The sequence below is a fragment of the Ranitomeya variabilis genome, chromosome 3, assembly GCF_051348905.1.
Source record: "Ranitomeya variabilis isolate aRanVar5 chromosome 3, aRanVar5.hap1, whole genome shotgun sequence".
NCBI classification, from domain to species: Eukaryota; Metazoa; Chordata; class Amphibia; order Anura; family Dendrobatidae; genus Ranitomeya; species Ranitomeya variabilis.
In genome coordinates, this window is record NC_135234.1 from 31,549,097 (window position 1) to 31,693,275 (window position 144,179).

At 45.4% G+C, this 144,179-nt stretch overlaps 2 protein-coding genes and 1 pseudogene across 4 annotated transcripts; 1 reads left to right on the forward strand and 2 right to left on the reverse strand.

Moving 5' to 3' along the window:
- Positions 1-47,527: 47,527 nt before the first annotated feature.
- Positions 47,528-63,403, reverse strand: LOC143816947 (carbonyl reductase [NADPH] 1-like; annotated as a pseudogene).
- A 5,492-nt stretch (positions 63,404-68,895) lies between these two features.
- LOC143815067 (carbonyl reductase [NADPH] 1-like) lies at positions 68,896-74,416 on the reverse strand. Its single transcript, XM_077293897.1, has 3 exons — positions 74,036-74,416; positions 69,765-69,872; positions 68,896-69,486 (listed from the first exon to the last, which is right to left on the reverse strand). The coding sequence occupies exons 1-3, from the start codon at positions 74,319-74,321 to the stop codon at positions 69,050-69,052; spliced, it is 831 nt and encodes a 276-aa protein (XP_077150012.1). The 5' UTR covers positions 74,322-74,416; the 3' UTR covers positions 68,896-69,049.
- Positions 74,417-78,790: 4,374 nt separating this feature from the next.
- On the forward strand, positions 78,791-97,015 carry SETD4 (SET domain containing 4). 3 transcript variants are annotated; one of them, XM_077293898.1, is made up of 11 exons: positions 78,791-78,902; positions 79,925-80,013; positions 82,803-82,898; positions 83,382-83,419; positions 86,384-86,472; positions 86,915-87,344; positions 89,293-89,467; positions 89,716-89,797; positions 92,120-92,200; positions 95,152-95,275; positions 96,427-97,013. In XM_077293898.1, the coding sequence occupies exons 2-11, from the start codon at positions 79,950-79,952 to the stop codon at positions 96,550-96,552; spliced, it is 1,305 nt and encodes a 434-aa protein (XP_077150013.1). In that variant the 5' UTR covers positions 78,791-78,902; positions 79,925-79,949; the 3' UTR covers positions 96,553-97,013. The 3 variants fall into 3 exon arrangements, with proteins under 3 accessions (XP_077150013.1, XP_077150015.1, XP_077150014.1); XM_077293900.1 differs by lacking the exon at positions 96,427-97,013 and adding an exon at positions 96,281-96,417; XM_077293899.1 differs by lacking the exon at positions 78,791-78,902 and adding an exon at positions 78,913-79,070 and having other exon boundaries at positions 96,427-97,015.
- The last annotated feature ends 47,164 nt before the right edge of the window (positions 97,016-144,179 follow it).

Below are 144,179 nucleotides of genomic sequence, written 5' to 3' on the forward strand. Positions count from 1 at the left end.
CACTAAAGCCAAAAGTCCAGTTAAATAACAAGGCCAGGAAACCGATTAGTGAACGCAGCTGCTAAGTTCCACTTGAAACCACCAGAGGGAGCCCAAGAGCAGAACTCCCAAAAATACCATTCGCAACCACAGGATGGAGCCCAAGAACAGAATTCACAACAGTACCCCCCCTTGAGGAGGGGTCACCGAACCCTCACCAGAGCCCCCAGGCCGATCGGGATGAGCCAAATGAAAAGCACGTACCAAATCGGCAGCATGGACATCGGAGGCAAAAACCCAAGCGTTATCCTCCTGGCCATAACCCTTCCACTTGACCAGATACTGAAGTTTCCGCCTTGAATGACGAGAATCCAAAATCTTCTCCACCACATATTCCAGCTCCCCCTCAACCAACACCGGAGCAGGAGGGTCAACGGAGGGAACCATGGGCACCACATATCTCCGCAACAAAGATCTATGGAACACATTATGAATGGAAAACGAAGCTGGAAGGTCCAAACGAAAAGACACCGGATTGATAATTTCCGAAATCCTATAAGGACCAATAAAACGAGGTTTGAACTTAGGGGAAGAGACCTTCATAGGAACATGACGAGAAGACAACCAGACCAAATCCCCAACCCGAAGCCGGGGACCAACGCACCGACGGCGGTTAGCAAAACGTTGAGCCTTTTCCTGAGACAATGTTAAATTGTCCACCACATGAGTCCAAATCCGCTGCAACCTGTCCACCACAGAATCCACCCCAGGACAGTCAGAAGACTCAACCTGCCCTGAAGAAAAACGAGGATGAAAACCGAAATTGCAAAAAAAAGGCGAAACCAAAGTAGCCGAACTAGCCCGATTATTAAGGGCAAACTCGGCCAACGGCAAGAAGGTAACCCAATCATCCTGATCAGCAGACACAAAGCATCTCAAATAGGTTTCCAAGGTCTGATTGGTTCGCTCCGTCTGTCCATTTGTCTGAGGGTGAAACGCCGAAGAAAAAGACAAATTAATGCCCATTCTACCACAAAAGGACCGCCAAAACCTAGAAACAAACTGGGTACCTCTGTCAGACACAATATTCTCCGGAATACCATGCAAACGAACCACATGCTGGACAAACAATGGAACCAAATCAGAGGATGAAGGCAATTTAGGTAAAGGTACCAAATGGACCATTTTAGAAAACCGGTCACAAACCACCCAGATGACAGACATCTTCTGAGACACAGGAAGATCGGAAATAAAATCCATGGAAATATGCGTCCAGGGCCTCTCAGGCAAGGGCAAAAGCAACCCACTAGCACGAGAACAGCAGTGCTTAGCCCGAGCACAAATTCCACAGGACTGCACGAAGGAACGCACATCCCGTGACAAAGAAGGCCACCAAAAGGACCTGGCAACCAAATCTCTGGTTCCATAGATCCCAGGATGACCAGCCAACACCGAACAATGGATCTCAGAAATCACCTTATTAGTCCATCTATCAGGAACAAACAATTTTCCCGCAGGACAGCGGTCGGGTCTATCAGCCTGAAACTCCTGAAGCACCCGCCGTAATTCAGGGGAGATGGCAGAAAGAATCACCCCTCCTTAATGATCCCAGCCAGCTCACGGACTCCAGGAGAATCAGGCAAAAAACTCCTAGACAAGGCATCAGCTTTCACATTCTTAGATCCCGGAAGATACGAGACCACAAAATCAAAACGGGAGAAAAACAGGGACCATCGAGCCTGTCTAGGATTCAACCGCTTGGCCAACTCAAGGTAAATCAAATTCTTATGGTCGGTCAAGACCACAACACGATGCTTGGCTCCCTCAAGCCAATGTCGCCACTCCTCGAATGCCCACTTCATAGCCAACAACTCCCGATTGCCGACATCATAATTACGCTCAGCAGGCGAAAACTTTCTGGAGAAGAAAGCACACGGCTTCAACACAGAGCCATCAGAGCTTCTCTGAGACAGAACAGCTCCTGCCCCAATCTCAGAAGCGTCAACCTCAACCTGAAAAAGGAAAGAGAAACATCTGGCTGACACAACACAGGGGCAGAAGTAAAACGACGCTTAAGCTCCTGAAAGGCCTCCACAGCCGCAGAGGACCAATTCACCACATCTGCACCTTTCTTGGTCAAATCGGTCAGAGGTTTAACCACAGTAGAAAAATTAGCAATGAAGCGGCGATAAAAATTAGCAAAGCCCAAAAATTTCTGAAGGCTCTTCACAGATGTGGGCTGAGTCCAATCATAAATAGCCTGGACCTTAACAGGATCCATTTCAATAGCCGAGGGAGAAAAAATGAACCCCAGAAAAGAAACCTTCTGAACTCCAAAAAGGCACTTAGACCCCTTCACAAACAGTGTATTAGCACGAAGGACCTGAAATACCATCCTGACCTGCTTCACATGAGACTCCCAATCATCGGAAAAAAACAAAATATCATCCAAATACACAATCATAAATTTATCCAAATACTCCCGGAAAATATCATGCATAAAGGACTGAAACACAGATGGAGCATTAGAGAGCCCGAAAGGCATCACAAGATATTCAAAATGGCCTTCGGGCGTATTAAATGCTGTTTTCCATTCATCACCCTGTTTAATACGAACAAGATTATACGCCCCTCGAAGGTCGATCTTGGTAAACCAGCTAGCCCCTTTAATCCGAGCAAACAAATCAGAGAGCAAAGGCAAAGGGTACTGGAATTTGACCGTGATCTTATTGAGAAGGCGATAATCTATACAGGGCCTCAAGGAGCCATCCTTCTTGGCAACAAAAAAGAATCCCGCTCCCAACGGTGACGAAGACGGGCGAATATGCCCTTTCTCCAAGGACTCCTTTACATAAGTCCGCATAGCGGCATGCTCTGGCACAGACAGATTGAAAAGTCGACCCTTAGGGAACTTACAGCCAGGAATCAAATTAATAGTGCAATCACAGTCCCTATGAGGAGGCAGAGGACTGGATTTAGGCTCCTCAAATATATCCTGGAAATCTGACAAAAACTCAGGAACTTCAGAAGAAGGGGACGAGGAAATTGACATCAGAGGAATGTCACTATGTATCCCCTGACAACCCCAACTAGTCACGGACATAGATTTCCAATCCAGCACTGGATTATGTACCTGTAACCGTGGAAACCCCAGCACAACCACATCATCCAAATTATGCAACACCAAAAAGCGAATATTTTCCTGATGTGCTGCAGCCATGTTCATGGCTAACTGTGTCCAGTACTGAGGTTTATTCTTGGCCAATGGTGTAGCATCAATCCCCCTCAAGGGAATAGGACTCTGCAAAGGCTCCAAGGAAAAACCACAGCGCTTGGCAAATTCCAGGTCCATTAAGTTCAGGGCAGGAAAGAACTGAATCCACAGGAAATACATTGACAGCTGGCATCCACTAAAGCCAAAAGCCCAGTTAAATAACAAGGCCAGGAAACCGATTAGTGAACGCAGCTGCTAAGTTCCACTTGAAACCACCAGAGGGAGCCCAAGAGCAGAACTCCCAAAAATACCATTCGCAACCACAGGATGGAGCCCAAGAACGGAATTCACAACACATTCCCTCCCACTCCTTATACCATTTCCTCACAGATTACCCCACACACACACACACACTCCCCATACTGCCATACTGTCTCTTTACAGGTCTTCCTCACTCCCCAAACTGACATACTGTTTCCCGACAAGTCCCTTTCACTGCCCATTCTGCCTCTTCACAGGTCGCCCTTGCTCCCACATACTGTTTCCTCACAGGTAGCGATGAGCGAGTATACTCGTTGCTCGGGGTGTTATGATCCTTAGTGGTTGAGGATCACAAATTACTCCAGCTAAGTAACAAACATAGGACAAGCTCTAGGGAGGTGGCAAACTGGACTGACCGCAAATCTGAACCTATCCAAACACACTAGAAGTAGCCGGTGAACGTGCCTAAAAATCCTAGATGTCTCGAGCCAGCCTGAGGAACTAACTACCCCTAGAGAGAAAGAAAAGACCTCTCTTGCCTCCAGAGAAATAATCCCCAAAGATATAGAAGCCCCCAACAGATAATAACGGTGAGGTAAGAGGAAGGCACATACACAGGGGTGAAAGCAGATTCAGCAAATGAGGCCCACTAATACTAGATAGCAGAAAATAGAAAAGGGAATCTATGCGGTCAGTAAAAAACCCTTACAAAATATCCACTCTGAGATTTCAAGAACCCCCACACCAACTAACGGTGTGGGGGGAGAAACTCAGTCCCCTAGAGCAACCAGCAAGCGAGGAAATCACATTTTAGCGAGCTGGACTAAAAACATAAAGAACACTGATAATCAAAAAATGATCAAACAAAAACTTAGCTGGTCTTGGAGAGACTGGGAGCAAGGTAGACACAAGGAATCTGAAGAGCACTGAATACATTGATAGCAGGCAAGGAACTGAGTCTCCAGGTGAGCTAAATAGGAAACCAACCAAGGATAATGAACCAGCTGATGCAGCCAACCTGCAGAAAGACAACACTACACAGTACCGCTTGTGACCAGTAGAGGGAGCCCAAAAATAGAATTCACAACATCGGGGGGTCTCCAAGTATTTGTGACTGCTCAGAGATATAGTTTTTGTCCACGTAGCTGCATGATTTGCGGCTGTTAGACAGCTTGAATGCATGTGGGGATTCCCTGGCACCCAGGCAACCCCCACATGTATTCAGGCTGGCTAGCAGCAGTAAATCATGCAGCTGCGAGGACTAAAAATAAATCTCCGAGCAGTCACAATTACTCGGAGACCCCCCGAGCAACGAGTATACTCATTTATCACTACTCAGAGGTCTGCCTCACTTCCCATACTGACATATTGTGTCTTCACAGGTCTCTCTCCCTCCTCATACCATATTCGCGCCAATCCCCCCCTGCTCTTCATGCTGTGACTGAACTAGTCCCACCCCCATTTCTCACTATATGTCCCTTCTTTTGCTCCTCATACTGTGTCTGCTGCACCAGTCTCTCCACTCCTCATACACTGTGTCCACAGGACCAATCTTCCCCACTCCTCATGCTATTTTGTCATAATCAATCCTCCTTGTGACTCATACTTTGTCCGCATCAGCAGTCCTTTCAGCTCCTCATACTGGGTCTGCACTAATCTCCCCCCACACCTCATACTGTGTCTCCAGCACCAATCTTCCCTGCTCCTCATGCCGTGTCTGCAGCATTAATCTTCCTCTCTCCTCATACTGTGTCCACAGCAACAATCTCCCCCATTGCTCTGTATACTGTTTCCACACCAATTCCCCCCCTACTCCTCATACTGGGTCCCTAGCACGAACCCCCCACTCCTCATACTGTGTCCGCAGCACCAATCTTCTATGCTCCTCATACTGTATTTACAGCACCAATCCCTCCCTGCTCCTCATACTTTGTCCGCAGCACCAATTCTTACCATTCCTCTTACTGTATCCAAGTTAATTTCCCCTCACTCCATATTCTGTGTCCACAGCACCAATCCCCACTACTGCTCCTCATACTGAAAAATCCAAATGGAAATACTCCCATTGATAAAAATAATTATTTTATTGAAAATAAAGTTAATTACAAGATTCAAATAAAAACAATTAGTATTATTATTATTCGTTCATGCCGACCATGTGACCGGGTGAACACCAGGGACACCAAACCTAATAAGCCACGCTCCCTGAGGAAGGAAAATCACCGAAACGTATGTCGGGGATCGAGCTTCCTGGCGCATACCAAGCAAGATGCAGGGTAATCATTAACTTACTATCCTTTTGCTGCCTGTCCCTTCTCTTTTATACCTGGTCTGCATTGGTCATCAGAATTTGGAGCCCTGCTTCACTGTGGCCACGGTGCAGGTACATGTGCCAGTGTTCAGATGCCCCCGGATGTATATAAATGGGACTTATGTTGTGGGAGGAATCTGCACGCTGACTCTTCCTTTTCTCCTGACCTTTGACCAGGATAAAGTGGAACTTTTTAACATCTAACCATTAGGTCTCTATATTGTCGTACCCATTATGGTCAGCATTATAGGATATTGACAATTTATATACCCTGCCTGCTATTTGTGATGCACCTGGCGCTCGTGGTCATTAGTTTTGGGTTTATATGTCACTGACCTGTATTTATCTTCGTATGTTTCTGCTCAAGCACCCCTTTATTCTCTTTTAACTTCATATATGTGTGTTTAGTATTTTTGAAATAAAAGTTGCAAAGTTTTATAATATAGCTTGGACTCAGGTTCTCTTCTTATATAAGGAGTTTATATTACAGAGAACAGAGGTAAATATGAATATTATGTCAATCCTAAGAAATGTAAATCTAAATAATCATTAGGAGAGTATTCATTGCTGATTAAAGACCCACGTGGAGGAAAAAGAAATGCGAAGTGAATCATATCTAAATTTCACAGAAAAACAAATTGTAATGTCTCCACCTAGTGGTGAGGCAAATGTGAATATACTAGTACTGAGAAAAAGCAGTTCATCTGTGTTTAGCACAGGATTACCTTAGCACCCAAAACAAAAGATATACGGTATATTATATTACATCACATGCCAGCTTCTCAGTGGGAAAGGCTCCAACAGTAAGTATAGTATATCAAATAATAAACACAACTATAATAAAAAGTGTAAATGCTTCACTTGATATAGATCTTATTCTATGGAGCCTAATCTTAACCAAATTACATGTCAGCCTTTCAGTTGGGGCACTCCACAGATCAGTGTAGTATATCAAATAATAAGTAAAGCTACAATAAAGTGCAAATGCTCAATATAAGTTTTATTCTATGGAGCCAAGTCTTAACCACAGGAATGGATACCAGATAACATATGTGAGGGTTTCACAGTTAAATCTAAGTAAACAAATGTTCCTGGGCTTTGATGGATGCCTATAAATGACAAATCTAAAGTACAAGTACTGGAACAATAAAGGCAATGTCAGAACACATGCGCATCAGGTCACAAGAGGAGGAGAGGGTATCCGCTCCTCATACTGTGTCCACACCAATCCCCGCTACTCAATATACTGTGTTGTTATGATCCCTAGTGGCGGAGGATCACAAATAGATCAGCAAGTGATTAAACTAAGGATGAGCTCTAGGGAGATGGTAACTGGACTGATCGCAAATCTGAACCTATCCAAAACAACTAGAGGTAGCCGGTGAACGTGCCTAAAAAATTCTTAGACGTCTCGAGCCAGCCTGAGGAACTAGCTACCCCTAAAGAGAAAGAAAGACCTCGCTTGCCTCCAGAGAAATAATCCCCAAAGATATAGAAGCCCCCAACAAATATTAACGGTGAAGTAGAAGAAGGCACATACATAGGGATGAAATCAGATTCAGCAAAAGAGGCCCACTAGTACTAGAAAGCAGAAAATAGAGCAGGGGTCTATGCGATCAATAAAAAACCCTTACAAAATATCCATCCTGAGATTTCAAGAACCCACACACCAACTAACGGTGTGTGGGGAGAAACTCAGCCCACTAGAGCAACCAGCAAGCGAGGGAATTACATTTTAGCAAGCTGGAACAGAAAACATGATAAACACTGCTGATCAAAAAATGAGCAAACAAAACTTAGCTTATCCTGGATGGACTGGGAGCAAGGTAGTCAGAAGGAATCTGAGTAGCACTGATTACATCGACAGCCGGCCACAAGTGGAAGTAAAACAGAGCTATATAGGAACCTCCCAGAGGATAACGAACCAGCTGATAGCCAGAGACCAGCAGGATACCAAACAAAGCCACCAGGGGGAGCCCAAAGCAAAAGTCACACCATACCACCAGTGACCACAAGAGGGAGCCCGAAAACAGAGTTCACAACAGTACCCCCCCCCCCCCTTAAGGAGGGGTCACCGAACCCTCATGAAAACCCCCAGGGCGATCAGGATGAGCCACATGGAAGGCACGAACCAAATCGGCCGCATGAACATCAGAGGCGACAACCCAAGAATTATCCTCCTGACCATAGCCCTTCCACTTGACCAAATACTGGAGCCTCCGTCTAGAAACACGAGAATCCAAGATCTTCTCCACCACGTATTCCAATTCTCCCTCAACCAGCACCGGGGCAGGAGGCTCAACCGGAGGAACCACAGGTACCACATACCTCCGCAACAACGAGCGATGGAACACATTATGAATAGCAAATGATGCCGGGAGGTCCAGACGGAATGACACAGGGCCAAGGACTTCCAAAATCTTATAAGGACCGATAAACCAAGGCTTGAACTTAGGAGAGGAGACCTTCATAGGAACGAAGCGAGAAGACAACCACACCAAGTCCCCAACGCGAAGTCGGGGACCCACACAGCGACGGCGGTTGGCAAAGAGCTGAGCCTTCTCTTGTGACAACTTGTCCACCACATGATTCCAAATCTGATGCAACCTATCCACCACAACATCCACTCCAGGACAGTCAGAAGGCTCCACCTGACCCGAGGAAAAACGAGGATGAAACCCCGAATTACAAAAAAAAGGAGAAACCAAAGTAGCAGAACTAGCCCGATTATTAAGGGCAAACTCGGCCAACGGTAAAAAAGTAACCCAGTCGTCCTGGTCAGCAGAAACAAAACATCTTAAATAAGTCTCCAAGGTCTGATTAGTTCGCTCGGTTTGGCCATTCGTCTGAGGATGGAAGGCCGACGAAAAAGACAATTCAATGCCCAACTTAGCACAAAAGGTCCGCCAAAATCTAGACACAAACTGGGATCCTCTGTCAGAAACAATGTTCTCAGGAATCCCGTGCAAACGAACCACATTTTGAAAAAACAGTGGAACCAACTCGGAGGAGGAAGGCACCAAATGGACCATCTTAGAAAAACGATCACACACCACCCAGATGACAGACATTCTCTGAGAGACAGGGAGATCTGAAATAAAATCCATGGAAATGTGCGTCCAAGGCCTCTTCGGGACAGGCAAAGGTAACAGCAAACCACTGGCACGAGAACAGCAAGGCTTCGCCTGAGCACAAATTCCACAAGACTGCACAAAGGAACGCACATCCCGCGACAAGGAAGGCCACCAAAAAGACCTGGCCACCAAGTCTCTGGTACCAAATATTCCAGGATGGCCCGCCAACACCGAAGAATGAACCTCGGAGATGACTCTGTTGGTCCATCTATCCGGGACAAACAGTCTCTCCGGTGGACAGCGGTCAGGTCTATCCGCCTGAAACTCTTGCAGCACACGTCGCAAATCTGGGGAGATGGCAGACAAAATCACCCCTTCTCTAAGGATACCAGCCGGCTCTGAATCTCCAGGAGAGTCAGGCACAAAACTCCTAGAAAGAGCATCAGCTTTCACATTCTTCGAACCCGGCAGGTACGAGACCATGAAATCAAAACGAGAGAAAAACAACGACCAACGAGCCTGTCTGGGATTCAGCCGCTTGGCCGACTCGAGATAAATCAAATTCTTGTGGTCAGTCAAGACCACCACACGATGTTTAGCTCCCTCGAGCCAATGTCGCCACTCCTCAAATGCCCACTTCATAGCCAACAGCTCCCGATTACCAACATCATAATTCCGCTCGGCAGGCGAAAACTTTCTTGAAAAGAAAGCACATGGCTTCATCACAGAGCCATCGGGGCTTCTCTGCGACAAAACAGCCCCCGCTCCAATCTCGGAAGCATCAACCTCCACCTGGAAGGGAAGTGAGACATCTGGCTGACACAAGACCGGAGCCGAAGAAAACCGACGCTTCAGCTCCCGAAAGGCCTCCACAGCCGCAGAAGACCAATTAGTCACATCAGAACCCTTCTTGGTCAAATCCGTCAAAGGCTTAACAACGCCAGAAAAATTAGCTATGAAGCAACGGTAAAAATTAGCAAAACCCAAGAACTTCTGAAGACTCTTAACAGATGTAGGCTGCGTCCAGTCATGAATAGCCTGAACCTTGACTGGGTCCATCTCAATAGTAGAAGGAGAAAAAATGAAACCCAAAAAAGAAATCTTCTGGACTCCAAAAAGACATTTTGAGCCCTTCACAAATAAAGCATTGTCACGTAGGACCTGAAAGACCAGCCTGACCTGCTTAACATGAGACTCCCAATCATCCGAAAAAACCAGAATATCATCCAGATACACAATCATAAACTTATCCAGATATTCACGGAAGATGTCATGCATAAAGGACTGAAAGACTGAAGGAGCATTAGAAAGTCCAAAAGGCATCACCAAGTTCTCAAAATGGCCTTCAGGCGTATTAAATGCAGTTTTCCATTCATCACCCTGTTTTATACGCACAAGGTTATACGCACCACGAAGATCTATCTTGGTGAACCAACTAGACCCCCTAATGCGAGCAAACAAATCAGTTAACAATGGCAAAGGATACTGAAATTTGACTGTGATTTTATTGAAAAGGCGATAATCAATACAGGGTCTCAGGGAACCATCCTTTTTAGCCACAAAAAAGAATCCTGCACCAAGAGGGGATGAGGACGGGTGAATATGTCCCTTCTCTAAAGACTCCTTTATATAACTCCGCATGGCAGCATGCTCCGGCACAGATAAATTGAAAAGTCGTCCCTTAGGAAACGTACTACCAGGAATCAAATTTATAGCACAATCACAGTCCCTATGAGGAGGTAGAGAATTGAGTTTGGGCTCCTCAAATACATCCTGGTAGTCTGACAAAAACGTAGGGACTTCAGAAGGAGTGGACGAAGCAATTGACACCACAGGAGCGTCACCATGAATTCCCTGACAACCCCAACTTGACACTGACATAGCTTTCCAATCCAGGACTGGATTATGAGTCTGCAACCATGGTAGACCCAACACGACGACATCATGCAAATTATGCAGTGCAAGAAAGCGAATCACCTCCTGATGAACAGGAGTCATGCACATGGTCACTTGTGTCCAGTACTGAGGTCTATTCGTAGCCAATGGCGTAGAGTCAATTCCCCTTAGTGGAATAGGGCATTTTAAAGGCTCCAAATCAAAACCACAGCGCCTGGCAAATGACCAATCCATCAGACTCAGGGCGGCACCTGAATCTACAAAAGCATTAACCGGGTAGGATGACGGGGAACAAATCAGGGTAACAGACAAAATGAACTTAGGCTGTAAAGTACCAATGGTGACAGATTTATTAACCTTTTTTTTGCGCTTAGAGCATGCTGAGATAACATGAGCTGAGTCACCACAGTAAAAGCACAACCCATTTTGCCGTCTATAATTTTGCCGTTCACTTCTGGTCAGAATTCTGTCACATTGCATACATTCAGGTGTCTGTTCAGAAGACACCGCCAAATGGTGCACAGGTTTGCGCTCCCGCTAACGCCGATCAATCTGAATGGCCAGAGTCATTGACTCATTCAGACCTGCAGGCGTAGGGAACCCCACCATGACATTCTTAATGGCTTCAGAAAGACCTTCTCTGAAATTTACAGCCAGGGCACACTCATTCCACTGAGTAAGCACCGACCATTTCCGAAATTTCTGGCAGTACACCTCTGCTTCATCTTGCCCCTGCGAGAGGGCCAATAACGTTTTTTCAGCCTGGTTCTCAAGATTAGGTTCCTCATAGAGCAATCCAAGGGCTAGAAAAAACGCATCTACACTAAGCAATGCAGGATCCCCTGGCGCCAATGCGAAGGCCCAATCTTGGGGGTCACCACGCAAAAAGGAAATGATAATCTTAACTTGCTGAACGGCATCACCAGAGGAACGAGGTTTCAAAGAAAGAAACAACTTACAATTGTTCCTAAAATTCAGGAACCTAGATCTATCTCCAGAAAACAACTCCGGAATAGGTATTCTAGGCTCTGACATAGGACTGTGAACAACAAAATCCTGAATACTTTGAATCCTAGCAGCAAGATGATCCAGATTGGAAGCCAAGCTCTGGACATCCATGTCAGCAGCTGAACTCAGAGCCACACCAAGATTAAGAGGAGGAGAGAAGCTAGCCACAGCAGCTAGACACACGGCAACAAAAAAAATTTTTTCTCAAGGCTTCTTTTCTCCTGCTTCTGCCATGCAATTAACACTTTACTGGCCGGCTGTACTGTTATGATCCCTAGTGGCGGAGGATCACAAATAGATCAGCAAGTGATTAAACTAAGGACGAGCTCTAGGGAGTTGGTAACTGGACTGATCGCAAATCTGAACCTATCCAAAACAACTAGAGGTAGCCGGTGAACGTGCCTAAAAAATTCTTAGACGTCTCGAGCCAGCCTGAGGAACTAGCTACCCCTAAAGAGAAAGAAAGACCTCGCTTGCCTCCAGAGAAATAATCCCCAAAGATATAGAAGCCCCCAACAAATATTAATGGTGAAGTAGAAGAAGGCACATACATAGGGATGAAATCAGATTCAGCAAAAGAGGCCCACTAGTGCTAGAAAGCAGAAAATAGAGCAGGGGTCTATGTGATCAATAAAAAACCCTTACAAAATATCCATCCTGAGATTTCAAGAACCCACACACCAACTAACGGTGTGTGGGGAGAAACTCAGCCCACTAGAGCAACCAGCAAGCGAGGGAATTACATTTTAGCAAGCTGGAACAGAAAACATGATAAACACTGCTGATCAAAAAATGAGCAAACAAAACTTAGCTTATCCTGGATGGACTGGGAGCAAGGTAGTCAGAAGGAATCTGAGTAGCACTGATTACATCGACAGCCGGCCACAAGTGGAAGTAAAACAGAGCTATATAGGAACCTCCCAGAGGATAACGAACCAGCTGATAGCCAGAGACCAGCAGGATACCAAACAAAGCCACCAGGGGGAGCCCAAAGCAAAAGTCACACCATACCACCAGTGACCACAAGAGGGAGCCCGAAAACAGAGTTCACAACACTGTGTCCACAGCACAGATCCCCCCACTCCTCAAACTCTGTCCACAGCACCAATCTTCCCCGCTTCTCATACTGTGTCTGAAGCACCAATCCCCCCACTTGTCATACTGTGTCCGCAGCACAAATCTTCCCTGCTCCTCATACTGTATCCACAGCACCAATCCCCCCACTTTTCATACTGTGTCCGCAGCACCAATCCCTCTACAGCTCATCATACTGTCTGCAGCACAAATCCCCCACTGCTCCTCATACTGTGTCTGCAGAACTAATCCCCCCCACCCCTTATACTGTGTCCACACCAATTCCCCTTCAATCCTCATACTGTGTTCACTGCACGAATCTTCCCCGCTCCTCATACTGTGTCCGCAGCACCATTGTTTACTTTCACACATTGGTCAGGCATTGAGTTGGTTGGGCATTGTTTACTTTCACAAATTGATAGGGCACTAAGTTGGTCGAGCACTGTTTACTTTCACACATTGGTCAGGCATTGAGTTGGTGAGTTGGTTGGGCATTGTTTAATTTCACGATCTCTCCTTCACCTCCCATATACAATCTCTTGCCCGCTCGTGCAGCTTACACCTAAAGAACATCTCTAGAATCCGCCCTTTTCTCACCATGGAAACAACAAAAACCCTCACTGTCGCCCTGATCCACTCCCGCCTGGACTACTGCAATGCTCTATTAATTGGCCTCCCCCTCACTCGACTTTCCCCTCTCCAGTCTATCCTTAATGCAGCAGCCAGGGTCGTCTATCTAGCTAATCATTACTCGGACGCGTCCGCTCTTCGCCAGTCGTTACACTGGTTGCCCATTCATTACAGGATACAATTCAAAGCACTTGTTCTCACCCACAAAGCATTGTTTACTTTCACACATTGGTAGGGCATTGAGTTGAGAGAGAAAAAAAACAGCAATACTTGCAATATCATGTCCAGACACAAATGCACAAACAGGATGCAGCAGGTCTCCAATGATAAAGGAGGGGGCAGCACAAGTGCAAAATACTGAAAACTAACCACTTAATAATCCACAAAACATCCGTGGGGTGGATGTGCAGCGCCCCAGAGTCCTGGTCGTTGCAGTACTGTGGCTCCGCCACTAAGGGGAGCTATGGTACGTCTGCTGGCACTGAAGGAGTTCATCTGATCAGGTATCACAGACACCAATACATTTCACAGTCGGGCCTCCGGGGGGAGCTAAGGGTTCTATTCACTAGGCCACTCCCCACCATAGTGGGTAAACTGGGGGTCAGGCAGGAAGTTAGTTCAGAAAGCTGACTGGGTTGGAACCAGGCAACACCTTGTGGCAGAGGGTGTTGTGGGGGAAGATACAGTAGGGTCTCTGTCAGGGGTGGGATCCTGACAGAGGCTTGGCAACTAGAGCGAACGTAACGGGACCGTGCCTGCTCAGGATAGCGGCGGTGCCCAAGGAAGGATCAGAAGCGAGATAGATTGTGCTGAGTGAGAAACGAGATCAAGCGATAGGAGAATACCGGTAGGAGTCGTGCTGTAAGACCGAGGCAACATCCTACTGAGGCGCAAAACCGGTGGCCGGAACGCCGAGGGAGTATTACAATATTCAGCTTCAAGCAATACTCTAAACAGCGGCAGGACAGTCAGTCTAAGGCGGGCTGTCTCACTTAAATCACCTATGTAGTCTTGGGGGGCAACTTGTGGAGAGGGGCGACTCTAGGGTCCCGGAAGAGCTCCGAGCCTACCCGTCAAACGGGTGCCGTCCTAACCGTAACATCAGGGAGGGACGGAGGATTAGCAGAACATCATCTAATCGAGTTGTGAGGGAACTTAAGAAACAGACACAACAGTTGTGGGGACTTTCCGTAAGCACAGCAGGGAAGGACCGCAACACACAGCGCTAGAAGGAAGGCACAGATTTCCACCTGCTAAGAGAACTCTGGAGGTGCCATTGGACCGGCCGGACTTGCGCAGCCTGGTGAACCGTATTCCGGACTGAGGACCCAGAGATCTTCAGTAAAGAGGTAAAGAGACTGCAACCTGGTGTCCTCGTTATTTACTGCACCGCACCACTACAGCCTCACCACCACCATCATCCGTCATACCTATCACTGTACGCCCCTCGGCAGGGTCACGGACCGGGCCTAGCCACCGTGACAACCCCAGAGCAGAGACTCAGAGGCCCGGTACCGGGTACCCCTCGGCCCTGCGGCTGTGGGGGCGTTGCAAACTTGGCGTCACGAACAGGATCTACTTAAGCCTGAAGAATCAGGTCATGTGTGCCTTGAAATTGTGATTTATTGTGCTTGGACTGTACTTTATTGTAAAGACTGTGCTGCGCCATTCCCCGCCAAAATCCGCCGCCATTACAGCGCTGAGGAGAGGGCAGGAAGAGAAGAGGGGTGTGGAATAGGTGTAGACAAACTAAAGAGCGCGAAGGACAATGGCCGCCCAGTCTAAATATTGTTGCATCTTAAGGGCGGGCCCGTCGACAGGAGAGATCCGCCTCTTGATTTTCTATGGCGGGCGGAGACCGAAGAAACGAAACTATGACTCAGATGAGGTGGGACTGGAGACCAGGACAGGCCTGCAGAAAAGAATGGCCCCGCATCGACCCCCGTCACCAGCGGATTATTCTGATATGCCCCCGCTGGAGGATTTGGATCCTTGGGAACTGCTGATGGGGCATCCCGTGCCTGAATGGTCTCCGGTTCGTACGCTTTCCGCAGGAGTGGAGAGTGTGTCATGATCTCCATGGCCAGAGAACTAGCATAAGCCTCTATAGGAACAAGCTCTTGGAAGATGTAACTGTACTGACCATGAACTAAACCTACCGCATCATCTAGAAGTAGCCAGGTAGCATGTCCTACTTTTTATCCCTATATGCCCAGCGCCGGCCGGAGAACTAAATAATGCTAGCAGAGGGAAATATAAGACCTGACTCACCTCTAGAGAAATGCCCAAAAGGAGACAGAAGCCCCCCACATATATTGGCGGTGATATGAGATGAAACAACAAACGCAGCAGGAAAATAGTTTTAGCAAATTTGAGGTCCGCTTTCTAGATAGCAGAAGACAGAAAGCATACTTTCATGGTCAGTAGAAAACCCTAACAAAACACATCCAGAAATTACTTTAGGACTCTGGCATTAACTCATAATACCAGAGTGGCAATTCCTGATCAACAAGAGCTTTCCAGACACAGTAACGAAACTGCAGCTGTGAACTGGAACCAAAATACAAAAACAAAACATGGACGAATGTCCAACTTATCTAGTAGATGTCTGGGAGCAGGAACAAGCACAGAGAGGCTTCTGATAACATTGTTGACCGGCAAGCATCTAACAGAGAAGCCAGGTTATATAGCGACACCCAGATCTAATCAGAACAGGTGAACAGGGAAGATGATGTCACAAGTTCAATTCCACCAGTAGCCACCGGGGGAGCCCAGAATCCAAATTCACAACAGTACCCCCCCCTCAAGGAGGGGGCACCGAACCCTCACCAGAACCACCAGGGCGATCAGGATGGGCCCTATGAAAGGCACGAACCAGATCAGAGGCATGAACATCAGATGCAGTGACCCAAGAATTATCCTCCTGGCCGTATCCCTTCCACTTGACCAGATACTGGAGTCTCCGTCTGGAAACACGGGAGTCTAGGATTTTTTCCACAACGTACTCCAACTCACCCTCAACCAACACCGGAGCAGGAGGCTCAACGGAAGGCACAACCGGTGCCTCATACCTGCGCAATAACGACCGATGAAAAACGTTATGAATAGAAAAGGATGCAGGGAGGTCCAAACGGAAGGAAACAGGGTTAAGAATCTCCAATATTTTATACGGACCGATGAACCGAGGCTTAAACTTAGGAGATGAGACCCTCATAGGGACAAAACGAGAAGACAACCACACCAAATCTCCAACACAAAGCCGAGGACCAACACGACGGTGACGGTTGGCAAAAAGCTGAGTCTTCTCCTGGGACAACTTTAAATTGTCCATCACCTGCCCCCAGATATGATGCAATCTCTCCACCACCGCATCCACTCCAGGACAATCCGAGGATTCCATCTGACCGGAGGAAAATCGAGGATGGAACCCCGAATTACAGAAAAACGGGGAAACCAAGGTGGCAGAGCTGGCCCGATTATTGAAGGCGAACTCCGCCAATGGCAAAAAAGCAACCCAATCATCCTGGTCAGCAGACACAAAACACCTCAGATATGTCTCCAGGGTCTGATTAGTCCGCTCGGTCTGGCCATTAGTCTGAGGGTGAAAAGCAGACGAAAAAGACAAATCTATGCCCATCCTAGCACAAAATGCCCGCCAAAATCTAGACACAAATTGGGTTCCTCTGTCAGAAACGATATTCTCAGGAATACCATGCAAACGAACAACATTTTGAAAAAACAGGGGCACCAACTCGGAAGAAGAAGGCAATTTGGGCAGGGGAACCAAATGAACCATCTTAGAAAAACGGTCACACACCACCCAGATGACAGACATCTTCTGAGAAACAGGCAGATCTGAAATAAAATCCATCGAGATGTGTGTCCAAGGCCTCTTAGGAATAGGCAAGGGCAACAATAATCCACTAGCCCGAGAACAACAAGGCTTGGCCCGAGCACAAACGTCACAAGACTGCACAAAGCCTCGCACATCTCGTGACAGGGAAGGCCACCAGAAGGATCTTGCCACCAAATCCCTGGTACCAAAAATTCCAGGATGACCTGCCAACGCAGAAGAATGCACCTCAGAGATGACTTTACTGGTCCAATCATCAGGAACAAACAGCCTATCAGGCGGACAACGATCTGGTCTATCCGCCTGAAACTCCTGCAAGGCCCGCCGCAGGTCTGGAGAAACGGCTGACAAGATAACTCCCTCCTTAAGGATACCTGTGGGGTCAGAGTTGCCAGGTGAATCAGGCTCAAAACTCCTAGAAAGGGCATCCGCCTTAACATTCTTAGAACCTGGTAGGTACGATACCACAAAATTAAACCGAGAAAAAAATAATGACCAGCGCGCCTGTCTAGGATTCAGGCGCCTGGCGGTCTCAAGATAAATCAAATTTTTGTGGTCAGTCAATACCACCACCTGATGTCTGGCCCCCTCGAGCCAATGGCGCCACTCCTCAAACGCCCACTTCATGGCCAAAAGCTCCCGATTCCCAACATCATAATTCCGCTCAGCGGGCGAAAATTTACGGGAAAAGAAGGCACAAGGCCTCATCACGGCGCAGTCAGAACTTTTCTGCGACAACACTGCCCCAGCTCCGATCTCAGAAGCGTCGACCTCAACCTGAAAAGGAAGAGTCACATCAGGCTGACGCAACACAGGGGCAGAAGAAAAACGGCGCTTAAGCTCCTGAAAGGCCTCCACAGCATCAGGGGACCAATTAGCAACATCAGCACCCTGTCTAGTCAAATCGGTCAATGGCTTAACGACATCCGAAAAACCAGAAATAAATCGACGATAAAAGTTGGCAAAGCCCAAAAATTTCTGAAGACTTTTAAGAGAAGAGGGCTGCGTCCAATCACAAATAGCTTGAACCTTAACAGGATCCATCTCAATGGAAGAGGGAGAAAAAATATATCCCAAAAAGGAAATTCTCTGAACCCCAAAAACGCACTTAGAACCCTTGACACACAGAGAATTAGACCGCAAAACCTGAAAAACCCTCTTAACTTGCCGGACATGAGAGTCCCAGTCATCCGAAAAAATCAGAATATCATCCAGATACACTATCATAAATTTATCCAAAAAATCGCGGAAAATATCATGCATAAAGGACTGGAAGACTGAAGGGGCATTAGAAAGACCAAAAGGCATCACCAAATACTCAAAGTGGCCCTCGGGCGTATTAAATGCGGTTTTCCACTCATCCCCCTGCCTGATCCGCACCAAATTATACGCCCCACGGAGATCAATCTTAGAGAACCACTTGGCCCCCTTTATGCGAGCAAACAAATCAGTCAGCAACGGCAATGGGTATTGATATTTAACCGTGATTTTATTCAAAAGCCGATAATCAATACATGGTCTCAAAGAGCCGTCTTTTTTTGACACAAAGAAAAAACCGGCTCCTAAGGGAGATGACGATGGACGAATATGTCCCTTTTCCAAGGACTCCTTTATATATTCTCGCATAGCAGTATGTTCAGGCACAGACAGATTAAATAAACGACCCTTTGGGTATTTACTACCCGGAATTAAATCTATAGCACAATCGCACTCACGGTGCGGAGGTAGTGAACCCAGCTTGGGTTCTTCAAAGACGTCACGATAATCAGACAGGAACTCAGGGATTTCAGAGGGAATAGATGATGAAATGGACACCAAAGGTACGTCCCCATGAGTCCCCTTACATCCCCAGCTCAACACAGACATAGCTCTCCAGTCAAGGACTGGGTTGTGAGACTGCAGCCATGGCAATCCCAGCACCAAATCCTCATGTAGATTATACAGCACTAGAAAACGAATAGTCTCCTGGTGATCCGGATTAATACACATAGTCACTTGTGTCCAGTATTGTGGTTTATTATTAGCCAATGGGGTGGAGTCAATCCCCTTCAGAGGAATAAGAGTCTCCAAAGGCTCTAAATCATACCCACAACGATTGGCAAAGGACCAATCCATAAGACTCAAAGCGGCGCCAGAGTCGATATAGGCGTCGGTAGTAATAGATGACAAAGAGCTGTACATTACTTCAATGACACTCTTAGAAGCACCCTAGACCAAGTAGCTCCCCTCACCTTCAGAACCTCCAAACACAGAGTGAAACAGCCCTGGCTCACATCGCAAACCCGATTCCTCCAGCGATGCTCCAGGTGTGCTGAACGCTTATGGAGGAAAACTCGCACCCCAGAAGACTTCTTGCACTTCAAATTTATGTTAAGGACCTATAACTCTGCCCTTCACCTTGCCAAACAGACCTACTTCACCACCCTGATCTCCTCACTATCCAACAACCCCAAGAAACTTTTTGACACATTTCACTCCCTCCTCAGGCCAAAAGCACAAGACCCTATCACAGACATTTGTGCTGATGACCTGGCCTCCCACTTTATAGAGAAAATAGATAACATCCGTCAGGAAATCCGCTCCCAGACACCAAGTGCAATGACTCCCATTCCTCCCTGCATCTCCCCTGGCTCACTCTCCACATTCGATCCCATCACAGAAGAAGAAGTCTCCAAGCTCCTCTCCTCTTCTCGTCCGACTACATGCACCACCGACCCCATTCCCTCACACCTCCTCCAGTCTCTCTCTCCAGTCGTCACAACTCACCTAACTGCAATCTTTAATCTCTCCCTCTCCTCTGGCATTTTCCCCTCCTCCTTCAAACACTCCATCATTACTCCATTACTAAAAAAACCCACCCTTGACCCATCATGTGCAAACAACTACAGACCGGTCTCCAATCTACCCTTCATCTCAAAACTCCTGGAGCGCCTAGTCTACTCCCGCCTTACCCGTTACCTCTCCACTCATTCCCTCCTAGACCCTTCACAGTCCGGGTTCCGCCCCCTACATTCAACAGAAACTGCACTCATCAAGGTGACCAATGACCTTCTGACAGCAAAATGTAATGGTGACCACTCTCTGCTCATTCTCCTCGATCTTTCTGCAGCTTTCGACACTGTTGACCACCCTCTCCTACTCTCTAGGCTCCAGTCACTAGGCATTAAGAACACTGCTCTCTCCTGGTTCTCTTCCTATCTTTCTGAACGCTCCTTCAGTGTTCTGTTCTCCGGCTCCACTTCATCTCCTCTTCCTCTCACTGTCGGGGTACCTCAGGGCTCAGTCCTTGGCCCCCTTCTCTTCTCCCTCTACACGGCCCCAATTGGACAGACCATCAGCAGATTTGGCTTTCAGTACCATCTTTATGCTGATGACACACAACTATACACATCAGCCCCTGACCTTACCCCCGCTGTACTACAGAACGCCACTGACTGTCTGTCTGCAGTCTCTAACATCATGTCCGCTCTCTATCTGAAGCTCAACCTCTCCAAAACTGAACTTCTTCTGCTCCCGCCTTCTACTAACCTCCCTAAATCTGACATTTCCCTCTCCGTGGGTGGCACCATAATAACACCCCGGCAGCAGGCACGCTGTCTGGGTGTCATGTTTGACTCCGATCTCTCCTTCACCTCCCACATACAATCTCTTGCCCGCTCGTGCCGCTTACACCTAAAGAACATCTCTAGAATCCGCCCTTTTCTCACCATGGAGACAACAAAAACTCTCACTGTCGCCCTAATCCACTCCCGTCTGGACTACTGTAACTCTCTTTTAATTGGCCTCCCCCTCACGCGACTTTCCCCTCTCCAGTCTATCCTTAATGCAGCAGCCAGGGTCGTCCATCTGGCTAATCGTTACTCGGACGTGTCCGCTCTTCGCCAGTCATTACACTGGCTGCCCATTCATTACAGGATACAATTCAAAGTACTTGTTCTCACCCACAAAGCTCTCCACAGTGCGGCACCCCCTTACATCTCCTCCCTCATTTCTGTCTATCGGCCTAACCGACCTCTGCGCTCTGCAAACGACTGTCGACTAACCTCTGCACTAATCCGTACCTCCCACTCCCGACTCCAAGACTTCTCCCGTGCTGCGCCAATCCTCTGGAATGCTCTACCCCAAGATATTAGGACCATCCACAACTTGCATAGCTTTAGGCGCTCACTCAAAACTCATTTGTTCAGAGCGGCCTATCGCGTTCCCTAATCAGTCATTTTATGTTTGTGTGTGTGTGTGTAGCCCATTCACTATCTCACCTACCCCCCACCCCCTGAAGATGGCTGGACCATCATTGTAAATACATCATTGTAAATACACACCTGTACTTTGTATCTCCCCACCTCATTGTAGATTGTAAGCTCTCACGAGCAGGGTCGTCTTATTTTGCTTTATTGCTGTATTGTTAACATTGTTACCTATGACTGTTGTGTTTGAAACTGTTAAACTGTAAAGCGCTGCGGAATATGTTGGCGCTATATAAATAAAGATTATTATTATTATTATTAAAGAGCAAATCAGGGTCACAGACAAAATAAATTTAGACTGTAAAGTGCCAATGGAAACGGATTTATCAAGCTTTTTAGTACGCTTAGAGCATGCTGATATAACATGAGTAGAATCCCCACAATAGAAACACAACCCATTTTTCCGTCTAAAATTCTGCCGCTCGCTTCTGGACAGAATTCTATCACACTGCATGCTTTCTGGCGTCTTCTCAGTGGACACAGCCAGATAGTGCACAGGTTTGCGCTCCCGCAGACGCCTATCGATCTGAATGGCCATTGTCATGGACTCATTCAGACCCGCAGGCACAGGGAACCCCACCATAACATCCTTAATGGCATCAGAGAGACCCTCTCTGAAAGTAGCCGCCAAGGCACACTCATTCCACTGAGTAAGCACAGACCATTTACGGAATCTTTGGCAGTAAATTTCAGCTTCATCTTGCCCCTGCGATAGGGACATCAAAGTTTTTTCTGCCTGAAGTTCCAAATGAGGTTCCTCATACAGCAAGCCCAAGGCCAAAAAAAACGCATCCACATTGCGCAACGCAGGATCCCCTGGTGCCAATGCAAAAGCCCAGTCTTGAGGGTCGCCGCGGAGCAAGGAAATCACAATCCCAACCTGCTGTGCAGGGTCTCCAGCAGAACGAGATTTCAGGGACAAAAATAGCTTACAATTATTTCTAAAATTCTGAAAGCTAGATCTATTCCCTGAGAAGAATTCCGGCAAAGGAATTCTCGGCTCAGATACCGGAGCATGAATAATAAAATCTTGCAAATTTTGTACTTTCGTGGTGAGATTATTCAAACCTGCAGTTACACTCTGAAGATCCATTATTAACAGGTGAACACAAAGCCATTCAAAGATTATAAGGAGAGAGAAAAAAAAGAAAGACTGCAGCATAGACAGACTGGCAAGTGATCCAATTAAGAGCACAGAGAAAAAAAAAAAAAAAAAAAAACTCTCAGCAGACTTCTTATTTCTCTCCTTTCTCAGCCAAGGATTTTAACCCTTTAGTGGGCCGGTCAAACTGTCATGATCTCCATGGCCAGAGAACTAGCATAAGCCTCTATAGGAACAAGCTCTTGGAAGATGTAACTGTACTGACCATGAACTAAACCTACCGCATCATCTAGAAGTAGCCAGGTAGCATGTCCTACTTTTTATCCCTATATGCCCAGCGCCGGCCGGAGAACTAAATAATGCTAGCAGAGGGAAATATAAGACCTGACTCACCTCTAGAGAAATGCCCAAAAGGAGACAGAAGCCCCCCACATATATTGGCGGTGATATGAGATGAAACAACAAACGCAGCAGGAAAATAGTTTTAGCAAATTTGAGGTCCGCTTTCTAGATAGCAGAAGACAGAAAGCATACTTTCATGGTCAGTAGAAAACCCTAACAAAACACATCCAGAAATTACTTTAGGACTCTGGCATTAACTCATAATACCAGAGTGGCAATTCCTGATCAACAAGAGCTTTCCAGACACAGTAACGAAACTGCAGCTGTGAACTGGAACCAAAATACAAAAACAAAACATGGACGAATGTCCAACTTATCTAGTAGATGTCTGGGAGCAGGAACAAGCACAGAGAGGCTTCTGATAACATTGTTGACCGGCAAGCATCTAACAGAGAAGCCAGGTTATATAGCGACACCCAGATCTAATCAGAACAGGTGAACAGGGAAGATGATGTCACAAGTTCAATTCCACCAGTAGCCACCGGGGGAGCCCAGAATCCAAATTCACAACAAGAGTGGCACCGGAGGAGCTACCGTGAGTGAAGGTACCCAATGCCGCGACTCCCGGGGAGGCCACCTCACCTCTACACACGACCCGGCCACTGCTGCGACCAGTGGCGCCCCGATGTCCCCGCCGTCTGGCACCAATGCACCGGGGGGGCATGACCTCGGGCCCTTTCCCTGGGGGGAATATCGAAACCACATGATCGCGGAGTTCCAGCGAGAAGTGGAGCGGGAGGCGCGAGGAGAACTGCTGGAGGGCTCCCTGGCGAAGTGGGGCGTTGTGGTTGTGTACCTGCCCCAGACGGGAAAAGGCTTCATGCAGGAGATCGGGACAGCCCTGAGGGTCCGCATCACCCGGGAAGAAGTGGAGCCCTGCCTGTGTGGAGACGGCGCCAAGTCCTTCCTGAAGCCGGGGGACGTGGTCACATACCGCCGGCACCTAAAGGGGAGCGGCTGGTGGGCCCGGGATATGCAGCGCTGCACTGCTGTTCTGGCGGTATCCCGCACCGAGGGGGAGGAGCTCGCCGCTGAAGCCGCTGCTGCCGCTGCTGCTGCTGCCAGCATTATCCATCGGCCCACGCAGACACTCATTTCAGCGCACGACCTGGTCGTGCAGGAAACCCGAACCCACGGGGTGCACCTGGCCGCGGGAGTGAGCTTGGAGTCCGATCTGCCTGGCTTGCAGAGGGCCACCTGCCAGGTGAAGCCTCGGTGGGGGCTACCGAAAGATGAGTAAGCAGGAATGCTTAAATATGTGTACATAGTTACTGTTTTACTGTTTTGCTGCTAAACCCGTCTAGGGTTAACTTTTAAAGGGATCCCTTCGTTGACCCGGGATCCCTATTGCTCTTTGGTTTGTTTTTTTCACTTTTTGTTTCCTGTTGAAAAGAACTGCCGCAATCATGAACAGTGCATGATACAAACTTTTTGTAAATAGTTTGCACCTTATTAAAGGTGCTCCCTACTGGTTTTACTTCAAAAAGGACTCTTTGTGAAGATACCCCACTGGAACCTTTGCTGAGTATGGACTGGTAGCTTGAGGAGATATGCTACCTCATAGAGACTTGGTCCCCTCTTAAAGGGGATGTTCATTTGTTGCACTTAGAGAATAGTATTGCTTTAAGACTGATAGATAGCAATGATGTTTTGATAAAGAGAACGTGATGATAATGTTTATGTGAGAAAGTTATATGTATCCAACTAGTTAATTGTAAAGAAATGCTGATGATGTTCCCTGAAAGAAAGTGAAAGCTAGAAGAAGGATGCAGTGGGCCCGTAGGGGTGGACGTAGTGCCCAGCATACATGTTAGTAAGACAAATAATGAGAAGGTTTAATGTTCTATAGAAAATGTTTGATAATGTTGATAGACAACGAGGACAGAAGGTGAACCCTGAGTCCTCCTAGGAGTCATGTAGAGATGGCTCGGTGCTCTTAAACTGAAAGTAATGTTATGTTCTATACTGTGTATAGTAGTTGAAAAGACAGAAGGCTCGGGCTGAAAGGAGCGGTCCTGTAAGAAAGGAGAGGCAGTAGGTCTGGTGCCGTTAGGACAGGCGGTCCTGCAGATTTAAAGAAGGAGAATGTAAAAGTTAAATTGCCTTATAATGTGATTATGAGAAGGTCTTTAGCGGATTCAGAGTGTACGTCCTTAAAGGCAATGTTAAATTATTGTTCAAAAGTTTGTACTAGTAGAATACCCGGTTGGGTAAGAAAAGTTATTTATAGCATGTTGCTATGATATTTAACCATGTTTGTAACGTTCAAGTGTCCTCACCTCCCATAAAGGGAAGCTCTGTTTAAATATACTTATTGTTATTGCACTCAACAAAACTGTATGTCTTTTTGCTAACTTGTATTGTTGTTTTCTTCTCAGTTCCGGAGTACTGTGTTTAACCAGGGGGGAGTGCAGCGCCCAGAGTCCTGGTCGTTGCAGTACTGTGGCTCCGCCACTAAGGGGAGCTATGGTACGTCTGCTGGCACTGAAGGAGTTCATCTGATCAGGTATCACAGACACCAATACATTTCAGTCGGGCCTCCGGGGGGAGCTAAGGGTTCTATTCACTAGGCCACTCCCCACCATAGTGGGTAAACTGGGGGTCAGGCAGGAAGTTAGTTCAGAAAGCTGACTGGGTTGGAACCAGGCAACACCTTGTGGCAGAGGGTGTTGTGGGGGAAGATACAGTAGGGTCTCTGTCAGGGGTGGGATCCTGACAGAGGCTTGGCAACTAGAGCGAACGTAACGGGACCGTGCCTGCTCAAGATAGCGGCGGTGCCCAAGGAAGGATCAGAAGCGAGATAGATTGTGCTGAGTGAGAAACGAGATCAAGCAATAAGGAGAATACCAGTAGGAGTCGTGCTGTAAGACCGAGGCAACATCCTACTGAGGCGCAAAACCGGTGGCCGGAACGCCGAGGGAGTATTACAATATTCAGCTTCAAGCAATACTCTAAACAGCGGCAGGACAGTCAGTCTAAGGCGGGCTGTCTCACTTAAATCACCTATGTAGTCTTGGGGGGCAACTTGTGGAGAGGGGCGACTCTAGGGTCCCGGAAGAGCTCCGAGCCTACCCGTCAAACGGGTGCCGTCCTAACCGTAACATCAGGGAGGGACGGAGGATTAGCAGAACATCATCTAATCGAGTTGTGAGGGAACTTAAGAAACAGACACAACAGTTGTGGGGACTTTCCGTAAGCACAGCAGGGAAGGACCGCAACACATAGCGCTAGCAGGAAGGCGCAGATTTCCACCTGTAAAGAGAACTCTGGAGGTGCCATTGGACCGGCCGGACTTGCGCAGCCTGGTGAACCGTATTCCGGACTGAGGACCCAGAGATCTTCAGTAAAGAGGTAAAGAGACTGCAACCTGGTGTCCTCGTTATTTACTGCACCGCACCACTACAGCCTTACCACCACCATCATCCGTCATACCTATCACTGTACGCCCCTCGGCAGGGTCACGGACCGGGCCTAGCCACCGTGACAACCCCAGAGCAGAGACTCAGAGGCCCGGTACCGGGTACCCCTCGGCCCTGCGGCTGTGGGGGCGTTGCAGATGCCTAGTATTCTAATTGCACACAGGTCTGCGCAGGATGTCACTTACACCATTACGTGAGATGTGAGACGTATAGCAGCCTATTACCAACACCCCTACATCAGGCTGGCTACCAATACCATATGTACACCCACAGGCTAGACACCCCACATTTCCCAGCCACCACTGGAAAGGCCCAGCTTGCACAATGCACAAAAAGATGTACATAATACATGAGGCATTGGTCGATCTTTTGGCTAAAATACAAAAGCTAGCAGCTCAATTGAATGAAAAATAAAATTAGTTAACCTTTCCAAACTAAGCACTAGAAAATCAAAAGGTTGTGAAGAATGGTTCAGGAAAAAAAAGCTCTTTCAGGTCACATGACATCTTTTACCTTCAGCGTACCTGCTGAATTTTTCAAGCAAAAGACACTTCAGGAAAATGCTGGCGGTGTTTTTCCTGAAGTGTCTTTGCGGATGCCTTTTCCACCATTTTTTTTTTATCTAGCATGTATGAAATAGTGAGCGGCTTTCAGGTGAGGCCACTTCAGGAAAAAGTCGGTGGTCTTTTTTTTTTTTTTTTGTTAAGCGGCATAGCTGGTAGTTTTGCTGTTGTTTCCGCAACAGCATACCACTTCATGATAGGGCAATTTACTATATTTTTTTTTCATCTCCTTCTTCCAAGAGATACCTTTTTTTTTAATTTTTTTCCGTCCACATAGCCGTACAATGGCTTGTTTTTTTGTGGGACGAGTTGTACTTTTGAATGACACCATTCATTTTATCGTGAGGCACTGGGAAATGGGAAGAAAAAATTCCAGGTGACTTGAAAATGAAAAAAAAAAAAATGCAATTCCACAATTTTTGGGGGGGTTATTAATTTACCATGTTCACTATATGGTAAAACTGACCTGGCAATATGATTCTCCAGGTCAGCACAAGTATGCAGAAACCAAACATACATTTTTTTTTTTTTTATTTAAGTAGTGACATTTTTTTTGAAAATTCTTGAAATATCTAAGGTATACTACCGTATCTAGTCACTATCACATCACAGTATTATCATCACCATGCTTTTTAAAATTAAGTCAGCTAATAACCTCCCCAACATGTTTCACCACAAGGGTGTCATCAGGGGGAGTGAGGCTATAATGATAAATAGCTGGACGATATGATATATCTGTTAGATGGATTGGGGGCGCGCCTAGACAGGAATCTGTGAAGATATACTTTTCAGAGCTTCTCTGCAATTTCCCTGTAAAACACCAGCATCATCTTCATCATCATCTAATCAAGTTGTCTCCTCTTCCCACAGGTCTGCTCTGAATGTACTCATCTTTCTAGGGCTCCTGACTGTGAATTGCATTTACACTCCCCCTGGTATGCTTTGCTTACCCATCATTTAGTTTCCATCACCTCTTTCATTTCTCTTGTGTTTTCATGCATATCCCTCCTTTTATGACCTTTGTTTCTCTATGAGCATCTGTTCTGGCTATTCACACCCAACCCCTCACTCACACCTGAATGTCCTCAGTTTGCAGATAAATTCAGAGCCATGTGTCTGCCCCAGACGTAGTCTGCTCCAACCATCTTTAAAATTCCATCTTTCAAATTACAGATTTCTAATTACACTACTCTGAATTAGACTAGAATTGGACTGGAATTGACTATAAGGTAACGGAATAAAAAACCACTACGATGTTTCAGTTTCTTTTCTCTTTCACACCTAAACTATTCTATTTTTCCCCACCTCCTGTAAGCCCTCCACCTAGTAAGTAACTAGTAATTTCCCCCTCCATCCTCCCCAGCCATCTCACCTCCTCCTCACAGCTGTTCCTCCACATACAATCCTTTTTCTCCAGACTCACACGGCCACATCATGTCCTATCCAGCTCTCACCTTCTAACGCTCTGTCTACTACTCCTCATTGCTGGCGACATATCCCCAAATCCAGGCCCTCTTCAACATATCCCCACTCTAATTTCTAACACCCTGCCACGATCCTCTGCATGTTTTCCCAACCATGATAACCTCATACCCATTCATCCAGTCCCCACTCCCCCTTACCTGGAGCACTATGGAGCACATGCTCTGTCTGCAATAAATTTCCGTTTATCCATGACCTCTTTATCACTAACAAACTCTCCTTCCTTGGCATCACGGAAACCTGGCTCACCCCCTCTGACTCAGCCTCTCCAGCTGCTCTTTTTATGGCTGATTCCACCTCTCACATCCCTTGCCACCCAGAAAAAAGCTTGGTGGAGGAGATGGCTTGCTCCTGTCTAATACCTGCTCCTTTACTCCAATTCTGCTACCACCCTCCAGTACTCTTCCCACGTTTGAGGTTCACTCCGTCTACATCTACTCCCCCCCCTCCAACCTCCAGCTGGCTGTCATTACTGCCACCCAGAACTAGCCATCTCCACCTTTCTCAACCACTTCACAACCTGGCTACTTCATTTCCTCTCTGCTGACATCCCCTCTATCATCATGGGTGACTTCAACATCCCCATCGACGCTTCCACCCCAGCTGCCTCGAAACTTCTATCGCTCACTGCCTCCTTTAGCCTCACTCAATGGTCCTCCACGGCCACTCACAAAGATGGTCACACGCTGGATCTCATCTTCACCCGCCTCTGTTCAATTACTAATCTCACTAACTCACCCCTCCCCCTTCTGACCACAACCTACTGACATTCTCTTCCCTCTCCTCTCCTAGTGCACAACCCCCACTCCACAAACTCACCAACGCAGAAATCTCAAACACCTCAATTTACAATTAGTATCTGAGTCCCTTCTCCCTTTTTCAGACATAGCTTCCTTACATGACACAGATGCTGCTGCCACTTTTTATAACACAACAATAACAGCAACACTTGATTTGGCCACCCCCTCATGCATAGCAAAACTCGTACAATCAACAGACAGCCCTGGCTGACCAACCTGACCAAAGAACTGAGATGGGTCGCTCTACCAAGCACTTCATCGCATACAAGCAGTCCCTCACCAGCTTCAAGTCCACGTTCACTGCCGCAAAACAATCTTACTTCTCATCTCTCATATCCTCCCTGTCTCACAACCCTAAACAGCTTTTCAACACTTTCAATTCTCTACTCCGTCCCCCAGCACCTCCCCCCCTCTCTTTTCATTTCTGCTGAAGACTTTGCCTCTTTCTTTAAGCAGAAGATTGATACGATCAGAGAAAGCTGTAGCCCACAGCCCCCAATGCTCCTCTTAGCTGCTCAACCCTGTTCCTCCTAAACCAGCTTCTCCACCATGACAGAAGATCAGCTCTCCACCCTTCTGTCAAGACCACATCTCACCACTTGCACGCTTGACCCGCTCCCGTCTCACCTCATCCCTAACCTCGTCACAGTCTTCATCTCAACCCTAACACACCTCTTCAACCTCTCACTCACAACTGGTGTCTTCCCCTCATCCTTCAAGCATGCCTCGATCACACCCATCCTCAAAAAGGCCTCCCTCGACCCATCCTCTGTGTCTAGCTATCACCCAATATCTCTTCTCCCTTATGCGTCAAAACTACTGGAACAGCATGTCCATCTTGAACTGTCCTTCTACCTCTCCTCCTGCTCCCTCTTTGACTGGTTACAATCTGGCTTCTGATCGCATCACTCAACTGAAACTGCCCTATCTAAAGTCACCAACGATCTACTAACCGCCAAGAGCAAGCCACACTACTCTGTCCTCCTTCTCCTGGACCTGTCTTCTGCCTTCGACACTGTCGACCATTCCCTCCTGCTACAGATTCTCTCATCTCTTGGCATCACATACTTGGCCCTATCCTTGATCTCGCAATATCTAACAGACCGAACATTCAGTGTCTCCCTCTCCCACACCGCCTCATCACCTCGCCCCCTGTCTGTCGGTGTTCCCCAAGGCTCAGTCCTAGGGCCTCTGCTCTTCTCCATTTACACCTTCGGCCTGAGACAGCTCATAGAATCCCACGGTTTGCAGTATCATCTCTACGCTGATGACACGCAGATCTACCTGTCTGGACCCGACCTCACGTCCTTACTGACCAAAATCCCACAATGTCTGCCTGCCATTTCAGCTTTCTTTTCTGCTCGCTTTCTAAAATTGAACATGGACGAAACAATTTGTCATCTTTCCCCCATCTCACTCTGTCCCTCCACAAGACCTATCCATCAATGTAACTGGCTGCTCACTTTCCCTAGTCCCGCATGCTCGGTGCCCTCTCTTTCAAGTCTCATATTCAAGCCCTTGCCTCCTGCTGCCGACTCAAACTCAAAAATATTTCCCAGATCCGTGCATTCCTTGACAATGAAACCACAAAAACGCTAGTGTACACCCTTATCATTTCTTGCCTCGATTACTGCAACCTCCTACTCTCTGGCCTCCCCTCTAGCACTCTGGCACCTCTCCAATCCATCCTACACTCTGCTGCCTGACTAATCCACCTGTCTCCATATTACTTCCCAGTCTCTCCTCTCTGCCAAGCCCTTCACTGGCTTCCTATTGTCCAGAGGCTCCAGTTCAAAACCCTAACTATGACATACAAAGCCATCCACAACCTATCTCCTCCATACATCTGTGACATAGTCTCCCGGTACTTACCCACGCGCAACCTTCGTTCCTCTCAAGATCTCCTTCTCTACTCCCCTCTTGTCTCTTCTTTCCACAACTGCATCCAAGACTTCTCCCGTGCTTCCCCCATACTCTGGAACTCTCTACCCCAACACATCAGACTCTCACCTACCACAGAAACCTTCAAAAAGAAACTGTAGACCCACCTCTTCCAACAAGCCTACAACCTGCAGTGATCCTTAGTCTGCTGAACCGCCGCATGACCAGCTCTACCCTCTCCTAGTGAATCCTCACCCATCCCCTGTAGACTGTGAGCCCTCATGGGCAGGGTCCTCTCTCCTTCTGTACTTGTGTGAGCCTTGTTTTGCTCATGTTTATTGTGCTTGTCTATATTTGCTCCTTTCACATGTAAAGCACCATGGAATAAATGGCGCTTTATAAATGCATAATAATAATAATAACAACGGGCAAAACTGCAAAAAGAACCAGATCCAAGTCCTTCACAAGACCTACATCCCCCCATGGGGACATGGATGCATACATCACCCACTGGGGACTTGCATACTCCCTAAACATGAGTGTAACCCTTTAGTTTTTCCAGCAGAGGCTATCCTCCTACTTTTGTTTTCTATTTTCTCACTATGGTTTACCTTTGCCTTAACCTTTTACTTGTATTTCCTCGTCAACCAAGGAGACGAGACAACCTGGATATGTCTATCCTCAATTTCTTCGGTAGAGGATCAGTCTAAACACAAATGGCAGACCTAAATATACATAGCAAATAGATCAATGGCTGCACTCAACTGTACTAAAGCAAGGAAATGTGCAATACATGAAATGTGAATAGCTTAATGGCTTGTGAAATCTATGAAAAAACACATGAGATGCTTAGTGTTACATCCTCCGCTACGCTCCAGCGTCCTCGTTCCATCGCTCCAGCGTCGCCGTTTCCACCGCTCCAGCGTCCCGGTCTGCACGCTCCTCTGCAGGTGTTCTTTCTCTGCGCAGGCGCTCTAGCTTCCCTGTAGCTCGCAGGCCCAGCGTCTGTTACCTCCTCCTGAAGTCACATGTTCTTTCCATCCAATCCTGTTCCTGCTCCTCCTATAAAAGGTAGTTCTTCCTGCTTCCTGGTGCCTGATTGTTTTAGCACGTTTGCTATTACGTTTGGCCCTTCGTATTCCCTGCTCAAGTACCTGCACTCTGTGCCTTACCGTGCTACCTTCCGGTTCTCTCTGGTTCACTCCGTTTCCTCCTTGTTGTTACCTGCAGTCCCCGTTCTTCTTTTCCTGTAGTTTTCCTATGGTCTTTGTTTTGTTTTCCTTCCCTCAGCTCAGCTCCATTCCTGCCTCCCAGCCCTCCGGGCTCTCTAGCTGCTTCCCGTATTTTTCCTCAGTATCCTGCCTTCGTTTATCTCTCTTCCTGGAGCCGTCCCTACTGGTATCTCACCGTGGGTAAGTGACCTCTGGGCTTGCTCCTTGCGGTCCCTGTATAGGGGTCGTTATCTCCTAGGTCGCTCGCCCAGGGGTAGGGCTCCCCACGGTCCAGAGGGTCCACTCTAGTCTCTCCTAGTTCGCTATAGTACAATCAGGCCATGGACCCCGCGGGTACCCCTTTCTCGGCCCAGAAAGAGCTAGCCCATTTGCGTGAAAACCAACGGTGCATAATGGCTTTTATGAAGTCTATGGAGTCCCGCCTTACCTCGATACAGACTTCAGACCCAGTTAACGCTGCCCAGTTAGCTAGTCTCCAACAAGAGCTTGCCCAGCAACGCGATACCCAATCCCGCATGCTGAGTTATATGGCCTCTATTGATGACCGTTTGTTTAATCTCCAGTCTGCCCCAGCTGTGGTCACACAAGCCTCTTCCCTTGACTCCAGTCCTCCGTCTACCGCTCACCCTCCCCCTCGTTTGGGTAAACCTCCCAGGTACTCTGGCGATCCAAAACTTTGCAGGGGTTTTTTAAATCAATGCCGCCTCCACTTTGAGCTTCTCCCACTTCAGTATCCATCAGATCGGGCGAGAGTGGCGTTCATAGTGTCTCATCTTGAGGGGGAGGCATTAGCTTGGGTGAACCCCTTATGGGAGCGTGACGATCCCGTTGTCAGCCACCTGGAGGACTTTCTTGAGACGTTTCGGAAAGTTTTCGATGAGCCCGGACGTTTAGCCTCTACGACCGAGTCTCTCTTTAATCTGCGTCAGGGTTCTTCTTCCGTTGGACAATATGCCATCCGCTTTCGTACTTTGGCCTCGGAGTTAGGGTGGAACAATGAGGCTCTTGTGGGTGCTTTCTGGCGAGGCCTGTCCAGCCGTATTAAAGACGAGCTCGCCGGTCGTGACACTCCAACTACCCTGGAGGACCTTATCTCTCTCGCCACTCGGATCGACCTCCGCTTCCAGGAGCGTTCGCGGGAGTCTGCTAGAGAGAGGAGATCTATGCCTGTCTCCGCTACCTTCCGTCAGTCTAGTATTTCTCGTGCTCCCGTTTCTGTTCCCTCTACTGTTCCAACCTCTGAACCTATGCAAGTGGATCGAGTTAAAATGGCGGAACAACGCCGCAAAGAGAGACGCACCCAGGGCCTCTGCTTCTATTGTGGTAGTGCAACCCATTTACTCCGCAGTTGCCCTGACAGACCGGAAAACTCTTCCGCCTAGGACAGGTAAGAGAGGCCTCCCTAGGTGCCCGCGTTTCCTCTCAACCTTTGACTCTTTCCATTCTTTTTTTCTCTAACCAGCATCAATCTTCCGAGGTGGCGTATGTGGATTCTGGAGCGGCAGGCAATTTTATCAGTCTTGAGGCGGTTCGGAGGCTTCGCGTACCAGTAATCTCTTTGGACACCCCCCGTCTAATCGCCTCTGTGGATGGAAGACCTTTACAAGATGCAATTTCCCTCGTCACTGAAGAGGTGGAGATACAAATTGGGGCCCTTCATCGCGAGAAGATCGCTTTTTATGTTCTGCCTAACCTTTCCTACGCCTTCCTGCTGGGTCTCCCTTGGCTTCGACTACATGAGCCCACACTGAATTGGCGCACTGGAGATGTACTTCGGTGGGGTCCTTCGTGCCATGATCATTGCTTTCGGTCTCTGCAACGCTCCTGCGGTTTTCCAAGAGTTCGTTAACGATGTGTTCCGGGATCTTCTGTACTCTTGTGTTTTGGTTTATTTGGATGATATCCTTATTTTTTCTTCTGATCTTCCGTCACATCGCAGGAGTGTCCGCGAGGTCTTGCAACGCCTAAGAGAAAACCACTTGTATGCCAAGATAGAGAAGTGCTTGTTTGAGCAAACCTCACTACCTTTCCTTGGTTACATTGTCTCTGACTCCGGCCTTAAGATGGACCCTGAGAAGGTGAATGCCATTATTAACTGGCCACGGCCCTGCGGAGTGAAAGCCATTCAACGCTTCATCGGATTCGCTAATTACTACAGGCAATTCATCCCACATTTCTCCTCCATGATTCGTCCTCTCTCTTCTCTCACTCGCAAAGGTTCCTGCTCCAAGGATTGGTCTCCTGAGGCCGAGAAGTCCTTTGTCCTTCTCAAGAGATCTTTTTCTTCTGCCCCAGTTTTGCATCACCCGGAGGTGAACAAGCCTTTTATTCTGGAAGTTGACGCCTCCTCTACCGGAGCTGGAGCTGTGCTCTCACAAAAGACTCCTGAGGGTCTAACGGCACCGTGCGGCTTCTTCTCAAAAGCCTTTTCACCCTCTGAACGAAATTACACAATTGGAGATCGAGAATTGCTGGCCATCAAATTGGCTCTAGGCGAGTGGAGATATCTACTGGAGGGCTCGGTGCACCCGTTTGTAATCTTCTCCGATCACAAGAATCTTACTTACCTACAGACTGCGCAAAGATTGAATCCACGTCAAGCTAGATGGTCCTTGTTCTTTGCTCGCTTTGAGTTCGAACTTCGTTTTCGGCCCGGCAACAAAAACATAAGAGCTGACGCCCTGTCCAGGTCCTTCCAATCGTCAGATATCGTAGAGGAGCCAGCTTACATCATTGACCCTACTAAGATGGTCACCGTAGCCCCTTTACGGATGTTCCAACCTCCTCCGGGCAAAACTCTTGTCTTGGATGAAGACACTAAGAGGGTCTTATCTTGGGGCCATTCTTCCAAATTGGCTGGTCATGCCGGTACTAGAAAGACTTTTCTTCTCATTTCGCGTTACTATTGGTGGCCTACTTTACGTCAAGACGTAAAGGACTTCGTAGCCTCTTGTCCTTCTTGTGCCAGAAACAAGGTACCCAGGCGACTACCGCATGGAAATCTCCTTCCTCTTCCTGTTCCATCCGCACCTTGGCAACACATCGCAATGGACTTCATCACCGATCTACCTTGCTCTTCCGCCTGCACGGTCATCCTCGTCGTTGTGGACAGATTCTCTAAGATGGCTCACTTCATTCCATTATCCGGTTTACCTTCAGCTCCTGAGTTGGCTAACATTTTTATTCTTAACATCTTCAAATTCCATGGTCTTCCTCAGCACATCGTGTCAGACAGAGGGGTTCAATTTACTTCCCGCTTTTGGAGAGCTTTGTGCAAACTTTTAAAGGTGAATCTGGACTTCTCTTCCTCGTATCACCCTCAAACTAACGGTCAAGCAGAACGTACCAACCAAACCTTGGCTGCTTATCTTCGGCATTTTTCTAATGCTCACCATAATGACTGGGTCGAACTACTTCCTTGGGCGGAGTTTGCCTATAACAACCATTCCAGCGAATCCTCCGCAAAGTCTCCATTTTTTGTTGTTTTTGGACGGCATCCAAGTGTTCCCCTACCGGTTTCTCCTGCCTCTGGTGTTCCAGCTGCTGACTCTACGGCTCTCAACTTTTCTTCCATCTGGAGCGAGGTCAAAGGGACCTTAAATCTAGCTTCTTCTAGAATGAAGAGACAAGCAGACAAGAGGCGTTTAGATTCTCCTCCTTTTTCTCCTGGTGACAAAGTTTGGCTTTCTTCAAAATTCATCAGACTCAAGATTCCTTCCTACAAGCTTGGTCCACGGTTCATCGGTCCTTTTGAGATTCTACGTCGAGTCAACGATGTCGCCTACAAGCTGAAATTGCCTGCTTCGCTCCGTATACCCAATACGTTTCATGTCTCTCTTCTCAAACCAGCCGTCTTTAACCGTTTTCATTCTCCCTCTTGTTCCTCTTCTCAACCTGCCAGCACGGACAACATTTTTGAGGTTAAGGACATTTTGGCTGTTAAAAAGGTTCGGGGAAAAGAGTTTTTTCTGGTGGACTGGAAGGGTTTTGGTCCGGAGGAGAGGTCCTGGGAGCCCTTGGAGAACATTGATGCTCCTCGTATTCTCAATAGGTTTTTTGCTACTCTTCGTAAAGGGGGGTGTAAGAAGGGGGGTACTGTTACATCCTCCGCTACGCTCCAGCGTCGCCGTTTCCACCGCTCCAGCGTCCCGGTCTGCACGCTCCTCTGCAGGTGTTCTTTCTCTGCGCAGGCGCTCTAGCTTCCCTGTAGCTCGCAGGCCCAGCGTCTCTGTTACCTCCTCCTGAAGTCACATGTTCTTTCCATCCAATCCTGTTCCTGCTCCTCCTATAAAAGGTAGTTCTTCCTGCTTCCTGGTGCCTGATTGTTTTAGCACGTTTGCTATTACGTTTGGCCCTTCGTATTCCCTGCTCAAGTACCTGCACTCTGTGCCTTACCGTGCTACCTTCCGGTTCTCTCTGGTTCACTCCGTTTCCTCCTTGTTGTTACCTGCAGTCCCCGTTCTTCTTTTCCTGTAGTTTTCCTATGGTCTTTGTTTTGTTTTCCTTCCCTCAGCTCAGCTCCATTCCTGCCTCCCAGCCCTCCGGGCTCTCTAGCTGCTTCCCGTATTTTTCCTCAGTATCCTGCCTTCGTTTATCTCTCTTCCTGGAGCCGTCCCTACTGGTATCTCACCGTGGGTAAGTGACCTCTGGGCTTGCTCCTTGCGGTCCCTGTATAGGGGTCGTTATCTCCTAGGTCGCTCGCCCAGGGGTAGGGCTCCCCACGGTCCAGAGGGTCCACTCTAGTCTCTCCTAGTTCGCTATACTTAGCACAAGATTTGGCCAAAAAATGTGAGCCCATCCACCAAACGTCAAGGTAATCTCAAATCGGATGGGTACCTGACCTGTCTGCCTAGTGTGAACACTTACCTATGGCTAATAACATGGTAAAGCCTGCATTTATAGGAAGGCTGGAACCAACTGTGTTTGGATGTAATTAAAATCACAGCATGGTGAAGGGCGGGCCATTCAAGTCAGAAAAAATAATACACAGTAAATATAGGAAAACTGACTGAACAGCAATCTAGTCTGAACTGGTGCATAACCAAAAAAGACTTATATAGCAAATAGATCAATGGCTGCACTCAATTGTACTAAAGCAAGTTACAATGTTATTAGCCACAGGTAAATGTTCACACTAGGCAGTCAGGTCAGGGACCCATCCGATCTCAGATTACCTTGACGTTTGGTGGATGGGATCACATTTTTTGGCCAAATCTTGTGCTAAGCATCTCGTGTTTTTTCATAGATTTCACAAGCCATTATGCTATTCACATTTCATGTATCGCACATTTCCTTGCTTTAGTACAGTTGAGTGCAGCCATTGATCTATTTGCTATGTAAGACCTAAATATAGCTACATTCAACACAAAAGGACTGAACACACCAGAAAAATGTGCACAGATCCTCCATCATTTTCATCGACGCAGGGTACATATAATTTGTTTTCAGGAAACCCAATTCAAAACCAACCATTCAGCAGTTATCAAACATAAACACTATACAAGCTGGTACTTTGCTCATAATCCTATCTCACGCACTAAAAGAGTGGCGATTGAAAGTGATAAGTCCCTGGCACACCAAGTTATTGACTGTTCTGTAGACCTAAAGGCCAGGTACATTCTCTCTTTATCCATTGGTGGCCAAATCTTTACAATAATTAACTTATATGCCCCCAATCAAGAACAAGCTGGTTTCATTACCAACCTAGTCGACACAGTTCTCCCACTGATTCGTGGGACAACACTACTTTGCGAGGACCTAAATGCCACCCTAGATAACTCCAAGGGCCAATCTCATCTTCCTTATGCAGTTATTAAAAATATTAGGAAAGCATTACTACAACTCCAAGTACATGATCCATGGAGACTTCAACACCTTTTGGATAGAGATTATAGTTTCTTTTCTCATCTTTACCAGTATACTACCCCCTCAAGGTGCCTACTCTTACTAAAAACATGTGGTCCAGGAGGCTTAATAAATCTCAGTTGTTAGACACATTGTGTATCTCTGATATACTGTTTTCCATAATTAATTTTATCTTAGATCACTCAGCTGATGACACAGCCACCACTTTCAAATGAGAAGCTCTCAGATGTCTCCTCAAGGGAGTGTTCATTAAACACAGTTCAAGCCCAAGACATTGAAATTGCTCTTCAAAAAGTTACGAGTTTAGAACTGCCCCACAAAAAAAGCGCTCTCTACCGAGACTCTTAGGGACTAGCTTGGGGCGAGGCTAGAAGCTAGACAGTTGCTTGATGCTTCCCATAGGCATCTTCTTCAGGTCAGTCATAGTAAATTTAGTAAATTTTTTAAGTTTTGGAACAAGCCCGGGAGAATGTTGGCCAAAGCTTTGAGCTCCAAGAGAGCACAGACTTTTATCACCCATATTAAAAATGCACATGATAAGCTAGTACACACTACCACGGAAATAGTAAATGTGTCCCAAACCTATTCTCTAAGCTATATGGTCTACCCCCTCTAATCTCAGGAACAGGACCCTCAAATACTATGTCATCCTCCTTCTTTTAAGCAACTGACTGCAGAGATCGGTGAGAGTTTGGAAATTTCCTTTTCTTCTCATGAACTCTTGGCGGTAATCAAAGAATTACCAGGCAATAAGAGCCCCAGACCAGATGGCCTTGCATCTGCATTTTATAAGTCTCTTTCCGAACAATTAACTCCTCTGATGTTACATGCTTTTAATTCTTTTTTGGACGGCAACCCTTTTCTCCAACAATCCTTCACCTCTCATATCATAGTCACTCCCAAATCTAGGAAAGATCCAAATTCCTGTAGTAGTTATGGCCCAATTTCACTCTTAAACATCGACGTGAAACTTTACAGTAACCTAATTGCTAATAGAATAAAACCCCACCTCCCTGGCTAGATTCACCTAGACCAGGTCTGTTTTGTACCAGGTAAAAAGGTGTGTGATAATACCCTCAAAACATTGGATATTATTAACTATGCACATATACATAAAAGTCATTTGTTGATTCTGTCCTTAAATGCCGAAAAGGCCTTCAACGGAGTCTCATGGTCGTCCTTTGCTTAACTTTAGAACACGTTGGCTTTGTTCCAGTGTTTAGAGCCAAAATATCAATCCCCCTCTGCTAAGTTAAAAGTCAATAATATGTTGTCGGATCCCTTGTGCATAAAGAATGCCACCCGACAAGGTTGTCCTCATTCCCCCTGCTGTACATCCTGATTATGGAACATCCCATGGAGGCTATACGTACCAACGCGAACATCAGAGGGATTAAGATTGCGGGTCATGGATATGAATGTTCAGCCTTTGCTGATGATCTATTGGTCTATCTCACTAATCCTAATATATCTTTGCCTTCATTGATGTCCGTGTTGACGTGTTTTGGTAACTGGTCTGGCTTTAAAATAAATTTAGATAAATCTGAAGCCCTAAATATCTCCTTACCCCAACATTTGGTTGACACTCTGACAGTCAATTTCCCATTTAAATGGCCTCCGAATAATAATATTAGCTATCTTGGTACTCGTATTCCCTCTGATCTTTCAAAACTATTTTCTCTTAAATTTTTTGTCATTTTTGTACAGATTAGAGGAGGATCTCAATTCCTGGATCCGGAAATAATTCTCGTGGTTTGGTAGGATAAGTATTCTTAAAATGACAGTACTACCCAGATTATTATATCTTCTGCAAACCATTCCAGTATATATACCCTCCTCCTTCTGGGTCAAATACAATACAGTTTCAGTCGATTTGTCTGGGCCACCAACCGCCCGAGGATTCGGAATAGCATTCTTGTGCGTCCTAATAATGCTGGAGGGGTTGGTCTCCCTGAGTGCTGCCGATATTATCTAACATCCTCTCATGCAAGGAATCTGGACTTGTTACATTGCTCCAAGCCTAAATTATGGTTCCGTATCTCACAAGATACCTGTTCTGTATCATGCTCCACTCTGTCCTGGACCTGGCCCTCCTTGACCCGTCTTGGTGTCCTATAGTGTAAAACAAACACTCAAAACAATATACATTCCTAGTGTGAGAGGCATACTAATCGATCCAAGAGGACCGACGTTGCCTATAACTGACGACCCTGAGTTCCCTCAAGGAGGTTCTGCAAACCTTTTTCTAGGCAGCTCAAGGAACATCCATTGGGGTCTCTTTCAAGGGCCCCAGGGGGGACTCTCCTGCCTCTTTGTGGAATTCTAGGGGACCAGTCTCCTAAGGCACGCCATATCTTTGAATATACACAACTTTCGACAAGCACTCGAGCTTCATGCGTCCATTATGCCCTTTTGAAAAAATTTGTGTAGCCTCATCTGGTCCCGCTCATGCTATTTCAGTTCTTTAGGAATAACTAATAGATTCGGATTTGGGGGCACTTCCATGTTTTTGCAGAGCATGGGAAACTGAACTTCAACAAACATTTACGCGAGGACAATGGGACAAATCCTTTCACCTTTCTCATAAATCTATAATGTCTACTAAATTCCAAAAGTCAAGCTATAAATTAGTTTCTAGGTGGTACCAGGTACCTTCTGTCCTTCATGGATGGTTCCCAGAAGTCTCTGATCTATGTTGGCGCTGTGAGGCTCATGAGGGTACAATGTTGTACATATTGTGGTCGTGCCCAGTTTTAGGGGCCTTCTGGGAGGAGATCATCAAAGCCACTCAGGAGATGACAGGCATGACTATCCCTAAAATTCCAGAAGCAGTTATTTTATACATGTGCAAAAATGTTTAAAAAAAAAAATCATTGCTAAGACACATACTTCAAGCTGCAAAAATATTAATCCCACGTCACTGGAAGAAATCAGAGCCTCCTTCTATAGAAGAGTGGTTTGCAGACATAGCAATCTCACATCGTATGGGATCTCTGATAGCCCAAACGCATGTAGAAATTGTTGCAGTTGCTTCCAAGTGGTTTCACTGGGAAACTTTTCTCTCTTCTCCAACTTGTATGTGTATGACAAGATGACTCAGGGATCGCCATCTTCTCATGCTTTAGCTAGTAATAAAATATTTCCAAATTTTATTTGATTGGTCTTACTTTTCAGATAGTATGACGCAGGTTGTTTATTGATCTGAGAAGTTGTCTTGGTCTCCCCTGACCCCATCACCTCTTTTTTTTTCTCCTTCTCTTTTCTATCTTTCAATTTGCATTTATATTTAACAAAAAAACACATTCATTGGACACTATGTTTATATCGACTATCATTACCTATCTTATGGTATTGCATTTTCTTATCTTCTGATAATGGAGTATTATTTATTTGTGATTTTCCTATATTAAAATCAATACATTTTGAATTTGAAAATAATTATCTATCAAAAATTAGGAGTACAGTTCCTTCTTAGTACAATGTGTTTTTAATAAATAGGGTACTCCCGTTATTTAACAATATGAACTAAAAGTTTCGTTTTATTAGGGTCTTTAGTTAGAGGACTTTATTTGCCTATGGCAATTTGTGGGAGTAATGTATTAAAGGCAGGGACACGACATATGACGTAAATGTACGTCATATATCAAAAAGGGGTTAAGTTGTAAATAGCAAGTAAGCCGCCCGAACAAGAAACAGGTTATGTCTTTTAACTGCTTAACAATTTCAAAACCCTAAGCGGTTAAAAGAAGTAGGTGTGCAGCGCCCCAGAGTCCTGGTCGTTGCAGTATTGATGCTCCGCCGCTAAGGGGAGTGATGGTACGTCTGATGGCACTGAAGGGGTTCACCTGACCAGGTATCACAGACACTAATACACTTCACAGTCTGGCCTCCAGGGGGAGCTAAGGGTGCTATGTATTAGGCCACTCCTCACAATCTGTTAAAACTGGGGGTTAGATAGAAAGTTAGACAGAAAGCTGACTGAGTTGGAACCAGGCAACATCCTGTGGCAGAGGGTGTTGCGGGGGAAGATTCAGGGGGGTCCCTGTCAGGGGTGGGATCCTGACAGAGGCCTAGCGAACAGAAGGAACGTAACAGGACCGCGCCTGCACTTCATCGCGGCGGTACCCCAAGAAAGGACAAGAAGCGAGGTTTATTGTGAAGAGTGAGAAACGAGATCAAAGCAACAAGGAGAAAACACCAGTAGGAGTCGTGCTGTAAGATCGAGGCAACATCCTACTGAGGCGTGTAGCCGGTGGCCGGAAACGCAGAGGAAGTATTGGGCTCCAAGCATTACTTCAAACCAACGGCAGGACAGTCAGTTATAGGCGGGCTGTCTCACCTAAATCACCTAAGCAGACATAGGGGGCAACAGTGGGAGAGGGGCGACTCTAGGGTCCCGGAAGAACTCCAGGCCTACCCGTCATACGGGTGCGTCCTAGCCATATCATCTGGGGGACGGAGAAGAACATCAGAGTCAGTTGTGAGGGAACATCAGAAACAGACACAACAGTTGTGAGGACTATCCCGTGGTGCTCAGCAGGGAAGGACTACAACACACAAGCGCTAGAAGGAAGGCACAGATTTCCACCTGCAAAGGGAGCTCTGGAGGTGCCATCGGACCGGCCGGTCTCAGACAGCCCAGTTAAACTCTGGATTGAGGATCCTGAAGCCTTCAGCAAAGAGGTAAAGAGACTGCAACCCTGTGTCCTCGTTATTCCTTGCACCCTGCACCACACCTCATCACTCTCAACTTTTACTGGACACCCCTTAGCAGGGTCACGGACCGGGTCTAGCCACCGTGACAATCCCAGAACCGAGACAGAGAGGCCCGGTACCGGGTACCCCACGGCCCTGCGACGGTGAGGGGCTCCAATCTGGCGTCACGAACAGGATCTACTTAAGCCTGAAGAATCAGGTCATGTGTGCCTTGGAACTGTGATTTATTGTGCTTGGACTGTGACTTATTACAAAGACTGTGGATTGCCACTTGCCGCCAGAAGTTCCCGCCAAAACCGCCGCCATTGCAGCGCCACGGGGACCGCAGAGGAAGAAGGGCGTGCCATGGGAGGAGACTACTGAAGCAGCGCCAAAGGTGGCGACCGCCCCCTCCGACTACTGCTGCGAGATGACGACCTGCCCAGAAGCCGAGGAGAACCGCCCCCTGATTTGCAACGGCGGGAACGAGGTGAAAAGGGAGCTCCACCCCGGAGAAATGGCGGAGCCAGGTGCTTGTGCAGCCATCGAATGCGGGACGACGAAGATGATCAGCGAGTGCCCGAGCGATGGCGAAGTGATCCTGGCCTGTCCTCGTCCACTGGAGACGGACCCGAGTGCACTGCAGCTGGAGGGTCCGGACCTCTCGTCGCCGCAGGCGGCGGAGCCGAGCCAGCCCATCCCGAACATGGAGCCAGCCGATGCGAAGCAATGGGGGTCGGAGCTGCATCAGGAGACCGCCCTGGAGGAACCGCAGTCCGGGCTGCAGCCGATTCCAGTGTCCTTGTCAACGGAGCAGATCGACACCGGTGGAATCACATCAGACACAGGTATGGAAAGCGTCCCTGCTCCCCCGACCGATCCTACTCTCCTGACCGACCCTGCTCCCGTGACCACTCCCCAGCCCGACAATAACCGAGTTTTCACCGCTGAGCTAGTGATATTGACCCCAGGCACCATGGAGAAGCTGGTGCCTCCACTACCAACCACGATGGGGGAACCGCTAGATGTGAGCTCAGAGGGGGTGACCTTCCAATGGGACACCCCGCGGATCGCGCCAGACGGGGCCAGGCAGGAGGGCCTCAGCATTGCTGCGCTCACCTGGGAACAGTATAAACAATGCTTAATTCGACAATGGTAAAACCGAGTGGAGACAGAACCAAATGACCCACCGAGAATACAGAGACCAAAGACTGAACACAACAGGAGGAACTCGGTCAAGCAGGGGACTGTACTAGCCTTTCACCCGAAGCGGGGTTGAGGCTCTATACAGGAACAGGGACTACTGACTGACATCTTCTTTACCAGCTACAATGTGAAAACTCCATTCCGCAATCGATATGACACACAGCTACCATGTAAAGGGGACCAGGTGACCTACACCTGCCACCGGAGCGCGCAGGGGTGGTGCGCTCGAGACGTCCAACGGTGTGAGCCGGTAGTAGCACCACCTGCTGTCCCGCTGATGACCAACTCTGATTTGACCAACACCGCTACTGTTGCTACGGTGTGTATTTTTGCTGCCACTGAACTTGCAACCACAGCCGATATTCGAATCCAGACACCGGGTGATCTGACCGTGTCTGGAAGACCAACTAATCATACTGAAACAGCACCCGCCGAAGACGGAAGGGCACAACCTCCCCGGCCGGCGAGTGTTCGCCACCAATTGATGCAGTGTAACCTTCTATGAGGATAAACCTCGGAACCACGAAAATGTATATAGTTAACTGTTTGTCTTTTTGTGTTTCTCTGCTGCTATAACCAGACTAGGGTTAACTCTTAAAGGGATCCCTTAGTTTACCCAGGATCCCTATTTTTGCCTTTTTGTTTTGTTTCCTGTTTATCACTGTTACAGAGAACTGCTGGATCATGAACACTGCATGATTACAAACTTATTGTAAATAGTTTGCACCTTCTTAAAGGTGCCCCCTCCTGGTTTTACAACAAAGAGAACTCTTTGCGAAGAAACTGTTCCTGTGAACAGCATTGGAGTTTCTGTCTACACGGACTGGCAGCATGAGTAGCTGCACTACCTCAGAGACTTGGCTCCCTCTTAAAGGGAATGTTCGTTAGTTGTATTTAAGACACAATGTCGCCTTGCAAGAGAATAAATAGAAATAATGTTTTACATAGAGAAGTTATATGTAGTTAGTTAGTTGATTATAGGAAATGCTTAATAATGTGATAGAGAATGAGGACAGGAAAGTGAACCCATAGGGGTTAGTGAGTGAGTCCTCCTAGGAGCCATAGAGAGATGGCTCAGTGATACTGTACTAAGAAAAGAGGCAGTAGGCCTGGGCAGATAGACAGGCGGTCCTGCATGAGACAATCAGAGAGTAACAAGAAAATATTGCACTTAGGAAAGAAAGACGAAGAAAAGTTAATTTATATTTTAGAAGTTTTATCCTAGGTCTTTAGTGGATCCAGCTTATACGTCCTTAAAGGCAATGTTAAATTATTGTTCAGGATTTGCACTCAGTAGAATACCCGGTTGGGTAATAGAAGTTATTTATAGTCTGTTATTTAAAATATTTAACCATGTTTGTAACGTTTAAGAGTCCTCACCTCCCATAAAGGGAAGCACTGTTCTTATTACTTATTACTTGTTATTGCATTTCAAAATTGTATGTTTTTTTGCTGACATGTATTGCTGTTTTCTTCCCAGTCCGGGAGTACTGGATTTAACCGGGGGGAGTGCAGCGCCCCAGAGACCTGGTCGTTGCAGTAACATCGCTCCGCCGCTAAGGGGAGTGATGGTACGTCTGATGGCACTGAAGGAGTTCACCTGACCAGGTATCACAGACACCAATACACTTCACAGTCTGGCCTCCAGGGGGAGCAAAGGGCACTATGTATTAGGCCACTCCTCACAGTCTGGTAAAACTGGGGGTTAGATAGAAAGTTAGACAGAAGCTGACTGGGTTGGAACCAGGCAACATCCTGTGGCAGAGGGTGTTGCGGGGGAAGATTCAGGGGGGTCCCTGTCAGGGGTGGGATCCTGACAGAGGCCTAGCGAACAGAAGGAACGTTACGGGACCGCGCCTGCACTTCATCGCGGCGGTACCCCAAGAAAGGACTAGAAGCGAGGTTTATTGTGAAGAGTGAGAAACGAGATCAAAGCAACAAGGAGAAAACACCAGTAGGAGTCGTGCTGTAAGATCGAGGCAACATCCTACTGAGGCGTGGCCGGAAACGCCGAGGAAGTACTGGCTCCAAGCAATACTTCAAACCAACGGCAGGACAGTCAGTTATAGGCGGGCTGTCTCACCTAAATCACCTAAGCAGACATAGGGGGCAACAGTGGGAGAGGGGCGACTCTAGGGTCCCGGAAGAACTCCAGGCCTACCCGTCATACGGGTGCGTCCTAGCCATATCATCTGGGGGACGGAGAAGAACATCAGAATCAGTTGTGAGGGAACATCAGAAACAGACACAACAGTTGTGAAGACTATCCCGTGGTGCTCAGCAGGGAAGGACTACAACACACAAGCGCTAGAAGGAAGGCACAGATTTCCACCTGCAAAGGGAACTCTGGAGGTGCCATCGGACTGGCCGGTCTCAGACAGCCCAGTTAACCGTACTCTGGATTGAGGATCCTGAAGCCTTCAGTAAAGAGGTAGAGACTGCAACCCTGTGTCCTCGTTATTCCTTGCACCCTGCACCACACCTCATCACTCTCAACTTTTACTGGACGCCCCTTAGCAGGGTCACGGACCGGGTCTAGCCACCGTGACAATCCCAGAACCGAGACAGAGAGGCCCGGTACCGGGTACCCCACGGCCCCTATCATTAGGTCCATAACATACCCAAACTAAGGGCAGCATGAATCAGGGCCTCGCTGCAAAATTGCAGATAGGAGTGTAGTTCTGTAAAACGTTGCAGTTTAGTTTGAAATGCCGGAACACTTCAGGCAGAGACCTGTCAATCAAGTGGAATGGAGCCGGCAAAAGCCGTCTGGGGGCTGCATCAGACTAGTCACCGACTTCTCAACCTATGTTTCCTCTGCAGTGTTGCAGATGTTCTGATGTCCCATGCGTCGGGCAGCATGAATCTAGTGACGGGTTCTCTTTAAATTTGTTTGGACCGAGTGGCAACTTAATTTACGCTTCTTGCTGGACCTGGTTGTCTTCACAGTATATGGACTGGCTTATTCTTTTCTTTCATCTTAGGCTCCTGGATTTACCAATTACACAGATGCCCCCCGAAATCTCAAATGGCAGCAGCAATCTAAAATACTAAATATGTAGGCGCTATATAGAGGCATAATGTGAGCTGTATTTATTATAAGGGCTATTTATTGCGGCATTATGTGGGCTACATATGGCAGTGTGGTCTAGGCAGTATATGGTGGAATTATGTGGGTTGTAAAGACTAGAATAAGATTAGAACAAGGTGGTGACTCTTTTTTAGCTCGCTGCCTAAGGCCCTGATCGTTCACTCAATATTCATGAAGAAATATGCATTTTAATTAAAAATATTTAATTATATTCAAGAGAAATAAAAACTTGTGAAAGCAAAGTATTGGAGACATAAGTGCACTGGAAAATAGCCACTAAAAAGATGTATTATTTTTGCTACCAGTGCTTTTCTCTGGGGTTAACAAGTCAAAATGTTCTTCTTGCTGACCAGCTCCCCAAACGATGAATCTACTGAAGTAGGGAGAAAAGCCAAATATACTGGGGGTAATGGCACCTTCATCTGGGGACTTGGTGGCATAAGGACCTGTCATACCCTCAGTCACCCCGGGCAGCAGGTATTGGCAATAATGTCATCTCCTTTCTTGGTCTCCTTCAGTTGTCGTGCTTGAATCCTAGATAAAACAGTAACCCCGATTTTGGAGAACCCATAAGAGAAGTTTGGCCAACCCTTTTCTTCATGGACTCCTTTCTTAGCATCTTCCAAAAAATTCTCCATCAGTTTCACCAACTCGTCCTCTGTGATCGCGTCACTGCGGAATCTCTCCTGAAGTTCAGGGGTTGCACTTTTGAAGGGACGTGTGACTGAAAATACTGGAGACATTAACGACTCTTCCTATAGGGAGAGAAATTACGATATTAAACCCTGCAATTATCCATGGAGAATAGAGGATGATATAAGGTCATTGCCCAAAATTGAGCTTACGGTTCTCAGCAACGACCTCTATACTGTTCCATCGCCAGAGCTGAAAATAGCTGATTGGCGGGGGTTACGAGTATCAGACATCCACTGATCTTACATTAATGAACTATCCTAACGATTGGGCCTAAATATTGACCTGCACAACCCAGAACTTGGACGCTCTGTACTAGTAATATATATATTTTGTAAAGTACCAATTGGAAAGGATGGTCACACATCTTGTAGAATACTCCAACGGGATGCGAGGTGAGATAGCTACAGGACATGAAATATATATTCTGGGCTGTCCCTGTCTAGTGGCTGTCTCCCCCAACGATGAGATGATCACTGCATATCCCGAAGCCTCCAGTGGTGCTCCAGAAAATGTGTCTGTCTACTAAAAGCATTATTATTGTGCATCTCTTCATAAACCTGTACAAGGAACACTAGAATGGAAAATACAACCTAAGACCACCCTATACTTACCGTTTGGCCTTATCAGTGGCATCAGTTCACGGCAAACATCCCTTGTAGCAAAAAAAAGTTGTTTTTCAGAATTACTTCTGCTTGGAATGCGAATGAAGTTGTGTCAGCAGCTGATGAGGATAGACGTGGAAACATATTAGATGTTGAGCTGGTTATTGGCAAAGCAGCTGGGCCCGATGGCCTCAGTCCACGTGTCCTCAGAGCGTGTGCAAACCAACTGTGTACTGTCTTCCAGCACCTGTTTAACTGGAGCCTTCATTCACAGGGGGTACCAGAACTGTGGAAGACCACCTGCCTGGTGTAGGTTCCGAAGACCACTTTTCCAACTTCCCTACAAGACTATCGTCCAGTGGCCTTAACATCACATGCTATGAAGTCCTTGGAGAGAATAATACTCGCCTACTTGTGTCCGAGGGTGAGGGCTTTTACTGACCTCCTACAGTTGCGTACCCGCAGAGATTAGGGGTGGATGATGCTGTAGTGTCTCTGCTACATACAGTACATTCATTCTTGGGCAATGATGGAACTGCAGTGCGTGCCATGTTTTTTTACTTCTCAAGTGCTTTCAATACCTTACAGTCGCCCTATGTAATAAGCTGACTGACATGGCGGTAGATGAGGGGATGGTGAACTGGATAAACGACTACCTGACGGACAGGCCGCAGTTTGTAAGGATGGGGGAGGTGGTATCTGGCAGTGTATGGAGCAGTGTTGGAGCCCCTCAGGGTACAGAGCTATCGCCCTTCCTCTTCACATTGTATACAGCTGACTTTCAGTATAAATCAGATTTTTGTCACCTCCCAAAATTCTCAGATGACTCAGTGATTGTAGGGGGCATTGTGGGGTGCTGGGGGGAGGAGGAATATAGAAGGGTGGTTTCTGACTTTGTGGATTGGTGCCGGACTAACTGTCTAGAACTAAATGTAAAGAAAACCAAGGAGTTGGTGGTGAGTTAAAGAAAGAAAAAGTAGGATTACTTACCGATCAATATTGCTGGCCAGGAGGTTGAGATTATTGAGAGCTCCAAATATTTGGGGGTTCACCTTGACAGTAAACTCGATTGGAGGTGTCATACAGAAAAGGTTTACAAGAAGGGAATGAGCAGACTCTACTTTCTTTGGAAGCTCAGGTCATTCAGTGTGTGCAGTAAAATGCTGGAAATGTTCTACCATTCCGTTGTGGCAAGCGCCATCTTTTTTGCTATCATATGCTGGGGCAGTAGTGTGCGAGTATCTGACGCTAATAAGCTCAACAAACTTATCAAGAAGGCAAGCGCGGCTGTTGGCCTCCATCTGGACTCTTTTGAGGAGGTATTGGAGGATAGGATTCAGAAGAAGTGTAGAGCTATAATGATCAATAATACACACCCACTATACGAGCTGTTCTTGAAGCAGAAGAGCACATTCAGCAGCCGTGTAATCCTACTAAGGTGCAAGAAGGAGAAATTCAGGAAAACGTTTGTACCTACTGCTATGGTGATGTATAATAATGTCTAAGGGTCACTTCCATCTGTCTGTCTGTCACGGATATTCATTGGTCGTGGCCTCTGTCATGGAAATCCAAGTCGCTGATTGGTCGTGGCAAAACGCTCATGACCATTGCCACGACCAATCAGCGACGGCCATAGTCTGGCAGCGAAATGGCCGCTGCTTTACTGCCCTGCAGTCAGCGCTGAGCGCTCACACAGGGTTAATGCCAGCGTTAATGGACCGTGGTGTAACGCACTCCGGTTACGCAGCTATTAACCCTGTGCGACAAACTTTTTACTATTGATGCTGTATATGCAGCATCAATAGTAAAAAGATCTAATGTTACAAATAATAATAATAAAAAAAGGTTATTCTCACCTTCCGACGTCGCTCGCTGTCCTCGGCAGTGCAAGCGGCAGGTTCCGGTGCCAAGGATGCTCTGCGAGAAGGACCTGCCATGATGTCACGGTCATGTGACCGCGACGTCATCACAGGTCCTGCACTCATACCAACCCTGGGACCGGAAGCTGCCGCGTGCACCGCACACAGGCGCCAGGACTTCAGGGGGCCTTCGGAAGGTGAGTATATGTTTATTTTTTATTTTGTCTTTTTTAACCACGCATATAGTGCCCACATTGCTATATACTACATGGGCTGTGTTACTGCGTGGGCTCTGTTATATACTACATCTCTGTGCTATATACTAACGTGGCTATGTTATATACTGTGTGCCTGCTATATACTGCTTGGGCTGTGTTACATACTGCGTGGGCTCTGTTATATACTACATCTCTGTGCTATATACTATGTAGCTGGGCAATATACAACGTGACTGTGCAATATACAACGTGACTGTCCAATATACTACGTGGCTGTGTTATATACTACGTAGCTGTGCAATATACTATGTGGCTGTGTTGGTTCTGTTATATACTACATCGACTGTGCAATATACTATGTGGCTCTGTTATATACTACATGGCTGTGCAATATGCTACGTGGCTATGTTATATACTACATGGCTGTGCAATATACTACGTGGCTCTACAATATACTACATGGCTATGTTATATACTACGTGGCTCTGCTATATACTACGTGGCTGACCAATATACTACATACCTGTGCAATACACTACGTGGCTATGTGATATACTACGTGGCTATGTTATATACTATGTAGCTCTGCTATATACTACGTACACTGTGTTACATACTACGTAGCTGTTATATACTACGTAGCTATGTTATATACTACGTCAGTTGTGTTATATACTACGTCACTGTGCAATATAGTATGTAGCCTGTGCTATATACTACCTACATATTCTAGAATACCCAATACGTTAGAATCGGGCCACCATCTAGTGTAGAATAATTTACTAAGGGGGGTAGACAATAATGACTGATTGCTGGTGTACTAATGTCAATTCACAGTGATTTATATACCTGAACCACCCACATTTATTTGTTATGTAATGTTAGTATACCTGTGCAAGATTTGTGTCCAAATATTTTAGGTACTGCTGTTTGTATTGCTGCTGTAATACTGTAATTTCCCCCCGGGATCAATGAAGTGTATTCTATCGTATCGCATAACCAAAGTAACAACGTAGGATATTGGATAATGCTGCCATCTATATATATAATTGTCTAAGGGGCACTTCCGTCTGTTTGTCTGTCTGTCACGGAAATCCCGCGTCACTGATTGGTGACCAATCAGTGACGGGCACAGCCCAGTCGAGAATTAGTCCCTCCCTACTTCCGTCCAGTCAGTGTCCGGCACCCGCTCCATACTCCCCTCAAGTCAGTGCTCACACAGGGTTAATGGCAGCGTTAACGGACCGCGTTTATGCTGCGGGTAACGCACTCCGTTACCCCTGCTATTAACCCTGTGTGACCAGCTTTTTACTATTGATGCTGCCTATGCAGCATCAATAGTAAAAAAATCTAATGCTAAAAATAATAAAAAAACAAACAGCCTGCTATTCTCACCTTCCGTCGTCCGCTGATGCGTGCGCGGCTGACGCCAGCTTCCGTTCCCAGAGATGCATTGCGAAATTACCCAGAAGACTTAGCGGTCTCATGGGCTGTGTTATATACTGCGTGGGCTGTGCTATATATTACGTGGGCTGTGTTATATACTGCGTGGGCTGTTATATACTGCGTGGGCTGTGTTATATACTGCTTGGGCTGTGATATATACAGCCCATATATATCACAGCCCAAGCAGTATATAACACAGCCCACGCAGTATATAACAGCCCACGCAGTATATAACACAGCCCACGTAACGCTGTGATATATACAGCGTGGGCTGTGATACATACTGCATGGGCTGTGTTATATACTGCATAGGCTGTGCTATACATTACGTGGGCTGTGTTATATGCTATGTGGGCTGTGTTATATACTGCATGGCCTGTGTTATATACTGCATGGCCTGTGTTATATACTGCGTGGCCTGTGTTATATACTGCGTGGCCTGTGTTATATACTGCGTGGCTGTGTTATATACTGCGTGGGCTGTGTTATATATTGCGTGGGCTGTTATATACTGCATGGGCTGTGTTATATACTGTGTGTAAAGTAAGCTGCGGAGACACCATCACATGTTTCTCAACGCAAGCAATGAATAGCCAGGCCTTTCTCCGGGAAGGAACAACCATGGGAAGGGCAGCATCCAATAAAGGAGAATATCCAATAAAGGAAGACCACCTATGCCAAGCATGGTATCCATCCACAAACAGCTGTTTCGGGGTTTTTGCCCCTCATCAGTGTGGAGTAGGAAACTGGCTATTAGGAGCAGTGCCTGGTGAAAGGCTATGAAGGAACAGACGAATGACCTCGGGGAGACCAAAACATCCAACACTGCGGAGACACCATCACGTGTTTCTCAACGTAGTGATCCAGAACACTGCCCCCATCCCTTATGGGAAATGTGCAAACGCATGTAAAGTAAGCTGCGGAGACACCATCACGTTTTTCTCAACGCAAGCAATGAATAGCCAGGCCTTTCTCCGGGAAGGAACAACCACGGGAAGGGCATCATCCAATAAAGGAAGACCACCTATGCCAAGCATGGTATCCATCCACAAACAGCTGTTTCGGGGTTTTTGCCCCTCATCAGTGTGGAGTAGGAAACTGGCTATTAGGAGCAGTGCCTGGTGAAAGGCTATGAAGGAACAGATGAATGACCTCGGGGAGACCAAAACATCCAACACTGCGGAGACACCATCACGTGTTTCTCAACGCAGTGATCCAGAACACTGCCCCCATCCCTTATGGGAAATATGCAAACGCATGTAAAGTAAGCTGCGGAGACACCATCACGTGTTTCTCAACGCAAGCAATGAATAGCCAGGCCTTTCTCCGGGAAGGAACAACCACGGGAAGTGTTATGATCTGGTGACCTTGGAGCCGCATGAGAGACTTTCTCAGGAGTAGGTGGTACCTGTACTGACCGCAAACCCTAATCTAACACTGCAACTAGAAGTAGCCGTGGGATGTACCTAACACGTCCTAGACATCTCGACACAGCCGGAGGACTAAATACCCCTATAGATGGGAATTCTATCTTGCCTCAGAGCAGAACCCCAAAGGATAGGCAGCCCCCCACAAATATTGACTGTGAGTATAAGAGCAAAGACACACGCAGGCAGAATAACAGGATTTAGCAAAAGAGGCACTTCTAGCTAAATAGAAAAGGATAGGACAGAATTCTAAGCGGTCAGTATTAAAATCCTAAAAACATCCACAGCAGATAATACAAATATTCCACATCTAACTAAAGACATAGAAAGTATATCTGCATCTCCTGAGAATCCAGCATGACTGAAAAATCCAAACAAAGTCTAAGCTGGACAAAAACACAATAAATTGCACTGAATTGCAAAGCACACTGCATGTGTGCACAGAGACAAAAAACCAGACACTTATCTTAGCTGAATTTGCAGCAGGGCATGAGGAGCCAGAGAGAGATGCAATCCCTCCAAGTACAATGGGCAACTGGCACAGACTCATGGATCCTGCACACCTAAATACCTAATAGAGCTGCAATCAGCAGAAACACCTGCCCGGATTACAACCCCAAGACATCTGCACTACCACCAACAACCACCGGAGGGAGCCCAAGAGCAGAATTCACAACAGGGAAGAGCAGCATCCAATAAAGGAGAATATCCAATAAAGGAAGACCACCTATGCCAAGCATGGTATCCATCCACAAACAGCTGTTTCGGGGTTTTTGCCCCTCATAAGCGTGGAGTAGGAAACTGGCTATTAGGAGCAGTGCCTGGTGAAAGGCTATGAAGGAACAGATGAATGACCTCGGGGAGACCAAAACATCCAACACTGCGGAGACACCATCACGTGTTTCTCAATGCACTGATCCAGAACACTGCCCCCATCCCTTATGGGAAATATGCAAACGCATCCTTACTTAGCTTACTTTACATGCGTTTGCATATTTCCCATAAGGGATGGGGGCAGTGTTCTGGATCACTGCGTTGAGAAACACGTGATGGTGTCTCCGCAGTGTTGGATGTTTTGGTCTCCCTGAGGTCATTCATCTGTTCCTTCATAGCCTTTCACCAGGCACTGCTCCTAATAGCCAGTTTCCTACTCCACACTGATGAGGGGCAAAACCCCCGAAACAGCTGTTTGTGGATGGATACCATGCTTGGCATAGGTGGTCTTCCTTTATTGGATATTCTCCTTTATTGGATGCTGCCCTTCCCGTGGTTGTTCCTTCCCGGAGAAAGGCCTGGCTATTCATTGCTTGCGTTGAGAAACACATGATGGTGTCTCCGCAGCTTACTTTACATGCGTTTGCATATTTCCCATAAGGGATGGGGCAGTGTTCTGGATCACTGCATTGAGAAACACGTGATGGTGTCTCCGCAGTGTTGGATATTTTGGTCTCCCCGAGGTCATTCATCTGTTCCTTCATAGCCTTTCACCAGGCACTGCTCCTAATAGCCAGTTTCCTACTCCACACTGATGAAGGGCAAAACCCCCGAAACAGCTGTTTGTGGATGGATACCATGCTTGGCATAGGTGGTCTTCCTTTATTGGATATTCTCCTTTATTGGATGCTGCCCTTCCCGTGGTTGTTCCTTCCCGGAGAAAGGCCTGGCTATTCATTGCTTGCGTTGAGAAACACGTGATGGTGTCTCCGCAGCTTACTTTACATGCGTTTGCATATTTCCCATAAGGGATGGGGGCAGTGTTCTGGATCACTGCGTTGAGAAACACGTGATGGTGTCTCCGCAGTGTTGGATGTTTTGGTCTCCCCGAGGTCATTCATCTGTTCCTTCATTGTATACTGTGTGGGCTGTGTTATATACTGCGTGGCTGCTATATACTACGTGGCTCCTATATACTACGTGGCCTGTGCTATATACTATGTGGCTGCTATATACATACATACATATTCTAGAATACCCGATGCGTTAGAATCGGGCCACCATCTAGTCTGACTTATAATAGGGTTTCTCTGGTTTGGCCATGGGTTCTATCATTTTGATTTTTCCTGTCAAATCTATTGAAACTGTCAATGGAGGTTACGAATTGAGCCACAGATGGCAGCATGAAAAAAGACTAATACGTTGTTCACACTTGTTTTTTTAGGAGTTTTTTAAGTGGAAACTCTCCAAAATCCTCATTAAGGATCTCTTGAAGAGTATATACACATGGCGTCATTTAGACACTGGAGCAGCTGTTGAGCTTTCCCAGGTGAAACCGCTTCTGGAAAAGCTGGAGGTAATTTCCCTGAGGTGGTTCCATCATTGTTCTTACGCGTCTTTCTCTGTGTCACTTCTTAACAGCTTCATGGTTTCCAAACCCTGAATTGGTTAAAAGAAGTGACATAAGATAGAATGTGCACAGCAATGTCATTTTGACCTTGCTGTATTTTGTGGGTCGCTTTTTCAGGAGGATTACGGGTGGAACCACATACCTCAAACTAGGCACTGTCCAATCAAAATACTGCATAAAACTCTCCTGGAAAAAAAAAAACTATTTCAGAACTCTTAAAACATCTTCAAAATAACTGTAGGAAAGGCTTCAAGAAAAGAAAAAAATCTCCAAAAACTACCACCCAAAAAAGGATGCTGAGAAAGGAGAGTACTAAATTACACAGGGCGACGACAGGACAGGCGGACATCAGAAACGAAGGCCAAGTGCATGCTTGGAAGGAGCCCATGGAGAAGTTCTTAGGCCCATGGTAGAACCCAGCTCATGCAAGTCCTAGTTTCCTTTAATTAGTCATTGTATATTGGTACAATTAGTTGACCGAATTTCAATTTTTGCTATTAATTCCTCAACTCACACACAAATAACCCCATAACGAAAACGTAATTTAGGGCCCTATCTGAAGCTTCTGGGCATCATTACCACCTCACTCCTAACCTCCTGAGACAGGACATCCTGGTGCCCCTTCTTTATGACTTAAGTACACTAGCTCTTGATGAGGCTACATCGATGTGCAAATTTTTAATGAACCATTAAAGACAAGAGTGGAGCAAACTGGAATGGGAATTCCCTCTCCTGATACCAAAATGGATTCTTCAATGGTATATAAGTAATTGAGGAGACAATCACATGGGACAGGGAAGGGTCAGACCTGAAGCTTGTGGTGCTCAACTACCATGAGACTTTAACAGTATTGGTCTTCTCACATAGGTCAAAGGGACTTTTTAGGTTCTCCTAGGTTTCAGGGAGACTGTAACCCCTCCACCCTGTAAAGTTACGCCCCTGGAGAGATCCAATGAAGACTGAGAATAGCAGGGCAGAGTAGGACGACCATGTGTAAGTTAAAGAAGACATATAGCAAATCAGTAGAGGAACTGGTGCAGTTGGATTTTGGTAAAGAGTACTCCATCCCGGCTCAGCCTCTGGTTTTTTAATCACAGCAGGATCCCACCTACACATATGAATGTAGGCTAATAGCCCATGATAGGAGTCACATTAGGTTAGGTTCCCAGCAAAGAAAGTCGCCTTGTTGTTGGCTGCTGGGCATACATGAATTGGTCAATTTATAAGCAAAATAGCCTCGTTTTTTTTCCTATTTCCTAGAGCTGTAATGCAATTCCAATTTCATATATTTCATGCTTGCATACCTGTTGTGTATCCGCTTTTTGGGCTCCCCTGGTGGTTGCTGGTGGTACTGGTGACTTGTTTGCACTTTGCTTCTTCTGTTCACCTGCTTCCATCAGTGTTTGGGAGTTTCCTATTTAGCCTTGCTCTCCAGTCATTTCCTTGCCGGTCATCATTGTAACCAGAGCCTTCGGTTGCATGTTCCTGCTACTAGTCTGCTGATCAGCTAAGTGGACTTTGTCCTTTTGTTTTGTACCTTTTGTCCAGTTTGCAGTTTTTGTAATCCTCTGTAGCTGGAAGCTCTTGCGGGCTGAAATTGCCACTCCTGTGTCATGAGTTGACACAGGAGTCTTAAAGTAATTTCAGGATGGTTTTTGAAAGGGTTTTCAGTTGACCGTGAAGTCCTCTTTTGTATCCTTCTGCTATCTAGTAAGTGGACCTCTCTTTGCTAAATCTACTTTCATACTGTGTATGTCTTTTCCTCTTAATTCACCGTTATTACATGTGGGGGGCTGCTATTATCTTTTGGGGTATTTCCCTAGAGGTAAGCCAGGTCTGTTTCTTCCTCTACCAGGCGTAGTTAGTCCTCCGGCTGGCGCGTGGCATATAGGAAGCCGTAGGTACGCTCCCTGGCTACTGTTAGTTGTGTGGTAGATTTAGCTCACGGTCAACTCGAGTTTCCATCACCCGAGAGCTCGTTCGTTACTTATGTGTTTTTTACGTTCCCTTGCCATTGGGAACCATGACAGTATGACCGGCCTACAAAGTGTTAATTGTTTGGGCTGAAGCAGGAGAAAAAGAAGTGTTGAAGGGAATTTTTTTTTTTTTTTCTTTCCCTCAGAGTTTTGCTGCCTAGCCCTTAATTGCTGTCTAGCTGCTTCTTACCTCCTCTTAACCCTTGAATGGCTCTGACCTTAGCTGTTTAACATGGATGTCCAGAGTTTGGCTGCAGGTTTAAATAATCTTGCTACGAAGGTTCAAAATTTACAAGATTTTGTTATACATGCTCCTATTTCTGAACCTAAAATCCCTACACCAGAGGTGTTTTCCGGAGATAGATCTCGGTTTTTGAATTTCAAATATAATTGTAAATTATTCCTTTCTCTCAGACCTCACTCCTCAGGAGATCCTGTCCAGCAGGTTAAGATTGTAATCTCTTTGCTGCGAGGTGACCCTCAAAATTGGGCATTTTCATTGGCACCAGGGGATCCTGCGTCGCTCAATGTGGATGCGTTTTTCCTGGCTTTAGGGTTGCTTTATGAGGAACCTAATTTGGAGATTCAAGCTGAAAAAGCTTTGATAGCCCTATCTCAAGGGCAAGATGAAGCGGAGATATACTGCCAAAAATTTCGTAGGTGGTCTGTGCTTACTCAGTGGAATGAGTGCGCCTTAGCGGCAAATTTCAGAGAGGGCCTTTCTGATGCCGTTAAAGATGTTATGGTCGGGTTCCCTGCGCCTACAGGTCTGAATGAGTCCATGACAATGGCAATTCAGATTGATCGGCGTTTGCGGGAGCGCAAACCCGTGCACCATTTGGCGGTATCTTCTGAAGAGACGCCAGAGAAAATGCAATGTGACAGAGTTATGTCCAGAAGCGAGCGGCAGAATTATAGGCGTAAAAATGGGTTATGCTTCTATTGTGGTGATTCTGCTCATGTTATATCGGCATGCTCTAAGCGTACTAGGAAGGTTGACAAGTCCATTTCAATTGGCACTTTACAGTCCAAATTTATTTTGTCTGTAACCTTGATTTGTTCATTATCAGTTATTACCGTGGATGCCTATGTGGACTCGGGCGCCGCTCTGAGTCTTATGGACTGGTCCTTTGCCAGGCGCTGTGGGTTTGATTTAGAGCCTCTGGAAGTCCCTATACCTCTGAAGGGTATTGATTCTACACCTTTGGCTTGTAATAAACCACAGTTCTGGACGCAAGTCACTATGCGTATGACTCCAGACCATCAGGAGGTGATTCGCTTCCTTGTGTTGTACAATTTACATGATGTTTTGGTGCTTGGATTACCATGGTTACAGTCTCATAACCCAGTCCTTGACTGGAAGGCTATGTCTGTGTTAAGCTGGGGATGTCGGGGGGCTCATGGGGACACTCCTATGGTGTCCATTTCGTCATCTATTCCATCTGAGATTCCGGCATTTTTGTCTGATTATCGTGATATTTTTGAAGAGCCTAAGATTGGTTCACTCCCTCCTCACAGGGATTGTGATTGCGCCATAGATCTGATTCCTGGCAGTAAATTTCCAAAGGGTCGTTTGTTTAACCTATCTGTACCTGAACATGCTGCTATGCGCGAGTATATTAAGGAGTCCCTGGAAAAGGGACATATTCGTCCTTCTTCATCACCTTTAGGAGCCGGTTTTTTCTTTGTCTCTAAAAAGGATGGCTCTCTGAGGCCTTGTATTGATTATCGTCTCCTGAATAAAATTACAGTCAAATATCAGTATCCGTTGCCTTTGCTGACTGATTTGTTTGCTCGCATAAGGGGGGCTAAGTGGTTCTCTAAGATTGATCTTCGTGGGGCGTATAATTTGGTGCGAATTAAGCAGGGGGATGAGTGGAAGACCGCATTTAATACGCCTGAGGGCCATTTTGAGTATTTGGTAATGCCTTTCGGCCTTTCTAATGCACCTTCTGTCTTTCAGTCCTTAATGCATGATATTTTCCGTGAATATTTGGATAAATTTATGATTGTGTACTTGGATGATATTTTGATTTTTTCTGATGACTGGGAGTCTCATGTTCAGCAGGTCAGGAGGGTTTTTCAGGTTTTGCGGGAGAATTCTTTGTGTGTAAAGGGTTCAAAGTGTGTTTTTGGGGTTCAAAAAATTTCATTTTTGGGATATATTTTCCCCTTCTTCTATTGAGATGGACCCTGTCAAGGTTCGGGCTATTTACGACTGGACGCAGCCTACTTCTCTAAAGAGTCTCCAGAAATTCTTGGGCTTTGCTAATTTTTATCGTCGATTTATAGCTGGTTTTTCTGGCGTTGCTAAACCTCTGACGGATTTGACTAAAAAGGGTGCTGATGTTGCCAATTGGTCCCCTGCTGCCGTGGAGGCCTTTCGGGAGCTTAAGCGCCGCTTTTTGTCTGCCCCTGTGTTGCGCCAGCCTGATGTTTCTCTTCCCTTTCAGGTTGAGGTCGATGCTTCCGAGATCAGAGCGGGGGCGGTTTTGTCGCAGAAAAGTTCCGACTGCTCAGTGATGAGACCTTGTGCGTTCTTTTCGCGAAAATTTTCGGCCGCCAAGCGAAACTATGATGTTGGTAATCGGGAGCTTTTGGCCATGAAGTGGGCATTTGAGGAGTGGCGTCATTGGCTTGAGGGTGCCAGACATCAGGTGGTAGTTTTGACTGATCACAAGAATTTAATTTATTTGGAGTCTGCCAGGCGCCTGAATCCTAGACAGGCACGTTGGTCGTTGTTCTTTTCCCGGTTTAATTTTGTGGTCTCGTACTTACCGGGTTCTAGGAATGTGAAAGCAGATGCTCTTTCTAGGAGTTTTGAGCCTGACTCTCCTGGGAATTCTGAACCTGCTGGTGTCCTTAAGGATGGAGTGGTTTTGTCTGCTGTCTCTCCAGATTTGCGACGTGCTTTGCAAGAATTTCAGGCGGATAGACCTGATCGTTGTCCGTCTGGTAGACTGTTTGTTCCTGACGAGTGGACCACTAGAGTCATCTCGGAAGTTCATTCTTCTACTCTGGCAGGTCATCCGGGAATTTTTGGCACCAGAGATTTGGTGGCTAGATCCTTCTGGTGGCCTTCCCTGTCTCGAGATGTGCGTGTTTTTGTGCAGTCTTGCGATGTGTGTGCTCGGGCCAAGCCTTGTTGTTCTAGGGCTAGTGGGTTGTTGTTGCCCTTGCCTATTCCGAAGAGGCCTTGGACGCACATCTCTATGGACTTTATCTCGGATCTCCCTGTTTCTCAGAAGATGTCTGTCATCTGGGTGGTGTGTGACCGTTTTTCTAAAATGGTTCATTTGGTGCCATTGCCTAAGTTGCCTTCCTCATCTGAGTTGGTCCCTCTGTTTTTTCAAAATGTGGTTCGCTTGCATGGTATTCCGGAAAACATCGTTTCTGACAGGGGTACCCAGTTCGTGTCTAGATTTTGGCGGGCAGTCTGTGCCAGGTTGGGCATTGATTTGTCCTTTTCGTCTGCATTCCATCCTCAGACCAATGGCCAGACGGAGCAAACTAATCAAACTTTGGAGACTTATTTGAGGTGTTTTGTGTCTGCGGATCAGGATGATTGGGTTGCCTTTCTGCCGTTGGCGGAGTTTGCTCTTAATAATCGGGCTAGTTCTGCCACTTTGGTTTCTCCTTTCTTTTGCAATTCAGGGTTTCATCCGCGTTTTTCATCTGGTCAGGTTGAATCTTCGGATTGTCCTGGAGTGGATGCGGTGGTGGATCGGTTGCATCGGATTTGGGGACAAGTGGTGGATAATTTGGAATTGTCCCAGGAGAGGACTCAGCAGTTTGCTAACCGTCGTCGTCGTGTTGGTCCCCACCTTCGCGTTGGGGACTTGGTGTGGTTGTCTTCCCGTTTTGTCCCTATGAGGGTTTCTTCTCCCAAATTTAAGCCTCGGTTCATCGGTCCTTATAGGATTTTGGAGATTCTTAACCCTGTTTCCTTTCGTTTGGACCTCCCGGCTTCTTTCGCTATCCATAATGTGTTCCATCGGTCGTTGTTGCGGAGATATGAGGTACCGGTGGTTCCTTCTACTGAACCTCCTGCTCCTGTGCTGGTGGAGGGTGAATTGGAGTACGTCATGGAGAAGATCTTGGACTCCCGTATTTCCAGATGGAGACTTCAATATCTGGTTAAATGGAAGGGCTATGGTCAGGAAGATAATTCTTGGGTAACTGCCTCTGATGTTCATGCCTCGGATTTGGTTCGTGCCTTTCATAGGGCTCATCCAGATCGCCCTGGCGGTTCTTGTGAGGGTTCGGTGCCCCCTCCTTAAGGGGAGGGTACTGTTGTGTATCCGCTTTTTGGGCTCCCCTGGTGGTTGCTGGTGGTACTGGTGACTTGTTTGCACTTTGCTTCTTCTGTTCACCTGCTTCCATCAGTGTTTGGGAGTTTCCTATTTAGCCTTGCTCTCCAGTCATTTCCTTGCCGGTCATCATTGTAACCAGAGCCTTCGGTTGCATGTTCCTGCTACTAGTCTGCTGATCAGCTAAGTGGACTTTGTCCTTTTGTTTTGTACCTTTTGTCCAGTTTGCAGTTTTTGTAATCCTCTGTAGCTGGAAGCTCTTGCGGGCTGAAATTGCCACTCCTGTGTCATGAGTTGACACAGGAGTCTTAAAGTAATTTCAGGATGGTTTTTGAAAGGATTTTCAGTTGACCGTGAAGTCCTCTTTTGTATCCTTCTGCTATCTAGTAAGTGGACCTCTCTTTGCTAAATCTACTTTCATACTGTGTATGTCTTTTCCTCTTAATTCACCGTTATTACATGTGGGGGGCTGCTATTATCTTTTGGGGTATTTCCCTAGAGGTAAGCCAGGTCTGTTTCTTCCTCTACCAGGCGTAGTTAGTCCTCCGGCTGGCGCGTGGCATATAGGAAGCCGTAGGTATGCTCCCTGGCTACTGTTAGTTGTGTGGTAGATTTAGCTCACGGTCAACTCGAGTTTCCATCACCCGAGAGCTCGTTCGTTACTTATGTGTTTTTTACGTTCCCTTGCCATTGGGAACCATGACACATACCATAGTGTTACAGAGTGCTACTTTATTAGTTAGTAATAAATGGAGATGGCTACTCTTAGTACCTGTACACACCTGCTTTTTGGTTGAAAGTGACAGTCTTTGTTACTTTCATACCCGAAAGCTGGCTTTGGAGTCGATCTCTTGCCTCAAAGGTCTTTCTCTCTTTTTTTATGGCTTATACCCATGTAAGAGCTTAGTCACCACTGATGATATGATCTATGTGTGCAGTGACAGTGGATATACACCGTATCGCAATAAATTGTGTTATGATTTCCTGCTTCAGTAAGATGTACCATACCTCTAAATGCAGTTCCAGCATTATTGACCAGAACATCCAGACCACCATACTTTTCCTCTAAGTAATTCCGCAGAGCCCGGATGCCGGTCACTTTGGTAATATCCAGCTGATGGGACAACCCTTCATTGTTTAGGGTCTTGACAGCTTCTTCTCCAAGTTCTGTCTCGTGTCTCTTCAGGCACGTCGGCGTGCCGCCCCTCTGCAGCCGGTCACACGCTCGGTCTCCTCCCATCTTCTCCTTAGGGACCGGGCATGCGCACACTCCTCCTCTTCACTCCTGGCTGCGACCTGACCCGGCAGCATTGCTGGGCCAATAGAAGGCAGCCACTTGGTATTTCAGGCCACCCTTCCATGGTGTAGGCGCCTGATTGTTAAGTTAAACCCTGTGTTTGGCTCTTCACCCAGGTCCATCACTTCACTTCCTCTGTGTAGTCCTGGTTCCCTGCCCTCCTTCCCTGTGTTCCTTATTTCCTCGTCCTAGGAGCTCAGTATCCTGCTGCTACAGTTTCCGTGGATCTTCCCACGGTTCCCTGTGTTCTCTCTCGTGGTTTCCTATCTACTCCTCTGGAGCCGATCCCTGGTCCTGGCATCCGAAGTACTAGTTACCTTCGAGCTTGCCCCCTAACTATCCCTGTATAGGGGTTGGTCTATCTGGTTCGCTCGCTCGAGGGAGGTTCGGTATTACGGTCCAGTGGGTCCACTCTTGTCTCTTTCCTCCTCCCCTAGCGTAACACATGACTCCCTGGAACTGTTTGCACAGAGCCCTGACCACAGCCAGTCCGAGCCCTTTATTGTCCCCTGTGACTACTGCAACCCGCTCTCCGGCCAAGCTCAAAGCCCCGACGGCATATGTACAAGACCTACGTAATACGTTGACATCAGGTTCAGTTAAGGACTCCAGGAATTTATTACAAAAGCTTCCTCCGCAGAACAGAAAGACACGACAGCAGATTATACTTGAGCCTCACATATATTGACATCCAGCGCTGGGAAAGAGTAAATGATAACATCACTGGTGGTCTAGAGCAATAATGGAATTATTAGCAGTTAGTCCTTTTTAATATAACTTTCTAAATTATACTTCTCAATATAATAACCATGAAACCACTTTATCAAGGGTGTGTGTCATTCATGTAACAAAAGAAGTACATTAATCAATTTATAAACAACTATTTTACAAAAATACATAAAAAATTATTATTTAAATAGAAAGGTGCTGAAAATGAAAAAGGGAACAATTGACAACGTTATGCAAAGTATTCAGTAACAGTTCATGTGGTATTATTCGATCACTATGTGGTGGTAATGTGTAGTCCGGCCATGGTGTGGCAGTATTTATTTCTTGTATGTGGTATTATTCAATCACTGTGTGGTGGTAATATGGTGTCTTGTCATGATGTGGCAGTATTTGTTCCTTGGATGTGGTATTATTCGATCACTATGTTGTGGTAATACACGGTCTGGTTACGTTGTGACGGTATTTGACCTTGTCATAGTGCATTTTAAAAAAATCTTTTGGCCAAAACAAAAGGTGGCTATATATGTGATACGGTGTTTGATGGGAACTGTTACTGTGTGATTGGTGAGGATGAGGTACATAAGTGGAGCTGGGATGTAGGACTGTGGAAAGGTGGGTGGGTGGAAGCAAAGCTGAGGTGGAGTCTAGGCAGAGTCTCAAGGGGGACCAAAAATTTTGCTAGTATGTGGCCCTGAAATTCCTGGTGGCAGCCCTGCCTGGTGAACTGTAGCAGTAATGGAATAAATTATAACATCCCTGGTGGTCTAGAGCAGTAATGGAATAAATAAAATCCCTTGTAGTTTGAAACACAGTAATCCTGTGCTGTAATGTGAGGAATAATAACATCACTAGTGTTCGGGAGCCCTATAGGATATGTCACATTTCCTTTGGGACCTGCACTGGAGACTATTGCTTCTATCATCAGGCGCCACAGTATTAATTCCGCTAGCTGTGCGGTGATGGGGAAGGTCTAGGCACCGCAGGCTCTGTCCAGCCACTGGCTAGGGTGGCCCAGACCTGTAGTGCCGTTAGCTGGAGTAATCAGTTCCCTACCTAGGCCAATTGGACAGCACCACACCCTATAAAAGGCTCCCAGTTCCCTGCTGGAACCTGACAGCTATTGTTCTGCTTGCCTGGTTCACACAGCCCGATTTCAGCTCCTGGGCTCTTGTGGATTTTTCCTATTTATGACCTCGTTTACAGACCATTCTGTTGTCTGACGCTTTGTACTTTGCCCTCCTGGCTCTGACTAAGCAGCTGACCTCATGGCACCAGCCGACCTCGTGGCACCAGCCCTGGGGTCCCTGTATCCGTCCAGATTCCTTTACAGGTTTTAAAGCGTGAAGGCCAAGGCAACCCCTCTCATCTGGTAAATGGAGTGACTACCATACATACTGTCGTCCATATCATGAGTTTGAGAATACTGATACCAGAAGATTGTGGTCGGCACAGGGACACTTTTTATACATGAGATCTTTTGTGCAACGAAGGACGAACGTTTATTACATACTTGGAAAGGGCGTTTTACTTTTAGCCTTGTAGATTGTGATCTGCGAAGGCCAAAGAACATTTTTATTGGGTCAGTTCCAAAATAGCAGATCAAGTAGGGCCCGAGGTATTAAGATTGGCTTTGTTTATGTCAGTATTAATGAAGGCAGCGATGAAGATGCCTAATTCACTAAGAGCGGCTCGCCACTTAAAGGGAACCTCTCATCAGGTTTGGCCGGTCTCTTTCTCTCCTGAATGCTTAAGAAAATTACATTCTACAAATTATAATTTAATTAGATTTAATATGATTAGATTTTGGCCAGATGATGACGACTTTGGCTTCGACAGCCGTCATGCTAGCACAGTTCGAAGTGTACTGGTTCCACTGCTACATCGCAGTTCTATAGCAGTGAACGGTGTCACATTGTGGCATCTAAACTACTGCTACAAATACGAAACGAAGCCAAGTTTGATTTTGGAGAATTATTTAACAGTAGTGACCCCCGTGGCACCAAGTGAACTTCGATTTTCGTGGCCAAAGTTGTTGTGTAGCGCTAGCCTTAGTCTTCAGAAGAGGAGACAGGGGTGCTAGTGACTGAGCCAGAAGGCCATCTTTGTGTGAACTTTACACTGAACAGCTTGCGCTGTATTGTAATACATGCAAACAGAAGACAAAACAGTTAACCGTTTATAATTAAAATCAATTGCTTTAATCACAAAATTATGTAAAATGCACTAAATAAAACATGCGAAGGTGTTTAACTATAACTGTAAAGGGAAAAGTGGGGTGTTTGGTGGAAATTTGTTTTTCAACTCCAATTTCAAATAAAATATACTAATAAGTAGATAAACACAAGAATTTGGAACTATTCAGAATAAATTTTTTTTAAAAAAAGATAGGTACTAGAGGAGTCGGCTACTACTAAAAAAATTTTAAAAAAATACGCCCCTGGCAGAACTAAAATGAAAAAGACTTGAGTACACTAATAGATCACAGACTGCGCATCAGTCAACAGTGTGATGCAGCAGCAGCAACAAAAAAAAAAAAAAAGGGGCAAACAGTTCTAGGATGTATTAACAGAAGCATAAAGTCTAGACCAGTGATCTCAAACATGTGGCCCTTGAAGCTGCTTAATGCGGCCACAGGCCAAGGAGCCCCCCGTGATGATAGCGGCCCAGTCCTGGAGACTGCTGAAGTCAGAGTTTATTTTTCAACTGAATGTGCGTCAGCTCTCTGCACCGCAATTCCAATATTAGTCACCGGCCAATTAGTGGCCTGTAGCGGACGTCAGGAAGCCGACACGAGCAACGTGTGACGTCATTGCCGTGCATGACCCAGGCCGCTGTGGAGGACAGGGTGCAGTTCGCTGAGGGAGTAGAGGTCAGGGGAGAAGGTTTTTTTTTTGTAATGTGTATGTTAAGTGTAACAGAATTGGAGAAATTACTATATAATGGTGAACGGGTTGGGCTCATTACTACAAGATGGAGACCAGGATGGGGGACATGACTACAAGATGTTGGTCAGAATTACTATATGGTGCTAAATTGTAAAAAAAATAAAATTTAAAAAAAAAAAAAAAAAAAATCACTGTATATGGTCAATTAGGGGCAAAAAAAGAGAAAAAAAAAATTGTAAAACAAAAGTTCAAAATAAAGTATGAAAATGTGTTTTGGACACTAAAAATGCTGTTTTATCTATACACTAAAGTAAACAAAAATAATGCACATTTGTCATCGCCGCACACTTAACGACCCAACGATAAAACTGTACCATAGCCCATACAATGAATGACATTTAAAAGAATAAAAAAAGAAAAAGAAAAAAAAATGTTTTAAAAAAAAAAATATAAAGAATTATCCCCCTCAACTCCTCCTTGGTCAGGTGTCATCTGGAATACTGTGTCCAGTTCTGGGCACCACATTTTAAAAAAGCCATTGAAAAACAGGAGCAATTTCAGAGAAGAGCTGCCAGGATGGTGAGCTGACAGTAAAGTATGTCCTGCGAGGAATGGTTAAAGGATCTGGGAAAGTTTAGCTTGCAAAAAAGACGACTAAGAGACTTAATAGCGGTCTACAAATATCTGAAGGGCTGTCACAGTGTAGAGGGATAATCATTATTCTCATTTGCACATGGAAACACGAGAAGCAATGGGACGAAACTGAAAGGGAGAAGATAAAGATTAGATTATTAGAAAAAAATGTTTTGACAGTGAGGTGATCAATGAGTGGAAGAGGCGGCCATGAGAGGTGGTGAGTTCTCCTTCAATGGAAGTCTTCACACAGAGGCTGGACAGACATCTGTCTGAGATGGTTTAGTGAATCCTGCATTGAGCAGGAGGTTGGACACGATGACCCTGGAGCAGGGCCGACTTCAGGTTTTCGTGGGCCCTGAGCGAAAGAGTCTCAGTGGTCCCCTTTAGCACATACCACAATTCACGATGCACAGATACAGCAGCAGAGAAATATAGGTATAGCACAATGCCAAAGATTTCACTTACATTACATGAGTGACATCAATAGCTCAGAATCTGGACAGTATAGTATTATGGGCACCACATAGTCCTCCATACAGAATAATGAGCCCCATAAAGTACATGATGAGCCCCCACTGGAAGAAGAAACCAGGAGCCCTCGGGGGCTTAAGGACACAGGCAGCAGTATGGAGAAGTGCCGAAGGTTCCATTAGGGGAGAATTTTTTTTTTTTTTTTTAAATTTAGCAGCACCAGGGGCCTATTTTTTAAACTTTTTTTAAATCCTGGTGGACAACCTATTTAATTAGAAGAATTGCATTTTTGTGGCCTAAGGGTTTTTCTTCATTTGGTAAAGATCAACATTGATTTATGAATCATTGTTGGATCTTTACCAAATGAAGAAAAACCCCTTAGGCCACAAAAATGCAATTCTCCTAAGTAAATAGGTGAGCAGTCGTATGTGACTAGTCTGCAGGAGCTCTTAGGTCCTTATAGAGAGAACCGTACAGGTGGATCTAGGACAAATTGTTCTGTGTGACCGTGTTTATAGCATGACTGAATTTTACATACTGAGGCAATTCCTGAATCTTTCTGTTGTGACAGTGGGACAATCCACAACCACCCCACAGTTGACCTGAATGAATGAGACTTAAGGAATAGGAATAATTCTTTGGTTCCTTCAGGATAATATTGGAGTGATATCTTCAATGCTACAACTGTACAAGACCAGGAAAGAAAACCAGACATTTTAGGTAAAGTCATTGTTTATTTTTAAGTGCAAAACAACGTTACATGAAACAAAGAAAAGTCACCATATCAATGAGTGCGAATCTTAAGGCCAAGAGCTAATATAAGGGCATCGCGGCTTAGGAATTACACAGAATCACAGTAATTTTACATTTACCAGGTGACGGCTTTCTTTTCTATCACCATCTCCCCATTAGGCGAATCCACTGAAGTAGGGAGAAGAGCCAAGAATACTGGGGTAATGGCACCTTCATCTGGGGACTTGGTGGCATTAGGACCTGCCATATCAGTCCTCACCCACCCCGGGCAGCAGGCATTGAGAAGAATGCCCTCCCCTTTCCTAGTCTCCTTTATTTGCCGTGCGTGAATTCTGGACAACACTGTCACCCCGACTTTGGACAACCCATAAGAAGTGTTTGGCCAGCCATTTTTTTCATGGACTCCATTTTTGGCATCTTCCACAAACTTCTCCATCAGTTTCGACAACTCGTCCTCCGTGATGGTGTCACTGCGGAATTTCTCCTGAAGTTCGGGGCTGCACTTCGCGAGAGCGGAGATGCTGACCATACTGGATACATTGACGACTCTCCCTGTACAAGAAAAATACATGATGTCCACTCCAAAGAAGTAAAGCTAAGCCAGACCCCTTACGGAATAAAAAGATAGACAATCTCCTTCAAGGAGGTCACTAGTAACGTGAGAAGGGAGAGGAGAATCTCTACTGTGGCAGCGAGTTATTCTACTGAAATAAAGTCATCAGTGGAGTTTTACGATTAAAGTAGATTAGTTTAATCAATTTCCATTTGAAAACTTTTTTTATGTGATTGAACCCCTTAAATAAAACCTCCCACCATCAATGTATACTTACCGTTTGGTTTAATAATTGGAAGAAGCTCTCTAGAAACATCTTGTGTGCCAAAGAAGTTGGTCTTCAGAGTGACTTCTGCTTGGGTAGCAAATGGGGCCGTGTCAGCAACTAGAAAAAGAGGTCACGTTACCGACATAATAGGCACGAATGAGGATAAGTGAGCATGTGTGACGAACCTTCTACCAGAGAAATGGGGGGCAAGGCTAAGCCCCTGGTCTAGGGATCAGAGGGTGTCCGAACAATCAAGATATTCATGGCACGTGAAGTCAAACTTGTTAACCCATAAAAGAGGACAATCAATAAACGTCAGCTTACTTAGTAGGTGATAACTTCCTGATCCTGAGGAACCGGCTACAAAAATGCTCATTTTCAGTGGGAAGATGGCCTCATGTGCGCTAAGTACAACGCTCAGCTATATCTAACAGATAATGAATGGCGGAAGTGACACATATGTGGCCATCTCTTGACTCAATCCGGGCATTTCAGAGCCTCGAGATCGATCGGTGGGAGTCCCAGTGATCAACAACTGCCAAAGTTGGGAAGGCCCCAATTAATGGTTCCAATATTCAACTGAGGCACAAAATGTTGGTGGTTTCAATAAGATTGCTTAGTGTTGGAAAATTACCAGAACACTTCTATTGTATCCTGATCGCTCCACTAGAGACACTCAGGAATCTGTTACGTCACAACGTCCTTAAAAGGGAATCTGTCAGTAGGATCAACCCTCTAAGCCATCTAGATGGGCATGTAGGTCATAGAAAACTGAATAAAATAATACTTTGATATCAGCGATCTGATGTCTTATTCCAGAGAAATACAGGTTTTTCTTAATATGTAAATGAGCCATTAAGATCTATGGGCCGGACATAGATCTCCCCGAGAATCTGCCTCCAGAGATTATTGTAAATGAGACATGTATATCAGGAGAGCCTCCTTTCATTTATAGCAAGCCACACTGTAGCCCAAAGTTGTTTAACCCCTTAAAAACACCAGTGACTTAGCCAATTTTCTCAGATTTGTATATTTGCCTACTTGGATGCCAGTTCTGATGCCCATGTTGGACCAGGCTGGAGTGACCTGAATTTGATGCGGGGCAGTGATATCGCGCATCAAATTTAGGTCACTCCAGCCTGGTCCAACATGGGCATCAGAACTGGCATCAAAGCTGGCAAATTGCAATTTTGTACAGATTTAAATACATTACTTATTTGTTTTAAGGGTTGAAGTGGTTGTCCCGTCTTAAGTCTGCAGTCTCTCTATGTGACTGCAGACTTGTGAACCCTTACATCGCGCACACTGCTCACTGTGAGGATTCTCCAATGCCAGGAGCGGCGGCGTTGTCTGACCGCAAGTATGTGATTTGCACACTTTCAGCCACATTATTATTATTATTATACATTTTTATAGCGCCATTTATTCCATGGCGCTTTACATGTGAAATACGGGGCAAATATAGACAAATACATTAAACATGAGCAAAAAACAAGGCACACAGGTACATAAGGAGGGAGGACCCTGCCCGCGAGGGCTCACAGTCTGCAGGGGATGGGTGAGGATACACTAGGAGAGGGTAGAGCTGGTTGTGTGGTGGTTCAGTAGGTTGAGGATTACTGCAGGCTGTAGGCTTGTCGGAAGAGGTGGGTCTTCAGGTTCTTTTTGAAGGTTTCGATGGTAGGCGAGAGTCTGATGTGTTGGGGTAGAGAGTTCCAGAGTATGGGGGAAGCGCGGGAGAAGCCTTGGATGCGGTTGTGGGAAGAAGAGATGAGAGGGGAGTAGAGAAGGAGATCTTGAGAGGATCGGAGGTTGAGTGTGGGTAAGTACCGGGAGACCATGTCACAGATGTATGGAGGAGACAGGTTGTGGATGGCTTTGTAGGTCATTGTGAGGGTTTTGAACTGGAGTCTCTGGACGATAGGAAGCCAGTGAAGGGCTTGGCATAGGGGAGAGGCTGGGGAATAGCGAGGAGACAGGTAGATTAGTCGGGAAGTAGAGTGTAGGATGGATTGGAGTGGTACCAGAGTGCTAGAGGGGAGTCCAGAGAGTAGGAGGTTGCAGTAGTCGAGGCGGGAGATGATAAGGGCATGCAAAAAACAAGAGCAAAGCACAGCAACACTCACCGGTCCTGTGATGCAAAGCTTATCTTTATTAAAGCTCATATGAACATGAATCTTCATGGCACGGGGGAGTGCGATGGAGTGAGGGGTGAACAGACGAGGACGACAGCCGTTTCACGCCCGATCGGCGCTTCTACAGGTCTACAGTTGCTCTGTTGGTTTACACGCGAGCACCTCCCGTGAGCGCAAGGTTCCTGACACACCGGCATATGGATTGATGTGGTCTTCTACAGGCTGTGCTGCTTGCTTTTTTTCTATTTTTTGATGATCAGGGCATGCACTAGTGTTTTTGCGGTGTCGCGGTCAAGGAATGCGCGGATCCGGGAAATGTTTTTGAGTTTGAGGCGGCAGGAGGAGGCAAGGGTTTGGATATGTGGCTTGAAAGAGAGGGCAGAGTCGAGGATCACCCCGAGGCACCGGGCGTGTGGGACTGGGGAAAGTGAGCAGCCATTGACATTGATTGATAGGTCTGGTAGAGGGGTAGAGTGAGGTGGGGGAAAGATGATGAATTCTGTTTTGTCCATGTTCAGTTGTAGAAAGCGAGCAGAAAAGGCCGAGATAGCAGACACAGTGCGGGATTTTGGTAAGTAAGGAGGTGAGGTCAGGTCCGGATAGGTAGATCTGCGTGTCATCGGTGCAGAGATGGTACTGCATACCGTGGGATTCTATGAGCTGTCCCAGGCCGAAGGAGTAGATGGAGAAGAGTAGGGGTCCTAGAACACATTCCTAGCCACATTCTGACTAGACTTGTCCATCGTTGCTCAATTTACCTGCATTGAGCAATGACGCCCCTGTTTAATCGGCACCTGACAGCATGTATGCAAATCACATTCTTGCGGTCAGACGTCTGCCGCTCCTGGCACCGGCACTTGAGAATCCTCACAGTGAGCAGTATGCGCGATGTAAGGATTCACAAGTCTGCAGTCACATAGAGAGCCTACAGAGTTTTAACTTAAGACGGGACAACCACTTCAACCCTTAAAACAATTAAAGTAACTTATTGAAATCAGTAAAAAAATAAATAAATTGTAATTTGCCAACTTTTTTAATCATTAACCACTCAAACCAGCCAGGAAAAAAAAATATAGATTTTGATGTGGATTGTCCCACTTTTGTGGTGGTGTTATATAAAGACCAGTGGGCCCAACTTTATTTAACCCTTTCAATAACCCCCCTCTTCATTGCCCACTTTTGTGCCAGTTTTAATCTTTTTTTTTGTAGCCATTTATATGTGTATTCACATCAGGGTGCCTCGCTGTATTGTATTTTATTATTTGTTTTTTTTTTATTTTTCTTGTTAAACCTGTAAAAATATATATATAAAAAATAAATAAATCAAAAATTGCTGAATAAGAAACTAAGTTCAGCATTGTTTTTTTTGAGTGTCCGTAAACAAAAAAAAAAAAAAAAAAGCCAGACGCATTCTTTCTAACTCCAGCCAGTCATTGGGACTTATTTTACGGCTCAGAGTAAATATCCCGATGGTAGAAATGTAGATTAAAAGGGTGAAAAATGCACCAAAATCATCATGGACGACCAAGGAGAAGAAGAAGCATCACTGCATAATTCGGCATAACATGCCCTTCAGGAGACTGGGAAAGCGGAGTGACATTTGGAAGTCACTCACATTTAGTGAGACCCTTATATACAGTGTGCAAAATAGAGAAAAAAACAATACAATAAACAGAAACCCTTCATAATAAAAAAATAAAGTAGGAAAATAAAACTAGACATACAGGTCAAAGGGAAAACCAAAGTCAGCATGACTGTGCATTTATGGCGCTGCAAAAGCGAGCGGAGACTGGTACAACCTGCTTTACCCTGCAGAATACTACAACCCCCATCATGAAGATGTTAAAACACTACAATATGTGATTATATTATAAAGGGGGCTCCCTGCTGCGAACGATCCCTTGGTAGAAAGGTCTGACTGCAATAAACTGTATGCGGATTATTCCGCTGCGGAGACCCCCATAGATCACCTGTGATCCCCAGCGATCAATGAAGGAACCCAGTAGACAAGTGTTCAATTCCCTTACAGCGCCACCACAGGAAAGATGAAGTATTACACCATTCTCATTTAAATCAATGTGAAATATATGGACAAGGTGGGTCCCAAAACTGCCCTCTAAGGACCTGCCGCCCCAGTAGACGTACCTTTAAATGCAATTCCGGCATTATTGACCAGCACATCCAAACCGCCGTACTTTTCCTTTAAGAAATCCCGCAGGGCCTGGATACTGGACAGGTTATTAATGTCCAGCTGATGGAAGTGCGGAGACAAGCCCTCTTTAGTTAGGGCATTGACAGCTTCTTCTCCAAGTTTGGGGTCCCTGGCTGTCAGATACACGTCTCCCTGGAATTGTTTGCACAGAGCCCTGACCACAGCCAGTCCCACACCTTTATTACCGCCTGTGACTACTGCAACTCGCACCCCAGCCATGCTGACAGCTCTATGTGCAGGAGAAGAGGGAAGGAAGCAGATATGAGGTGCAGACACAGACAGAGCCTCTTGTTACTGGAGGAACTGGTCCAAGAAAGCAGCTGAGCTCCTCCCTGCAGGGACTGAGAGCTGCCCCCTGCTCATAGACCTGTGTGACCCTGCTGCCATCTAGTGGGCAGAAAGAAACACTACACTGCTGCGTTACATAACACTTATTACAGAGCCACGGTCACACGTTCAGTCTTTTACATCAGAGGAAAAGTATAATAGAAACACATCACCACTTCTGCATTTCTGATTTTGAAAAAGAAGAGAATGTCCAGCTTCACCGAATCCGTAAAAAAGAGTTTTCTTTATTCACAAACTTTAAATATAGAGGATACAGACTTCAGCACGAACCATATGGGTAAGAATCTCAACGCGTTTCTGGAGACTAAGCTCCCTTAATCATGACATTCCAAAAGACCCATGTGTCCCACTTAAATAGCCCTAAACTGGAAAACACACCGGTGGGGTAAATGATTAACATAACTGATTTAAAAAGTGGGCGTAAGATGAACAAGATATAAAAAGTTCCATAACACGGTAATCCATTTGAACAATATACATATACAACAAAACAAGAATATTGCCAATGATTATACAGATTAAAAAGATTTATACAGTGAAATCTATACAAAAGATAAAATATACATAGATAAAAATTATTATTACGAGTTGAACAATTATGCCTACAATTATTAATAACTAATTACTTTAAACATAAAACATTGCAGCAACAAATATGAAATAAAAAAAAATTGCAAAAAAAGAAAAAAAGTTTATTGAAACCTAGTACCATAATTAGATAATTAGAATCGCAGGCGAAAGACGCGACAAGTGTGCTTGTGGCACTAAAATGACAAGTACTAGTGTGTTTTGCCATATGCCAAGCTTATTAATGAACTAAATCAGCACAGAAGTTTATTTATTACCAGAAAAGGAGAAAGAGCCACGAACTGTTTTAAGATACGATAGTATGCTTCAGGAACTGGAAACAGAAGAGAACACAAGAAATTATGGTATGTGAGGCTGCATGCTGTTATCGGATCATTGCAGGCAAGGATTAGTGCAGAGACTCTATCCAAACAAAATTCATGCATATGACAATACAAATAGTTGCTGAACAACAAATGAAGGGAGAAATAAGAACCTAAAATCTCGTGCTCCGAAGCGCAGCCACAAGTTAGCCGCATGAGAGGGGAATTGAAGAAACTTATAATGAAAGTTATAATTTAAAAAATCAGAAAAATATTTCTGATTTTGGCTTACAAAAACTGATGTAAACTACTGACCAAATACTGAACGTGTCCTAAGATTTAACGATCTTTTTTTTTCTCGGAAATGAAAAAAAAACAAACAACTCGTCGAATTTCCATAAGGGTATGTGTCCACGTTCAGGATTGCATCAGGATTTGGGCAGATTTTTCCATCAGTATTTGTAGCCAAAACCAGGAGTGGAACAATTAGAGGAAAAGTATAATAGAAACCTCTGCACCACTTCTGTATTTATCACCCACTCCTGGCTTTGGCTACAAACACTGATGGAAAATCCTGACCAAATCCTGATGCAATCCTGAACGTGGACACATACCCTAAGGGTGCGTGTCTACGGTCAGGATGGCCGGCGGTATCGCCGGAGCGGCGAAGCCCCGCCCCCTTTCTGGGACGCGATGATGCCGGATGTGTTAACTCTTCACATCCGGGATCATCGCTCTCTCCCATAGGGCCCTGTGATATGCCTTGCGGGGACGCTGCGTCCCCGCAAGGTGTACGGACATGCTGCGATCTGAAAAGACGGGCAGCATGTCCGGAGTCGCAGGGCCGCCGCGTGCGGGTTTCCACGCATAGTGGAGATGGGATTTCATAAAATCCCCTCCACTATGCTGGAACATCTGGACGCTGCGTGTTTGACGCTGCAGCTCTGCGCAGCGTCAAACACGCAGCGTTTACTGACCGTGGAAACTCACCCTTAGTGTTTTGGATCAGATTTCCATCGGTGCTTGTTGTCCGTGTGTGAGTTTTTACCATCAGTATTTTAGCACTTTTTCTTCTAGGCAAAAAATAAATAAATAAATGGACGGATGTTTTTCAATCTTCTTGCAAAGGGTTATTGAAAAATGGACAGCACTTGGATGCAACTAGGAGACCATCAGTGAGCGGAAGGAGGTTCACATGGACCTGTAAAGGTGAATGGATGAGTTTAGTTCAGAAATCGGGTCAAAAGTGGACAAGTCTCCGTTTTGCAAAAACAAATAAAAGAACAGACACGGGACTGTGATATTGACCGTGATCAGTGCGTGCTGGAAAAAAATGGATAGCACAAGTATGAGAAGGATGGATGTCTGACTAAGGCTAGTTTCACACTAGCGTTAACTGCAATACGTCGCAAATGCGTCGTTTTTGCGAAACGCCGCATCCAGCAAAAGTTTTTGCTGGATACGTTGTTTCGTCATAGAGTAACATTAGCGACGCATTTGCGACGCATTTGCGACGCATTTCCAAACGGTGAATGCGTTTGGCGGCGTTTGGGCGTATGGTAGCGGTCCGTCGGGAGAAAAAAACGTTACATGTAACGTTTTTTGCTCCCGACGGTCCGCTTTTTCCGACCGCGCATGCGCAGTCGGAACTCCGCCCCCACCTCCCCGCACTTCCCCGCACATCACAATGGGGCAGCGGATGCGTGGGAAATATGCATCCGCTGCCCCCGTTGTGCGGCGGAGAACACACTAGCGTCGGGAACGTCGGCCCGACGCGCAGCGACGGGTTGTTCCCGACGCTAGTGTGAAAGTAGCCTAAGGGGTAAAACCATTTATCGGGATTTTCTCAAATTTCTAGGTAAAATTGCAAAGTGCTTGTAAGAACAAATAACTTTGCAATGTACTAGGTTGTTTAGGTTACTGACCACCTCTGAAGCTAATCAGAGGTGGCCGGTCTCCAAGGCAAGGAGCACAGCGCTAACAAGCTGTTTCCAATGTAGAGCTTGTAAGTGCTGCTCTGAAGCCGACTGTATCCGTACAGCCTCGGTGCCCCTGAAGTGTCTTAGTCTTGGAATGTGAAAGCGTCTAAAATGCACCGTGCGCACATGCCCAAAAGAGATTTTTAGGTTTCAGAAAACCAATGCATTTTTTTTTTAAGAAAAAAAAAATTATTTACTCACCCTCCCCAGGTTCGGGGCTGAGTCTCCACTGGTAGTCCTGGTATCAGTAATTGTCTTCAGCACTGACGTCATCTAGGCCATTGTCAGACACTGAGGAAAAAGGGGCCCTGTGCAAGAACAATATATGGGCCAAGTCCAAGGGCTCACCATAATGCAACATTCCACGTTTGGGATGTGGCCCCCTTACCTTTTGGGCCCCTGTTACACCAATGTTATGCCTGTCCCTGCTGCAATCAGTGATCGGTTTGTATAGTCAACATGGGCAGAGCCGCTGAGCTTAGTGATTGTCTGAAGTGCTGTCGTCAATGACAGGCACCAGGAGCAGTGGCAAACACTCAGCGCCGGACCAGGGGAGAATGAATAAGGCACACACATTGTTTTTTTTTTAAATAAACTGCAGCTGTGCATTTGTAAAAGTAGAAAACCCCTTTAATTGACCTTTTTTCCCCCATAGATTCCATGGGAAGCTTCAAAAGCTCATGCAAAATAGTAAATTGTGTTTTTACGTGCAGAAACATGGCATTTCTCTCCAAATAAAAGATGCATTAGAAAAAGTCGTCAAATCTGAGAAAAAAAAAAGTGAAAAAGCATAAAATAAATCAGAGCGGATTGTGCATTCTGGTGTTTATACATGTGGGAAAAACGCAGTGTTTCCTCTACGTGTGAACACGGACTACGTGGCTTTCCATCATGGGGGTCGTTCTGCTTCCTTTTTTCTGCAGTTGCTGTGGCCGGGTCCACGTCTGCGCTGAGGACTGGGGCCCAAGTCTCCGTCACAGATTCTCACAGAAATGCTGGATAAAATTGCGCTGTTTTACGAGGTAAAATGGCGCCACCACATTGTTCTGTTTCTATAACTGGACAGACAAAACCTAAGATCAGATTTGCCTGACGCCGCTGTCATTAAATGCGTTTCCAAAAATGTCACCTTGCAGTTATTCTTCACCTACACTCATTTTTGGTAAATTACCTCATATATCACTACATAACACCCCACCATTTTTGAGGATGTTTTTTGCACTAGGTACCATTTCTAAGTCACAGTCCACATTATAAAGGCATTCCCACATTTCATTAATGGTATATTTGATTAGCATACAGCATATAGAGCAGCTAACAATGGCGTCTGACAACAAAATGTGTCATATTTTCTACATAACTCCACTTCATGCCGTTGTGAGAACTAGACGCCGGCGAGATGGCGCCCGTAAACAGCGGACATACTGAAGAGACAAAGAGCACAGAGGCTTTCACACTTGTAACTCTTTGCCGGTGACGTCATACAGCGTTATCCAATGAGACATCTCGGCGGAAGAGGCAGACCCGGAAGTAAAGGGTGTGTCTCCCACACGTGGAGTCCTTACCTTCAGATTGCAGCGGATGTAAGCTTTGTTTCTTGCATTAATGTCCTGCCATGTTCTTGTGTTGTGTAAATAGTGACCACAGCTGAGGGTTTGTTACTTTGTTACAGTCTGTAGATAATCAGCCTGGAATACAACATAATGCGTTTGCTGCAGAAAACTGAATACATTGAGACAGAGTGCAGCTGTGTAAGCAGGACTGGGGTCACAGGTGTGATTACAGGGGGTGCATGAGATAGAGTGGGCTTGGAGCAATGGTGGGCGATGCTGTCCCTGTGCCAAACGGAGCGCACGTACCAGCGCAAGTGAATGACTGGCCCATTCATTTCATGCCAATCCTTAGGGCTAATTCACATTTGTCACATCCGTATTTACCTGCGGACACGACTGGACCTGTGTCTGTAATATGGACGACCGCGTGTGAATCTTTCCCAAAGCCGGGTTCTAACAGCCGTGTGAAAAATTGTCCGTTTTTTTTTTATATCCAGAAAAAAATATTCAACTTTTGATCTGTATCGTGTCGTACATCCATTTTTCACCTATTTTTGGTATTTTTCTTTTTATACAGTCTCCATTCTAAAAAAAAAAGGTGGTCCGCTGTGTAAAATGCAATGACCTGGAAATCTTATATCGCCATATTTTATTCGTAGCAGAACGTAGATCGGAAGGTGAACGTTGGACATTTTTTCCATTTCGTTTGAAAAAAAAAAAACCTCCTTTAGAGATTGATGTCTGAAACGTTGATACAGGGTTGACAGAAGGCTGGAAATATAAGTGGTACTAATGAAAAAGAGCAGGAAGGTCCATCTTCACCTAAGTCACAGACTGTATAAAATGAGCTTGTTAGAGAGGCAGAGTCTCCCAGAAGCAAAGATGGTCAGAGGTCACGATCTGTGCACGACTGCGTCTAGACATAGCCCCCCCCAAAAAAGTGTATATGGGGACTTGGCAAAGGCTGTGACGTCCACTAAATCTATAAACCGGGCTGCGGACTTCTGCACATGGGACACAAGCTGATATTTGTCTTCTGCATTTTAATAAAGGCGCAAAGAAGTATGACGACTGAAAATGAATCCTAAACGAGGGCGGACGGGCAGACGGAGGAAGAAAAAGGTTCTAGGAACATCCACAGGTAATGTGCGATGCTTATGTAGCAAGACCCCCATTCCTGGACAATGGGGAAGTACAGACTAATTCCCCCTACACCGACTGGTGACCTGTCCGTAATAAGCCACCTTTGTAGTCATACTGGTATCTGAGTCCAGGTCCTACAGGGGGACACAAAGCCCACGAGGCTCAGATCAAGTGTGAACAGAACTGAACAGGGAACTATCGAATGCTCCTGTAAAGTACTTACGCCCCATGTACCCCTTTATCAAGTAGCAATGTCATCAGTGACGCCACATAAAGTACTTCCTCCACAAGTGCCCCCTTATCAAGTACTATGCCCTCAGTGCCCCCCATATAAAGTAGTAATGGCCTTTGTGGCCCCTTATTAAATACTTCTGCCCCAAGTTCCCCCTTATCAAGTAATAGTGCTGCTAGTGCCCCTTATGAACGGATAATGGCCAGGTGTCCCCTTATGATGTGATAATGGCCGGGTACCCCCTTATGATGGGATAATGCCCGAGTGCCCCCTTATGATGCGATAATGCCCGAGTGCCCCCTTATGATGGGATAATGCCCAAGTGCCCCCTTATGATGGGATAATGCCTGAGTGCCCCCTTATGATGGGATAATGCCTGAGTGCCCCCTTATGATGGGATAATGCCCGAGTGCCCCCTTATGATGGGATAATGCCCGAGTGCCCCCTTATGATGGGATAATGCCCGAGTGCCCCCTTATGATGGGATAATGCCCGAGTGCCCCCTTATGATGGGATAATGCCCGAGTGCCCCCTTATGATGGGATAATGCCCGAGTGCCCCCTTATGATGGGATAATGCCCGAGTGCCCCCTTTTGATGGGATAATGCCCGAGTGCCCCCTTTTGATGGGATAATGCCCGAGTGCCCCCTTTTGATGCGATAATGCCCGAGTGCCCCCTTTTGATGCGATAATGCCCGAGTGCCCCCTTTTGATGCGATAATGTCCGAGTGCCCCCTTTTGATGTGATAATGTCCGAGTACCCCCTTTTGATGTGATAATGTCCGAGTGCCCCCTTTTGATGTGATAATGTCCGAGTGCCCCCTTATGATGCGATAATGGCCCGAGTGCCCCCTTATGATGCGATAATGGCCCGAGTGCCCCCTTTTGATGTGATAATGTCCGAGTGCCCCCTTATGATGCGATAATGGCCCGAGTGCCCCCTTATGATGCGATAATGGCCCGAGTGCCCCCTTTTGATGTGATAATGTCCGAGTGCCCCCTTATGATGCGATAATTGCTCGAGTGCCCCCTTATGATGCGATAATGGCCCGAGTGCCCCCTTATGATGCGATAATGGCCCGAGTGCCCCCTTATGATGCGATAATGGCTTGAGTGCCCCCTTATGATGCGATAATGGCTTGAGTGCCCCCTTATGATGCGATAATGGCTTGAGTGCCCCCTTATGATGCGATAATGGCTTGAGTGCCCCCTTATGATGCGATAATGGCCCGAGTGCCCCCTTATGATGCGATAATGGCCCGAGTGCCCCCTTTTGATGTGATAATGTCCGAGTGCCCCCTTATGATGCGATAATGGCCCGAGTGCCCCCTTATGATGCGATAATGGCCCGAGTGCCCCCTTTTGATGTGATAATGTCCGAGTGCCCCCTTATGATGCGATAATTGCTCGAGTGCCCCCTTATGATGCGATAATGGCCCGAGTGCCCCCTTATGATGCGATAATGGCCCGAGTGCCCCCTTATGATGCGATAATGGCTTGAGTGCCCCCTTATGATGCGATAATGGCTTGAGTGCCCCCTTATGATGCGATAATGGCCTGAGTGCCCCCTTATGATGCGATAATGTCCGAGTGCCCCCTTATGATGCGATAATGGCCCGAGTGCCCCCTTATGATGCGATAATGTCCGAGTGCCCCCTTATGATGCGATAATGTCCGAGTGCCCCCTTATGATGCGATAATGTCCGAGTGCCCCCTTATGATGCGATAATGGCTTGAGTGCCCCCTTATGATGCGATAATGGCTTGAGTGCCCCCTTATGATGCGATAATGCCCGAGTGCCCCCTTATGATGCGATAATGTCCGAGTGCCCCCTTATGATGCGATAATGTCCGAGTGCCCCCTTATGATGCGATAATGGCCCGAGTGCCCCCTTATGATGCGATAATGTCCGAGTGCCCCCTTATGATGCGATAATGTCCGAGTGCCAACCTTATGATGCGATAATGGCTTGAGTGCCCCCTTATGCGATAATGGCTTGAGTGCCCCCTTATGATGCGATAATGGCTTGAGTGCCCCCTTATGATGCGATAATGTCCGAGTGCCCCCTTATGATTTATAATTTAAATCAGACCACCTTTATTTATCTCAAATATTGTAATGTAAAAAATAAAACAGCGTATTCTATATTGCTGCACATGTAATTGTTTTATTCCAAAGTGTGAATGCTGAACAAAATCAGAATAGCAGAATAGCAAAATATTTTTTTATTTACGTAATTAAAAAAAAAAAGAAAAATAATCAAAAAGTCATCTAGAACACAAAATGGTATCAATAAAAACTACAGCCGGCACAGGTAGACACAAGCCCATTGTCTGTGAATAAAAAAGTTATGGCTCTGATAATACGGGGGTGGGGAAGTTTTTATCATTTTTTTAATGCAGTAAAACATAAAGACCCTATAGAAATGTGGCATCACCATAACCATAGTGTTATTTGTTCTGCACAGTGAAAGTGGTACAGACAAAACCCAAAAGACAACTGCAAAATTGCATATTTTCTTGTTTTTTTTTACACTATTTTTACGTTACCTTTAGTGAACCCGAGTCATGAGCGTCAGTACGTCCGGCTGATGAGGTGGATGAAGGAGAGAGGGTTTCGGGACAAGCGACTGAGGACGGCACATTTTCCAGGTAAAAATTATGAAGATAATAAACCTAAGCCGACATATTGGAGTGGAGGTCCTTTGTGTGCCACCGATCTATCCCAAATGATGGCGGTGCCCAGAGAGCTAACTGCCACCCAATTAGTCACAGGGGGAATTATATCAATTTTTAGGACTTTTTGAAGACAAGCTATTTATCTCGTATATTAGGGCATATGGATGTCATAGTGTTGGCAGGTTTCCTATACGAGGCTGCCGTTCTACAATTCCTTAGAAAATCAAATACCATGGCTACTAGTTTCCAACTCCTTTATGAAAGGGGGTTGTCTCTCAAGCTTATATCACTTTGAGTATGCATCTCCGAGGTAGTGCATTGTCTCCATGGTTACAGACTACAAACAAACCCTGTGTAGTCTGATCCTCCTCTTCTTGCTGGCCTTCCTCTGCTTCTTCTCTGATTTCACCATTCAGTGTTCACTTTTTCTAACTCCTGATTTTCCTTGTCTTCCAGATACGGGGAGAGGACTGATGAGCGCTCAGCGGCTGCAGGTCGGTGATAATACTCTTACAGTAATAATTAATATAGAGTTTGGAATTAAAGGGGTATTCCAGCCTAGATAATTATTAGATCAGTGTGGGTCCCACTACTTGGAACATCTCCGACCGCCAGAACCTTGTGTCCAACATTCTCCTCTGTCGACAATACCAGGAGGGATTGAATGAAGGTGTAGTCGCATGACCGGCTTAATTCAAGCCTTCCTAGTCATGATCGATGAGAACATTGGAGACAAGTCCGCCATTCTGACGATCAGTGGGGAGCCTAGTAGTGGGACATATCTGACAGTTATCAGTGGATAGGGGATAATTTATGTAGACCGGAATATTTAACGGGCTGTCCAGTTACGGGGACTTAATTTTTATATGGGCAAGAGCTAAGGCTGGTTTCACACTTGCGTTTTTGTCTGCAGCGTTTTTTGCACAAAAAACGCATGCGTTTTTTTTTCCTATATTTAACATTGAAAACGCATGCGTTTTTTTGCACATGCGTTTGGTCGCGTTTTCAAACGCATGCGTTTTTTGTCTGCATGCGTTCATTTTCAAAAATGCTACCTGCAGTATTTTCTTGCGCGTTTTTTTGCCGCGAAAAAACGCATGCGTTTTTTCGCGGCAAAAAAATGCATTGCTGTCTATGTAAACGCATGCGTTTTTAAGCACATGCGTTTGTTTGCGCTAAAAACGCATGCGTTTTTATAGAAAAAAAACCAGAAAACACACTGAAAAGCCACCCACCACCATCAAGGTGATAAAGGGATCCAAACCCTAACCCTAACTCTACCCCTAACCTCACCCCTAACCGTTTAATGAACATTTTCTGACAGTCATATTGCCACGTATTTAAGTGCCACGTATCACGTATTTCAGTGCCACGTATGCCACGTGCCACGTATTTAAGTGCCACGTGCCACATATTTAAGTGCCACGTGCCACATATTAAAGTGCCACGTATTTAAGTGCCACGTGGCACATATTTAAGTGCCACGTATTTAAGTGCCACGTGCCACGTATTTAAGTGCCACGTGGCACATATTTAAGTGCCACGTGGCACATATTTAAGTGCAACGTGCCACGTATTTAAGTGCCACGTGCCACGTATTTAAGTGCCACATGCCACGTATTTAAGTGCCACGTGCCACGTATTTAAGTGCCACGTATTTAAGTGCCACGTGCCACGTATTTGAGTGCCACGTATTTAAGTACCACGTATTTCAGTTGCACGTATTTCAGTGCCACGTATTTCAGTCACGTTTAGGGTTAGGGGTAGGGGTAGGGTTAGGGTTTTCTTGTTTTTTCTTGTGTTTTCTTGTGTTCTCTTGTGTTTTTCTATAAAAACGCATGCGTCTAATTAACGCATGCGTTTTACCGCGTTTACATGCGTTTTTCACACATGCGTTTTTTTTAAAAAACGCATGCAGACAAAAACGCAAGTGTGAAACCAGCCTAAGGTTGATAAATAGCGGCACTCACCACTGGTTACTTTAAACCAGCATTATTGGGGTAACGTGCAAGACATAGACCAAGGAGAACAGAGACGAGCGGCCCTTGTTTCTCATAAAATGAGTTTCATCCAGCTCATGCGTCATAGAGGAGAGAACCTCCTTTTTAACGAATCTCCAATAAACTAATCAGGTGCTCAAAACCTTTTTAAAAAAATAAACAAACCATACATTCACAAGGGAACAATAACACATATTGAAAATACAGAATACTGATTGACATGTTTATAATCTGTGCAAGAATGGAGTAAGATCATGTCGTCCATTGAGTCCCAACCGACCCAGAGATTCTGTTTTCCGAATAAAATAAATAAATAGAGCCCTGTATTATATCTATCTGGACATCCAGAAGCTCGATGGAATTCATTGTTATTCAGCTAGTGAACTTCATGTTCACCTGATTGTCATTAAGATAAACCACAAAATCCTAAAATAACTGTGTGGTGCCCTCCCATAGAATAAAAATGTCATCCATGAAATGTAAGTAGGTTTTTATATTAATGGCAAAAGGACTGGACACACTAAAAGCTTATCTATCTCAAACTGGCCAAGAAAAATATTAGCAAAACTTGGTACAACTGGCGTGCCCATCGCGGTGCCAGCTAGTGACTACCCCCTTACTATACCATACTGGGATATAGGTCTCTATTCTGTCGGCAGCGCGGAATATTGTCCACTAACTCCCGTTTCAGTCTAATCAAAGCAACCTGGGCTTCCATAACCCCTCAGCAGTGCCACAGGCTGATGGCCTCCATGCCACGCTGCATTGATGCAGTAATTGATGTGAGGAGCCCCGACCAAGTATTGAGTGCATTTACTGAACATACAGTTCAGTAGGCCAACATTTCAGATTTTAAAATCATTTTTCAAGCTGGTGTTATAAAGTATTCTAATCTACTGAGATAATGACTTTTGGGTTTTCACTTTTTGTATTCGAGAACTGAAATAAATTATGTCTTTGATATTCTAACTTATTGAGAAACACCTGTATGTGTGTGTGTATATATATAATTTATTTTTTATTTTTCTTAAATGCATGCATTTGGGGCATTAAAACCAAGTTTCTTCACTACTGTTTCACCGTTTGGCTTTAATGAGCTTTGCACATTCGACTTTGATGTGGTTGATAAATCTGCTTGGAAATAGACCAAGAAGAGTTAGAAACTCTCTCATTACGTCATCAGAATGAGCTCACTGACACATTCTCAGTTAACCCTTTCTGCTGCCAGTAATAGACGCTCTTACTATAGAAGGCAAACGGTGCAGAATTTCTAATAACACCTAATTGCAAACATGATTTTTAGCCAAAAATACATGCATTTAAGAAAAAAAAAGACCTCAATGGTGTCCAACCTTATAACTTGCTGAAAGCTGTTGCCTTGCTTTTAGGAAAGTTCCTTTAAAAGAAAGAGTATGAAACCTGAGACTCCATTTCCTCTGTTTTCTGTTCTTTTCTCAGCCAGGAGAGATAATCATTTCCCTACCAGAGTCTTGTCTGCTGACCACCGACACTGTCCTCTCCAGTTACCTTGGCAAGTATATCCGCGGGTGAGGATTTCATGACTCCATGTTGGTTTTGGTGCCTGTTCTGGGGACTGGACCGCTGATGTCCACCATCGACTTGGATGAGATGTGTCATCTTTCAAAGCTAATTGTTTTCCTTCCAAGGCGTCTACCGTTTTGTTTCTGCAGCTCCAATGCAGAACTATGTGTCTCCATAGTAACAATGAACAAACTAATCTTACTCTGCTATCGTAATCCTTTCTGCTCATCCCCTTATTTTATCTGTACTGTAGAAAGAAGCAGGGGACAGATGGAAGAAACTGTGTCTTTGGGATCAGACTACATAGATTCTGTTTGTAGTCTGTTACCATGGAGACACAAAAGCCTTCATAGGAGCAAAAGACGCAAAACGAGGCACAGTTACATGAGTGTTTACGTCCAGCAAGCGCTATTGCTTCTTATGGAGCGTTTTTGTGTTTCTGGCTAGGTGGCGCCCCCCTGTGTCCCCGTTGCTGGCTCTGTGCACATTTTTGGTCCTGGAGAGGTACTTAGGAGCACAGTCCCCATGGCAGCCGTACTTGGATGTATTACCCAGTGCCTACGACTGTCCGGTGTACTGGGAGGCGGATACTGTGAATTTATTGCCCGATCCTGTTAAACAGAAAGCCATGGAGCAGCGGCGCACCGTTCAGGAACTCTTCTCTTCAGCTCGGCCGTTCTTCCGGTCCCTGAATCCCTTGTTTCCCGACATCGTGGAGGAGATCCTGACCTATGAAGCCCTGCGGTGGGCCTGGTGCACGGTGAATACCAGGACGGTGTATAAGAAGCATGCCCAGAGGGAATGTTTTACTGCAGAGCTGGATGTGTACGCTCTGGCACCATATTTAGATCTACTGAACCACAGTGCAGGGGTCCAGGTAACCCATAAACTATGAGTGCAGCATATGGGGGCGGTGTATGGACGAGGGCTGCGTGTGGGGGTGTACAAACGAGTGCCGTATATGGGGTGTGTATGGATGAGTGCTGTATATATGGTGTGTACGGATGAGGGCCGTAAATGGGGTGTGTACGGATGAGGGCCGTATATATGGTGTGTACGGATGAGGGCCGTATATGGGGTGTGTACGGATGAGGGCCGTATATGGGGTGTGTACGGATGAGGGCCGTATATGGGGTGTGTACGAATGAGTGCCGTATATGGGGTGTGTACGGATGAGTGCCTTATATGGGGTGTGTACGGATGAGGGCCGTATATGGGGTGTGTACGGATGAGGGCCGTATATGGGGTGTGTACGGATGAGGGCCGTATATGGGGTGTGTACGGATGAGGGACGTATATGGGGTGTGTACGGATGAGTGCTGTATATGGGATGTGTACGGATGAGTGCCGTATATGGGGTGTGTACGGATGAGTGCCGTATATGGGGTGTGTACGGATGAGTGCCGTATATGGGGTGTGTACGGATGAGTGCCATATATGGGGTGTGTACGGATGAGTGCCATATATGGGGTGTGTACGGATGAGGGCCGTATATGGGGTGTGTGCGGATGAGGGCCGTATATGGGGTGTGTGCGGATGAGGGCCGTATATGGGGTGTGTACGGATGAGGGCCGTATATGGGGTGTGTACGGATGAGGGCCGTATATGGGGTCTGTACGGATGAGTGCTTTATATGGGGTGTGTACGGATGAGTGCCGTATATGGGGTGTGTACGGATGAGTGCCATATATGGGGTGTGTACGGATGAGTGCCGTATATGGGGTGTGTACGGATGAGTGCCATATATGGGGTGTGTACGGATGAGTGCCGTATATGGGGTGTGTACGGATGAGTGCCGTATATGGGGTGTGTACGGATGAGTGCTGTATATGTTGTGTATGGATGAGTGCCGTATATGGGGTGTGTACAGATGAGGGCCGTATATGGGGTATGTACGGATGAGTGCCATATATGGGGTGTGTACGGATGAGTGCCATATATGGGGTGTGTACGGATGAGTGCCATATATGGGGTGTGTACAGATGAGTGCCGTATATGGGGTGTGTACGGATGAGTGCCGTATATGGGGTGTGTACGGATGAGTGCCGTATATGGGGTGTGTACGGATGAGTGCCATATATGGGGTGTGTACGGATGAGTGCCATATATGGGGTGTGTACGGATGAGGGCCGTATATGGGGTGTGTACGGATGAGTGCCGTATATGGGGTGTGTACGGATGAGTGCTGTATATGTTGTGTATGGATGAGTGCCGTATATGGGGTGTGTACAGATGAGGGCCGTATATGGGGTATGTACGGATGAGTGCCATATATGGGGTGTGTACGGATGAGTGCCATATATGGGGTGTGTACGGATGAGTGCCGTATATGGGGTGTGTACGGATGAGTGCCGTATATGGGGTGTGTACGGATGAGTGCCGTATATGGGGTGTGTACGGATGAGTGCCATATATGGGGTGTGTACGGATGAGTGCCGTATATGGGGTGTGTACGGATGAGTGCCGTATATGGGGTGTGTACGGATGAGTGCCATATATGGGGTGTGTACGGATGAGTGCCATATATGGGGTGTGTACGGATGAGTGCCGTATATGGGGTGTGTACGGATGAGTGCCGTATATGGGGTGTGTACAGATGAGTGCCGTATATGGGGTGTGTACGGATGAGTGCCGTATATGGGGTGTGTACGGATGAGTGCTGTATATGTTGTGTATGGATGAGTGCCGAATATTATGGGGAGTCTACAGACGAGTGGCGCGTGTTGGGAACGTTCAAATTAATTTCAGCTTCTAACATTATGGATATTTTTGTCTTCACTTTGATCTTATTATTCTGACTTTTTATTTTACTCCGTTTATGTGAGGTGGAAGCAGCTTTCAATGAGAAGAGTCGGTGCTACGAGATAAAGACAATGGTCCCGTATAAGAAATATGAGCAGGTCTTTATATGCTACGGACATCATGATAATCAGCGTCTCCTCCTGGAGTACGGCTTTACTGCAGCTAATAATCCTCATCAAAGTGTGTATGTGACAAAAGGTGAGAAGAATGTCAGTGTAACTGCATCTATCTATCTATCATCTATCTAACATCTATCTATCAATTATCTATCTATTATCTATTTATTATCTATCTATCTATTATCTACCTATTATCTATCTATTATCTATCTATTAACTATTTATTATCTATCTATCTATGTATTATCTACCTATTATCTATCTATTATCTATCTATTATCCATCTATCTATTTATCTATTATCTATCATTATTCTTTATATTGTAGATACAATTCTGCAGTTTGTGTCCATAAATGATAAACAATTACAGAAGAAATGGTCACTGCTTAAAGAAAATGGCTTTTTAGAGTAAGTTCCTTTGTCATAAGAAAGTTTCCTATTGTTTCAAAAGGGTTTTTTTCATGTTAAACTTACTTTTTTCATTTGCTTTTTTTTTTTTTTAATGTTCATGCTCGCTATATTTAAAAAAAATAAAAATTTTAAATCTTGCAAATTTTCAAAACTTTCATAAAGGCCACCGAGTATTATGTACACTCATATTTCCTATTGTATACAGAAGATTTTTATTATGTCATTATCACCACAGATAGAATTACAATGAATGATAACACCTCTACATACACCATAACAGGAGGAAAAAAACCTCCACTATTCTAGAAAAAACACCACAGAAAAACAGGCCTCAAATCAAATGCACTCTCATGGTGCAGCGGGCCCAAGTAAAGATGGTGACTACACAGGTGTACGGTATTACCAGTAGATAACACAGGATCCACCATTCACAATAAGTGAGGTGACAGCTCACCTCCTCCTCCTGTACAGTCACCTATAACACCTCTATATACAGTAGATAACACAGGATCCACCATTCACAATAGGTGATGTCACAGCTCACCTCCTCCTCCTGTACAAGGACTGATAACACCTCTATATACAGTAGATAACACAAGATCCACCATTCGCAATAGATGATGTCACAGCTCACCTCCTCCTCCTGTACAAGGACTGATAACACCTCTATATACAGTAGATAACACAGGATCCACTATTCGCCATAGGTGATATCACAGCTCACCTCCTCCTCCTGTACAGTGACCTATAACACCTCTATATACAGTAGATAACACAGGATCCACCATTCACAATAGGTGATATCACAGCTCACCTCCTCCTCCTGTACAGTGACCTATAACACCTCTATATACAGTAGATAACACAGGATCCACCATTCACAATAGGTGATGTCACAGCTCACATCCTCCTCCTGTACAAGGACTGATTACACCTCTATATACAGTAGATAACACAAGATCCACCATTCGCAATAGATGATGTCACAGCTCACCTCCTCCTCCTGTACAAGGACTGATAACACCTCTATATACAGTAGATAACACAGGATCCACCATTCGCAATAGGTGATATCACAGCTCACCTCCTCCTCCTGTACAGTGACTGATAACACCTCTATATACAGTAGATAACACAGGATCCACCATTCACAATAGGTGATGTCACAGGTCACCGCCTCCTCCTGTACAATGACTGATAACACCTCTATATACAGTAGATAACACAGGATCCACCATTCACAATAGGTGATGTCACAGCTCACCTCCTCCTCCTGTACAATGACTGATAACACCTCTATATACAGTGGATAACACAGGATCCACCATTCACAATAGGTGATGTCACAGCTCACCTCCTCCTCCTGTACAATGACTGATAACACCTCTATATACAGTAGATAACACAGGATCCACCATTCACAATAGGTGATGTCACAGCTCACCTCCTCCTCCTGTACAATGACTGATAACACCTCTATATACAGTAGATAACACAGGATCCACCATTCACAATAGGTGATGTCACAGCTCACCTCCTCCTCCTGTACAATGACTGATAACACCTCTATATACAGTAGATAACACAGGATACACCATTCACAATAGATGTCACAGCTCACCTCCTCCTCCTGTACAATGACTGACAACACCTCTATATACAGTAGATAACACAGGATCCACCATTCACAATAGGTGATGTCACAGCTCACCACCTCCTTCTCCTGTACAATGACTGATAACACCTCTATATACAGTAAATAACACAGGATACACCATTCACAATAGGTGAAGTCACAGCTCACCTCCACCTCCTCTTCACAATGAACCTTGTCTTGATTAGTGCATGCCCAGATAACGCTTCTATATAAGCAAGAAGCGTCTGACTCAGTCTATCGCTGCTAATATCCATGTGAATTACAGGAAGAGGAGTCTGACCTTAGGCCCCGTGGCCTGTGATGATATTTTTTTTTTTTTATAGATCCGAAAAATTCATCTAAAACATTCCTTTTGGTTGGGTAGCAGATCGCCCTTTCCCTCACACAGCTGTCTCTCGGCCGTGTTTTTTCACATCTGCACTGTTTCATTGGGGGATTCCACTTTTTCCGTATTTATCCGTATTCTGCCTGCACAATAGGTGCTGGAACATCATTTTCCTAACTTCTCATAAGCCAATGGTTAGCTTGTCCAAAGCGGATAGCCTGCCACTCTGTTAAACATCCAACGATCTTTTATTTTTTTTAATCTCCAAGAGGTATTTTGTGATGGAAGCAATTTCTTATTATCCGTTAGTGACTGCCATACTTTTGTCTCCTTCCAGGAATCTGACATTTGGACGGGATGGTCCCTCATGGAGGCTGCTGACAGCGTGCAGACTCCTGTGCCTCGGAGCTGATGAATTGTATGAAATGTGTTTTGTTTTCGACGATTAGTATGAATCCCCCTCCCTAATCGGCCTATGAGATGTCTGTGTGCTTTGTGAACGTTGTTCTAATGTCTCACTATCTGCTGCAGAACCTCTTTAAAATAAGATGAATGGCTGTTACTTCAACCAGTCAATGAGTGACATAAAAATTGATCTTTTCTATTTTCAAAGAGGTTCTACAGCAGCTTAAGCGCACAGTGAGGACAATAAGTATTTGATATACTGACGATTTTGCAAGTTGTCCCACCTACACAGAATGGAGATTTCTGTAATTTTTATCGTAGGTACACTTCACCTGAGAGAGACAGAATCTAAAAAGTAAACAAGAAAATCACATTGTAGGATTTCATGCAATAAAATGCAATTTAATTATGTAAAAATAAGCATTTGATCACCTACCAACCTGCAAGAATTCTGGCTCTCACAGACCTGTTAGTTTCTCTGTAAGAAGCCTCCTACTCTGCACTTATTACCTGGATTAATTGCACCTGTCCACACACTCGATCAATTACAGTCCAACCTCTCCACCATGGCCAAGAACAAAGAGCTGTGTAATGATATTGGGGGCAAAATTGTAGTCCTGCACAAGGCTGGGATACAGGACAATAGGCAAGCAGCTTGGTGATAAGGCAGCAACTGTTGGCACAATTATTAGAAAATGGAAAAAACACAAGATGACTGTCAATCTTCCCAGTCTGGGGCTCCATGGAAGATCTCGGCTCGTGGGGTAAGGATGATTCTGAGAAATGTCAGGAATCAGCCCAGAACTACATGGGAGGACCTGGTCCATGACCTGAAGAGAGCCGGGACCACAGTCTCAAACATTACCGTTCGTAACACACTACGCCGTCATGGATTAAAATCCTGCAGGGCACGCAAGGTCCCCCTGCTCACGCCAGCACATGTCCAGGCACGTTTGAAGTTCACCAATGACAATCTGGATGATCCAGAGAAGGCATCGGAGAAGGTCATGTGGTCAGATGAGACCAATATACAACTTTTTGTTATCAACTGCATGCGCCGTGTTTGGAGGAAAAAGGATGAGTACAACTCCAATAACACCATCCCAACTGTGAAGCATGGTGGGGGAAACATCATACATTGGGGGTGTTTATATGCAAAGGGGACAGGATGACTGCACTGCATTAAAGGGAGGATGGATGGGGTCATGTATCGTGACACTTTGGCCAACAACCTCCATCCCTCTCTAAGCGCATTGAAGATGGGTTGTGGTTGGGGCTTCCAGCATGACAATGAGCCAAAACACACATCCAGGGCAACTAAGGAGTGTCTCTGTAAGAAGCATTTCAAGGTCGTGTAGTGGCCTAGCCAGTCTCCAGACCTGAGCCCAATAGAAAATCTTTGGAGGGAGATGAAACTCAATGTTACCCAGTGACAGCCCCAAAACCTGAAAGATCTGGAGAAGATCTGTATGGAGGAGGGGGCCAAAATCCCTGCTGCAGTGTGTGCAACCCTGGTCAAGAACTACAGGAAACGTCTGACCTCTGTAATTACAAAGGTTTCTGTACCAAATATTAAGTCCTGTTTATCTATTGTATCAAAAACTTATTTCATGCAATAAAATGCAAATTAGTGATGTAGAAATCATACAATGTGATTTTCTGGATTTTTTTATCTTTAGATTCTGTCTCTCACAGGTGAAGTGTACCTACGATAAAAATTACAGACCTCTCCATTCTTTGTAGGTGAGAAAACTTGTAAAATCGGCAGCATATTAAATCCTTATTTACCCCACTGTAGATTGCAACAGCTGAATTAATGCACCGTCTAATATTCACCCCGGCTATTGCAGAAGGTAAACGTTCATGAAGCTACTGCTCCTCAGCCACAAAGTTCAAGTACAATGACTGATAACACCTCTATATACAGTGGATAACACAGGATCCACCATTCACAATAGGTGATATCACAGCTCACCTCCTCCTCCTGTACAATGACTGATAACACCTCTATATACAGTAGATAACACAGGATCCACCATTCACAATAGGTGATATCACAGCTCACCTCCTCCTCCTGTACAATGACTGATAACACCTCTATATACAGTAGATAACACAGGATCCACCATTCACAATAGGTGATATCACAGCTCACCTCCTCCTCCTGTACAATGACTGATCACTCCTCTATATACAGTAGATAACACAGGATCCACCATTCACAATAGATTATGTCACAGCTCACCTCCTCCTCCTATACAATGACTGATAACACCTCTATATACAGTAGATAACACAGGATCCACCATTCACAATAGGTGATGTCACAGCTCACCTCCTCCTCCTGTACAATGACTGATAACACCGCTATATACAGTAGATAGCACAGGATCCATCATTCACAATAGGTGATATCACAGCTCACCTCCTCCTGTACAATGACTGATAACACCTCTATATACAGTAGATAATACAGTATCCTCCGTTCACAATAGATGTCACAGCTCACCTCCTCCTCCTATGACTGATAACTGATCATTGTTGCTATTGCGCATGTGTTTCCTCAGGAAGCTTCAGTCTAAAAAAAAGCCCCTTTGAGTGCTGCTCATGGCCGCCATCTTTGTACACCTGTGCAGCCCGGCCACATTGTTCTGTTTGCTGTATACTGCAGTGTTCCGATATTGCGGTATATAGTGGCTGCGATCTCTGGATGGCAGGATACAGGGAATTGTGCGGTGATGATTAGATGCATCTGGCTGTGACTCATCTCGTGGGTCCCGGGCTCGTCCTTACTCTGCAGCCTGGCTGTGGGTGAAGTTCATTAGAGACTATTATTATTATTACTGGAACGTGTCACGTTTTCTGCAGAGAAAATACAAAACTAATGAAATGAAAATAAATTCAGTCATTTTTTTTCTCTTTTTTTCCCCGTGTCATTTTCTCCCCTGCATGTTTTGATTTCAGCACATGCTGGAAAAAAGTTCTTCTGGGAAGTTTTGTTTCCGAGTCCAATGATCGGACCTCCATGGAGCTGGTGAGGAAAATCTGCCTCCATTTACTAGAACAGACGTCCCGGGCTGTGGACGAGGTGAGTCAGGGAAATGTGGAGAGACAGCTACATGGGAGTGACAGGTTTTTTTTTTTCTGCCAAATTAAAGGGATATTACACTTTTGAAAAATGTATTTTTTTTAGACTTTTAAAGGATTTCTATGAGATTAACCCCTTAAAGGGGTTGTCCTGTGTGAAAGCTAGTGATTACCTATACACAGGATATTGGATAACTTGCTCATTGGTTGACATCTGACCTTGGTGACCTGCAACGATCGATAAATCCGGGAAGTTTTATTCCCGAATGTGCACTTTTATCCCCATTTATGGCGTCATAGACAGGATGCCCGACCACCCTTACATTGGAACTTTACAGATCTGCCGGAAAAAGCTCTGCAGCCCCGTAGGGAATAACAGGGATAAAAAAAAATCACCCACCGATCAATAATAGATAGGAGATAACTAGTTTTTTTGCCAGACAATCCCTTTAAGATCTAAACACAAACTATGTACTTATTACTACAAAGGTTAAGAGCAGCATGATGTAGGGGCAGAGACCCTGATTCCAGCGACGTGTCACTTTCCCAGCTGGTAACTGCAGTTTTGATAAAATCCCTGTTTTCTCTGCTGCATATCTAACAGTTCTCAAAATGCTGAGCTCTGCATAACCCCGCCCACAACTCTGATTGGACGCTTTCTGTGCATAGGCAGAAATCTGCCAATCAGTGCTGGAGGCGTGATTTGACTAGGAGGCACAAGACAACTAGTCCTCTAGTGATCATTTCCTGCTGATAAAACACTTATTTTATTTACAAGTAGTCACACATCACTGGAATCGGGGTCCAAACGCCTGGCAGAAGATTAATTAAAATACCTGTGACTAAAAAGAGAAAAAAAAAACCAATATTTTTTATGTGTAATACAATATATTTTATAACCGGTACAAAAAGAGAAAATAAAAATTTTGGGAAAAACTTAAATTGCCAGATCTTTTAAGGGGTTAAAAAAATGGTTGACTTTTTTATTTTATTTTTGTGTGATCAGTCTTACAGGTCTACCTTATTCAAGTGAATGCAGCTGAGCCGCAATACCACACATGGCCTGAGGCTAGAGCGGCGCTGTTTCCAGTATTCACCTGCCCTCCTGTTTGCAGCAGTAATGTGTCGCTCTCACAACGTTTGTCTTTTCAGATCTCGTCCCAGAAAAGCGAGAAGAGCGCAGATCTTCACCTTGTTTTAGCGGAAGCTTTAAGACGAGAAGAATCTGAGATTCTGACATCATCGGCCGATGTCCTACAGAAAGAGGACGTGATATGAGGGAGTGACACCGCGGGAACAACCTGAAATTCCAGCGGCAGATGATGGAGCACTTGTGCTTCCGCGTGGCCACCACTAGGGGAGCTAGCAAACAATTGGGTCATGCCTCTATCCTTAATTAAAGGGCTTCTCCACTACTACACAAGCCCAGAGAGGTGTAAAAAAAGTCCCATACTCCCCTTCCAGACCAGCGCTTGGCCCTAGGCGCTACATAGTGTGTCCTCTCCCATTAGCATCCAGCAGGGGGCGTCATGTGACCACTTCAGCCAATCAGCGGCCACCATGTGATGCCTCCCGCTAGATATTGGTGCCAGGTGACCAGCAGGATACATGGCACAGAGTGCACAGATTATTTTGCCTTTTTTTTTTTTTTTTTCAAATTTATTGAAGACAATTGTGTGTTTGTATATTGTTTATATATTATGTTTTATCACTTTTATAAAAAAAAAATTGATTTACTTAGAAACTTTGCATTTATAGTATTTTTTTTTTACTGTCCTTTTTTTCTACATTTTTACTTCTAGTCTCTTTGCCACAAACTTCTGTTTTAGCATAATTATTTATTTTATCGCAAGTTTGATCTGAGTATATGGCCTTTATTTACACTGATACCGTGGGACAGGTGTGACCGCACCATCATAATATACTTAAAATATCAAAAAGTTTTAAAAGCTAAATTGTTTTTCTATTTTTTTTCTATTAATATTTATAATAGAAATACAGGAGGAGGAGGTGAGCTGTGACATCACCTATTGTGACTGGTGGATCCTGTGTTATCTACTGTATATAGAGGTGTTATCAGTCATTGTACAGGAGGAGGAGGTGAGCTGTGACATCACCTATTGTGACTCGTGGATCCTCTGTTATCTACTGTATATAGAGGTGTTATCAGTCATTGTACAGGAGGAGGAGGAGGTGAGCTGTGACATCATCTATTGTGAATGGTGGATCCTGTGTTATCCACTGTATATAGAGGTGTTATCAGTCATTGTGCAGGAGGAGGTGAGCTGTGATATCACCTATTGTGAATTGTGGATCCTGTGTTATCTACTGTATATAGAGGTGTTATCAGTCATTGTACAGGAGGAGGAGGTGAGCTGTGACATCACCTATTGTGAATGGTGGATCCTGTGTTATCCACTGTATATAGAGGTGTTATCAGTCATTGTACAGGAGGAGGAGGTGAGCTGTGACATCACCTATTGTGAATGGTGGATCCTGTGTTATCCACTGTATATAGAGGTGTTATCAGTCATTGTACAGGAGGAGGAGGTGAGCTGTGACATCACCTATTCTGAATGGTGGATCCTGTTATCTACTGTATATGGAAGTGTTATCAGGCATTGTACAGAAGGAGGAGGTGAGCTGTGATATCACCTATTGTGAATGGTGGATCCTGTGTTATCTACTGTATATAGAGGTGTTATCAGTCATTATACAGGAGGAGGAGGTGAGCTGTGACATCACGTATTGGGAATGGTGGATCCTGTGTTATCTACTGTATATAGAGGAGTTATCAGTCATTGAACAGGAGGAGGAGGTGAGCTGTGACATCACCTATTGTGAATGGTGGATCCTGTGTTATCTACTGTATATAGAGGTGTTATCAGTCATTGTGCAGGAGGAGGAGGTGAGCTGTGACATCACCTATTGTGAATGGTGGATCCTGTGCTATCTACTGTATATAGAGGTGTTATCAGTCATTGTACAGGAGGAGGAGGTGAGCTGTGCCATCACCTATTGTGAATGGTGGATCCTGTGTTATCTACTGTATATAGAGGTGTTATCAGTCATTGTACAGGAGGAGGAGGTGATCTGTGACATCACCTATTATGAATGGTAGATCCTGTGTTATCTACTGTATATAGAGGTGTTATCAGTCATTGTACAGGAGGAGGAGGTGAGCTGTGATATCACCTATTGTGAATGGTGGATCCTGTGTTATCTACTGTATATAGAGGTGTTATCAGTCCTTGTACAAGAGGAGGAGGAGGTGAGCTGTGACATAACCTATTGTGAATGGTGGATTCTGTGGTGGATTCTGTGATATCTACTGTATCTATTGAACTCTCAGAAGAGTTTTTTAAGCAGTCTCATTATCATCACAGACATACAGCATGAATCTAGTGCTAGGCTTACTGATCGGTGTGAATTTTGCATTTTTAATGTGTTTGTATGGAAAATTGGAAACAAAAATTACTAATTTTTAAAGGGTTGATTGTGACTTGCAAGATCGCTACTTGCAACAGGTGGCGCTATAGAGTTTAAGTCCTCTTTTTCTCAAAAGAGGCAATTTGAATATTTAATTTTAAAATAGTGCATTTAATTTAAAAACCTAATTTTAACAATGTTCTGATTATACTGTATGTTCCTTCTAAGAAGTTCTGGGAATTGATGGCATAACTCTTCACCAGTCTTCTCATCTCTTGGCTCATCATTCTTCTTGGTGGCATTAGTCGAAGATCCACGTGTTTGTATACCAGCACCATGCCAATGATGCCTAGGTATACCTGTCCAAAGTCAGCCACCGATCTAAACGCCTATATCACCCAGAAAATCTCTGAGATTTGGCCCTGCTCCCATAACCCATGGTGGGCCCACGTCTATGACCACTGCACTCTCTCAGATAAAGCACCACATCGCCTTCAATCAATCCAACAAAGCTAATGACCTTGACACGCCCCACAGTGCCAGTCCTTCGCTCGCGGCACCGACCTGTAAAGTAGAGAATACATTTGCAGATTTGATGACCTTTTGTGGTTTGCTACTTTTAAAATACTTTTGTTGTTGGGAGGAGGAATGTGAGCTGACTGTTATACCTCACTCCAGTGCTGGATTCACAGTCACACAGCTCAGTAGTATTGTCTAATGTCCACCATGCGGCTGCTGCTACTGTCAGTGTGATACATAGAGGCAGGTGTCCCTCATGTCTGTGTGTGGGAGACATTATAGCGGCTCGTCTCCACCCAGAGACACAATAATCGCGGTCACAGACGGTGACTGCGGCCGGGCACGTGGAGTCAGGGAGCATGTTGACATCAGCGCAGTTTTCAGCTGAATGGACATCATTACACAATGGGGGCCAGGACAGGGGACATTTGTTACAGGATGGGGCCCAGGATGGAGGACACTACTACAGGTCGGAGGCCCAGTATGGGGACATTTTTACAGGACGGGAGATGTTATTACAGGATGTAGACCATTTTTACAGGTTGGGAGGCATTAATGCAGAACAAATGGGCCAGGATGGACATTATTACAGGATGGGACTCAAGATGGGGGGGTATTTATTATTGGAAAAAGCTTAGGATGGGGACATTATTACTGGAAAGGGCTTAGGATGGTGAACATTATTACAAGAAGGGGCCAGGAAGGGGGACATTACAGGAAGGGGCCAGGATGGGGGACATTATTACAAGAAGGGGCCAGGATGTGGGACGTTATTACAGGAAGGGGCCAGGATGGGGGACATTATTACAGGAAGGGACCAGGATGGGGGACGTTATTACAGGAAGGGGCCAGGATGGGGGACGTTATTACAGGAAGGGGCAAGGATGGGGGACGTTATTATAGGAAGGGACCAGGATGGGGGATGTTATTACAGGAAGGGGCCACGATAGGGGGCGTTATTACTGGAAAGGGCTTAGGATGGGTGGACATTATTACATGAAGGAGCAATAATGGGGGACATTATTACTGGAAAAGGCTTAGGATGGGAACATTATTACAAGAAAGGGCCACAATGGGGGACATTATTAACAAAAGGGTCCCAGGATGGGATATATTATTACAGGGCTTGTACAGAAGACTAACATGTTGGTGGGTGCCCAGGTCCAAATTTTGGACCAGGGCCCAAACAACAGTAGTCCCTGTCTGTCCCAGAGACAATTTATAACTAGTGATAGCACCCGCAGAGGAAGAATTGGTGAAAACGCCGGCTACAAGTCATATAATGACCAAAAATCGTGTTATTTCTCATGTACACACATGACCGCTTATTCTGAAAGTCACCTGAAACTACAGGTTCTCTAAAAAAAACAAAAAAACCCTTAGGCTGCCGTCACACTAGCAGTATTTGGTCAGTATTTTACATCAGTATTTGTAAGCCAAAACCAGTGTGGACCGGCGGCATGGATACGTTACTGGCCCAAACTGAGCATTCTCCGTTACAAGCAGAAGCCGCCTTCCCTCTGCAGCATTGCCAGTCAATAGAAAAAAAAAAAGTGCTGCGTTTGTTGCCTAGGAGATTGGCCACTGCTGAAAGACTTCACAGGTGAATGGTAACCTAGGCAATGAACAGCAAACAATCATATTAAAAATCCTCTGTTATTGAGAACATAGAGGATGTTATTAAATTACAGATAAATTGCAAATGTGTTTGTTTTCACAGGCATTTTGCAATTGAACCATTTGATTCTGAAAAAACCCTTTAAGGAGGACCTGTCAAAAGCAGCGTTATTTTGTTCTTACTTTATTCCCGCTGCTCCCCTGAGTTTTCTCTTTTTTGTTTTTTGAAAATCCGACCTACGGTTACAGAGATATGGGCCTTTTTATCTAGTACTTAAGACACGCCCCCAGAGAATACTGTAAGCCACGCCCTCTTTGTAAGCGCCATCAAATTTAGAAGAAAATAAAAAGGCCCATATCTCTGGAACCGTATGACGGATTTAAAAAAAATAAAAACTGAAATAATCAGGGGAGCCGTGGGAATAAAATAAGAACAAAATCTGGCTACTTTTGTCCTAGTGACAGTTCCCCTTTAACACACTTACTCACTACACAGAACATTATAACAGAGCTAATCGATTTGACCCTGAACTATTTGACATTGGGTTGTACTGCCTGTCATAACTGGGGAGGTTAATGAATTTAACTATGTCAGCGAAAGGGTTAAGCGGCCTGTAAAGAATTACACCTGCATTGCGCACACTGTCCTGTAGGTGTCACTGTGAACTATTAGATCCCCCTTACCCACTTGCCAAGGCATTGCTCAAGCTTGTAAGGACTGCGATTTATGAGAAGAGGAAATGGCTCACACTTTATAAAGTTTATAACAGACTTTCAAGGGCTTTTCATGATGTCAGATTGAAAATAAACTGCACTGAATATTCCCGTACTTCACAGAAGGATTTGGCAGCTGTAAACCTTTAAACTTGGCAGGAACCAGTAGCTGAGCTGCAGTCTGCGGGGAGGTGAGAGGTCACCAGTGCGAAATAATGGAGTCGCAGGAAACTGGAACTAGAAATGCCCCTCAATCTGGTAAATCCCACATGGCCAAAAGTAGCGCCATCCTCAGGAGAGCGAGCTTTAAATCTACATGTTAACCCCTTCCCGTCCAGACGATTTTTATTTTTTGTGCTTTTGATTTCTTTTCTCCCCTTCTTCCAAGAGTCATAACAATTTTTTTTTTATCTATTTTTATTTTTCTTATATATATTTATATATATTTACTTTGTTTTTTTATTTTTCTGTCGATGGAGATGAAGTAGTGCTTGTTCTTTTTTTGTAATGAGCTGATATTTTTATTGATACCATTTTAGAGAATCATAGAATGTTAGAGATGGAAGGGACCTCCAGGGTCATCGTGTCCAACCCCTGCTCCATGCAGGATTCACTAAACCATCTCAGACAGATATCTGTCCAGCCTCTGTGTGAAGACTTCCATTGGAGGAGAACTCACCACCTCTCGTGGCCGCCTCTTCCACTCATTGATCACCTCACTGTCAAAACAGTTTTTTCTAATATCTAATATGTGTCTCCTCCCAATCAGTTTCATCCCATTGCTTCTAGTCTTTCCATGTGCAAATGAGAATAAAGATGAACCCTCTACACTGTGACAGCCCTTCAGATATTTGTAGACCGCTATTAAGTCTCCTCTCAGTCTTCTTTTTTGCAAGCTAAACTGTTGTGAATTTACTTTTTGCTCCCTCTAGTGGTTACTAGTTTTTTGACTCTGGTTTTTCTGTCATTCCTTTTATCCGCACCTGGGTCGTTAGTTAAGGGTGTTGCTATTTAAGCTCCCTGGACCTTCAGTTCAATGCCTGGCAACGTAGTTATCAGAGCTAGTCTGCTGTGCTCTTGTCTACTGATCCTGGTTCCAGTTATATCAGCTAAGTCCGCTTTTTGCTTTTTGCTATTTTGTTTTGGTTTTGTATTTTTGTCCAGCTTGTTCCAAATATATATCCTGACCTTTGCTGGAAGCTCTAGGGGGGCTGGTGTTCTCCCCCCGGACCGTTAGACGATTCGGGGGTTCTTGAATTTCCAGTGTGGATTTTGATAGGGTTTTTGTTGACCATATAAGTTACCTTTCTTTATTCTGCTATCAGTAAGCGGGCCTCTCTGTGCTAAACCTGGTTCATTTCTGTGTTTGTCATTTCCTCTTACCTCACCGTTATTATTTGTGGGGGGCTTCTATCCAGCTTTGGGGTCCCCTTCTCTGGAGGCAAGAAAGGTCTTTTGTTTTCCTCTACTAGGGGTAGCTAGATTCTCCGGCTGGAGCGTGTCATCTAGAATCAACGTAGGAATGATCCCCGGCTACTTCTAGTGTTGGCGTTAGGAGTAGATATATGGTCAACCCAGTTACCACTGCCCTATGAGCTGGATTTTTGTATTCTGCAGACTTCCACGTTCCTCTGAGACCCTCGCCATTGGGGTCATAACAGTTTGCCAGGCCAGTATTAAATGTTTAATGCATTGCAGAAGAGGGATTATAAGAAAGAAGATTCTGAGTTTTTTTTTTTTTTTTTCTTCTTCCCCTTTACCTCAGAGTGGCTATGCTTGCTGCAGACATGAATGTCCAGACCTTGATTACAAGTGTGGACCAGCTGGCTACTCGTGTGCAGGGCATACAAGACTATGTTATCAGTAATCCTAGGTCAGAACCTAAAATACCGATTCCTGAACTGTTTTCCGGAGACAGGTTTAAGTTTAGGAATTTTGTGAATAATTGTAAATTGTTTTTGTCCCTGAGACCCTGTTCATCTGGAGACTCTGCTCAGCAAGTAAAAATTGTTATTTCGTTCTTACGGGGCGACCCTCAGGATTGGGCTTTTTCGCTGGCGCCAGGAGATCCGGCATTGGCTGATATTAATGCGTTTTTTCTGGCGCTCGGTTTACTTTATGAGGAACCCAATCTTGAGATTCAGGCAGAAAAGGCCTTGCTGGCTATGTCTCAGGGGCAGGACGAGGCTGAAGTGTACTGCCAAAAATTTCGGAAATGGTCCGTGCTGACACATTGGAACGAGTGTGCACTGGCCGCTAATTTTAGAAATGGCCTTTCTGAAGCCATTAAGAATGTTATGGTGGGTTTTCCCATTCCCACAGGTCTGAATGATACTATGGCACTGGCTATTCAAATTGACCGGCGGTTGCGGGAGCGCAAAACCGCAAATTCCCTCATGGTGTTATCTGAACAGACACCTAATTCGGTGCAATGTGATAGAAAAATCGCAAATTCCCTCATGGTGTTGTCTGAACAGACACCTGATTTAATGCAATGTGATAGAATCCTGACTAGAAATGAGCGGAAAATTCATAGACGCCGGAATGGCTTGTGCTACTACTGTGGTGATTCTACACATATTATCTCAGCATGCTCTAAACGTATAGCTAAGGTTGTTAGTCCTGTCACCGTTGGTAATTTGCAACCTAAATTTATTCTGTCTGTAACTTTGATTTGCTCACTGTCGTCTTTTCCTGTCATGGCGTTTGTAGATTCAGGTGCTGCCCTGAGTCTTATGGATCTGTCATTTGCTAAGCACTGTGGTTTTACTCTTGAACCATTAGAAAATCCTATTCCTCTTAGGGGTATTGATGCTACGCCATTGGCAGCAAATAAACCGCAGTATTGGACACAGGCTATCATGTGCATGACTCCTGAACACCGCGAGGTGATACGTTTCCTGGTTTTACATAAAATGCATGATTTGGTTGTTTTAGGGTTGCCATGGTTACAGACCCATAATCCAGTCCTGGACTGGAAGGCTATGTCAGTCTCAAGTTGGGGCTGTCGTGGTATTCATGGGGATTCCCTGCCTGTGTCTATTGCTTCTTCTACGCCTTCGGAAGTTCCGGAGTATTTGTCTGATTATCAGGATGTCTTCAGTGAGTCTGAGTCCAGTGCACTGCCTCCTCATAGGGACTGTGACTGTGCTATAGATTTGATCCCAGGCAGTAAATTTCCTAAGGGAAGACTGTTTAATCTGTCGGTACCTGAACATACCGCTATGCGTTCATATATCAAGGAGTCTCTAGAGAAAGGACATATTCGTCCGTCTTCTTCCCCTCTTGGTGCGGGATTCTTTTTTGTGGCAAAAAAGGACGGATCTTTGAGACCTTGTATTGATTATCGGCTTTTAAATAAGATCACTGTCAAATTTCAGTATCCTTTACCGCTGTTGTCTGACTTGTTTGCCCGGATTAAAGGTGCCAAGTGGTTCACCAAGATAGATCTTCGTGGTGCGTACAACCTTGTGCGCATTAAGCAAGGTGATGAATGGAAAACCGCATTCAATACGCCCGAAGGTCATTTTGAGTACTTGGTGATGCCTTTTGGGCTCTCCAATGCGCCTTCAGTTTTTCAGTCCTTTATGCATGACATTTTCCGGAAGTATCTGGATAAATTTTTGATTGTTTATCTGGATGATATTTTGGTTTTTTCTGATAATTGGGATTCGCATGTGGAGCAGGTCAGGTTGGTCTTTAAAATTTTGCGTGAAAATTCTTTGTTTGTCAAGGGCTCAAAGTGTCTCTTTGGTGTACAGAAGGTTCCCTTTTTGGGGTTCATTTTTTCCCCTTCTGCTGTGGAGATGGACCCAGTCAAGGTCCGAGCTATTCTTGATTGGACTCAGCCCTCGTCAGTTAAGAGTCTACAGAAGTTCTTGGGTTTCGCTAACTTCTACCGTCGTTTTATCGCTAATTTTTCTAGCATTGTGAAACCTTTGACGGATATGACCAAGAAGGGCTCCGATGTAGCTAACTGGGCTCCTGCTGCCGTGGAGGCTTTCCAGGAGTTGAAACGCCGGTTTACTTCGGCGCCTGTTTTGTGCCAGCCCGATGTCTCACTTCCCTTTCAGGTTGAGGTGGATGCTTCAGAGATTGGAGCAGGGGCCGTTTTGTCGCAGAGAGGCCCTGGTTGCTCTGTTATGAAACCTTGTGCCTTTTTCTCTAGGAAGTTTTCGCCTGCCGAGCGAAATTATGATGTGGGCAATCGGGAGTTGTTGGCCATGAAATGGGCATTTGAGGAGTGGCGTCATTGGCTCGAGGGTGCTAAGCATCGTGTGGTGGTCTTGACTGATCACAAAAATCTGATGTATCTCGAGTCTGCTAAACGCCTTAATCCGAGACAGGCCCGCTGGTCATTGTTTTTCTCCCGCTTTGATTTTGTTGTCTCGTATTTACCAGGTTCAAAGAATGTGAAGGCCGATGCTCTTTCTAGGAGCTTTGTGCCTGATGCTCCTGGAGTCGCTGATCCTGTTGGTATTCTTAAAGATGGAGTTATCTTGTCAGCTATTTCTCCGGATCTGCGACGTGTGTTGCAGAGATTTCAGGCTGATAGGCCTGAGTCTTGTCCACCTGACAGACTGTTTGTCCCGGATAAGTGGACCAGCAGAGTCATTTCCGAGGTTCATTCCTCGGTGTTGGCAGGTCACCCGGGAATTTTTGGCACCAGAGATCTGGTGGCCAGGTCCTTTTGGTGGCCTTCCTTGTCAAGGGATGTGCGGTCATTTGTGCAGTCCTGTGGGACTTGTGCTCGAGCTAAGCCTTGCTGTTCTCGTGCCAGCGGTTTGCTCTTGCCCTTGCCTGTCCCGAAGAGACCTTGGACACATATCTCCATGGATTTCATTTCTGATCTTCCGCTATCCCAGGGCATGTCCGTTATCTGGGTGATATGTGATCGCTTCTCAAAGATGGTCCATTTGGTTCCTTTGCCTAAGCTGCCTTCCTCTTCCGATCTGGTTCCTGTGTTTTTCCAGAACGTGGTTCGTTTGCACGGCATCCCTGAGAATATTGTGTCAGACAGAGGATCCCAGTTCGTTTCCAGGTTCTGGCGATCCTTTTGTAGTAGGATGGGCATTGATTTGTCATTTTCGTCTGCTTTCCATCCTCAGACTAATGGACAGACGGAGCGAACCAATCAGACTTTGGAGGCTTATTTGAGGTGTTTTGTCTCTGCTGATCAGGACGATTGGGTTACATTCTTGCCGTTGGCTGAGTTTGCCCTTAATAATCGGGCTAGTTCCGCCACCTTGGTTTCGCCTTTTTTCTGCAACTCTGGTTTCCATCCTCGCTTTTCTTCGGGTCATGTGGAGCCTTCTGACTGTCCTGGGGTGGATTCTGTGGTGGATAGGTTGCAGCGGATCTGGAATCATGTGGTGGACAACTTGAAGTTGTCACAGGAGAGGGCTCAGCGCTTTGCCAACCGCCGCCGCGGTGTGGGTCCCCGACTACGCGTTGGGGATTTGGTATGGCTTTCTTCCCGCTTTGTTCCTATGAAGGTCTCCTCTCCCAAATTTAAACCTCGTTTTATTGGGCCTTACAAGATATTGGAAATCCTTAATCCTGTATCTTTTCGTCTGGATCTTCCTGTGTCGTTTGCTATTCACAATGTATTTCATAGGTCCTTGTTGCGGCGGTACATTGTGCCTATAGTTCCTTCTGCTGAGCCTCCTGCTCCGGTGTTGGTTGAGGGCGAGTTGGAGTACGTGGTGGAGAAGATCTTGGATTCTCGCCTCTCCAGGCGGAGGCTTCAGTACCTGGTCAAGTGGAAGGGCTATGGTCAGGAGGATAATTCCTGGGTGGTCGCCTCTGATGTTCATGCGGCCGATTTAGTTCGTGCCTTTCATGCCGCTCATCCTGATCGCCCTGGTGGTCGTGGTGAGGGTTCGGTGACCCCTCACTAAGGGGGGGGTACTGTTGTGAATTTACTTTTTGCTCCCTCTAGTGGTTACTAGTTTTTTGACTCTGGTTTTTCTGTCATTCCTTTTATCCGCACCTGGGTCGTTAGTTAAGGGTGTTGCTATTTAAGCTCCCTGGACCTTCAGTTCAATGCCTGGCAACGTAGTTATCAGAGCTAGTCTGCTGTGCTCTTGTCTACTGATCCTGGTTCCAGTTATATCAGCTAAGTCCGCTTTTTGCTTTTTGCTATTTTGTTTTGGTTTTGTATTTTTGTCCAGCTTGTTCCAAATATATATCCTGACCTTTGCTGGAAGCTCTAGGGGGGCTGGTGTTCTCCCCCCGGACCGTTAGACGGTTCGGGGGTTCTTGAATTTCCAGTGTGGATTTTGATAGGGTTTTTGTTGACCATATAAGTTACCTTTCTTTATTCTGCTATCAGTAAGCGGGCCTCTCTGTGCTAAACCTGGTTCATTTCTGTGTTTGTCATTTCCTCTTACCTCACCGTTATTATTTGTGGGGGGCTTCTATCCAGCTTTGGGGTCCCCTTCTCTGGAGGCAAGAAAGGTCTTTTGTTTTCCTCTACTAGGGGTAGCTAGATTCTCCGGCTGGAGCGTGTCATCTAGAATCAACGTAGGAATGATCCCCGGCTACTTCTAGTGTTGGCGTTAGGAGTAGATATATGGTCAACCCAGCTACCACTGCCCTATGAGCTGGATTTTTGTATTCTGCAGACTTCCACGTTCCTCTGAGACCCTCGCCATTGGGGTCATAACACTAAACATTCCCAAATCCTGTAACTGTTCCTCGTAAGACATGGTTTGCAGACCGGTCACCATTCTGGTCGCTCTTCTCTGAACTTGCTCCAGTTTGTTGATGTCTTTTCTTAAAATTTGGAGCCCAAAACTGGATACAGTATTCCAGATGAGGTCTGACCAAGGAGGAGTAGAGGGCAATAATGACTTTACGTGATCTAGACTGTATGCTTCAGTTAATACATCCTAGAACCGTGTTTTCCTTTTTTCGCTGCTGCATCACACTGTTGACTCATGTGCAGTCTGTGATCTATTAGTATACTCAAGTCTTTTTCACACGTGCTGTTGCTTAGTTCTATTCCTCCCATTCTGTAGATGTAATTTTTGGTTTTCTTGCCCAGATGTAGAATCTTGTATTTTTCCCTGGTAAATCCCATGCTATTAGATGCTGCCCATTGTTCCAGCTTATCTAGATCCTATTGATCCTATATTAATTTCCCTGCCTTGTGTTAAGGTACCGTCACCGCTGTGCTCTGCTTTACGGCCGGCGCTGACACAGTCAGTGCAGGAAGCTCTGAGCAGCAGCGCGTAACCCTGTGGACGCCGGGGGACGTGACAGACATCAGAATGTGAGTATGTACTGTTTTTTTTTTACTTTTACAATGGTAACCAGGGTAAATATCGGGTTACTAAGCACGGCCCTGCGCTTAGTAACCCGATATTTACCCTGGTTACAAGTGAACACATCGCTGGATCGGTGTCACACACGCCGATCCAGGGATGGACAGCGGGTGATCAGCGACGAAATAAAGTTCTGGACTTCTAGCTCCGACCAGCGATATCACAGCGGGATCCAGATCGCTGCTGCGTGTCAAACACAACGAGATCGCAAACCAGGACGCTGCAACGTCACGGATCGTCGTCGTTCTCGCTGCAAAGTCGCTTAGTGTGAAGGTACCTTTAGTTATCCCTCCTAGCTCTGCATCATCTGCAAATTTAATTAGTTTACCTTCATTTCCTTTATCTACTGTAGATCATTTATAAAAATGTACCCCACTTCAAACACTTTTCCAATTGGATGTGCAACCGTTTGTTTTTTTTATTGCATTTTTGGTACGTGTCCGGTAATTGAAAAATGGCAATTCTGTCATTGACTTTTTTTTAATTTATTCATGACATTTTTTTGCATGGATTAATTAGTTTCATGGCTTGGCTTTTATGGACACTGTAGTGCCAAGCTTTTTTTTGGGGTGGGGCATTTGGAAAGAGGTGCTGGTTCAAACATTTTTTTAAATATTTTTAAAAGCTTTTTTTTTTTTAATTGTCGTATTTTTGCCCCTGCCCTGGAGCTCTGGAACCTGCGGTCACTTGTGATATGTTCTGCGATGCTTCATTATAGCAGTATATAGTAGAAATATTAGTTTTCCTACGGGAAGTACAAAGATGGTGGCGACCTTCAGCAGGCACCCGGCTGCCATGGCATACTTTGGGCACCCCACAACTGCATCGCGTGGGGTGACTGGTGCCAAAATTGTCATTACTTGTAAAGATTGACAGCGGCATTTAATTAGCTAAATCTTAGTGATCAGAGCTAGCTCCGGTTGCTGCCGTTACTGTCGGGCGCTGGCTGAATAATGCATAAGTGAGCCCATGAAAGTTCCCTTTTGTCAGCACAGTATTGTTACTTGCTTCCTTCTGGAGGGGAGCCCCTTTTCACAGGAAGCAAACTTTTTACTACATTATTTTGCAATATTGCGTTTTCACATGGAATCCGCATCAAGACATCACGTCACCACCTTTTTTTTTTTTTTTTTTTGGTGCCGCAGTTTACAGAACTAAAAATGCTTTGAAAAAAATAGGGATCTAAGCGGTAAGGTTTCTCCTTGTGGAAAGTGACAAGTCAAGCCTGGCATGTCAGAGTGAGGAGACTTATAAGTCCCAAGCCTGGCTATGCTCCAATAATGTCCAGTCTGTAAGTCTTGTGTATACGCCATGTGTTCTCCTCTGGGCCCGGCAGCTATGAATACTTCAATTGAAGGGGTTTTCCTACCCCCCAAAAAAAATTGATCATTTAGAGAATAGCCGTGATCACCGGGATTTTTATAAATAATAGGAATTGGGGTCTCGTGCATCTTTAGTGCACACGGTAATGAAAAGTAATGGAGCAGCGGTGGAGCTTCGCATGCAGAGACAATTGGAGTGACAGCGGAAGTCTAAGCATGATTCTGGGCTTGTGATTCTGTGTGTAATTGCAATATGCAACCATTGAGTGTCGCTATTGTACTACGTGAGAAGTAATTTGGACCCGGACTCCTGATCTGAGTGAAGGCTCATGCTCCGTGCACAGATCCCGTACAGCTCCTTAGTGCGCTCCGGCAGATGCTGTGTATGGAGATACTGACTGGTGGCGCAGAGGGCCCTAAGGTCAGCGCTGTCCGCTAATAGGAGCCACCGGGCTAACAAGTCCATCTATGACATTTCTTCTCCACTAAATCTTCCTCCATCACCTGTGAGTGATATTATTGAGAAGGGGAAGGAAGCGCAGCAACTCAGCCACGAAGTGAAGACCTCGTAAAAGTACAGAGCGGGGGGCTGAGTGCTGAGGAGCAGAGGGCAGAAAAGTCACCAGCGCTCTTTTGACCCCACAATTGCTGAGTCCAGACCTCCTCTGGTATAACATCAGCACAAATACTGCACCCCTGCCAGGAGCAGCTGCATGCAGCCTTACATCACCAAGGCTGAGCGTTGGATGGAGTGGTGTAAAGCCACCACCACTGGACTCTGGAGGAGACGTGTTCTGTGCAGTGACGGATCACACTTCTCTGATGGAGGAGTCTGGGTTAGATGATTCCAGGAGGATGTTACCCCCTGACGGCATTGTGCCCGCTGTACAGATGGTGGAGAAGGATAATGGAGCGCCCCCACTGCCGCAGGGCCGAGGGGCACCCGGTACCGGGCCTCTGTGTCTCGGTTCTGGGGTTGTCATGGTGGCCTGGCCCGGTCCATGACCCTGCTGAGGGGCGTCCAGTGAAAGTTGCCAATGTGCAGATGTTGTGGTGTGGTGTAGGTCGCGGTGAATAACAAGGACACCAGGTTGCAGTCTCTTTACCTCTTTACTGAAGGCTTCAGGATCCTCAGTCCGGAATACGGTTAACCAGGCTACCTGAGTCCGGCCGGTCCGATGGCACCTCCAGAGTTCTCTTTGCAGGTGGAAATCTGTGCCTACCTTCTAGCGCTTGTGTGTTGTAGTCCTCCCCTGCTGTGCTTACGGGATAGTCCCCACAACTGTTGTGTCTGTTTCTGAAGTTCCCTCACAACTCGATTATGATGTTCTGCTTCGTCCCCCAGATGATATGGCTAGGACGCACCCGTATGACGGGTAGGCCTGGAGTTCTTCCGGGACCCTAGAGTCGCCCCTCTCCAAATGTTGCCCCCTGTGTCTGCTTAGGTGATTTTGGATGAGACAGCCCGCCTATAACTGACTGTCCTGCCGTAGGTTTGAAGTTAGGCCTGGAGCTCTATACTTCCTCGGCGTTTCCGGCCACCGGCTACACGCCTCAGTAGGATGTTGCCTCGTCTTACAGCACGACTCCTACTGGTGTTTCTCCTTGTTGCGTTGATCTCGTTTCTCACTCAGCACAATAAACCTCGCTTCTTGTCCTTTCTTGGTGTACCGCCGCGATGAAGTGCAGGCGCGGTCCCGTAACGTTCTTTCTGTTCGCTAGGCCTCTGTCAGGATCCCACCCCTGACAGGGACCCCCCTGAATCTTCCCCTGCAACACCCTCTGCCACAGGATGTTGCCTGGTTCCAACCCAGTCAGCTTCTCTCTAACTTCCTATCTAACCCCCAGTTTTACCAGATTGTGAGGAGTGGCCTAATACATAGCGCCCTTAGCTCCCCCTGGAGGCCAGACTGTGAAGTGTATTGGTGTCTGTGATACCTGGTCAGGTGAACTCCTTCAGTGCCATCAGACGTACCATAGCCCCCCTTAGCGGCGGAGCATCAGTACTGCAACGACCAGGACTCTGGGGCGCTGCAGATAACGCTATGGACTTGTTATCATGGGTCAACCTCTAGTTCCAGTGAAGGAAAATTTTAATACTTCAGCACAAGACATTGTGGATAACTGTAGCTTACAGCTTTGCGGGAACAGTTTGGGGAAGACCCTTCTCTGTTCCTCATGACTGTGCCCAGTGCGCAAGCTTCATACAGACATGGTTGGGGGAGTTTAGTTTAAGAACATGGCAGAACCCGGACCTCCAACCCATCCAGCAACTAGACTGGAGATTGTGAGCCCGGCCTCTCCTCAATATCAGGGTCTGACCTCACAAATGATCCCCTGGACAAAAAAATCCTACAGACGCCTCCAAAATCTTGTAGAAATCCTTCCCAGAAAAGCGGGAGTCAACTCCTATATTAATGTCTATGGGATGTCTTAAAAGCTCCTGTAGGTGAATGTGGAGGGGGCACAATCCGTTTATCCATATAGGACACCTAATTGAGTCAGAGGGAGCAGATCACATTTTTTTAATGGAATCTAGAAGGAAAAAACCTTCCGGATTCTTCTGTATGAAATCACTGACTTCTTGTTTTGATCTAGTAAAATATTTTGAGTTGCAACATCATGGAAAAATATCACTATAAGTGGCAATCACTGGTGAACCTAAGGACCTGGCTTATGGTTGATCTTCATTCACACCAGCCAGTTATTGTTCACTGTAAACAGACGCGAGAAGTACAAAGTCTATAAAGAAGAAAATTTCCATTCTCTGACAACAAACAAAAGGGAATTAGGCCAGAATTTGACGCAATCTGACGCTGTGTGGCAAAACATGCCTATTCCTTGCACAAAAAAACCCAACTGATTGGTCGTGTAAACTTTAGGGCCCAATTCATTATTGCATTGGTACCATTTTTGTCTAATTTTTGCTAATCTGTGCCAAATTCTTTTAATTTCCACCTTTTTAAGTCTTTTTTGTGTTCAACTTTTTTTTATACTCTCGTGTTTTTTTTTCCAGATGTTCAATTTTTTTAAAGGCTCAAAAGTTTTGTCAAATGTTCTACAGTCCCTCCCATGCAGACCATTCATGCTTTTTTGCTTTAAAAAGGTGCAAAAAACATTCATGTAAAAAATAAAGAGCATTTTTAATTTTGTTCAATGTTCCTGAGCTGCCTGCACCATTTGGCGCAAAATCGTTAACAAAGACTATAAGACAAAAAAAAGGAAGAATGTCTTAAAAAAATCACAAATGACAAATCGGCTCACGATTTATGGGGTCTAGATATTTTGCCAGGACTGTCGCCTTGTTGCCGAGCATTGTGTGTGTTCACATCATGTCTGGATTAACAGCTCGAAGGACTGTCCAGGAAATCGTTATCATACACCTTTAAAGTCTTCGATATGAGCTGAGTCGTCTCCTTTTGAGCTGTATGTAGCAGGTGATTTATCTTTACTGGGTGTTTGCGTGACCAGGGAGGTGATATAATTGGGCTTTTTAGGGTTAGTTTGCATTGATTTGGGCGCCAGATTATCATATGGTCCCCTGCATCCCTATATTGTTAGCACACCTACCTCTGTGAGCTGAGGAAAAGTACTGTGACATCATAGAAATCAATTTCCTACAATTTCAGTCCTCCACTGTGTAGACAGCTGAGAAGATTTATTCTCCTGTCATAGTGCTTCTCCTGTAGCTCACTGTTAAGTGAGATGGTTCCTCTGTCAGTTAAGACACAGGTCACGGGAGCTGTGTTTCTTCAGACTGCCACCCGTCCTGATCCGTGACTATGACACGCTGCCGTTTGAATTACGTGATGGGGGACATTTCTTCATATTCGTGGAGAACCACTTTAAAGGGTTGTCCAGCTTAATCAGTAAAGTGCCCCATGACTCCTGCACGAGTGCCATTCCAGCAACGTCTGTGCTGCTAATCACGGTGACAGATGCAGTCAGTCACTGGCTGCTGATTGTCTGCAGCCTTTCCTATTTCAGAAAAGTAGTCGACCACTCTGATGGAAAATTGATGAGCTATAACTGGTCAACGACCAAGACTCCCCTCCTGCAGTGGCGCCTTTGCAGTGATGTTGCCGCTGCTGTTCCATGGTGGGTGAAGTGATATTGTTGTGTCGTGTGACCGCTGCGGACAAACAGCAGGCTCTGATTGGACATCTACTCTGATGGAACAGTGATGAGCTACAACTGGTTAGTGACCACAACTCGCTTCCTGCAGCGATGTCGGCGCTGCCATTCCATGTTGGCTGACATGACATTGCTGTATCACAAGACCGCTACGGACAAACAGCTGCTGATCGGATGCAGCCTTTACTATTGAAGAGGGGGCGTCCACTTTGGGATATTGATGAGCTGTAGCTGATCAATGTCACGTTAATCACAAGGAACAACAGCACCGACTTCACAGCAACGTTGCTGCTGCGGTTTGCGAGTACATCTTGTTTTTATTTTCTATGAGCTACCGATTAAGCAGGGGTTGTCCTCTACTTTTAAGCCGTAACCACAAGTTTCAGAAGTAGCAGTAGCAAGCAGGCCTGAAGGCACATCTGCCACCAAAGGACATCTGCCACCAATTATAAATGACACAGGTAGGTTGAGGGGTCCGTTACAGATTTTGCATCATTGAGGCCCCAGAAGCTTTTTTCCCCACTTAGGTCTGAACTCTTCCATGGCGGTCAATATATGTCAGGGAGGATCTAATATAAACATAAACCTCTTAGTAACTGTAATGTACTGTACCTCACACGTCAGAAAACATATCCATATTACAATGGCGGTGTCTTAATGGATGCCTGCAGGTGACAGGGCTAATTCCCGTGAGTGATACTACACACTGGGATACGATGGGTGGTCTACCTCAGACAATTGCGGTTAAAGGGAAAAAAGAGTTTACGCGGTAAATAAATCACACTCGGCCTGGCAGCGATGAAACATGTTAGGACGGAGCGCTCGCCATACAGCTGTATATACACAGTAAGTGTGAGGAAGGCAGAAGTCGATTACAAGCAGATGTAATGAGGTGACAGCACCCAGATCCACAGGTGGAAGATCCCCTGAGGTCCTGCCAAGGACCAGGACTGATGAGGTGCGGGGATGAGGGCTGTCATGAGGACGACCAGGAAAACAATGAAAATATGAAGTGACCTCGGTTTAGAGGGGGGAGGCGAGAAAAAAAAATTCCTTTGATAAAAATCTAAGAGAAAAGTGTAAAGTTTAAGACCGCCGGTCCAGATTAAGTATGTGTTGGGTTTTGAATTCAAGCTGTGACCTATAAATCTGAGGAGGAAAAACACTAAGCTCTACATATTACCATGAGGTGCACATACTTCTCATTCGGAGATAGGAGAAGTACAAATCTGAAAACGGATTTTTTTTTTAATGACTTTCTTCCAGGCCGAGACATGGTCACTTGAAATTAGAGGTCAGAAGCCTGAGGCTGCACTACTGAGACGTTCTGATGTCAACATGTCCTCTTCTGATTGGGTGCAGTGTAGCAATGGATTCAAGTCATGAAATATGACATCTGCAGTGGCATGTAAAAGTTTACACACCCCTTATCAAAATTACTGTTACTGTGAACAGTTAAAGGGAACTTGTCAGGTCCTCCACCCCATCAGCATTCACCTATGGATGATTAAACTCCCCACCTAACCAGCCCTGTATACCGTAATAATTCAGTTACATAAATGCTTTAAAAAGCATCTATAATGTCCCTGTCTCCTAAGCTAATGAGGGCTTTGACCAGTCAGTGGGGCGTTAGTTGCCCAAGACTAGTCAGCCCTCTTTGCATGTTATCATGCCCCTGTGAATAACTGTGAATATTAGGTATTGTGGTTGACTATTATGAAGGCTCTGTTATTGATGCACTGCTTTAATATGGCTCTGTTATATGGCTCTGTGGATGACTCGGATGGAGGTACTGTGGATGACTCTGATGGAGGCACTGTGGATGATACTGATGGAGGTACTGTGGATGACTGATGGAGGAACTGTGGATGACTAATAGAGGTACTGTGGATGATTCTAATGGTGATGCTGTGGATGGTTCTGATGGCGGTACTGTGGATGACTGATGGAGGAACTGTGGATGACTCTGATGGAGGAACTGTGGATGACTGATGGCAGTTCTGTGGATGATTGATGGAGATGCTGTGGATGACTGATGGAGATACTGTGGCTGACTCTGATGGAGGAACTGTGGATGACTCTGATGGAGGAACTGTGGATGACTCTGATGGAGGTACTGTGGATGACTGGCAGGTCTATGGATGATTGATGGAGATGCTGTGGATGACTCTGATGGAGATACTGTGGATGACTGATGGAGGTACTCTGGATGACTGATGGAGGAACTGTGGATAACTCTGATGGAGGAACTGTGGCTGACTGATGGAGGTACTAAGGCTGACTCTTATGGAGTTACTGTGGCTGACTCTGATGGAGTTACTGTGGATGATTCTGATGGAGATACTGCGGATGACTCTGATGGAGGTACTGTGGATGGCTCTGATGGAGGTACTGTGGATGATTCTGATGGAGATGATGTGGATGATTCTGATGGAGGTACTGTGGATTATTCTGATGGAGATGATGTGGATGATTCTGATGGAGATTGTTATGATCCGGTGACCTTGGAGCCGCATGAGACTTTCTCTGGAGTAGGTGGAACCTGTACTGACCGCAAACCCTAAACTGACACCACAACTAGAAGTAGCCGTGGGGTGTACCTAACACATCCTAGACACCTCGACACAGCCGGAGAACTAAATGCCCCTATAGATGGAAATGGGAATTCTATCTTGCCTCAGAGCAGAACCCCAAAGGATAGGTAGCCCCCCACAAATATTGACTGTGAGTATTAGAGGAAAGACACACGCAGGCAGAAAACAGGATTTAGCAAAAGAGGCCACTCTAGCTAAATAGAAAAGGATAGGATAGAATACTAAGCGGTCAGTATTAAAACCCTAAAAATATCCACAGCAGATAATACAAAAATTCCACCATCTAACTAAAGACATGGAATGTATATCTGCATCTCCTGAGAATCCAACTTGACTGAAAAAATCCAAACACAGTCTAAGCTGGACAAGAAAAAACAATGAATAGTACTGAATAGTAAAGCACACAGCATGTGTGCTGCAGAAACAAAACCCAGACACTTTTCTTGGCTGATATGGCTGCAGGGCAGGAGGAACCAGACAGAGATGTAAAACCTCCAAGAACAATGGACAACTGGCAAGAGCTAATGGATCCTGCAAACCTAAATACCCAGAGAGAGCTGCAATCAGCAGGGACACCTGCTCAGGATTGCAACCCAGGGACAACTGTATTACCACCAACAACCACCGGAGGGAACCCAAGAGCAGAATTCACAACAGTACCCCCCCCTTGAGGAGGGGTCACCGAACCCTCACCAGAGCCCCCAGGCCGATCAGGACGAGCCAGATGAAAGGCACGGACCAGATCAGCAGCATGGACATCAGAGGCAAAAACCCAAGAATTATCCTCCTGGCCATAACCCTTCCATTTGACAAGGTACTGAAGCTTCCGCCTCGAAAAGCGAGAATCCAAAATCTTCTCAACCACATACTTCAACTCCCCATCAACCAACACAGGGGCCGGAGGATCAACAGAGGGAACCACGGGCACCACATATTTCCACAATAAAGATCTATGGAAGACATTATGGATAGCAAAAGAGGCCGGAAGGGCCAATCGAAAAGACACCGGATTAATAATCTCAGAAATCCTATAAGGACCAATAAACCGAGGCTTAAACTTAGGGGAAGAAACCTTCATAGGAACATGATGGGAAGACAACCAGACCAGATCCCCCACACGAAGACGGGAACCAACACACCGACGACGGTTAGCAAAACGTTGAGCCTCCTCCTGAGACAACACCAAATTGTCCACCACATGAGCCCAAATCTGCTGCAACCTGTCAACCACAGAATCCACACCAGGACAGTCAGAAGGCTCAACCTGCCCCGAATAAAAACGAGAATGAAAACCAAAATTACAAAAGAAGGGCGAAACCAAGGTAGTCGAACTGGCCCGATTATTAAGGGCAAACTCGGCCAATGGCTAGAAAGCCACCCAATCATCCTGATCAGCAGACACAAAGCATCTCAAATAAGTTTCCAAAGTCTGATTAGTTCGCTCGGTCTGGCCATTTGTCTGAGGATGAAATGCGGAAGAAAAAGACAAATCAATGCCCAGCCTAGCACAGAAGGCCCGCCAAAACCTAGAAACAAACTGGGAACCTCTGTCGGACACAATATTCTCCGGAATACCATGCAAACGAACCACATGCTGAAAAAACAACGGAACCAAATCAGAAGAGGAAGGCAATTTAGGCAAAGGCACCAAATGAACCATCTTAGAGAACCGGTCACAAACAACCCAGATAACCGACATCCTCTGGGAAACCGGAAGATCAGAAATAAAATCCATACAAATATGCGTCCAGGGCCTATCAGGGACCGGCAAAGGCAAAAGCAACCCACTAGCACGGGAACAACAAGGCTTGGCCCGCGCGCAAGTCCCACAGGACTGCACAAAAGAATGCACATCACGTGACAAAGAAGGCCACCAAAAGGACCTACCAACCAAATCTCTGGTACCAAAAATACCAGGATGGCCAGCCAACACAGAACAATGAACCTCAGAAATCACTCTACTAGTCCATCTGTCAGGAACAATCAGTTTCCCCACTGGACAGCGGTCAGGTTTGTCAGCTTGAAATTCCTGAAGAACCCGTCGTAAATCAGGGGAAATGGCAGAAAGAACCACCCCTTCTTTCAGAATGCCGACCGGTTCAAGGACCTCAGGAGAATCAGGCAAAAAACTCCTAGAGAGGGCATCAGCCTTAATATTCTTAGAACCCGGAAGATACGAGACCACGAAATCAAAACGGGAAAAAAACAAGGACCATCGAGCCTGTCTAGGATTCAGCCGTCTGGCAGACTCGAGGTAAATCAGATTTTTATGATCGGTCAAGACCACAATACGGTGCTTAGCTCCCTCAAGCCAATGTCGCCACTCCTCAAACGCCCACTTCATAGCCAACAACTCCCGATTGCCGACATCATAATTGCGTTCAGCAGGCGAAAACTTACGGGAAAAGAAGGCACACGGTTTCATCAAGGAACCAACAGGATCCCTCTGAGACAAAACGGCCCCTGCCCCAATCTCAGAAGCGTCAACCTCAACCTGAAACGGAAGAGAAACATCCGGTTGACGCAACACCGGGGCAGAAGTAAATCGGCGTTTAAGCTCCTGAAAGGCAGAGACAGCCGCAGAGGACCAATTCGTCACATCAGCGCCTTTCTTCGTCAAATCGGTCAAGGGTTTAACCACACTGGAGAAGTTAGCAATGAAACGGCGATAAAAATTAGCAAAGCCCAAAAATTTCTGAAGGCTCTTCACGGATGTGGGTTGAATCCAATCATGAATGGCCTGAACCTTAACCGGATCCATCTCGATAGTTGAGGGAGAAAAAATGAAGCCCAAAAAAGAAACCTTCTGCACTCCAAAGAGACACTTAGACCCCTTCACAAACAAAGCATTATCACGAAGGATCTGAAATACCATCCTGACCTGTTCCACATGAGACTCCCAATCATTGGAAAAAATTAAAATGTCATCAAAATATACAATCATGAATTTATCAAGATAAGTCCGGAAGATATCATGCATGAAGGACTGAAACACCGATGGAGCATTAGAGAGCCCGAATGGCATCACAAGGTATTCAAAATGGCCTTCGGGCGTATTGAACGCAGTTTTCCATTCATCACCCTGCTTAATACGAACAAGATTATATGCCCCCCGAAGGTCAATTTTCGTAAACCAACTAGCCCCCTTAATCCTAGCAAACAAATCGGAAAGCACAGGTAAAGGGTATTGAAACTTGACCGTGATCTTATTCAAGAGGCGATAATCAATACAGGGTCTCAAGGAGCCATCCTTCTTAGCAACAAAAAAAAATCCCGCTCCCAACGGTGAAGAAGATGGCCGAATATGCCCTTTCTCCAAAGACTCCTTAACATAACTCCGCATAGCGGTATGTTCAGGCACAGACAGGTTGAAAAGTCGGCCCTTAGGAAACTTACAGCCTGGAATCAAGTCAATCGCACAATCACAGTCCCTATGCGGTGGAAGGGAACTGGACTTGGGCTCATCGAATACATCCTGAAAATCAGACAAAAACTCTGGAATTTCAGAAGTGGAAGAAGAGGAGATTGATATCAAAGGAACGTCATTATGAACCCCCTGACAACCCCAGCTAGTCACAGATATAGACTTCCAATCCAACACAGGATTATGTACCTGCAACCACGGAAAACCCAGCACGATAGCATCATGCAAATTATGCAACACCAGAAATCGACAATCTTCCTGATGGGCTGGCGCCATGCACATGGTCACCTGTGTCCAAAACTGAGGCTTATTTTTAGCCAAAGTTGTAGCATCAATGCCCCTTAAAGGAATAGGGTTCTGCAAAGACTGCAAGGGGAAACCACAACGCCTGGCAAACTCAAAGTCCATTAAGTTCAAGGCGGCGCCTGAATCCACAAACGCCATGACAGAAAATGATGACAATGAGCAAATCAAGGTCACAGATAACAGAAATTTAGGTTGTACAGTACTGATGGTAAATGAACTAGTGATCCTCTTTGTACGCTTAGGGCAGACTGAAATGACATGAGAAGCATCGCCACAATAAAAACACAACCTATTCTGACGTCTGAATCCTTGTTGTTCCGTTCTAGACAGAATCCTATCACATTGCATTGGCCCAGGCATCTGCTCTGAGGACAACGCCACAGCGCGCACAGTTCTCCGCTCCCACAAGCGCCGATCAATCTGAATGGCCAGAGACATAGAATCACTCAGACCGAAAGGTGTGGGAAACCCCACCATAACATCTTTAACGGATTCAGAAAGACCCTTTCTGAAAATTGACACCAAAGCATCATCATTCCATTTAGTCAACACAGACCATTTTCTAAATTTCTGACAATACAATTCTGCCGCTTCTTGACCCTGAGACAGGGCCAACAAGGTCTTCTCCGCTTGATCCACAGAATTTGGTTCATCATATAATAATCCTAAAGCCTGAAAAAAGGCGTCTACATTAAGCAAGGCCGGATTCCCAGATTCCAGGAAAAATGCCCAATCTTGAGGATCGCCACGCAGCAGGGAGATGACAATTTTAACCTGCTGAATGGAATCACCAGAGGATCGAGGTCTCAGAGCAAAAAACAGTTTACAGTTGTTTTTAAAACTCAAAAATTTTAACCTGTCACCCCAAAAAAATTCAGGAGTAGGAATCTTAGGCTCTAAAACTGGAGTCTGAACAATATAATCAGAAATATCCTGTACCCTAGCAGCAAGCTGGTCTACACGAGAAGCTAATCCCTGAACATCCATGCTAGCACAAGACTCCTCAGCCACCCAGAAAAAAAGAGGGAAGGAAAGACAAAACAGGCTACAGAAAAAAAAAATGGCTCAACACCTTTCTTCCCTTCTTCTGAGATGCATTTAACTCATTGTTGGCCAGTTGTACTGTTATGATCCGGTGACCTTGGAGCCGCATGAGACTTTCTCAGGAATAGGTGGAACCTGTACTGACCGCAATCCTGAACTAACACCGCAACTAGAAGTAGCCGTGGGGTGTGCCTAACACATCCTAGACACCTCGACACAGCCGGAGGACTAAATACCCCTATAGATGGAAATGGGAATTCTATCTTGCCTCAGAGCAGAACCCCAAAGGATAGGTAGCCCCCCACAAATATTGACTGTGAGTATTAGAGGAAAGACACACGCAGGCAGAAAACAGGATTTAGCAAAAGAGGCAACTCTAGCTAAATAGAAAAGGATAGGATAGAATACTAAGCGGTCAGTATTAAAACCCTAAAAATATCCACAGCAGATGATACAAAAATTCCACCATCTAACTAAAGACATGGAATGTATATCTGCATCTCCTGAGAATCCAACTTGACTGAAAAAATCCAAACACATTCTAAGCTGGACAAGAAAAAACAATGAATAGTACTGAATAGTAAAGCACACAGCATGTGTGCTGCAGACACAAAACCCAGACACTTATCTTGGCTGATATGGCTGCAGGGCAGGAGGAACCAGACAGAGATGTAAAACCTCCAAGAACAATGGACAACTGGCAAGGGCTAATGGATCCTGCAAACCTAAATACCCAGAGAGAGCTGCAATCAGCAGGGACACCTGCTCAGGATTGCAACCCAGGGACAACTGTATTACCACCAACAACCACTGGAGGGAACCCAAGAGCAGAATTCACAACAGGAGATACTGTGGATGACTCTAATGGAGGTACTGTGGATGACTCTGATGGGAGGTACTGTGGATGACTCTAAAGGAGGTACTGTGGATTACTCTGATGGAGGCACTGTAGATGACTCTGTTAAGAGGTACTGTGGATGACTCTGATGGAGGTACTGTGGATGACTCTGATGGAGGTACTGTGGATGATTCTGCTGGAGGTACTGTGGATGACTGTGTTTTATTCTGTAAGTATTGTAGACTGGCTGAGTTATAGTGGCACTGTGGCTTTCACTATTCTGAAAATAGTAAATGTTGCAGGTATGGTAATGGGAACATTATGGCTTACTTTTGGAAGGGAATATAGCTACTCTGTTGGAAAGGCACTGTTATAGAAACTGTGTTGTAGGCTGGCTCTGGTATAGTGGCACTATGGCTAGCTCTATTCTGAAGTCACTACTGCTTATAGGGTAACAAGAGCACCATGGCAAACTTTTCGGGAGCAACAATATTTAATTAAGTGAGCTGCGCTGTTCTCTCATCTTACTTATAATTGTATGATAGGATAGACAGGAACCTGATTTGAGAACTGTCACAAATATAAAAAAGTACCCACTGTCAAAATAAATAAAAATATATATTCACTAACATCTTAAAAATGTCACATACTTGTTCTAACCTTTAACTGCGGATAAGGCTAGAACTAGACTTATGGTTAGGGCTAGAGACATGGTTGGGCAAGGGTTAGGGCTAGAGTTAAAGCTAGTGTTGGGGATAAAGTTAAGGCTAAGCTTAGTGTAAGAGCTAGGATTAGGGATAAATCTGGGGCTATGGTTTAGGCAAGAGTTAGGGTTAGAGTTAAGGCTAGATTTAAGGTTAAAGTTATGGCTAGGGTTAGTTCTTGAGTTAGTGCTAAGGTTAGAGTTAGGGTTAGGGCTCGAGTTTGGGCAAGGGTTAGAATGATTCCTAGGGTTAAGGCTACACTTAGTGTTGGGGATAGAGTTAGGACTAGGGTTAGAACCTTGAGTTAGGACTAGGGTTGAGGCTAGATTTAGGGATTGCATTAGGGCTAGAGTTAGGGCTAAGGTTAGAGCTTTGAGTAATAAAATAGTTACTTAAACAATTTAGTGAAAGTATATTATAACAATCTATAACTTTTTATTTTTTTTACATTTTGTCATGTTACCAAAAGGCAAACTATAATGACATCACTATTTCCCTTACTGCGGTTCAGGACAATGTTAGGATTCGTATAGCCCCGTCCTGCTCAGGGGCACTAGGAAGCTGACCCCTTAATTCGTGGTTTATAAAAATGGCTGCCAGGTCACATATCATTCTAATCTGATGCTGACCCTGTGGTCTATAATAACATCTGCGGCCTCATCTCTAAGTGGATCCAAAAAAACAAATAATGCATAAACCAAATTACAGATGAGGAAGGAATGTGCAAGCTACCATTGGGACCGGACACAAGTTAACCCCTTGCTACCATTAGAAGATCCAGTTCTGATCACTTTCTAAGAGAAAAACATATTTCCAATTAACAGCTTCAGCCGTGACACCCAGGAAGGGAAGAGAATTGTTAAAGATTTTATATTGTAGAATTGTTCGGAATAAGTTTTGTTCTAATTGAAGTTTTAATTGAAGATGGCCAAGAGATCTACTGATTGCTACAGGATGGGTTTCTGATATTGATGAGTGTAAGGGCTCGTTATTCAAGTTTGCCGAAAGTGCTTGTTTTATACACTTTGTAGCGCGGGCGCTCGAGTGAGATGTACACGTCCCCGCGACCGCATACTGGGCTAATCGTCACAATGAAGGACATATAAAGGGGGAAAAAAGAAGGATGACCATAAAGCCCAAAGTATGATAAAATATATAATCACTTTATTGTAACAAATATATGATTACAGGTGAGAGGAAGACAAAAGTGCATATGTGCGGTACAAAGGAGTGCAGGACACACGGTAAGAGCAAAATAACAATGTAATATATGAGTAACTAGTGGCCAGCGGCCGTCACATTAGTAACCAGTATACACAATATAAAGTGCGTTATCAAAGACCCTCAATAAATACCAAGTGGTAAGGTGTCAGGTGTTTGAGGAGTCCAGACAGTATTATGGTAAAGCCATATGATCATTAGCATAGTCATGGACTGCATGGAAACATTGAAGTAATGATGATACCATACCTTGCACACACAACATAGAGGGGGAAGCTCAATATAGTCTGCATGTATGTACTTGTTTATAAGTGTGTCTGTAAGTATGTATGTTCTATTTGTATACATATATGTCTATGTATGTGCTTGTTTATAAATGTGTCTAAGTATGTATATGCTCTGTGTATACATATGTCTGGTCTGTGTCATGAATCCCCAATGGCTAGGGATAGCACAGGACAAACAAGTACAAATAAATAACGGACGAGCTCTAGGGTGATGGAACCTGGGCTGACCGCTGCCCTACGCCTGACAAACGCAACTAGAGATAGCCAGGGAGCGTGCCTACGTTGGTTCTAGACGCCACGCACCAGCCTAAGAGCTAACTAGTACTGCAGAGAAAATAAGACCTCACTTGCCTCCAGAGGAATGAACCCCAAAAGATATAGTTGCCCCCTCACATGTATTGACGGTGAAATGAGAGGAAGGCACACACATAGAGATGATATATATAGCTTTAGCAAATTGAGGCCCGCTGTAAACTAGAAAGCAGAAAGATACAAAAGGGGACTGAGCGGTCAGCAAAAAACCCTAATCAAAAATACCATCCTGAGATTACAAGAACCCATGTGCCAACTCATGGCACATGGGGAGAACCTCAGTCCACTAGAGCTACCAGCTAGCTTAGAGACATAATAAGCAAGCTGGACAAAAAACCAAACAACTGAAAATCAGCACTTAGCTTATCCTGAAAGATCTGGGAGCAGGTAGGCAGGAACCAAACAGAGCACATCTGAATACATTGATAGCCGGCAAGGGAATGACAGAAAGGCCAGGTAAAATAGGAAACACCCAGCCTCTGATGGACAGGTGGAAACCAAAGGCCGCAACCCACCAAAGTCACCCAGTACCAGCAGCAACCACCAGAGGGAGCCCACAAACAGAATCCACAACAGTACCCCCCCTTGAGGAGGGATCACCGAACCCTCACGAGAACCCCCAGGGCGATCAGGGTGAGCTCTATGGAAGGCGCGGACCAAATCAGTCGCATGAACATCGGAGGCGACCACCCAGGAATTATCCTCCTGACCATAACCCTTCCACTTAACCAAATACTGGAGTTTGCGTCTGGAAACACGAGAATCCAAGATCTTCTCAACAACATACTCCAATTCTCCCTCCACCAGCACCGGAGCAGGAGGCTCGACCGAAGGAACAACAGGCACCTCATACCTCCGCAACAACGACCAATGGAACACATTATGAATAGCGAACGATGCTGGGAGATCCAAACGGAAAGATACAGGATACCAGTAGGCCCAGAGTCTCCAGGAGAGTCAGGCACAAAACTCCTGGAAAGAGCATCTGCCTTTACATTCTTTGAACCTGGCAGGTATGAAACCACGAAATTGAAACGAGAAAAAAACAACGACCAACGAGCCTGTCTAGGATTCAAACGCCTGGCAGACTCAAGGTAAATGAGATTCTTGTGATCAGTCAAGACCACCACACGATGTTTAGCACCCTCAAGTGTCATGATCTCCATGGCCAGAGAACTAGCATAAGCCTCTATAGGAACAAGCTCTTGGAAGATGTAACTGTACTGACCATGAACTAAACCTACCGCATCATCTAGAAGTAGCCAGGTAGCATGTCCTACTTTTTATCCCTATATGCCCAGCGCCGGCCGGAGAACTAAATAATGCTAGCAGAGGGAAATATAAGACCTGACTCACCTCTAGAGAAATGCCCAAAAGGAGACAGAAGCCCCCCACATATATTGGCGGTGATATGAGATGAAACAACAAACGCAGCAGGAATTTAGTTTTAGCAAATTTGAGGTCCGCTTTCTAGATAGCAGAAGACAGAAAGCATACTTTCATGGTCAGTAGAAAACCCTAACAAAACACATCCAGAAATTACTTTAGGACTCTGGCATTAACTCATAATACCAGAGTGGCAATTCCTGATCAACAAGAGCTTTCCAGACACAGTAACGAAACTGCAGCTGTGAACTGGAACCAAAATACAAAAACAAAACATGGACGAATGTCCAACTTATCTAGTAGATGTCTGGGAGCAGGAACAAGCACAGAGAGGCTTCTGATAACATTGTTGACCGGCAAGCATCTAACAGAGAAGCCAGGTTATATAGCGACACCCAGATCTAATCAGAACAGGTGAACAGGGAAGATGATGTCACAAGTTCAATTCCACCAGTAGCCACCGGGGGAGCCCAGAATCCAAATTCACAACAGTACCCCCCCCTCAAGGAGGGGGCACCGAACCCTCACCAGAACCACCAGGGCGATCAGGATGGGCCCTATGAAAGGCACGAACCAGATCAGAGGCATGAACATCAGATGCAGTGACCCAAGAATTATCCTCCTGGCCGTATCCCTTCCACTTGACCAGATACTGGAGTCTCCGTCTGGAAACACGGGAGTCTAGGATTTTTTCCACAACGTACTCCAACTCACCCTCAACCAACACCGGAGCAGGAGGCTCAACGGAAGGCACAACCGGTGCCTCATACCTGCGCAATAACGACCGATGAAAAACGTTATGAATAGAAAAGGATGCAGGGAGGTCCAAACGGAAGGAAACAGGGTTAAGAATCTCCAATATTTTATACGGACCGATGAACCGAGGCTTAAACTTAGGAGATGAGACCCTCATAGGGACAAAACGAGAAGACAACCACACCAAATCTCCAACACAAAGCCGAGGACCAACACGACGGTGACGGTTGGCAAAAAGCTGAGTCTTCTCCTGGGACAACTTTAAATTGTCCATCACCTGCCCCCAGATATGATGCAATCTCTCCACCACCGCATCCACTCCAGGACAATCCGAGGATTCCATCTGACCGGAGGAAAATCGAGGATGGAACCCCGAATTACAGAAAAACGGGGAAACCAAGGTGGCAGAGCTGGCCCGATTATTGAGGGCGAACTCCGCCAATGGCAAAAAAGCAACCCAATCATCCTGGTCAGCAGACACAAAACACCTCAGATATGTCTCCAGGGTCTGATTAGTCCGCTCGGTCTGGCCATTAGTCTGAGGGTGAAAAGCAGACGAAAAAGACAAATCTATGCCCATCCTAGCACAAAATGCCCGCCAAAATCTAGACACAAATTGGGTTCCTCTGTCAGAAACGATATTCTCAGGAATACCATGCAAACGAACAACATTTTGAAAAAACAGGGGCACCAACTCGGAAGAAGAAGGCAATTTGGGCAGGGGAACCAAATGAACCATCTTAGAAAAACGGTCACACACCACCCAGATGACAGACATCTTCTGAGAAACAGGCAGATCTGAAATAAAATCCATCGAGATGTGTGTCCAAGGCCTCTTAGGAATAGGCAAGGGCAACAATAATCCACTAGCCCGAGAACAACAAGGCTTGGCCCGAGCACAAACGTCACAAGACTGCACAAAGCCTCGCACATCTCGTGACAGGGAAGGCCACCAGAAGGATCTTGCCACCAAATCCCTGGTACCAAAAATTCCAGGATGACCTGCCAACGCAGAAGAATGCACCTCAGAGATGACTTTACTGGTCCAATCATCAGGAACAAACAGCCTATCAGGCGGACAACGATCCGGTCTATCCGCCTGAAACTCCTGCAAGGCCCGCCGCAGGTCTGGAGAAACGGCTGACAAGATAACTCCCTCCTTAAGAATACCTGTGGGGTCAGAGTTGCCAGGTGAATCAGGCTCAAAACTCCTAGAAAGGGCATCCGCCTTAACATTCTTAGAACCTGGTAGGTACGATACCACAAAATTAAACCGAGAAAAAAATAATGACCAGCGCGCCTGTCTAGGATTCAGGCGCCTGGCGGTCTCAAGATAAATCAAATTTTTGTGGTCAGTCAATACCACCACCTGATGTCTGGCCCCCTCGAGCCAATGGCGCCACTCCTCAAACGCCCACTTCATGGCCAAAAGCTCCCGATTCCCAACATCATAATTCCGCTCAGCGGGCGAAAATTTACGGGAAAAGAAGGCACAAGGCCTCATCACGGCGCAGTCAGAACTTTTCTGCGACAACACTGCCCCAGCTCCGATCTCAGAAGCGTCGACCTCAACCTGAAAAGGAAGAGTCACATCAGGCTGACGCAACACAGGGGCAGAAGAAAAACGGCGCTTAAGCTCCTGAAAGGCCTCCACAGCATCAGGGGACCAATTAGCAACATCAGCACCCTGTCTAGTCAAATCGGTCAATGGCTTAACGACATCCGAAAAACCAGAAATAAATCGACGATAAAAGTTGGCAAAGCCCAAAAATTTCTGAAGACTTTTAAGAGAAGAGGGCTGCGTCCAATCACAAATAGCTTGAACCTTAACAGGATCCATCTCAATGGAAGAGGGAGAAAAAATATATCCCAAAAAGGAAATTCTCTGAACCCCAAAAACGCACTTAGAACCCTTGACACACAGAGAATTAGACCGCAAAACCTGAAAAACCCTCTTAACTTGCCGGACATGAGAGTCCCAGTCATCCGAAAAAATCAGAATATCATCCAGATACACTATCATAAATTTATCCAAAAAATCGCGGAAAATATCATGCATAAAGGACTGGAAGACTGAAGGGGCATTAGAAAGACCAAAAGGCATCACCAAATACTCAAAGTGGCCCTCGGGCGTATTAAATGCGGTTTTCCACTCATCCCCCTGCCTGATCCGCACCAAATTATACGCCCCACGGAGATCAATCTTAGAGAACCACTTGGCCCCCTTTATGCGAGCAAACAAATCAGTAAGCAGTGGTAACGGATATTGATATTTAACCGTGATTTTATTCAAAAGCCGATAATCAATACATGGTCTCAAAGAGCCGTCTTTTTTTGACACAAAGAAAAAACCGGCTCCTAAGGGAGATGACGATGGACGAATATGTCCCTTTTCCAAGGACTCCTTTATATATTCTCGCATAGCAGTATGTTCAGGCACAGACAGATTAAATAAACGACCCTTTGGGTATTTACTACCCGGAATTAAATCTATAGCACAATCGCACTCACGGTGCGGAGGTAGTGAACCCAGCTTGGGTTCTTCAAAGACGTCACGATAATCAGACAGGAACTCAGGGATTTCAGAGGGAATAGATGATGAAATGGACACCAAAGGTACGTCCCCATGAGTCCCCTTACATCCCCAGCTCAACACAGACATAGCTCTCCAGTCAAGGACTGGGTTGTGAGACTGCAGCCATGGCAATCCCAGCACCAAATCCTCATGTAGATTATACAGCACTAGAAAACGAATAGTCTCCTGGTGATCCGGATTAATACACATAGTCACTTGTGTCCAGTATTGTGGTTTATTATTAGCCAATGGGGTGGAGTCAATCCCCTTCAGAGGAATAAGAGTTTCCAAAGGCTCTAAATCATACCCACAACGATTGGCAAAGGACCAATCCATAAGACTCAAAGCGGCGCCAGAGTCGATATAGGCGTCAGTAGTAATAGATGACAAAGAGCAAATCAGGGTCACAGACAAAATAAATTTAGACTGTAAAGTGCCAATGGAAACGGATTTATCAAGCTTTTTAGTACGCTTAGAGCATGCTGATATAACATGAGTAGAATCCCCACAATAGAAACACAACCCATTTTTCCGTCTAAAATTCTGCCGCTCGCTTCTGGACAGAATTCTATCACACTGCATGCTTTCTGGCGTCTTCTCAGTGGACACAGCCAGATAGTGCACAGGTTTGCGCTCCCGCAGACGCCTATCGATCTGAATGGCCATTGTCATGGACTCATTCAGACCCGCAGGCACAGGGAACCCCACCATAACATCCTTAATGGCATCAGAGAGACCCTCTCTGAAAGTAGCCGCCAAGGCACACTCATTCCACTGAGTAAGCACAGACCATTTACGGAATCTTTGGCAGTAAATTTCAGCTTCATCTTGCCCCTGCGATAGGGACATCAAAGTTTTTTCTGCCTGAAGTTCCAAATGAGGTTCCTCATACAGCAAGCCCAAGGCCAAAAAAAACGCATCCACATTGCGCAACGCAGGATCCCCTGGTGCCAATGCAAAAGCCCAGTCTTGAGGGTCGCCGCGGAGCAAGGAAATCACAATCCCAACCTGCTGTGCAGGGTCTCCAGCAGAACGAGATTTCAGGGACAAAAATAGCTTACAATTATTTCTAAAATTCTGAAAGCTAGATCTATTCCCTGAGAAGAATTCCGGCAAAGGAATTCTCGGCTCAGATACCGGAGCATGAATAATAAAATCTTGCAAATTTTGTACTTTCGTGGTGAGATTATTCAAACCTGCAGTTACACTCTGAAGATCCATTATTAACAGGTGAACACAAAGCCATTCAAAGATTATAAGGAGAGAGAAAAAAAAGAAAGACTGCAGCATAGACAGACTGGCAAGTGATCCAATTAAGAGCACAGAGAAAAAAAAAAAAAAAAAAAAAAAACTCTCAGCAGACTTCTTATTTCTCTCCTTTCTCAGCCAAGGATTTTAACCCTTTAGGGGGCCGGTCAAACTGTCATGATCTCCATGGCCAGAGAACTAGCATAAGCCTCTATAGGAACAAGCTCTTGGAAGATGTAACTGTACTGACCATGAACTAAACCTACCGCATCATCTAGAAGTAGCCAGGTAGCATGTCCTACTTTTTATCCCTATATGCCCAGCGCCGGCCGGAGAACTAAATAATGCTAGCAGAGGGAAATATAAGACCTGACTCACCTCTAGAGAAATGCCCAAAAGGAGACAGAAGCCCCCCACATATATTGGCGGTGATATGAGATGAAACAACAAACGCAGCAGGAATTTAGTTTTAGCAAATTTGAGGTCCGCTTTCTAGATAGCAGAAGACAGAAAGCATACTTTCATGGTCAGTAGAAAACCCTAACAAAACACATCCAGAAATTACTTTAGGACTCTGGCATTAACTCATAATACCAGAGTGGCAATTCCTGATCAACAAGAGCTTTCCAGACACAGTAACGAAACTGCAGCTGTGAACTGGAACCAAAATACAAAAACAAAACATGGACGAATGTCCAACTTATCTAGTAGATGTCTGGGAGCAGGAACAAGCACAGAGAGGCTTCTGATAACATTGTTGACCGGCAAGCATCTAACAGAGAAGCCAGGTTATATAGCGACACCCAGATCTAATCAGAACAGGTGAACAGGGAAGATGATGTCACAAGTTCAATTCCACCAGTAGCCACCGGGGGAGCCCAGAATCCAAATTCACAACACTCAAGCCAATGACGCCACTCCTCAAATGCCCACTTCATGGCCAAAAGCTCCCGATTACCCACATCATCATTGCGCTCGGCGGGCGAGAATTTTCTAGAGAAGAATGCACATGGCTTCATCACCGAGCCATTAGAACTTCTCTGCGACAAAACCGCCCCCGCTCCAATCTCGGAAGCATCAACCTCAACCTGAAAAGGAAGTGAAACATCTGGTTGACACAACACAGGAGCAGAAGAAAACTGGCGCTTAAGTTCCTGAAAGGCCTCCACAGCCGCAGGAGACCAATCAGCAACATCAGCACCCTTTTTAGTCAAATCAGTCAAAGGTTTAACAATACTGGAAAAATTAGCAATGAACCGACGATAAAAATTAGCAAACCCCAAGAACTTCTGAAGGCTCTTAACAGATGTAGGTTGTGTCCAGTCACAAATAGCCTGAACCTTGACGGGATCCATCTCAATAGTAGAAGGAGAAAAAATGTACCCCAAAAAAGAAATCTTCTGGACTCCGAAGAGACACTTTGAGCCCTTCACAAACAGAGAATTGGCCCGCAGAACCTGAAACACCTTCCTGACCTGTAGAACATGAGACTCCCAGTCATCAGAAAACACCAAAATATCATCCAAATACACAATCATAAACTTATCCAGATATTCACGGAAAATATTGTGCATAAAGGACTGAAAGACTGACGGAGCATTGGAGAGTCCAAAAGGCATTACCAAATACTCAAAATGGCCCTCAGGCGTATTAAATGCGGTTTTCCACTCATCACCCTGTTTTATCCGCACCAGATTATACGCACCGCGAAGATCTATCTTAGTGAACCACCTAGCCCCCTTAATGCGAGCAAACAAATCAGTTAATAATGGCAATGGATACTGATATTTGACTGTAATCTTATTCAAAAGGCGATAATCTATACAAGGCCTCAGGGAACCATCTTTTTTTGCCACGAAAAAAAAAAACCTGCTCCCAGAGGGGACGAAGATGGACGAATATGTCCCTTTTCCAAGGACTCCTTAATATAATTCCGCATAGCAGTATGCTCTGGCAGTGACAGATTAAATAAACGACCCTTAGGGAACTTACTGCCAGGAATCAATTCTATAGCACAGTCACACTCTCTATGAGGAGGGAGCGAATTGAGCTTAGGCTCCTCAAAAACATCCCTATAGTCAGACAAAAACGCAGGGATCTCAGAAGGAATAGATGAAGCAATTGAAATCGGAGGTGCATCACCATGAACCCCCTGACATCCCCAGCTTAACACAGACATTGTTTTCCAGTCCAGGACAGGATTATGAGTTTGTAACCATGGCAGACCAAGCACTAGTACATCATGTAAATTATACAGTACAAGGAAGCGAATCACCTCCTGATGAACGGGAGTCATGCGCATGGTCACTTGTGTCCAGTACTGCGGTTTATTCATAGCCAATGGTGTAGAGTCAATTCCCTTCAGAGGAATAGGAACTTCCAGAGGCTCCAGACTAAAACCGCAGCGTTTAGCAAATGACCAATCCATAAGACTCAGGGCAGCGCCCGAATCCACATAGGCATCGACGGAAATGGAAGACAGTGAAAAAATCAGAGTCACAGACAAAATGAACTTAGGCTGCAGAGTACCAATGGCAAAAGATTTATCAACCCTTTTTGTGCGTTTAGAGCATGCTGATATAACATGAGCTGAATCACCACAATAAAAACACAATCCATTTTTCCGCCTATAATTTTGCCGTTCACTTCTGGACTGAATTCTATCACATTGCATAGTCTCAGGTGCCTGTTCAGAAGACACCGCCAACTGGTGCACGGGTTTGCGCTCCCGTAAACGCCGATCAATCTGAATGGCCATAGCCATAGACTCATTCAGACCTGTAGGCGTAGGGAACCCCACCATAATATCCTTAATGGCCTCAGAAAGACCATTTCTGAAGTTTGCAGCCAGGGCGCACTCATTCCACTGAGTAAGCACCGACCATTTCCGAAATTTTTGACAATATATTTCCGCTTCATCATGCCCCTGAGAGAGGGCTAACAAAGCCTTTTCAGCCTGAATCTCCAGGTTAGGTTCCTCATAGAGCAATCCCAATGCCAGAAAAAACGCATCCACACTGAGCAATGCAGGATCCCCTGGTGCCAATGCAAATGCCCAATTCTGAGGGTCGCCCCGCAGGAAAGATATTACAATCTTGACCTGTTGAGCAGGGTCTCCAGAGGAGCGAGATTTTAAAGAAAGAAACAATTTACAATTGTTCCTGAAATTCAGGAAGGTAGATCTATCTCCAGAAAAGAACTCTGGAATAGGAATTCTAGGTTCAGACATGGGAGTGTGAACAACAAAATCCTGTATGTTTTGAACTTTTGCCGCGAGATTACTCAGGCTAGAAGCCAAACTCTGGACATCCATGTTAAACAGCTAAGATCAGAGCCATTCAAGGGTTAAGAGGAGGTAAGAAGCAGCTAGACAGCAATTAAGGGCTAGGCAGCAAAACTCTGAAGGGAAAAAAAAAAAAAAAAAAAAAAATTTCCCTTAAACACTTCTATTTCTCCTGCTTCAGCCCAAAATATTAACACTTTGTGGGCCGGCTATACTGTCATGAATCCCCAATGGCTAGGGATAGCACAGGACAAACAAGTACAAATAAATAACGGACAAGCTCTAGGGTGATGGAACCTGGGCTGACCGCTGCCCTACGCCTGACAAACGCAACTAGAGATAGCCAGGGAGCGTGCCTACGTTGGTTCTAGACGCCACACACCAGCCTAAGAGCTAACTAGTACTGCAGAGAAAATAAGACCTCACTTGCCTCCAGAGGAATGAACCCCAAAAGATATAGTTGCCCCCTCACATGTATTGACGGTGAAATGAGAGGAAGGCACACACATAGAGATGATATATATAGCTTTAGCAAATTGAGGCCCGCTGTAAACTAGAAAGCAGAACGATACAAAAGGGGTCTGAGCGGTCAGCAAAAAACCCTAATCAAAAAACCATCCTGAGATTACAAGAACCCATGTGCCAACTCATGGCACATGGGGAGAACCTCAGTCCACTAGAGCTACCAGCTAGCATAGAGACATAATAAGCAAGCTGGACAAAAAAACCAAACAACTGAAAATCAGCACTTAGCTTATCCTGAAAGATCTGGGAGCAGGTAGGCAGGAACCAAACAGAGCACATCTGAATACATTGATAGCCGGCAAGGAAATGACAGAAAGGCCAGGTAAAATAGGAAACACCCAGCCTCTGATGGACAGGTGGAAACCAAAGGCCGCAACCCACCAAAGTCACCCAGTACCAGCAGCAACCACCAGAGGGAGCCCACAAACAGAATCCACAACAGGTCTGTATGTATGTGTTCTGTATATACATGTCGCTGTATGTATATGCTCTTTGTATTATTGTCTCTGTCTGCATGTGTTCTGCGTATACACGTGTCTGTATGTATGTGCTATGTGTATACATATATGTCTGTATATATGTGCTTTGTGTATACATGTATCTGTATGTATGTTTGTGCTGTGTGTGGTCTGTATGTATGAGTTCTGTATATACATGTATCTGTATGTATGTGCTCTGTGTTTACATGTGTCTGTATGTACAGTATGTGCTCTGTGTATACATGTATTTGTATGTATGTATGTGCTCTGTGTATGCATATGTCTGGTCTGTAAGAATGTGTTCTGCATATACGTGTCTCTGTATATATGTGCTCTGTGTATACATGCCTCTGTATGTATGTGCTCTGTATATACATGTATCTGTATGTATGTGCTCTGTGTATATATATATCTGGTCTGTATGTATGTGTTCTGTATATACATGTATCTGTATGTACTGTATGTGCTCTGTGTATATATATGTCTGGTCTGTATGTATGTGTTCTGTATATACATGTTTCTGTATGTATGTGCTCTGTGTATACATGTATTTGCATGTATGTATGTGCTGTGTGTATACATATGTCTGGTCTGTACATATTTGTTCTGTATATACATGCCTCTGTATGTATGTATGTGCTCTATGTATACTTGTCTCTGTATGTATGTGCTCTATGTATACATGTATTTGTATGTGCTGTGTGTATACATCTGTCTGGTCTGTATGTATGTGTTCTGTATATACATGTCTCTGTATGTATGTGCTCTATGTATACATGTGTCTATGTACGTGCTCTATGTATACATGTCTCTGTATGTATGTGCTCTGTGTATACATGTATTTGTATGTATGTATGTATGTGCTGTGTGTATACATATGTCTGGTCTGTACATATGTGTTCTGTATATACATGTCTCTGTATGTATGTATGTGCTCTATGTATACATGTGTCTGTATGTATGTGCTCTGTGTGGCACAATGACCTGATTAAATAATTCCATTTTCCACTTCCATGAGTGGAGAAGAGCGCAGGAATGAGGAGAGGTGAGTATCTGCTGAGTCTGGTCTAAATTAACTTAGATGTACAGTGTGGGCTGGGGTATATTCAAGGGGTCAAATTTGGAGTAGAGTCTGTATTAAATTAGGTGGTCCAGTAAAGGGTCTATATTTATTTAGAAGAGTATGGTTAAGGCCTATACTTGTTTATCACTATATTTGCTTAGGGGGTCTCACCTGAAGTATTTACTTGTTTATGGATCCCAGTCTGTGGATTGTTTGTTTAGGGGGCCTGGTGTCAGTATTTCCTTAGGGGGCCTGGTCTGGTGTCTATATTTGTTTCGGAGTCTGATCTACGGTCAATATGTTTAAAGGTACCTTCACACTAAACGATATCGCTAGCGATCCGTGACGTTGCAGCTTCCTGGCTAGCGATATCGTTTAGTTTGACAGGCAGCAGCGATCAGGATCCTGCTGTGATATCGCTGGTCGTTGAACAAAGTTCAGAACTTTATTTGGTCGTCAGACCGGCATGTATCGTCGTGTTTGACACCAAAAGCAACGATACCAGCGATGTTTTACACTGGTAACCAGGGTAAACATCGGGTTACTAAGCGCAGGGCCGCGCTTAGTAACCCGATGTTTACCCTGGTTACCAGTGTAAAATGTAAAAAAAACAAACAGTACATACTCACCTTCGCGTCCCCCGGCGTCCGCTTCCCACACTGAGCGCCGTAAAGTGAAAGTGAAAGTACAGCACAGCGGTGACGTCACCGCTCTGCTGTTAGGGCCGGGCTCAGTCAGTGCAGGAAGCGGACGCCGGGAGATGCGAATGTAAGTATGTACTGTTTGTTTTTTTTACATTTTACGCTGGTAACCAGGGTAAACATCAGGTTACTAAGCGCGGCCCTGCGCTTAGTAACCCGATGTTTACCCTGGTTACCCGGGGACCTCGGCATCGTTGGTCGCTGGAGAGCGGTCTGTGTGACAGCTCTCCAGCGACCAAACAGCGACGCTGCAGCGATCGGCATCGTTGTCGCTATCGCTGCAGCGTCGCTTAATGTGAAGGTACCTTAAGGGGTCTGATCTGGGGTCTGTATATCTTTGTTTACAGGTGCAAGTCTGTAGTCTATATTTGTTTGGAGACTCTATATGTTTTGGGGGTTTGGCCTGGGGTCTATATTTGTTTAGGGGGTCTGTAGTCCGCTTTTGTTTAGGGGGCCTAGTTTGTGGTCTATATTTGTTTACGGCGACTATAGGTCTGTATTCGCTTTTGGTCTGGTGTGTGTATTTCTTTAGGGGGCCAGGACTGGTGTTTGACTTTGTATATGGGGTTTGGCCTGGGGTCTATATTGGTTTAAAGGGTCTGGACTGTGGTTTGTATTTGTTTAGGGGGTCAGTTCTAAGGTTAATATTCATTTAAAGGGTATGGTTTAGAGATAATATTTAAAGGGTCTGGTCTAGGGTTAATGTTTATTTAAAGGGTCTGGTCTGGAGTTAATATTTATTTAGGGGGTTTGGTCTGGGTTGACGTCTGTATTTGTTTAGGGGTCTGTATTCATTTTTCATGTAATATAGGGGATTTGTATATACTACTTTTCACTTATAGAATGAGGGTGGGTCCTATATAAATGGGCGGGGCATATGCTAATGGCGATCTTATAGGTCTCTTGCTGCTTTATGGCTGGAATTTCTGGATTATCAAATTCTGGATTAATGGAATGATGCTATATATTGATAGCCAAGCATCTTCTTATTAAAGTAGGACATATTAGGGAATTAGCGTTTTAATGTCGGCCTCTCGGTTACCATGAAATTAGTGACAAGGGCATAAATCCAGCCTTGTGAACTTACAAGTTACAGTAATTCCTCAGAATTCCTTTCATCCAGCTCTATCTCCGCTTACACTGCCTTTTTCAACTCACTACCAAATGGTATTTGTCAGATGTAATTGGCAAGTGCCCGAGGCGGTCTTCAAGGCTGTCTGAATGGAAAATCTCAAAGCAGTTTGTCTGCGTTGAAAGAAAATATTACATTTGATCTTTTTTTATTGTATTCGCAGACATGATGTATGTCTGCATTCTTTAGCGTGAAGACACTTATCCCCCCTCGGCCCCTCCCCCCATTTAAAAAAAAAAAAAAGACTTAAAATTTACAATTAATTTCCAGCAAGTAACCACGGACTGAGCCGATACAAATCTCCGTAAAGCTCTTTAAATAATTGTTCAATTACATTTCAGGAGCAGCGGATCACTTCGGTGGGAGACTGAACATCCAATTGTGAAGCACAGCGGCGGCATTCAGTAAGGTTATGGTGGTGGGACCAGTAGTCAAATAAATTGGGTTATCAACGGTATAAATAGGTTTAAAATTCTGTGCTAATATATATGTACAGTAAAATAATAGAATTCTGGCTTTCTGCTGCCACCACTAGAGGGAGCTAATGAGCTTACTGCATTCTGTTTATAGATAGCACAGCATGTAGTGAGCTCGTAACTCCCCCTAGTGGTGGCAGCCAGCAGACATGATATTATTATTCTGTATATTAAGACTCGCCTGATTAGGTGGATCCTCTAATCCCTTTTTCCGTATGAGCAGTTGTTATGCAGCACGGATATATGACGTTGGTGCAGCTGGGTGCTCCAGGCTGAACAACGGAGGCTGTTGTGGCAGGATAGCAGAGTTTGTAGTCCACAAGAGAACAAAAAAGACTCAAGGATGAGGAACCGGAACAACAGAACTGAGGCAGAGTAGCTGAAACAACGCAGGGACGTAGCAGAGATGGTACAGTGGTATAGCTGAGTTGAGTTAGTCGGTAACCAAGATAACCAGTGATGTAGCAGAGCTGGGTTTGTCACAGAGTCCGAGACATAGATGATATAGCTGAGTTGATTCAGTGGTTAACCAAGGTTACCCAGCAATGTAGCAGTGTTGGGTTTGTCATAGAGTCCAAGACAGAGATGTTATAGCTGAGTTCACTCAGTGGATAACCAAAGTTACCCAGCAATGCAGCACTGCTGGGTTTGTCACAGAGTCTGAGGCAGAGATGGTACAGTGGTATAGCTGAGTTGACTCAGTCGGTACCCAAGATTACCAGTGATATAGCAGAGCTGAGTTTGTCACAGAGTCCGAGACATAGATGGTATAGCTGAGTTGACTCAGTGGTTAACCAAGGTTACCCAGCAATGTAGTAGTGCTGGGTTTGTCACAGAGTCTGAGACAGAGATGGTATAGCTGGGTTGACTCAGTGGTTACCCAAGGTTACCCAGCAATGTAGCACAGCTGGGTTTGTCATAGAGTCCAAGACAGAGCTGTTATAGCTGAGTTGACTCAGTGGTTAACCAACGTTACCCAGCAATGTAGCAGAGCTGGGTTTGTCACAGAGTCAGGGACAGAGGGGGTACAGAGGTATAACTGAATTGACTCAGTGGTTACCCAAGGTTACCCAGCAATGTACACAGTTGGGTTTGTCACAGAACCCAAGGCAGAGCTGTCACAGCAATAACATAAAGTTACTCTGCGAAATAGCATAAACATTATAAATAGAAAAACCCAAATTAAAAAAGCAACAGTGAAGTAAAAAAAATGTAAATTAAAAAATCAAAACTCCAGAAAACATCCAATCACATCCATTTTTTATGGGCTCCCTTGAAACTGTAAACTAATGCAACATACCATGATATAAACACAATAAGAAAAGAAAAGAAAAGAACTAAGAAAAAAAAAGGATAGGACTTAACTTGATGATCACTGGGAGAATCCAACTGCGGTGACCCCAGCGATCCTGCAGCCCGGAACCCCGAGGACGAGGTTCTACAGCTCCATCTTTGAAAGGAACCAAAGTGCGCATGCTCAGGATCCCTTCATTGTCTATGGGACTGCTGAAGATATCCGAGCGCTGTACTTGGCCATCCATAGAATGGATCCGAGGCCTTGCGAGCGTGTGCACATGATCCATTCTACATGGTGCTGTAGAGCTTCGTTCTCGGAGTTCCGGAGCCCTGATCGTGGGATCGCTGGGTGTCCTTCAGTGATCAGCTAGTTGTCTCCTGTCCTACCACCAGAGCATTACTGGGATAGAAGATGGCCTTTGGTGCTTTTAAAACTCTATGGAGAAGAGAAGAGCTAGAGGCAGACACGGGCATTCTGCTGCAAGTTCTCAATTACAACTCTCCATAGAACTTCACAGGCACCAACTGTCATCTCCTATCTCCGTAATGTAACACTCTGTCTTCGCTGATTACAGATTTTACCATTGAATTTAGAATTTTGAGAATGAAAGATCACTCCAGGAGGAGAAAGATTTCTCTAGTAAGAAATTTATACTAATAAATACATTAATAATTTATATTACTGTATAAAGTGTATTATTTTTGCATGTTCTATTAACTGATGAAATGAAAATGAAAATGACTGCTACTCTTTAAAATAAAAAAAAACAAAAAAAACAGAATATTGCCTATTAAATACAGGTCATCCATGTGTTAACCCCTTTGACACTGTAACCAAATATAATATAAAAATGAGACAAAAAAATGAACTAAAAAGTCTATAAAAAAAAACTCCACTCAAAAAAACAGCGCCCAGACTACACGGCATTCCTAAAGTAAGTCATCCATTTTTTTTTTCTGGCAGGATGTGTTCCTTCGGGTCTGTAACCTGTTTGCAGGTGATGTGTTGAAGCCTGCAGCAGACAGCTTCTGTCATATCGTTATCTGTGTGCGCACATCAGCGTTCAGGTGAGTGATCACATGACGCCCGATGAGTTCTCGCGCACCTCTTCAACTCGTGTAGACCCCCGGGCATTTACAGAAAGCTTCCAGCCTGCTGTCATGATTCAATCCTGGCAGGCTACGCAGGCCGCTGTGCAGTTATAACACTTTTTTTTCTACATCTTTAGCATGATAGATTGAGACATCTTGGCCTCGTTAGCTGCTATTTTTTGTTCTACCTGTGATAAAATTTTCAAAGGGATAATGGATGAAATGGAAGAGATCTCAAGTGTCTGCACGGTAACGATGCTGAGAACATAGGCCTTAATGGATGTTTAGGATATTCTCGTGGGTCCTAACAAGTAGTTTCATAAGGATAAAACTTTTTCTAATGACCCGTAAATTAACACTCGATGTTTGGAAAGGGCACCTGTTAGACACACCTGGTGGATCCTCAAAGCCCAAGGTTCAGGTGGGCACACGTGCCGTTGTGCAGCAGGCAGGAGAGGCACATAGGAGACAGCTAGAAGAGGTAATGGAGACAGGAGACAGGGGGTAGAGGTCGCGGGCAGCCAGGAGACATTTTGGAGACCTCAGACAGGTTGCAGAGATACTGAAGGCCTCAGGCACACAGGAGACTAAGGGACTGGAAGCTGCAAGCAGCCAGGAGACATCTTGGAGACCACATAAAGGTTGCAGTGATAATGAAGGTCACAGGCAGACAGGAGACTGAGGGACTGGAAGCTGCAGGAAGCAAGGAAACATCTCGGAGACCGCATAAGGTTTGCAGAGATAATGAAAGCCACTGGCTGAGGGACTGGAAGTTTCAGTCAGCCAGGAGACATCTTGGAGACCGCATAAAGTTTGCAGAGATAATGAAAGCCACTGGCTGAGGGACTGGAAGCTGCAGGCAGCCAGGAGACATCTTAGAGACCGCAGAAAGGTTGCAGAGATACCGAAGGCCGCAAGCAGACCGGAAACTGAGGGACTGGAAGCTGCAGGCAGCCAGGAGACATCTTGGAGACCACATATACTTTGCAGAGATAATGAAGGCCACTGGCTGAGGGACTGGAAGCTGAAGGCAGCCAGGAGACATCTTGGAGACCGCAGAAAGGTTGCAGAGATACTGAAGGCCACAGAGACAGTAGACTTAGGGACTGGAAGCTGCAGGCAGCCGCAGGCAGCCACAGGCAGACAGGAGACTGAGGGACTGGAAGCTGCAGGAAGCAAGGAAACATCTCGGAGACCGCATAAGGTTTGCAGAGATAATGAAAGCCGCTGGCTGAGGGACTGGAAGTTTCAGTCAGCCAGGAGACATCTTGGAGACCGCATAAAGTTTGCAGAGATAATGAAAGCCACTGGCTGAGGGACTGGAAGCTGCAGGCAGCCAGGAGACATCTTAGAGACCGCAGAAAGGTTGCAGAGATACCGAAGGCCGCAAGCAGACCGGAAACTGAGGGACTGGAAGCTGCAGGCAGCCAGGAGACATCTTGGAGACCACATATACTTTGCAGAGATAATGAAGGCCACTGGCTGAGGGACTGGAAGCTGAAGGCAGCCAGGAGACATCTTGGAGACCGCAGAAAGGTTGCAGAGATACTGAAGGCCACAGAGACAGTAGACTTAGGGACTGGAAGCTGCAGGCAGCCGCAGGCAGCCACAGGCAGACAGGACTCAAGAACATTAATGCCAAGACACTTTTTTTTTATCTTTTAGAGTTTTAGCAAAAGTAGGTCCCAAGTTGATTGTTAGGCATCACATACAGGGCTGGTTTTAAGGAGTTCCAAACTTGGCAATTAATAAAAGCCCTGAGGGTTGCCTGAATTACGCGTTGAGACCTTGGAGGTTGTCCAGTGGCCAAAGCGGTAGTCCGTGGCTGCCCATTCAGAGTCCTACAAACTTTCTCCCACTTGTTGGCATCCATGGTGATCCTTCTAAGGCTACTTTCACATTTCCGTCGGTAGTCACAAAGCATTGGCGCGACGTACCGACGGAAGATTGTTCTTTCACATTTCCGTCTGTATTCTGGGTGAGGTATTCATAGCCCCAATGTAATGTGTATATCATGAGGCAAGATCTGGCCACCCTGAACTACCAACGTGGCTGCCGGACCAGGGTGTTGCAGTCAAATTCATGAGCCCCAACTCTGTGTTGTCACCAGATCTCCCATGAAACTCTGCCGTCTGCGAATAAAAACTCTGAGACGTGTTATATGTTTATATCCCAGGAGTCCAGTGGGAGGAGTTAGTAATAGCACAGTCACACATACAGGAAAGGTTGTCAGTCAATTAGGGCCATTATAGTCGAATCTGAAGACTGGAAAGAGCAAGGACCGTAAGGAGTCCAGCTTTGAGGACATTCTTTTTACTTAAATGAATGAATCTAAAAATTCCCGCTTATTCATCTTCTATATGTGGTCGGTGACCATAAATTAGTTAAGAGAAAAAAACAAAACAAAAAAGTTTCAAACTCTCCAAACAGACTGTGCTTACTGCCAGTTTCTCATTTAACTCATTCTGCAGCCAGAATGACACATTTTGAATGAAGCCCAACTGCATATTATTTTTATTCCAAAATACGTAATTTTAAGTCAAATTAAACTATTGGCCACAAAGGTAGGCATTCCCTTTGAATGTATAAAATTAATTTATTCTAGATCTACTGTATTCCCACAAAACTATCAATCTGTGACTGCCCAGTTGCTAAGGGATGCAGTGCTTACCAACCAGAATTGATTTGGAATGTAATGTAGCAATTCCTTAGCAACCGTTGTATCCCAGATAATTTAAAATATAACTGTCGTTTCAGGAGAACTTCTGTTTCTGCTTGTAGCTCCTCCCCTCCATAGAACTTTATGAGCACCAACTGTCATCTCCTATTGCCTATCTTCACTTAATGCAGATTTTACCTGTAAATCGAGAGTGAATGATCAGTCCAGGAGGAAAAAGAAGCAGATTTCTCTGATAAGATATATTACCAAGCTGCTTATTTTAATGTGTATTATTAATTGATGAAATAAAAATTAAAGTGATGGTTACACTTTAAGTTTTCAGCTCAAGGCAGAAATGCCACTTGGAAAGCTTGGGTAGATCTTTTTCTAATTTTTTTTTCTGGACCTGTTTCCGCAAAGGTATGTTGTATAAAGCGACCA

What these genes read in the sequence shown, in the direction of transcription:
- LOC143815067 (XM_077293897.1), bottom strand. Translation starts at nt 74,321, where the DNA reads ATGGCTGGGGTGCGAGTTGCAGTAGTCACAGGCGGTAATAAAGGTGTG. An exon ending in TGCCGGAATTGCATTTAAAG is followed by an intron (nt 69,873 to 74,035) that starts GTACGTCTACTG and finishes CTCTTTTTCTAG; the next exon opens with TTGCTGACACGGCCCCATTT. An exon ending in TCCAATTATTAAACCAAACG is followed by an intron (nt 69,487 to 69,764) that starts GTAAGTATACAT and finishes TTTCTTGTACAG; the next exon opens with GGAGAGTCGTCAATGTATCC.
- SETD4 (XM_077293898.1), top strand. Translation starts at nt 79,950, where the DNA reads ATGAATCCTAAACGAGGGCGGACGGGCAGACGGAGGAAGAAAAAGGTT. An exon ending in ACCACAGTGCAGGGGTCCAG is followed by an intron (nt 87,345 to 89,292) that starts GTAACCCATAAA and finishes CGTTTATGTGAG; the next exon opens with GTGGAAGCAGCTTTCAATGA. An exon ending in AAGTGTGTATGTGACAAAAG is followed by an intron (nt 89,468 to 89,715) that starts GTGAGAAGAATG and finishes TTTATATTGTAG; the next exon opens with ATACAATTCTGCAGTTTGTG.